The 110,233-nt window shown below is 29.1% G+C and overlaps 1 protein-coding gene across 2 annotated transcripts; it reads left to right on the top strand.

Annotated features, from left to right (window-relative positions):
* Positions 1-16,064: 16,064 nt before the first annotated feature.
* On the top strand, positions 16,065-109,999 carry LOC107443668 (metalloprotease TIKI2). Of its 2 annotated transcripts, XR_015433142.1 has the most exons (11): positions 16,068-16,413; positions 43,599-43,670; positions 48,118-48,325; positions 49,515-49,658; positions 53,732-53,928; positions 67,987-68,130; positions 70,386-70,551; positions 79,272-79,362; positions 106,287-106,517; positions 107,936-108,763; positions 108,951-109,999. XR_015433142.1 is itself a non-coding variant. In XM_043051304.3 (10 exons), the coding sequence occupies exons 1-10, from the start codon at positions 16,363-16,365 to the stop codon at positions 108,114-108,116; spliced, it is 1,485 nt and encodes a 494-aa protein (XP_042907238.2). In that variant the 5' UTR covers positions 16,065-16,362; the 3' UTR covers positions 108,117-109,794. The 2 variants fall into 2 exon arrangements, 1 of the variants encoding a protein (XP_042907238.2); XM_043051304.3 differs by having other exon boundaries at positions 16,065-16,413; positions 107,936-109,794.
* Positions 110,000-110,233: the final 234 nt, after the last annotated feature.

The raw sequence follows: 110,233 nt of genomic DNA, 5'->3' as shown, positions 1-110,233 counted from the left end.
GGCATGTGACATTTTTAGCGGCAATTATTGGTTGATTTTCTAGCGTTGCCATTCGGAGAGTTGTAATGAGGCTTTTTTTTATCACTGTGTAAGTGTAATATATATATAGATTACCAACATTAATTAAGCATCATTGTCGTCAATGATAGTATGACGATTTCCTAGGGTTCTTCTATACAAATAAATACCTTTACTCCATTAGTTTTGCTTTCTTGTACATAGCTTATCTATATATATATTACTCTTACACGGCGATAAAAAAAGCCTCATTACAACTCTCCGAATGGCAACGCTAGAAAATCAACCAATAATTGCTGCTAAAAATGTCACATGGCAAATGTCACATGAGGTGGCTCAACATATAGCGCTTTTAAAAACGGAAACAATAACCAGAGTGAGCATTATCAGGTTGTTCTATTCAGATTCATGCCCTAAAAACATGAAAATATTTAATTTAAACTCAATTAGGAATTAATTAATTAATTGAAGTGAGAATGCTTTAAAAGGCCGCTGTTGAATTGATATTTTTCTACTGGGAGCTACCTAAACGTCTAAGTGTTAGTACTAAATGCATTGAATTTCTTTATATTTCGCGTTTATTTATGCATTGAATTTTCACGCTTTAAAATGCAGAATATTAGTGAAGCTGCTAGGGCTTTTAAACGTAATGAAAGAAAACGTGTTCGAAGAGCCCAAGAAAGTGTTGAGGAATGTTATGGAAGACGTAGATTGCAGAGATCAAGTGCAATAATAACTGTTCAAGATGTTACAATAGATGCCGAAGAGTATAATATCTGCCAAAATCAAAACTCCCCGATTAGAAATGCAGCATGGCGACCTCCACTTGGTATTTCTCGGGTAATGCTAACAGCCATTCATTTTAATTTATTGTATGTAAAACATCCTTATTTTGTTCTAAACTGTTATGCTTTATTTTGTTCTAAATGTTGCTTTATCACAAATGTTAATTAATATAGAAATTGATTTCAATAATGCTGATCACCAAAAAATATTTCATTTGGCGATAAAACAAATTTTTGTGTTCTTGAAAATGAAAGACTTTTTGAGGGTTATTATCTCACAAGGAAAAGTTAGGGTTTAAAGTTTATATTTTCAAATAATAAATTTTTTTTCTAAAACTTTCAAAATTTCTAGCATTAACTAATTTATTATACACATTTAGTTGAATTTAGGTGAGTAACTGCAATATTTGATAATTTATTTTGCTAATATGTTTCTCATTTAGCTAATGTTTTGATTTTTTCACCATGTACAATCTAAATAGCTAATAAACTTTTTTAAAAGCCAATAAGAACATTGATAGAATTCTTCTACATAAGTGCAATACTATGTCTTTGATGATAAAATACTATGTCTTTCATGATAATATACTATGTCTTTGTGCTAGAACAATGCGTTCATTGGCGAGCGAGCGCAGCGAGCCATGGTTCACGGCGTGAACCACATAGGATTGCGTAGCAATTCTCGGGGGTTGGCGAGCGTTAGCAAGCAGGGGGCGGAGCCTCCTAGTTTCTTATATTTCAGTATGCACATTATCTTAATCAATTAAGCATCACTGGCGTCACTTTTTAATGTTTCTCCTAAGCGACTCAGTAGCACTTTCCCATTAATTTTGATTTTGAATATGTAAAAAAAAATTTCTGTTTAATTATTATTGATTTTAAATAAGTAATTTTTTAGAAACACGTTTAAAAATATTAATATAAATAAAACAAAGAGCAAGTGGTATTAGACAAAGTAAAAATTTGGGGACGTAGACCACGCTTGCTACCACGTAATGTTCATTGAATTTACCTGACATAGCGAATATAAAATAATTATATACGAATATGTGATAACTATGCAATAACTATATAATGAATACAATAACTATATACAATAACTATATAATGAATACGTGCAATAAATTATTTTTTGATCAAATAGAGCTGTAAGCTGGCAATTATCGCTGATGTTATCCTTAAAATATGTGAAAAATTGAATCGTTAAATTTAAAACAATGGCTAACGCTTAACCAGTTAGAAAATTTCATTTCGGTTTTCGATCATACCGCTCGAACGGTTTGTCGTAGAATATTCTAATGTCGACCGCCAGTGACGTTTCCCGTGCTTCGAAATATCTGTTCGCCAAGTTTCATAGCTTTAGGTCAGATGGTTTAGGAGTCTATAAGGGACACACACATCCACAGATATTCATTTATATATATACAGACTTTATGTATATATGCGTTCAGTCAACGCCTAATAATGAGCATAAAATAACTATTTAAAACTGTAAAACAATATTAGGAACTGACTTTTCACACTAATACAAAATAATCTATTTGGTAAAAAGAATTTATGGAGATTTTACATTAACCGAAAACTAAATAAGGTATTAATAAATAAATATGTTTATAACGTTACGATGGTAACTGAACAAAATTATTATGTTTAAATTTTATCAAAATAGAATTGAATGCAAAATCTGTCGAACATATTCCATGTCAATACAATAAAAAGTTTCGGGGATGTTTTATTGAATAATTTTAAATTTTAATGCAACAATCAGTTAATTGCTTTAAAAAAATTTAAATAAACGCGAGTTCAATCATTGGAGTTTGCGAGCGAATAGATTAAAAAGCTGGGCCGCTTAATAAAACAGCATTTTTACTTGAAATATAAGACAGAGTCAAAATTGAGATGACAGATAAATATATGGGCGTTACAGTTTTTTGTTATTTCAATAAATTTCTGCTCTATTGGTAATTATTTTTAACCTCTTTAAACTAGTAACTATCAGAAAGCAAAATATATTTAAAAAAGTATTTGATTATAAGAGTACCGGGTTCTTTAAACTTCTCAGGTTATTGACTCAATATCATATACTTAAATTTCAAATTCAATTCGAAAAAGAAAAGAAAAAATTTGATATTATTATGAGGAACAAAAATTTGTTATCATTATATATTTCATGCGAAATATGTCTTAACTTCCGTGATATTAAAATGTTTTTGTTCGTTTATTTCTTACAACAACTATATTAAATAATAAATATATCAAATTCAATTTAAGAGACAATTATTATACTCAAATTGTGTTTTTAGCATAGTCTTTCTATAAAGTGGTATTATGATAGTATTATAAAGACGAAAAGATCTCAAAATAAATTACATATTTCTTATAGACTTGTAAAATTCCAAAATTATGAGTAAAATAATCTAGGTCTCAATTTAAAATCCATTTACAAGTATATTTGTTTTAGAATGGAAAGATATACACATTAGCTGGGTAAATATTTCTCGTTTTATTTTTCTCTTCATCAGGAATGTTATTTAATATTATAGCAAAATTGTTATTGTCAATCACTTACCTATCGATTTCCAAAGATAAAAATAATATTTTGAATTAAAATTCACTTTGTTGAAAATTTTTTTTATCTCATTTCTATTTTTGATAGATTCATAATTTTCTTTCTGGTCTAAGTCATTTGATTGATTTGGTAGACGTCATTTCCAGTTTCCACAAGTGGTTTTTGTCAATACATATTGGTTTATATCAATAACAAAAAATTGATGAAGATAAATATTCAATGTTTGGGTCCTTAACCTCTGCTTCTTAGGTCGAGGAATGAATTGCAAAATTATTTACACTTGCCTTGCCATGCGTATTTTAAATTAAATTAAATTAAATTAAATTAAATTAAATTAAATTAAATTAAATTAAATTAAATTAAATTAAATTAAATTAAATTAAATTAAATTAAATTAAATTAAATTAAATTAAATTAAATTAAATTAAATTAAATTAAATTAAATTAAATTAAATTTGTACTCTCCCGATACAGGTGGTCGTTGGCGGGAGCTAAATTTTTTCTCAAAATCAAACACGAAGCATAATAATAAATCAACTCTAATTGATGCATGTTATTTTTAATAATCTGTTTATTTAAGGATTCGAGTGCAATTTTCCGTTTTTTTTTTCTTTTCATAACCGTCGTTGAACAGCCGACCCAATTTTTGGGTTTACGACTACTAATGTTCGACTCCATAGCCTTGTGATTTTGAACCCAATCCTGAAGACAAGGGAACTCTTGGATCAAGTACTGGGAGAAACTTGCCGTCGTTGAGGACTTTTTGATGGAACTAACCCACATATGCGTTACAAGGAGAGGAAGACCACGAGAACCTCCCACGGTTAGCCTGACGGCAAAGGAACTCTAACCCATGATCCGTCTACCACTGAGGGTATTTCGCGGTCAGCACTGTGGTCTGTGCAAGCCGGAGGCGGATTCGTATCGACCAGCCCTCGGAGGGATTCGAACCCGATTCACCTTATTGGAATGCGAACGCTCCATCCCCTGAGACATCGCAGCTCATTTTCCGGTTTACCCTACACTGGCTTTTCACAAGCAAAACTTCTTGTCAAAGTTTCTCTCAAATATCGTTTTATCAAAAAATTGACTGTGTATATGGAATATAATTGCAATAATTATTTGATAAGTGTTGTAAGCTCAGCTATCATAGTTTGTAATTGTAAATTATATACTAAAAAAAAAAAAAAAAGGAAAAAAAATGCTTGAAAGTAAATTTAATTAAAGAAATGGTTTTTAAGACATGCTCTAACGCATCTTGAAGAAATTACCAGATTTTAACACAGTTACTAAATTTAATAACAAATTATCTATATATATATTTCTCAGTCCCGCAGTGGACTGATCATTAAGACACGGTTCCCAGCAGATCACCGAAGTCAAGCATCACTGGCTGCGGTCAGTGTGCGGGTGGATGACCCACTTGGATCAATCTGCGTAGGGACCGAGGGTGTGCGGTATTGGTCCTCGTTAAACTGTGCTACCGTAAAGTGCTCGACTTCGCGCGCAGGTCGTTGGGCTACCGAAGCGGGGGTGCCATCCCCTCTGCAGAGGATCAAAATTGTGATGGCTTGTCTTCGGATCATCCTTAGGGATGTTTCCCAGACCGTCGCCAATAGCCCATTGTGCAGCTCTAGTGCGACGTAAAATGAACTACAACAACAACAACAATATATTTCTCTTTCACGGCACCAAAAAAAAAGCCTCATTACAACTCCCCGAATGGCAACGTTAGAAAATCGACCAATAATTGCTGCTAAAAATGTCACATGAAGTGGCTCAACATATAGCGCTTTTAAAAACGGAAACAATAACCAGAGTGAGCATTATCAGGATGTTCAAATCAGATTCATGCCCTAAAAACATGATAATATTTAATTTAAACTCAATTAGGAATTAATTAGGCTGACCTTCTCCATGACTATAAATAAGTCACAAGGTCAGACTTTTGAGAAAATCAGTTAAGTATTGACTAAACAAGTTTTTAGTCATGGACAACTTTATGTTGGCCTGTCAAGAGTTAAGTCATTTGACAGCCTTTCAGTTATTGCTCCAAGATGCCAAATCTATAATTGTGTTTTCAAAGAAATTCTAAATGCTTAGTGTTAATTTCTTAGAGCTTTGCAGAAAAAAATGTTTTTTGGAAAAAATTTAATTGAAACTTCTATTGGCAGTAGGCAAGGGGAACTGCCAAAATCAAAACTCCCCGATTAGAAATGCAGCATGGCGACCTCCACATGATATTTCTCTGGTAATGCTAACAGTCATGCATTTTAATTTATTGTATGTAAAACATTCTTATTTTGTTCTAAAATGTTATGTACTTTATCACAAATGTTAATTATTATAGAAATTGATTTCAATAATGCTGATCACCAAAAAATATTTCATTTGGCGATAAAACAAATTTTTGTGTTCTTGAAAATGAAAGACTTTTTGAGGGTTATTATCTCACAAGGAAAAGTTAGGGTTTAAAGTTTATATTTTTAAATAATAAAATTTCTTTCTAAAACTTTCAGAATTTCTAGCATTAACTAATTTATTATACACATTTAGTTGAATTTAGGTGAGTAACTGCAATATTTGATAATTTATTTTGCTAATATGTTTCTCATTTAGCTAATGTTTTGATTTTTTCGCCATGTACAATCTAAATAGCTAATATACTTTTTTAAAAGCCAATAAGAACATTGATAGAATTCTTCTACATAAGTACAATACTATGTCTTTGATGATAAAATACTATGTCTTTGATGATAATATACTATTTCTTTGTGCTAGAACATTGTGTTCATTGGCGAGCGAGCGCAGCGAGCCATGGTTCACGGCGTGAACCACATAGGAATGCGTAGCAATTCTCGAGGGTTGGCGAGCGTAAGCGAGCAGGGGGCGGAGCCTTCTAGTAAAATTATATTCGGTGTTAATTTTACAAAAATCATTACAAAAACGATTCGGTAAAAGTTATTGCATGAGCTTTTTGGTGTTCCTATAGATCCAGAAACACGGTCAATTTTACCATATTCTGGTAGTTTTGACCATTTTTTTTCTCAGTGCGTGTTAAATATTTCTCATCTAAGAGACTATTTAGTAATATTATAAGAGGGAAATTCTTAATATTGCTTTTGGAATTTTAACTAGTTACTTACATTCATTATTTAATTTAATAAACATAGTTTTATGTTTGAAAAAATATAAAAATAAATGCAATTTATTGCATTCTAATAATAGTAAAACTATAACTAAAAATATTTGTCACGAAATGTTGCATAATAAGATAATATATTTTCATTACTTTATAATATAATAAAAAACAAAAAGGAAATAATTGCTAATAACATTAAAATGGAATAATTGATAACTATTACAGAAACTACAATTATAACTTTATTTTATTGGTTTTTAGTTGATAACAGTAAAATATTTTTAGATACTCATTGTATATTAATCATTCTATCATATAATGTACAATAGATTAAATGTCAGAATTTTCTAAATTAGGAGACATTGTCTAAGACAAAACGATTTACTGCACATTATATTAAATCTAATTCTTAATCGATTTTTAATCAAAATAAAATTATTGTTGCCTACGCTAGGAAAATATCTAGCATCAAATCACAGAATTCAACTTAGATTTAAACTTTAAACATCGTTTGCAAGTTAAAATAGGTTTAAGGATAAAATCGAACTTAAATTTATTAATATGTTTGAAATATAAATATTTCTTCGATTGTTGATACTGATAAATGGTTTAAAAATGGAACGAAAAATAAAATGGATTCAGTTACAATTATTTTAGTCTATTTTAATCGGATTTTTTAGTCAAAACTGGATATTTTTAGATTTTTACCTAGTTATGATTTTTCATCATATATATTCATTGGTTATTCTTGTATCAAGTCACAGAATTCCCCTGAGATTTAAACTTTAAACACCGTTTGCAAGTTAAAATAGGTTTAAGGATAAAATTGAATTTAAATTTAAAAATATCTCTATATAACATAAAATCATAATGGTCTGATACCGTTTTCCATTGTTGTCGGCGCATTTTTATTGGCTGGAAAATCACGTGATAGGATCTAGTTTTCCCCCATTCATTTGTAATAAATGTAAGAATATGTAAGAATATAAACGCTCAAGGATTGGTTGATTCAGCAAATCAAACTGCAAGAATAGAATGTTTACAAATAAATTGAAAATCGGATACGCTCTAAAGCAGAACTAAAGAAAAATAATTGCTATTATTAAAATAAAGTATTTCTAGAATGTGGTATTAATATTAAATTAAAAATATCAGCAATTTCTTAAAGAGAAAAAGTTAAATGAGTTCCACAGTAATAGAGTGGTTAACCCACATTTCTAAATTACATGTTTTTAATCTATCCATTAAGTACTACTCTTACGTTACCTAATTGTTATTTAAAATTGAATTCGAAACTCATTAATGAAAGTGGTTGAAATGACTAAATTAACTTAAGTCTGGAAAATTCCGAAATTATGGTTTTCTGTTTTAGAAAACAACTTTTTGAAAAATAAATTATAATAAATTATAGTTTTCACGCATGTCCAATACCCTGTTTTTCTCATGGAAATTCCTGTATAATCTGTATATGCTGGATTTATCCGTGTTTCTTCTCTGTATATTTCTATATATCTCTCTGCCTGTATCCTGTATCTCTCATCTTATTATGGCTTCAAATGAAGCACAAATGTACGACATGTATGAACTAGAGAACTTGTGCGCTCAATTGATTGATGGATTTTCTCACTCCTATCAAAACATTGCAGCAAAATTTTATCATTTGAAGTAGCGTTTTTAATTCATCCATTAAGTATTACTCTCAAATTGTCTATAAGCCTTATTGTTATCTAAAATTGAATTCGAAATCATTTAGTGCAAGTGGTTCAAATGACTTAATTAACTTGAACTTCAGGAAAATTCCGAAATTCTGGTATTTTTGTTTCAGAAAGCAACGTTTTTAAATTATGAATTGTTATAAATGATAGTTTTCAAGCATGTCCAATACCCGGTTTTTCTCATGGAAATTCCTGTATAATCTGTCTATGTTACTCATCTCCATGGTGTAGGAAAGCCTACACCAGGTCGAAAAGACTCCGTCACCAGAGAACATCGAAAATCTTCTCCTGCTCAACCAACAGCTGCCTCCAGGAGGCTCCTGAACAATTAAGAAGGTGAGCAGGATTACCGGAAAAGGAACAGGAGCAAAGAGAAAAAATATTTTACTCATTCTGAAATTTCATTCATTTCAAGAGACCACTTCTGAATCTTACCAATGCCGATTGTAGGATCAGGGCCCGATTAACCACTGAAAATAGGGGAAGCATAATAGGATTTTGGGGCCCCCCTAACTTGAGCAAAAGAAACTTTTGATATTTTTCACCCATAAACAATACATTTTAAAGAGGGAAGAACCATGTGAAAACTATTAGAACCTTAAAAAGGAATACAGAGATCATATGCAATCATGTTGGACCCTTCTTTACGTGCTTTATAAAGCACGTAAAGTAGGGTCCAACATGTATAGTAGCCAACTATATATAGTAACAAAAACATGAGGGAGTAGCTAGCACATATGTTGAAAAAATTTAAATATTTCACTAAATTAAATTATAAAATTACTTGTTGTTATACGAAAGGTTCTTTGCAAGATGAGTCTCTTTTTTTATGCCAATTTTTTTACTAGCGGCAAAACAACACAAAGCATCCCATTTTTTTTCTTTTCGAGAGTTTTTGTTGGAGTCATTTTTTTTCTTATTTCTTTTATTATTAATATTTTTTTTGGCTACAAAAAATAAGAAATTGGGCCCTTAATTTCAGTCATTTGGGGGCCCCCCTAGAATTTAAAAAGGGAAGCACTTGCTTCCTGTGCCTTTTCGGTAATCAGGCCCTGTGTAGGATCCTGGGGCCTGGGGCAGCTGCACAACAGAGACAGGCCCCGACCCTTTGGAGCATACCAGTTATGAACTGGTGAGAAGCGACAAGTTGAAAGTAAATTACTTTTGTGGAGCTAGTGGATTTCCGAAGGAGTTAGCTGAACAGAGTTGGAGATCGGAAGATCACAACTATTTCTAGCAAGAGTCCCTGCAACCTCATTACCATACACCCCAACGGGTGAAGGAATTCACTGGAGGCTTACTGATTTCCCCAGGCCTAGTTCCCCAGGCCTGGTCAGGCTTACGGCCATTTTTTTAGGTATTGGGTGACACTTTTATTGTCAGTAAAAATTGGAATACTATTATAGTAGTAAGGCCAAACTTAGGAGTCCTCCCAATAGCAATAATTTCTGACCTAAAAATTGAGTAAAAGTTGGGGTAAAGGATACTAAATTTAATTTCCTCCTCAGAGTTGCTAAGGAAAACACCACTCCTAGCTCAATAATCTTCAAATTTGCTGCCATTCGTGTTGGTAGCCAGGACCTCAGAAGGGATATTATTAATAACCTCTAGGGCCAACTGCTTTAGAAGTTCATGATGATCTTACTACTTACTAGTACACAGGATTTCAGATCCTCAATGAAACTGGTATTCTCAAATGATACCGTTGGAGGCAAACAACTGAAAGTAAACATAATCTGTATGTATATAAAGGATGTATCTGTATGTTTTCTCTATACTCCCCCCCCCTCTCTCTCTCTGTACCCCTCTCTCTCTCTTTTCTATTCATGTATCCTGCATCTCTCATCTAGTTATGGGTTATAATTTGTTTAATTATCTAAGAAAAGTAATTAATCCTACTTTCAATATAAAGAGTTAAAACTTCAACTTTCTTAGCTATATTAATTTTTAATGAAGGTTGCTAGGGGTTATTGATAGCTTAGGAACAATTATAAATAAATGTAGGCCCAGCAGCCGAAGAATATGCTCAAAATGAAAATGATAGCAGAATTTTGGTTGCTACTCAAAACGTATGAGGCGTCCCATGAGGATGGATCGTCAAGAAAAAGGGATAGCACTTAAGACTGATACGATTATTGATCATAAAACTTTAAACTCAATTTACTCGAAACTTTGTTTCTCTTACTTGCAGTATGTCTAACGAAATACAGTTTTCAACCGATTTACTTCATATTTTGAAGCAATGTTCATAATAAATTTAGTTTTCGTTGCACGTTTTGTAAATTGGGTTGACAAGTTTTGAGTTATTCACTTATTTTATGACTTCTTTTTTCTTCAAAAAAAAAAAAAAACATCTTCTGAAAAAAAAAACTTTTTTTTCAGATATCTTACGAGCAAGGAAACTACACTCAGGTCGTTCAAAAAAAAAGAAAAAAGAAAAAAAAAAAAAAAAAAACTGTATCGAGTTTGAAATGATTTTTTAAATTTATGAGCAAGTTAGATAATTAAAAAAATAGGTAATATGTATTGAATTGTCTAAGAACTAATTTTTTAAATGTTTGTATTTGAAACATAATAAAATGAAGATTAAAATATGTTAATAACGCAAAAAAATAACGGACCACCATGAATAACTTTTGATCGAATGATCGAATCTTTATAGTCTAGGACTCAATCTTAATGGTTGAGGGGTGATCTCAAATATGCTAATTTATTAGAGAAGACGATATTTTAAGTTACAAGTTCAGACGCAAAAACGTACTTTCTCTGAGTAAACATTTCTTTTTTACGAAGTATTCTGATTACTGACTCAGAACACGAAGGATTACTGACGGGAAAAAAAACCTAGTTTTATAAAATTCGATTTCTCAGGAACTATTCAACCGAATTCACTCAAAATTTGCATTTTGCCATGTAAAATCACATTCTCTAACCATGTAAAATCTCTAACCATGTAAATCATGTAAAATGCCATGTAAAATCACATCTTCACCAAACCAACCTCCAATATTTCGGGGGTCAATAATCCGACGAAAAAAGATATGTCTATTCAGAAAAAATTTGTGTCGGATTTCGTAATTTGAACCATCTTCCACACTAACTAATTAGCATATTTGAGGTCACCCCCCCCCCAAACCACTAAGATTGAGTCCCAGAACGTGAAGATCTGATCATCAGATTAGAAGTTATTTAGGATGGTATGTTAAGTTTCTCACAATCATTGCAAAATTGCTTAAAAAGTCCTTTTTTACAGGATTTTACTGTGTTGTTTCTCCTTTAGAATACGAAAGAAATATCTTCTACTCAAATCCGTCTTTAAAATGGTACCATACAATTTAGTTACAAACAGTGAAGCTGAAAAATAAATTAAAAGCTTCATAATAGCTATTTTTCTGAAACAAAAACTTTAGTACCTGTATGATACCATAATAGACACGATGTGGTGTAATGATCAGCCTTAGTAAATGTTCTGGTTAAAATTATGTCAAATAATTATGCATATCAAAGGTTGCAAAAGAATATTTAAACGAAGAAAAAACAAAAAATGCTATCTAAATCTAACGAACTGCTATTTACAATGGCAAGTACTAAAATTACCAAACTTGTTTAATTGCCATTGGAAACAGAGAGGAGTCAAGGGGAATTATTCGAAACACATCAAGCAATCAAACTTGTTTTGATATCTTTATATTATTACTAGTAATTCAGCCTATTCCAATAATTTTTGTTTCTTCGTCTCTTGAATATTAATTGAAAACCCGAGATGCGCATATTTTTTTTAAAATTTCATTTTGTGACAAGGATTATAACGTATTAAGGGTTGTTATTACGAAACACCATGTAATAAAAAAATATTATCTTAATCTAATTTCGGAGATTAGTTACCAGCCATGTATAAAAAAGTCTAAAGGCAAAATACAAAATTTGTAATTTTAGACTGGGAGAAAAAATAGTTTTTTACCCTCTGTTTTTTCATGTTTTTATTTATTTATTTTTGATCGAAAAGAGAGATTTTATTTATTTATTTCTTATTTATTTATTTATTTGCTTTGATTTTATTGATTTATTTTTGATTGAGATTTGAAAAGAGAGCCTAAATTTTCTAGGAGTACTTAATTTTCTCTTGCATAAAAGACAACACAACAGTTTAATTTTTAAAAATCTATTTTTTATTTTACGTATTTCAATCTAGGCGTATTGGTGTCAAATAATAGTACGCCATGGTATCCGCATTTGGAAACACAGTCCTTTAAGTTGAAATTTACATACACGAGAAGAATAAGACACATTTTGTTTAAACGTGCTTCAAAATTTTCTCAAAACTGCCTTTTTACATGCTCGTTGACACAATAATTCTTTTAATTTTCATCCATAAATTTTTGATCACATTTAGATTCAGATTGATTACATAAAAAAAAGCCAGACTTAAATTCCTTTGTACTTAAGTTTTCCGGAAATTAAACTTCTAAATTACCTTTAGAACGTCCTCATTTGTACATAACAATGAAATACATAAAAATGAAATTTAAAATTGTATTTATGAAATCTTAACAACGGTGTTCTTTCTTCAATTAAAAAAACAGAATCGCATATCAACATATAATTTTGAATTATATTGTTTTTGAAATATTTTTTTTTTTTTTTGTCTACTGCATAGTGATTTTTATTATTTTTAATCGGTAATTAAATTTCAGCACTCGTAGTTATTGTATTGTCATTTGTTTCTTATTATAAATTTCAAAAGCTGCCTTTATTCCATTTAGTGTATAATCATTACGATCAAGTAATGACGAGTGTTTTACTTCAGGGCAATAAACAAACGTAAAACCATCGTAATAATAATAAACAAATAAAATTAAATGAAAATATTAACAAATTTATACACGCAAGAATAATTTTTACTGTCGTTTCTATTTTAATATTATTAGATACACTGTTTCTTTTTAACAGAAAAAAAATTTTACTTCAAAAAAGAGACAATTTTTTTTCTTAAAAAAAAGGGATGATTTTAGATACCAGAAAGCAATTGGGGGGTGAATGAATCATTTTAACAGAATGGGGTTCATAAGGGGACATTTACTCCCCACTGAGAATGTTTGCACCCTGTTGAGATATTTTTCATTACTTCGTCCTCAGTTAATTCAATTCAGATGACTAAACACTGTCAATTCAGGCATCTATGGGTCGAAAATAGGAAATAATTATAGTCCCAGTGACAAGCTTTCTTCCAATCATGTGATAATGATCAAATTGTACAGCAGAGCTAAAAGATCTATCAAACTAAATTTAATTTTGTCATCAGAACGTATCTTTCCTAAAGGTGAACCTCATTGGCCTGCCCGAGGGGTATAGAGCGTGTTTTGCCTACAAAGGAAAACTGATTAAAATTAATAGAGGAAGCAAAGTTACAAATTCCAAGTACAAATTATTTTTCTAAACAAATAAAAAAGTTAACTATTTACTGAAAACGATTAATACATTTTCATAATAATTTAATCAAACGATTTTGTTCGGAAATGAAAGCGATATGCAATATCGTGTGGATAATAATTGTGACGAATGTGCATCATCGGGACCAGAAATTACTTTCCTTCAGGAATGCAATTTTTTCAGGAGGAATGAAATTAATAATACTGAAAAACGGAGGGAGAAAGAATTGCAAGTTTTGCCCTGTTTTGCTCAGGAATCGGACTTATTTTTTCTCTCAAAGTTTCAAAATTAGTTAGAAAAGTTCCTCAACAGATGTCGCTATTGACTGGGGGAAACTTTAAAACAGTGATTTCCGTTGTATGCGAAAACATTCTTGAACATTTGCATTGAACTTTCGTTAATTTGTCCTCAGACGATGCCATGTTGTTGATACAAACGGTTATTATTAGAAAAAGATAGTTTGCAAGTTTATCTGCGCCATCTGTTGATGAACTTCGTAAATATTTTTGAAACTTGAAGATATTAAATAATAAGTTTCCAGTGCAGAACGCACCGTTACATTTTTATGTTCTACCGTTTTTCTTTCTTTTTCTTCTTTTTCCCCCCTCAAAATTGTTCGCAATTTTTGGAACAATAGTACCCATTTTCTTTCCGTCATCTATATTTTTTTGAATTACATCAATAGTTTTTGATTAATAACTTACTTCGCTCGCTCATTGGATGCTTTAATATTTTTATCTAGCTTTGTATGTATACTGGTATTTTTTTTCTTAAAAAAATAAGGTTTTAAAAATATGAAAGTATACATTCTACAAAACCTTTAATTTCTAAACATTTCATTCAATTTGTTCCAAATGTATGTTATCTCTATGTATAGAAAAACATACATATTAATAAAATAGTATTATAAATAAATAATTTAAAAAAGTATAAATTTGATACAATTGGGTATAATATGAAAAAAACACAACTACTCCCACTTACTAGGAATAACATTTACCTTTTAGTTTAATTAATAAACTGAGTTTTAAATATGCTTACTAAATTCATAAACTTCAGTAAAACAACAATATAAATTATTTCCAAAGGAACTAGACTAATACAATTACAACCTGGCGAGTAGCGACTTATAACAAGACCCTTCGTTTGATGCTTTTACTTGTTGCTAGAAATCAGGTTCGCAGAAAATGCTGTTTACTAGTTAAATTTAGTAGGAATAACACGATCTGTGACGTAGGCTATATTATACCCAATTATAGCAATTACAATCATTCAAATATAACAATTATAATCATACAAATATAGCAATTATACAACTATAATTCCTACGATATATTATTTCAGTATTTGGCGTTCAAAATTAAACAGTATAAAATCCTTTTTCACTACACAAACTTGTTAAAATGTATTAAAAAATATGTAAGAAAATATTTAAATAAAAAAAAGCACAACAATCCGAGCTTAAATAATAGTAATGTAAATGATTCTTCTAAATTAATAATGCATCTTTATTGAAACTAAAATGCAGTTCTCTTTATTAAAGTGCTGTGTAAAAATTAATAAGCATAATTAGAACCAAATTATAGAACAGTCTGTTAAAATAAACTTTTTGCTTTTAACCTTTCATTTCTGTTCAATTTATTATTAAGTTTGTTCAAGCTTTTTTTTCTTATATTTATGCTTATGACTGATCACACTCCTGATATTTGTAGCTAACGCGAATAAGATATTATCAATTTTATTATACGCATTGCTCAGTCGAGCCTTATGAGATAAAATAGATACCTGTAGAAATTTTAAGAAGCTTAAAAAAATTTTTAAGCTATAAAAATAATAGATTTTCCTACTTTTTAAACTTCATAAATTGTTTTCCAAATTATTTCGAATATATTTACTTCTTCAAATAAAAATATCTAATTGTCAGGCAGTATATGTTTTGGTAATTTTATATTAATTTCTCAACAAGTTTCCCATGTTACCAAAGCCTTAATTCATTATAATTTTTATTTTCCGAAATTAAAATTATGAAATGTTTATTTCCCATAAAATGCTTGGTAGGCCATCTTATTGACAGTAATATATGCTTCTGGTGGGTTATGCAGTTATCCTTTGATTAGAAAAATATTAATTTATTTACTTTTTCGGTTTATAAATATCGATTTAAGTCTACTCCATTGTTCTTTGGAATGTAGAAAGCCTGAGATAGCAAATTAAATGTTTTTTCGGTTTTTGTTTTCAGTAGTTCTCTTTTCGTATCAGTTACGTATCAAAAGCAAAATGCCGACGTCACTCCCCATTCATGTGTGATTGACGGATGGCACGAGACTGGGCCCTGGAAACGCAGCCAATCGCAACACATCTCAAGATACTACAACTCTTCCCCTTTCTTCCGTTGCGGCGGCCTCGTTCAAAGCGTGCTCATCCTCCAAACAAGAAACATTTCTGCGTTCTCTACTCTCCGCCGCTTTCTTATGTTTACATTACGGAGTAGGTTTCGGTTACAGTTGAAAAAAGCACGTGTCTTCTACAACTCTGTCTAAAGACGCAAACGATTTATTTTATTCCGACGTCTACGAAGTTTGTTGTGTTTTAAAGTTTTTAAAATATCGTCTGTCTTTTTAAGCAGATAAATGTCTGTATTCGTTACTCTGCGGTAATGTTTAAATGGAAGATGTGCAAAATAGAGGGGGCTGATGCCTCCTTATGTTTCTAAACATGGAATTAAAAACTTTTATCATCATATCATTATTCATGGTAAGTTTTCCAAGTTTTGTTGCTCGTAATTTGTTGTTTTAAAATAAAATTGATTTTAAAAAGATCTTTTTCATTTAAAAAAAAAGAATTCATCGAAAGTTATTGTTTAAAAAGTTCTTTTGTTAATTACAATTCCGTCCAATAAGTTTTTTTTTTATTATTTATTTTTTGAATCACAATCCAAATATGATTTGCTACGGGAAAAACCATTGTTCTTTTTTATAAAAAATCCTTAATAATTTTTTAAAAGTCAATAAATAAAATGTTCTTTTAAAAGTTTTAATTAATTTTTCAGAGTTAAGAGCGTATAAAGATATTCAGACTTTTTTTCCAGACGATTCATTTTATTCCAACGGTTACGAAGTTTGTTGTGTCTTAAATTTTTTAAAATATCGTCTGTTTTTTCAAGCAAGGGAAAATTTGTATTCGAAATTATGCGGTAATGTTTGAATGAAAAAATTGCTAAAAAGAGGATTTTGTCTTCCTTTTTGCTTTAAACATGGAATTAAAAACTCTCATTATATAATTATTCATGGTAAGTTTTAAAAGCTTTGTTATTCTTAATCTGTTGTTCTAACTGGATAGCAACTTCAAAATTATCTTTTTAATTTGTGATAAAGAATTCCACACAAAAATACTTTCTGAAAAAATTGTTTCTCTTCATATTATGTTAAGTTTCTTAATATTATCTAGCCGTTGCAGAATTAAAGAAAATAAGAAATCGGGTTTCGAATGATTATTTGAATATGAGTTAAGCAGAAATTCGAATGTAATTAATAAAAAAAGAGTTGGAATTGAAAGAACTTTTTTCAACAAACTGTCATTGCTCCTTTAGAAAATTCCTAAATGATTTCTCAAAATCAACATTAAAAATGTTTTACTTAGGTATTATTTAGTTCAAAATAAGTGAAAAATATTGTACTTAACATTTTAATAATTTATGATTTTGAAATACAACATGAAACACTGGTCTGGTGTCTTTTTCTGTGTTAAAGTAATCCAAGCAATAATTTTTCAAATTTGCACCTATTTAGATCTAAGAGAAACAGTTATTCTTCAGTTCAATTTCCTTAATTTACATGATCAATTGATAAATTTTTATGAATAAAAAAAAAATGAAATATATGAATGAAAAAAAAAAAATTCATATTAGATATTTTGGATTTTATTTTAGTTCAAATATAATTCCGATAATCTAGCAAAATATTTTTTAGTAACTATTTGAATTTTTTTTATAGCTAAAAACTACCGAAATATATTTTTGCTTCGAATTGGAATGTGTGAAAAAATATACGAAAGGGGCACAGGTGTCCAAATCTGCGTCAAAGGGATAAGTCCGAATCTTCTGTGCTACTACTTGAAAGGTTTTAATAGTAAGAAGTTTTGTAAAGGATACTTTTAAAGCTCGCTTTCTTTTTTAATTTAATCAGGATTTTATGTGATCCTTTATTTACTAATAACCCCACGATTAAAAATCTTTCAAGGCTATTTAATAACCTCAATAATCTTTCGTAGATAGCAAGAAAAGGTTTTTATAGACCAATTTCATCATTATTAAAGTAATATTTCCAGGCTTTTTATCATATATAACTCAAATGACCTCATGGGAAGCTATTGAGGGATTTTAAAAAAATCTAAGATTCATAAATAATTTTAAAATGTTGAAATGTTACGTTTATAATGTTATATGTATATAATGCTACGTTTTTTACTTGCATATATTTTCTAGTGTGTCGAATTTTTATGAAATTATTCGCAATAAATAACTTCCATATTTGACTAATAAAATATGCATATTTCTTTTTTCCTAATCAGTTTAATATTAAATTTATGCATAAAATTGTAGGAATTCCTTCCTAAAATAAGTAATCTCATTTCATAAAATATCTGGGGAAATGTTAGATAAAATTTTACAGTCATAGTCTTGTTAAAAAAAAATATTGACATTTATTGTTGTCTTGATGAACCGGTATCTAATAAATATATAAATTACACGAACAACTTAAACTATAAAAAATTCTGGTTCAAAATAAGGCATAAAGTAACGACATTTTGGATGTATCATCTAGAAATCCGCTTTACAGTTAAATTCTTTTCTTTTATCGTAAAATATTATACAGTAATTTTATAGTACTATTCATTTACTTGGAGTGATTCAGTGATTTTATGGTAATTATCACTGTAAAAATTACGGTATCGCATTTTTTTTAGTTCGTAACTTGTCTCGATTACAATGAACGGCACGCTGAGTACTGATACTTTTTGCATTAATTTAATCTGGAAATTTACACTATGTTAATAACATAGTATATTAAATTATATCATGGATATAAGAAATAGTATACGATTGGTATACTATTTCTTATACAATCTTTGTAAAAATTGTAGAATTAAAAGTTTTATTATCCAAGCTTTTTATAGTTAATCATTGTGGCTACTCAAATATTGTGACACAATGAAAGTGACACATTTCTTCCTTTCATGGTAAAAGTTACTGTCATCATCAAAATTTCATGAAAATGGGATTTCGTACATCATTTGAATCTCTTATACCACTCGTATATTTATTCACCTTTTCATGGGCAACTTCGGCTGCTTTTTTTGTTTTGATATCTTTTAATAATTTCATCAAAGGTTCAAACAATTTTCTACTACGACGTTTTTGTTACTCATGCAAACTGATTGAACTTGATTGATAAGCATTGCATCTAAACATTAAATAAGAATGTTTTGACCACATTTATTTTTTAGGAAGGATTCGTGTATCCTAAGTATTCAATAAAAGTAAACATTTTGTAACACCATATATTTATTTTACGTACTAATAAGTATTAGAATTTATTAAAAAAGTATTGATGCCTAAAATTCTATTCTACATCTTTTAAGGAAAAATTTGTTTAAGATAACTAAACTTTGCTAGGAAAACTGCTCCAAACAATATTTTAAAAATTCCCAACCGATAAACTGAAACCTAAGTTTTACACTGAAAAAAAAAAGTGTTGTCAAAACTAGCAGAATATGGTAAAATTTATCAGCTCTAAGGGAACATAACATCAAAAAGCTCGGTAGTTTTTACCGAAGCGCTTTGGTAAGGATTTTGGTGAAATTAAAAATAAAATATGGTTTTATAACATGTGATTAAATTTGGTACGTGTGGTAAAATTTGGTATTTTGCTATGATACCTTAGAGTATGGCATAAAAACCATTTATTTGTTTAAATTTACTTTTCAGTTTTGTATTTTTTACTAAATGTGTAGTGATAAGAATTTTGATGACCAAGATTCATAGGTAAAAGTTAACCGTATCATATGATCGGAAAAATTTACAAAAAGATAATACCACATACTTTTGCTTTATTAACAAAAATGATTTTTATTTTCTTTTTTTACATCAGAAATGACCTTATCATGCAGTACTGTAATTTTTACCAGAATTTTTTACTTTGTACGAAATAGGACCAAAAAAATTTAACTTGAGTCTCTATTCAACTTAGTATTTGTCTTTAAAAGTTATTAAAATAATTGGCGTAGGTCAAATATAGGATAACAATAATTAAAATTCTAAATAGTTCGATTATAAAAAATTAATAAAAAATATTTTCAGAATAAGCTTTTTTTGTTTTGCACAAATACAAGAAAAAATTTATTTGCTGGTTTGTAATGCATAGTTATCAATTAATTAATTAAAATATTTTATTTACTTTAAAGCGTAGTCATGATTACTTCAACCTTCATTCGGCATAATGCAGTTATAAGGAAATAATTAGCATAATCGTGATATCTTATGTGACCCGGACTTAAGTACATGAGGAAAACACTAAAATCCTCTTTTAATCTGGAAAGGATGTTTAAATATATGATTAAATTAATATCTTCATTTATTTTAGGTCTATTTTTATTCTTGTTTAACATTTATAGGATAAGATGGGTGGTTACATAAATCATATCTACGTATTGTTTAAAAAGGCACCTTGATCAAAGTTAGCAAATTCATAATTATTTTTTTATAAAAATCAAAAATATTGCATGTAAAATCACGATTAAATTTTTTTTTCAAACTAAACATCCTAAAATTTTAATGACAGGAAGGCAATTAATTAGTTTGATATCCAATGAAGAGAAAATTTGTTTCAATCAGAATACAAGTAAAATATTTTAGTGACTTTTTTTATTTTCCTTGGATTGAATTGAATTGAATGTAGAATTTAATGGCACAAAGTTTTATTTTCCTTGGCGAAACAACTTCGAAAAACCATATTAATGTTAATATTACCTTATACGTATTTCGCCATATCTCGAGAATATTTTAAGCAAGTTGAAAACTTTTTGTACCCAATTATGAAATTCTTTTTTCCAAAGATAATTCCACTCAAAATATAAACGTTAGAAGATATTTTTTATTATTTTATTTAATAATATTCGAAGCACTTTTGTTCTGTAAGATATACAATTTTTACAACATTTCAAATAATGTAATCTTAAATGGCAAGATGCAAAATTTGACTGAAATCGATCGAGAAATTTAATTTTAAATATACGACCGATCATTAGATCAAAGGTTATTCAGGGTGGTCGGTTTGTTTATTAATTTTGCTCTTGGTTCATACGTATGCAGTTAATTGAATTCTTTTCAGTTCATTTCAGGTAACAATTCGAATTCAAAAAAAAAAGTTACAGTACTGTAACTTTTACTGTAGTTGCTCTTTGATACTCGAACTAAGTTTATTGATTGATTCTTCCCCAATACTATTTGCATGGATGCTAAGTGCTGTAATAAAAAAAAAACGAAGTTTCAGAAATTGTTTCTTTATATTTTTTTTTCGATATTACTATGCAATATTTAAACTACCCGACAAATATTAAATTTATAAGAAAAAAAGGATTTTTTTTAGTTCGTCTTATGGTTGTTTTAATGTGAACATTACATTTCTGATTTAATCTGAACCAATACATGAAAACATGTTTTAACAAAATAACAAAAATTAATGATGCTTGAATAATGTTAAAAAGAGCTCTTTCTGGCTAATAAAGTTCGAAAGTTAAACAAAATTAAACATTAAACGAGCTTTGGGTTTTAATACACTACGATTAATATTTGTTCTGCCCTGGTAAAAAGCACAGCTGTTTGAAGTAAAGCCTGCTGTGAAGAAATTAAAATTTGTTGATTATAGGTATCCACTCTCCATTTATTAAATCATTTAACTTGAAGGTTAAATATGCTTAACTAAGGGGGAGGGTAAAATAAAAAAATTAACTCTGTAAAGAAACTCATTTTACCCTCAATTATTTTTGAAATTGACGTGTTAGACTAACATGAATAAAGTATTTGCTTAAGGTAAGAAAACAAGAATTCAATTAAGTGAACATTATATATTACGAAGGGTAACTGTTGAATTTTTTAACTAAACTTAAATAGAAGCTATTTGTTTTTCTGGAAATTAAAATTTTATATAAAGGAGACTTGCTTTTTCGTTGAATAGTTTGAAATTTTAATACTTAACTTGCATTTTTTTTGGGGGGGGGGATAAGAAAAAGTTATAAAAAGACTTTTCTTATTGAATATTACGAGTAGAAATGCTTAAGGCTATTATACGAAAATGGGTTGTTTTCGGTTAACTTTTTTCATAATAATGCTTTGAATGTATACTTAATTTATTAAAACATATTGAACCATTTAGACGGGCAGTTTACCGTTATCCTTACCTTGTAATAAAAGTATTATTAAAAGCGAGAAAGTTTTTTTTTTTTTTTTAAAGTTTAGGTGAAAACGGAAGACTATTTATTTTTCCATAAATTAATTTTTTTATTCAAATATTTACTTTTATTTATTTATTTTTTACATTATTTGCAAAATTAGGAATGGATATTAATGCTTTTTATAAATAAGTTTGATGTTTCATTACCTTAATTGCGTAATTTTGTATAGGGAAAAAAAACTAAAATCATAAAATTCTTGTTAAAATTACGATAAAAAATACTCAGGGTACCGATACTTTTTACCATAAAATCCGTTTTAACCGCAATATGCTAAGGAACAAAACTCTTATATACCGTAATTTTTAAACTAAATGATTCTAATTAAATAAATATTATTGTAAAAACTACGGTACAGTATTTTACAGCAAACACGGATTTTACGGATGACGCACCCAGTATGTTGATAATTTATATCGCAATTCGATTCGGAATTTTTAACAGTACTCCGAAATTGTCTAGTTTTTGGTTAACTGATTAAAAAAATGATTTAAATAAAAGCTGATGAAATACTAAAGCAGGGTAATAATATATTACAATTTGTTTAGGAAGAGATTAGAAAAGAAGAAAAAAATAGCAGTCAAATTTTTTCCCCCAAGCTTGACTTTAAATTGACCGAAGCTGTTTATTTTTTAGAAAATTAGCACATTGTAACGAAAAAATTTACATCAATATATTTTTTTTCGTATTTGTTTCAAAATGAGGAATGGCTATTAATTCTTTTCTTTGAAAAGTCTGACATTTGACTTTCTGAATTGTGTATTTTTGAACAAAAAATTGTGGTATTGTGAAATTGAAAATTTTTTATTAGTAATTTTTTATGACTGCTTAAACCTGTTTTTTTAAACATCGAAACACGCAGTTGTAATAGGCACTTTGCTACAATCTTAATAGAGTGCCAAAATAAATCCCACATGCAATTTCTTGTCATAAACTAGTTTACATGTTATTAGGGTTCAGATTGAATCCCACATGCAATTTCTTCTGTCATAAACTAGTTTACCTGATATTAGGGTTTAAATTGAAGCGGTTCTTTTAAATACTATTTTCCGAGTTTCATAACTTATATATCAGTTACGCAAGTACAATTATTCGTGTATAAATAAAAGATAGATTCAAAAAGTTTTTTTTCTGTTTCAAGTTCTTATAAATCTCCCATTTCCATATTCGAATAAAAATATTCTGGTAAAATTACCGTAATGTATGGTAATGGCATTTCTGGTTACTAGGCCCATACTTCTGGTTAACAAAACCAAATTACATGTTATTTGAATAATTTATTTGGTAATTATGTGTTCATTTAACCGGAAATTATGGTTTTCAAAATTATAGTTCTTATTACCATACATACAGTAGCAAATAGAAAACTGAAAAATAAATTTACCCGAATAAATTATTTTAATTCCATGCTCTAAGACATCATGATAAAATTACCAAATTTTACCATATTTGCCAAATTTTATCACATCGTATAAAATCAAGTTTTACTGTTCATTTTATCAAAATCATTACCAAAGCACTAGGGTGAAAATTATCAACCTTATAGATGCTCCGATAGAACTAGAAGCACGATACATTTTACCACATTCTGGTAGCTTTGAATATACTTGTTTTCTCAATGCGCGGTTCTTTTCTTTTCATTATTTTAAATTTTTATGCATAAATAGGTAGATTAAATGTGCGAGATTTTCTTTTTGAGTAATAAATAAATTATGTCATAATATTCATTGTAGATTATAAGTAAATAATTGTCAATGATTCAGTAATTTAATGTTAATCGACATTTAATTTTGTTAAGCATTTATTACGTATGAAACAACTCGAAAATGTTCAAATCCTTCAATTAATTTTTCAACACTACCTTTTAGGAGTTTAAGTTTAATATCTTCTAAAAAGTTTCAATCTTAATATTTTTAATAACATATCATAATTTAAAACACCCAGAGATTTAGCAATGGCCACAAAGTTAATTTTATTTGAAGTTAATTAATGATCAAAAGCTTCGAAAGGAGTCGCAAAAAAAAAAAATTATAGAAGAATGAAAATACATTTAAGTGTTCCACACTAAAAAATTTCGAATCAAACTACGGTATTAAGTACCGACACTCAGGGTGAAAGTAAACCGTAAAATTCATTTTCACCGTAAAGTTTCCCGGAATGAAAAAATTTAATCTACCTCAATTTTTACTGCAATATTTACAGCTAAATCACTCAATTGCTGTAATTAAATAAATATACTGCAAAAGAAAATAATAAAATTTTACGGTACAAATGGGTTTTATGTTAAAATAGATTTTACGGATGCTGCACTCAGGGTGATAATACTTTTTACCACATCAGTTCAGTTTACTTTTAAGATTATTATACTTAGTTAACTTTGAATATAAATAACTTTAAATATAAACATATCATAAAATTAGTTTATATTTATTTTATAATTTCATTTAAAGTTAATTAATGATCAAAAACTTCGAAAGGAGTAGCTACTCTCTTAAAATGAAAGAGTTATTTCCCCTACTCAAAAAAGAGTTAAATTTTTTTAACTCAACTTGAGTGAAATACATTCTTATTTGAGCGAAATTCTTGCTTTGCATTAACTCAAACTTGAGTGGTATTTATTAAGCAATATTTGAGTGCTTTTAGCTCAAACTTGAGTGATTTATTTATTATTTAATTGTGTGCGAGATATAAGTTGGAATTTCTATCGTTTTATTTTAAAAAGCAAACGATAATAAATATAAATAAAATTGTTATGCTCTGTGATCTAAATAGATTATGTCTTCCTTTTTATTTTACGTTTAATTTTTTTTTCTGGAGAATATGTCATTTAATATTTTGAATTAAGAAGAATTAAAACAACTTTTAGTTCACAGCGGTATTTCTGAAGAAGACGCTGTTTTACTTTTCAGTAAGTAGATTTACTTTGTGGTTTTTATTTTGAAAATACTTTTATTTTGAATGTGTTATATACACATTCCATTTAAATTAGCTGTTTTTCAGCGTTTTTTAATAAAATATACTATTCTTTTAAATTATTTGTCAAAAAAATTTATTAAAATTGAAAGTGTTAAATGTGGATGATTATGAAATATTAAAAAAATTTGATTCCCTGCTAGAATCTTTGTCAAAGCATGTGGGAATATATTATATCTGATAAGAGTTTTAGAATTTTTTCAGTTTTCATATTAAAGTTTTAACATTTTATTTTAATATAATAAATTTCTATCCATGTTTTAGTTTTTTTTTATGTATAATTTTGGTACAAAACATTTCTGGATAATTAATTTCATATCATTCTATACTTCTTTTATAAAAGATATTTACGAAATTATTGTTCATACAGTCTATAATTGCTGTTATTTAAATTGCTTTCTATTAATAAAGTTGACTGTCTTTAATTTATGAAAGTTCACATCTGCAACATCCATTCATTCAAATCAGAATCTTCAGATGTTCAATGTATTTTATTATAAATATATCATTCAAAGAAAAAGGGTAAAATATTATATTTAGAAAAATTAAGCAATATTTTGAATTTTTCTGTTTTTATCCTGTTTTTAGCTTTTATTTAATCGGAATTCAGAATTAATACTATCTTCGTATTTCATAAAGTATTTATCACATTATACAAACTATTTTTCCTTTGTTGCTAGCATAAAAGTTCTTACTACTTTTCTTCAAATTCAATTTTCGAGGCAAAATTGAAAATGCAGAATTAATATTTAATTAAAAGTACAATGTTAATTAAAGTTTCGAAAATGCAAATAAATTAGAATTTTTCAATAGTTATAGAATAATAGTAAAAAAAAAGGAGCTAAATTAAAAGTAATATTTATTATGAGATATAGTTCAATTTGAATTTATATACCTCCCAGCTGAAAATAAACTGTAGTTATTCTACAGAACTGAAGTAATTTCGTAGCTTTTCTAGAGTTAACTGCAAATTTTCTGTAGTGCAATCTTAACTGTAAAAACACTGCAGTTATTTTGCAGCTAATGCGAAGTAATTTCTCAGTAATTTATTTCGAAAATTTTTTAGCTATTGCCTACAAAATTACTGTAGTTTAAGTGACGTCACTTAAAAATCATAAATTTAGAAAAAAACTGAAACTTTAAATCCGTGGTCATTCTGCAGTAAATTTGAAGTAATTATGCAGTCATTGTTTCAGAAGTATACTTTCTGATGAATCTGCAGAAAAACTGCAGTTACTTTGCTTTGTTGTAAAATTGAAAGAGTTTGATGCCTTCAATCTTGCTTTCCTGGCAGGTATATTAAATTTTTATAATGTTTTTTCTTTCCTATTATATGTAGAAATTCTAAACATTCTAAACATATATATTGATAACGGAAATAACGTACACTATCTATATTCATAATAGTTAAAATTCATAAAATACATACTTGATTTAATTGTAATTATTTATAATTCAAAAGCGATACAATTTAATTAGTTTAAAATATGCCTAAAATTAGGTATTTAAATATTTCCGTATTTTAGTAATTTTATTAAAAATGTCGTTTTCATTAATTTTTATTATTTCTTTCTTTTTGACTTAAGAAAACTATGCTTGAGCAAAGTTTATGGTAAAAACAATATTAAAGTAAAGTCAAGTAGTTAATGTTAATTAGTTAATGTTAATTAGTTAATTTTTTTATTCGAATTCATACTAAGCTAGGATTATTGCAGAACAAAAATTATACTTATTTTTTTCTAATCAAAACAAATATATAGTTTGGATTTTAAACAAATTTATATCAAAAGAGTTTGCAAAATTGAGTTTGAAAAAGGGTATTTAATCCAGATTTTTTAGCTTTTAACGTCCTCTTCAAAAATTTATTAATTTTACTTAGTTTCAGAAATTTGTCTTAAAAAAATTTACGCAACTTAAAACAATATACCTTTTTTATTGCTTGAAAATAAAGCTTTATAAATTAAACGAATAAATTTGTTCGAAAAAAAATGACTCATAGTATTTTCAATTGAACCTAAATGAGTAATAATATTTATAAAACTGCCTACTTTAAAAATTCGTTTAGAGCTCCTTACTTTTAAAAATTAAACTTCGAAGAAAAATGACGTAACTTAGGGGAAAGAAAAAAAAACTCAAATCTACAGTGGTTAGGAATTTTTCATAAAAAAAAACCTCTTAAGTAATAATTCATTTAATTGTTGTTTTACCGTATACAATCAAAATAGTTGGATAACCACAAAATGCTGCTATTCAAACTGTTAACTCTGAAAATTTTTTTTAACTGTGTCTTCACCTAATTTGATTTAACAAATAAAAACTTTATCCTCGCCAACAAGACCAGCTCATGAAACTAATTAGTTATTTGTAGCCGTCTTGTCACAGGACTGCAGCCGAGATGGTTAATCGGTCAATCTCACGACAGACGGGAAGCCGGTTCGAATCCCAGCCAGCGTCGATTTGCTCACAGCGAAAACTTTCACAAGTACTATATTATCTAATTCGATATTTAAATTCAACAAACGTTAAGATAAAAAAAATTCCTATCTAAGGCTTTCAAAAGGAATTTTTTTGAAACGAAAACTATAGTATTTTTAATCGCTCACGATAGATGGCACCACTAAATACATCAATTTCGAATATTAACAATAAAAATTTTGACTGCAATTTACAAACTGAAATACTGAAAATCGCTCAATCACGAGTTAAAATCACTCAAGTTTGAGTGAAAACGATTCACTCAGGTAATACTGAAAATCACTCAAACTCGAGTGAAAATAACTAACGTTTGAGTGAAATTTTTTTCACTCAAATTGAGCTATTTCCATATAACTCTTTCACTCGAGTGATTTTAACTCAAGATGAGAAGGCCGGTTTTTTCTAGATGAAAGAGTTAAATAGCACTCAAGTTGAGTTATTTCCACTCGATCATTTTAAGAGAGTATAATTCAAAAAAAAAAAAAAAAAAGAAAAAAAAGATTAATGGAAGAATGAAAATGCATTTATGTGTTCCACACTAAAAAAAAAATTTCAGATCTAACTACGGTATAAAAGTAACAACACTCAGGGTAAAAGTAATTTTTACCGCAAAATTCGCTTTCGCCATAAAGTTTCCAGGAATGAAAAAATTTAATCTACCTTAATTTTTACTGCAGTATTTACAGCTAAATCACTCAATCACTGTAATTAAATAAGTATACTGCAAAAGAAAATAATAAAATTATTCGGCAAAAACGGGTTTTACGTTAAAATAGATTTTACGGATACTGCACTCAGGGGGATAATACTTTTTACCACAACAGTTCAGTTTACTGTTCAATTATCGTAAATACTTGATGTTGTGTAAAACAATTTGAGTAAAAAGGTATATATCTTCTTAGTGATTAGGTATTTAAATATCAATTCCTAAATGTTACGTGAAGCTTTTAAAGACTTACTGTAAGAAAAGGTTTTTGTCTGTCAATTACTTTTTACGATTTTATTACGGGTTAATTACTGTAATATTTGCAATTACCTGTCTCATTTTACGACAAGAATTTGTTATTTTGTTATTTAGTGAAGAATAAAACATTTATAATTATATCTACATGAAAAAAAATGAAGTTTGAGAATGTGTCGATGCAATTATTTGCAAATAAAAGTATTCTGGTAGCGATTCTTATTAGAAGTTTTTTTATGCCCAAATCAACAACACCGATCTAAGATTCTTATTAACTTTTTTTTCTCCAATTTTTCCTTTGAAGCTGCTGAGAGAGTGTAATGTGAGAAGGTAGCGTCTAAGCACATAATTGTTAAAAATGCACCATTTTTCCTTGAGTTTGTGGTCCGTAAACTAGATTTTACGATATTCGCGATTAAATATCTTTTTTTATATAACTTCCATTCATTATTTTTTTCATAATTCTATCAGGTCATCTTCGCTAGAAAAATGCTAATGACTTCACAGTTTGGCATTTAAGGATGTTTTATTATTTTGCTCAGAGTGGAGGAAGATTGTGAAGGAATGCATATTTTGGAGTATGTAGGCCATGGCTTTACACTTTACGCATATCAGTATTCAATTTTCATTCACTGATTTTGAATGATGAAAGAGCTCACATGAATGGGGATAGTAAAGACAAATTTAACTATTGTCTTGATGAATGCAATAAATTTGAATGGAACTCTTAACCTTTTTATGCTATAAAGATTGCTTTTCTGAATGAAGTATTTGATGTTAAGTTAGACAATGGTAAATTATGTGTAATGCTATATATATATTAGAATTATATGAATTGCTTAAAAAGATTAACAATATCATTATAGTTATCTTTTTACTGAATTATTCTTAAAATTTTATTCTTTTTTTTTTAAAGTACCAAATGATTAGAGCATTGTTGGTACGACATCGCCTTGATATTATTAAATTTGCAAGATTTATTATTAAACCTTTGCTTCCCTACGTATATTTAGTGTTTGTGAAATTCGACCTATCTATTAAATAAATCTTAATAAATAGATAATTAACGCAAAAAATAAATTTTTGATCTCTGAGTTGATTTTGAACTTAAAAGTATTTTTACTTTTATTTAAAAATTGACGTCGTGAGTTTTTAAGACATCGTCTTTTACTTTTTTCAATAAGCGGTGATGTTAAGTTTTGAAGGCTGTCCTTCGAATTACGTATAATAAATTTTAATTAATGGTGCACTGAGAAAAAAATATAGTTAAAACTACTAGAATATGGAATATACCGTGCTTCTTATGGAATATGGAATATACCGTGATGATTTTGGTAAAATTAACAGTAAAATATGGTTTAATAATATGTGATAAAATTTGGAAAATGTGCTAAAATTTGATAATTTTTATCATGATGCCTTAGAGCATAGCATAAAAACCATTTATGCGGATAAATTTACTTTTTTCACATTTCAATTTTTTTTTTTTTTTTTTGAATGTTTGGTTATAAAATCTATAATGTTGAAAACTTAAATTTCCAGTAAACCGTTCCCATATGAACTTAAAAATTGCTAAGTGGATTGTTTAAATACAGTAAATTTTTGGTTTTATAAACTAGAATTATGTTGTTGAATTTTTTTTCGTCGTAAATATCATTACCATATAGTACGAAATTTCCCCAGAAATTTTTTCTCCGTGTAATGCATAATCGAGGCTTGTGCATATTTGCAGGTTTGCAAACGAGTAAAGAATAACAAAAAAGGTTGATTTTCTTAATCTAAAATTCAAATAAAAACTCTTATTATCTTTATATGTTAATTATTGTCATTGTATAACTTATTTATGCTTAATTAAAAATATGGATTTTATAAAATTTCAGTATTAATTGCATTTTTTCAGAAAGCTTTAAAAATTAAAGGAAAAATGTAAGAGAAAATAGTTAAAATCAGACTATATAATATTTGCTACAAAACTTATTGAAAAGTCTGACATGAGCATCTATTGTTAATATTTGATAAAATGATATATAAATAAATAAACGATACATTGAATGATATAAACTTTCAGAAAACACTTCTTTAAAATCTTATATAAAAAGTTCCTCTTTTGAATATGCGTTATGTGTTGATATAAAATAGTGTTGCAAAATCGCTTCAAAATGAGGAAAACGAGCATTCTAGAATAAATTATAAAATATGTTTAATATCCCTTAGAGTACTTTTAATAAAAGATTTCAAAATTATTAATGAGAGGAGAAAGAGTTTACAGAATTAATTTGTCTTTGATGAAAGTTAAAGTTTAATAAATTAGCATCATCAAGAACTTTCTTGTAGGTGGTTGTATGCAATTACATTTTACGCATTTTTTATATTACTTTCAAAGTTAGACTAACAATAATAATAATTTTTTGATGAATTTAATGTTTTTTTAAGTATTATTTAACTATAGCGTTAAATCAAGAAAAATTTTATTAAACATTTTATTACAATCGGGTACTTGCAACTCAAGAAAAAGTGAAGTGATTATGCCGCACCAGATTTAATTGGATACCCGTGAGCGACGTCACGCGTTGTATGTCGAACTTGATTAGTTTCTGAATCGACAAATACCACGATTTACTTACGATGACGTCCCTTGCTGGTTTCCAATTACCAAATTGGTTCGATGATATAAATGATAAAATACTTCCAATAAGGATGATACCTAAATTTTCCATCAGCAATTACAATGATCTGTTTGTATATAATTATAGTATTGCACAAAATTTTATATGTGTTTAGGAAAAAAAGTCTTTTTTCGCTTTATACTTATGATAATATATGTATCCAAATATGATGTAATATGAAATATCCCAATATATATAAGTATCCAAATATCCTAAATATAATTTTTAATGTATAATATTTTAATTAATCACTGAATTCTCATTAATTAATTGAATTCTAACTTAGGACCCTTAAGTTTTTGACTGGTGTTTAGTACTTTATATTAAACGGGACTGGGTAAATTCGGCTTTTAATTTCAAATTGAATTTACGTCAAGATTTAAGTAAAAATATCTAATAGATATTGCTGGTTTTTGAAGGGTATTGTAATTTTTGAGGAATGTTGTTGCTAAGAGTTATTATATACCTTTATTCAATATAAATATGAGAACCACTTAAATTAATTGTTACACATTGAATCTATTTTTATATTTTTTTTTCTTCCAAATAGTTCAACATGTCATCAAATTTTTAGTTGTATTCTATCAAATTATTTAGTTGCATATTAATCTTACACATCTTCTCAACAAAACAAACTCCAGTTAGTAAAAATTTTGAAGTTTAGCAATCTGAATCCTTAAACTCTCAATCATTACCCAAAGTGTATAACACATAAGAGCTGTTAGATTCTCCTTGCTTAGAATAAATGGTGGTTCAACAAACAAAAAAGTTTTCCTGGAATTTTCAATGAAATTTTGCTTTTCAACTATGGCTCAGTTATCAAACTCATCAGGTTTGAAAAATTAAACTGATAAGAGCAAATTTAACACTAATTTACATAAATTAGATAGTTTTACGTGGGACGAATTCTCATTATCTTTTTATGAATACAGTTTAAGAGTTTTAATTCATAAATTTCTTAATACATTCTTTTTTTTTGTGATTCGTACTGTATGGTAATGACATTTTTAGTGAAGAAAAGAAAAACATAATTCTATTTAATAAAATTAAAATATACGGTATTTATTCCATTCGTTTGGTAATTTTTTCGCTCATATAGCTGGCAATGGTTTATCAGAAATTCTAGTTTTCAAAATTATAGTTCTTATTACCACACATTTAATAAAAAAATACAAAACTGTAAAGTTAATTTAATGGAATAAATGGTTTTCATGCCATGCTCTAAAATATCAAGATAAAATTACCAGAATTTACCACATTTTCGAAATTTTATCACATATTTTAAAACAATATTTTATTGTTAATTTTACCTAAATCGTTGTCAAAACACTTTGATAAAAACTACTTAGCTTTTTGATGTACCTATAGAGCCAGAAGCATGGTAAATTTTGCCACATTCTGTTAATTTTAACCATACTTATTTTATCTCAGTGTGCCTCAATGAAAAAGGTAAAAGGAAAAAGTAGTTTCAGGTTTGCATATAAATTCAGTTAAATTTTTCTACTATCAGCTACTAATTTTTAAAAAAGTAATTTCTTAATTCCGGAAAAAATATTGTTTCATATTATCTAATATCAATATTCAGCTACTCCAGAATAATTACAAAGAATGAAGGAATTGAATTACCAGTCTTTGCCATTTTGAAAAATAGACATGTTCCGAAAATGGAGCATTGGAGCTTAAACGGTTAAACAAAATTACCTTTCAAAACCTTCCTCTTTAATATTTCATACTTAAAAAGAAATGAATACAAATAAGGTTTAACAAACTCAAATTAAGTACTCAACATACTTTATTTGTATAACGAGCTCAATTTCCGGGTTAATTTAATAACATGTATAAAATTAAAACTATAACATATTCGTGTACATTATTTGAATGAAAATGTCCCGAAAACCGATTTTTAAAACTCGTTTTCCTCAAGTAGTAGTCATTAATTCTCCACGTTTCATACCTCTCATCAACGGAAGATTCCATCTGAGATTAAAATGATTTGCAATCTCTTTTTTTTTTATTTTTACTTTTCGCTCACACAGTGCTTTTAATGGACGTCATTTGTGAGATATACAGCACCTCAAATGTCCGTAATTAAGGAGTCTTTGGTGGCGATAACATGACAGTCACAAGTCTTTTGCGTTTGATAATCGTACCCTTTGTCGTTCGTTTTCGTGACTTTCATCTAAAGTGAGATACTGGATTTTTTGATTACAAGATTGGGAAGAAAAAAATAAAGTTAAGAAAAGGATGGTTTCTGATAAACGGGTTTTTAATTAACTCTTCATTTAATAAATTTGATTTCTGCTTGAATTTTTTTTACAGCCTTTAATCTGGAATTCGTACTGCATAATGTGACTTGTGATTGAAATAATTAATTACCTCATTAAAATACTACTTAAGTAATGCTTTTTGGTCATTTTGGTCATATTTTTTTCAGAATTAGTAGTAGATTTAGATCTGAAGGATAAAGATCAAGAATGAAACAGCATAAACTGTGCTTATATCAGATGGGCTAAATACTGGTGTCTAATAAAATGATAAATATGTAGCCAAATTATAATTAAAAAGCAATTTATTTTGAACTATGGAATTACTTATTTGCTACGATATAATAAATATTTATTTATTTCTGTAAAAAAAATTTGCCAGATTATTATGGACGCTATTGAGAAAATAAGTAAATTGTAGTAATAAGTAATTGTTGTATTAAATAATTGTAGTAATGAGTACTACTGGTATCATGATAAAAGGTAATAAGTGCGGTCAATATTGGTATCTAATATACTAAGATACAAGGAGAAAAAAATTCCGGTAAAATTACCGTACTATATGATAAACATTTCTGGGAAAAAAAGCATTAATTCTGGTTAATAAAACCAAAATATGCGGTATTTAAAATATTCATTCGGTAATTTTTCCGTTCATATGATACCGGTTTTCCAGAAATTTGCTGAAATTAAAAATTTTATTGTTAATTTCACCTAAATCATCATCAAAGCGTTGATGAAAATACTGAGATTTGTGTGCCCATAGTGCCCCAGCAACACGGTAAACTTTATCATATTCTGGTAATTTTTTAATATATTTTTTTATTCTCAGTGTAGGAACCTAAAAATGGTCATTGTGGTAAAAGTTAATAGTTTATGCCCCTCCCCAAATGGATAAGTATTTTTTAATTTTGCGATCATACACACCTTTGATTGATTATCAATGTAAGGCACGTATAATTTTAATTCTTATGTTTAATTTTAATGTTATTCTTATATTCGTGTACCCTTTTTTTTTACGTTTTTTAATTTCTTAGGTTATCTTAATAGTTTTGAAACCCCGACTGACTATTACTTTTATGACTTCGGATTTAGAATATTATACAAATAAAACTCATATGTAGTTTTAGCATAAACGTTTCTGAGCCGATTTGAAACTATCGAAAACAAACTTCGGCTTTAGTATACTTTGCTAAGAAAGAAACTTAAATGCATAACCGTTAGTTGCAGAAATGTCTCTGAATAGACGTTAAATTATCGGCAGTATAACTTTACCTTTAGTAGGGGAGAATGAGGCTGGGGTTCACAAGTTTTACAAATTTGCCAAAAAAAACTGAAGGAACATAATTTAGGCACATCTTGTACTTGTTTCATTGAATTTAAAACTTTTCTCCCACTTAGGTTTAAACTTTCATCCTAATTTTGAAAAGTTTTTCTAATTTGGACGTATGCCTTTCTAATATACATATTTTTTTTGTTCACATAAGATTAATGGAGTTAACGTAGACAGGTATTTATAAGTAAGAAAAATATTTAACCAAACGCAAACTATGACATTTAATAAAACCTGTTTTTAATATTTTTTCAAAAGAAAAACTGGAACTTGGATCTTGTCCTGTGTTTAACTTGTCAAGTATTTTATGGAGTACATTTACTTATCAATATTAAATGTCAACGTCACACTAATCACTTGAATGAATTATTAAAATAATTTTTAAATGACGCAAATTTTTTAACTGCTGTTTTAAACATGTGCTAAATTATCGGAAATAACAACATGCTTGTTAAAAAGACAAAAGAAAACGTTGTATTATAATATTTATGAATATTACACCTTTCTTAGTTAATAGCATTAAAAAGCTTGCATCTAATAGTAGGGCAGATGTAAGTAAAAATGATCTGAGATTATTTTAAAAGAAAGGAAGAAAGTTAAATTGTCTTTCATATTAAAAATATTTTACAATTTTATTAATTCACTGAACAAAGTTTTATAACCTCAGTATTAGTTTTAGAGCTTTTAGATGTAAATAAAAATTATTTGAATAATGCAATGAGTTCTGAGAAAATTCAAATACGTACTATGGTCATAATTTACTTGTTTAAATTTTTACTGAAACAACTTCTTAAATTATAAAAGAATATAAACAAAAATTAAAATTGAACTTGCTATTTCAATTGAGTTATGATAGCTTTAGTGATATGCTTTTATTTTAAACGATGCTTTAATGAGTAATGACTATATTTAAAATTTATAGCACGATAGCAATTTATAATACCTCTGTTCAAGGCATAAAACAAAGAAATCGAATAACGCCAAACAGAGTGAAGTTCCTAGAATATACTAACTTCTTGTATCATTCATTTATGGAACATATTTTTCTCCCTGCGTTCTCTTTTTAATTATTCAGACTTCTCACATAATGGAAGCGTAATCCGCTTTTTACCTTTGAAGATGGATTATACTCATCTTATGTCCAAAAAAATAGTATCCATTCGTGGGGAACTTACTCACAACTAAATTAGAAAAGAACTTGTACAGAAGCTGAACATGATACATTTTTAATAAATGTTGCCAGCAAATATCCTTAGAAGAAAAAGAAAATGTTATTTTCTATTTATCGTTTTATGCACTTACTAGGAAAAATCAGTTCAACGTTGAGCCATAATATTCTTTCATAGATCTGTAATATTGTGCAATGTTGCTGCAACCTTAAAAAGAGGTTGAATAAACCTTTTTTTTATCATTTTAATTGAACCGCAGTATTGAATACACTGTAAAAAATTTACGGATCGAATTACGGGAAAAGTAACTGCACTCAGGGTGCCGGTACTTTTACCGTAAAATCTATTTTTACCCAAGTATGTTACGGATTAAAGAAAAATTGATATACCGTAATTTTTACAGCAATAATTATCTTAAAATAACTGTAAAGATTACGGTAGTATATTTCACGGTAAGAAAGATTTTGATGACTTAAAGATGCACCTAAACATGGAATTAACGGTTAATTAAAATTAATGTTTAATATTATATCTATGTATATGTATATTTTCTTTTACGGCTCTACAGCCCGCTGGGATTCTTGGCTTGCTGAACAATACTGTTATAAATCTTTCGGCTCCTAGCGTTCCATTTCTAGTTAGTAACGTTCATTAAGATTTTTCGTTATATCATCTAATTTTCCTTTTTTTCTGGCCTTCCTCTGGGTCTTGAGTTTATTGATTTCCAATATAAATTTATCTTTAAACTTATTTAGTATATGCTTGCATACTTATTACACACTTAAACCTATGCAGTATATATGTAGTGTTCAATATAATTAATCTGTTATTATTAGTAGTAGCCGGTGATTATTAATATTATGCAAGCTAGTCGGTTAAAGTAATTTATCAGAAATTATCACATTTCCCAGTTATTATTAATGATAACCAATGATGTTCGGGTCAAACATTTATAATTTTAGTGTGTTTCAGTATTAGTGTAATGATTTCAACGCATTTTGACAGGAGGTTTACAATATGCATGCGTAATGGTAATTTTTGGCTCAAACAGCTAGACGGTGTCAATTGCATGTTTTCTTTGGATGCAGACGCTCTCTCTTAGTTTGCATAACATTAGTGTAAGATATACCAAACAAATAAGTTTCAAAAGCTGTGACACCTCACCTAAAAAAAAAAAAATATTTAGGATTAACTAAGCAATGGCATTCACTTCCCTTAATTAATCCGATTATTAAAGATAATAAATAGCGATTATTAATAATAGCCGCATTCCATACACTAATATTTTTATTAATCTCATGTAGCGATATTAAAATTTATAATCTCAAAGTTTCAAAAATTATCGTACATCAATAGATATAATAATATATATGGAAAAAAAATTAACTCATAAAGCTTTATTATTTCAAAATAAAACATAAGTAAAAATCCATATTTCACGAAGTTCCTTATTTTTTAAAATCCTACAAATATCTGCAGCGACAGATTTATTAACACAGCACATGGACATACAAAAATTATGTAAACTAGTAGGTGGTGCCCCCTGTTCGCTAAAGCTCGCCAACCCCCAAATATTGCTACACAATCTTATATGGTTTGCTTCGCAAACCAAGCTCGCTTCGCTCGCTACTAACTTAGGTACATTGCAAATGCACAAAATTCTAAGAATTCAAAACAATCATTCAAATCCATATAACAACTTTTTTTTTAAAAAAAAATTACATCTTTTTAGTAAATACTAAGTCATTAAAATAAATTTGAATTCAAATAAATGACATGTAATTCGTTAAACCTATTAGAAATGTGCTATAGTATAAAATCTTAAGATAAAATTTCTAAAACTGATATCTCTTTAAAAAGGTTAAAATTTTGGCTATAATTAAGTCTATTAAAAATTGAAATAAGTGAATTGCAATGGAAAAACCTGCATAAACAAAACATTGAATTTTGGAAGAAATCTCATTTGGTAAGAATGCTCTCTCTTGTCAAAAAATACAAAATAAACTAACCTCAAATAAAACTGCTAGGACTTCGAGTCAAATAACTAAGGAAACTACTATCACGTTTAATATAAAAGGAAGATTTATTAACTAAACAATAAAATTACAGCATCGCAGTTCCAAAAAACAAATCTCACACTCACTCAAAAAAAAACAATTTACATTCTAATTAGTCACCATAGCAACCACAAAACTCTTCTCGTTACCATCTATAAACTGATATATAATAAATAAATTTTTTAACAAAAAATACGAAGCGCATAAGCACATAATATTTTACACTCTGGTTATTTCAGTTTCGGTTTTTATAAGCGCTATATGTTGAGCCACCAAACCTAGATTTGGCATGTGACATTTTTAGCAGCAATTATTGGTTGATTTTCTAGCGTTGCCATTCGGGGAGTTGTAATGAGGCTTTTTTTTATCGCCATGTAAGAGAAATATATATATAGATGGTGAACTTTCGATAAATTATTCCGAATTAATCACACTGACCAAACTTCATAATCAATTAATAATAATAGCCTATTAATGTTATTAATGTGCATAATTTATCAGATTAACCGAAAAACGTAGTTATTATTAATAATCGCTGATTATTATGGATAGTAACCAAATTTATAGCATTAACCATAACATATTTATACAGATTCACTACATTTTTAATTTATTATATTAATAAAATATATACTATATTAATAAAATATTACTCTTAGATAAATTTAAAATAATTATAGATTTACACTTAGGGAAAAATAATTTCAGTGGTAAAAGCTATCGAGCAAGTTAGTTCCAAACTTTATAAATTGTTAAATTGAACAACGATTCTGTTGAACTTGAGCAGTAATATCGTGAGATCACGTTTAGGAATGATAAAATATGCACGATAATTGTACTGTTTCAACATGACACTGCTTTCAAATTGTAGCAAAATTAAACAACATGCTTCAAAATTTCTATCAGTGTAATCTTGCTAATTTTTTATTATTATTATTGACTCATGATACATGGTAAATGTGAGGTTTTGTTAAAAAGCCATTTCTCAGCCATTTAAAATAAAAATCATTGGAAGAAAAAAAACAGCACTCTAAAATTACCCAAGCACTCCATAATTTTTTCTCTTCATCTCTTATCTTTGGCACCGAAAATTGAAGCTGAGTTGTAATTTTTTCCTACTCATCAACAACTCAGCGATGCGTTATTAAGCTTCTCTGTCACCGAATTCTTCACTAAATCCACCTTCGGGTGGGGGAGTGGCTTAATTGGCGACGATATAATATAAGGCTGTAATTCTCGCAAACTAAACCTACATTTTTCAAAAGAAAAAAAAAATAAAATGGAAAAGAGAAATGATCGCCAAGATGATAGCAAAATAAATAAAAATGAATGTCATCTCGCTGTTGGCCAATGTGACAGATATTTATAGAAGGACATTTACAAGAAAACTGTGTCGATGGGTTATCGGACACTCCTTCGGGTCATCGGATATCGAGAGAAACATGTCCTTTAGACCCACCCAACCCGCCTACGAGCTGTGGTGCCCCTTGAAAAGGAGATTTTTTCTCCGTGTTCCGAGTTCAAACCATCCACAGCATATCTATCATCTTCAGTATCTTTTATTTCCTGTCTCTTCAGAATGGATAAGGCGCTATTGCTGTAATGATAAAGCAAAAAGATCATATATATTTTAGTACTATGTTACATTTCAAATTTTAATATTTTTGATAACTTATATTTTACAATACTTTACATAAAACGCTTCAATTATCAATTACTCGTTAGAAATACGTAAAATAAACGTGATTAATACCCACTTAGTCTTTATCAGTACTATTTTAAGTTATTTTTAATTTTTTATGTTTCATAGGATTTAAATTTTATTGTTGTTATTTATTTTAAGTTTTAGAATATCACTTTTTGTTAAAATATATGTTTAGTTAAACTTTATCTAAAATGATTAAATTCATCTTTTACGCTTGAAACATTTCCTTAATGTTTTAATTTATCTCTTAATTTTAACATCTCTAATATTCAAATTTATTCTACATTTCCAAGCTTATTCTTATTGCGGAAGAGAAATATATCGATAAATAAATTTATTTCATCGCATATTTGAATTTCAGAAAGGTTTGCTATAAATTTATATACACTTCTGATAGTACTATGTATATTCTGATATTACTACCTATATTCTGATATAATTTTATTATCATGTTAATAGTCTAATATTAATTTATCTACTTGTCTGAATTTATGTACTACTTCACATTTTAAGCTGGAACATTTCGTTAGTGCTTAAATTTATCTTTTAATTTTAATATCCCGAATATTTAAATTTAATCTTCATTCTCAAGCTTGTTCTTATTGTGGAATAGAAATATATCGATAAATAAATTTATTTCATCCCGTTTATGAATTTTAGAAAAGTGTGTTGCAAATTTATAAGCTAGTTTGAGTTTATCTTTAGTTAAAATTTGCTTTTGACTAAATTCATTTTTAATGTTTGAACTTGTCACTATTGTTTGAACCTTTTCAATATTTAACGCCTATTAAGTTTGAATTTATTCTTCCACTTTAAATTTACCATTAATGTGGAAGTGGAAGATATCGAGAAGCATTTGGTATTTGATGATTTCGGGGATCTCAGGGAGGATAAAAAAATTTTCTCCATAAATTTATTTAATGGCATTTTGGAAACGTATAAGTTTTCAACGGTACTTCAAGAACTGATAAATTACTATTAAGCGCAAGCAACTACATTTTTAGATGCTATTTTGAGTTACTGAGTGAAACAATACAATAGACAAATGTCTCTTACTTAGTGATAAGTACTAGCATATTAATTGTTTGATTTGGCAACTTTTTTTAGTGCCAAAACCATGCTTAATCCTTTTAAAATTGCTGCTTTGATATAGGGTACCCAAACTAAATTTAATGCAAGGAAAAGAGAATTCTAATAATTCGGTAATAAATTAATGTAATATATATAATAAATTCTGGTAATATACCCATATTGTATGGTAATGACATTGCCGAGAAAAATTACCGAACTTTCTGTTATCCCCATAGAGCCAAAAGCATGGTAAATTTTACCATATTTTGGTAGTTTTTACCCAATTTTTTTTCAGTGTGAGTATGAAGGTAGATATTTGTTGAAAATACATGCCATGTGATGATGATGTAGAAAAAAATCTCGAAAATAGTTCAAGGGCGAGCCTTAATATACAATCAAATGCTTATTAGAGACACAATATGCATTCAAATTTGAAAAACTCTTCGCAAGGTTGAAGATAAACACGTTTACTAAATTTATGTATCTCTATACAAACTAAAATATTATCATTTCAGCTACTGGATAAAACTTAATTAAATTGTTTCAAGGTTGCGCAAAATATTTGTTGCAACGTAATCCTTATGTATTTTTCATAAAATATGCATCTGAAAATATTATATCTGACTTAACACTCAAGATTATTATGCAATATGCTAAAATTTGCATTTTCATTTTCTTTTTCTTTCGCTTTTTTTTCTTCTCCAAAACAAGAAACAGAAAGATATGGCTTAAATTATAGCAATTAGCGTATTCTACAGCTCGTATTTTCTTTTGAGTTAGATTCAAAGAAAGATTCTGTGTATAATTTATGCTGCAGTTTTTATTTCATTTTATTATTTTTATTTTATGCATATATGCGAAAATAAATCCTTTTTTAATGCAATATTTGCAAATAATCTCAGTTCTGTGCTTTAAAAGGGCGCCATACCAGGGGGGGGGGGAATATTTCGTTGCAAATTCTTTTTCACGATTAATTTAAAATTTAAAGTATAGAAAAAGTGAGTTCAAACAAACCTAGAGTAAGCCCTAAAGTTTTAAATACTGAAAAGAAATTTTTAAAATGTCAAAATGAAAATAAATTATGAGAAGATAAATTAGGATTACGCAATGGGGCAGTGCTCTTCCAATAAGGTTTGTCGGAAGTCTATTTTTATTTCTTTTAAATTAGTAGTAAATGTGAAAGAGAATTTGAAACGAAAAGTTTCTCCTGTGATATGGAGTCCTCTTAAGTTAATATACTTTCTTTTCAATTTCATAGCTGTAGCTACGAGGAAAAAAAACTATATTCATCAAAATAACACTATATTGAGACCCCAGAAAACATCTTTAAGAACAATGTTTGTTTATCAAAAATACATTTTTTTAAACTTTTAGACTATGTTTAGGAAAATTACTTTTTGTTTTCCTTAAAAAAAAGGTTTTACCTTATATTTTGTTTATTTTGAGATATAAACCACAAGCTAAAATAACGGAATGCCACATCAATATTTACTATTACTTTTAAAATTTAATTAGGGCCTCATATTCGATTGCAATGGATATCAAATCTCATTAAGTTTATTAATCCATCATATTGAATCAAACAGTTTAATGTTATACTAATGCATTTTTAATTTACTCCATTTAAAAACCATATTTTCCTTAGGCGATATCGAAAAACAACAATTAATGTTTCACATTATTTTGGCTGTGTAATTAATAAATTCATTCCAGATTTGTCTGAAATGAATTTAAATTATTACAGCATTTAAAGCAATCGTATAATTGTTAAAGGCTGTTAAGTAGCACAATTCTAATGACAGAGACAAAAAAAATGGCCCTTAATATTGCCTTTTTGTGCCTTTGTTTATCAAGAAGATAATCAAGTTTCCCCAATTCATCATTCCTTCTACGGCTATTAATCATGATTTACTTGTGGTCTATTCATCATTGTCTTCATAATTCATCGTTCAAGAAAAGATAACCTGGCGAAGTGGTTCTAAGTGAATTGTCTATGCTTTATATTTATTTCCTTCAGAAATTTATTCATGATTTTTTTCTAACAGGATATATCAGTTCGTTTGCTCCATATTGCTCAACAATTAAAAAATCAATATGAGCTTCTTACTTTATGGTATGAGCTTTATTATGAAGGCGATTAATATTAATCACTTCAGAATTGACAGGATTCAGCTGACTGAAGGGAAATTGGAAGTTTTGTGGGAATTTCATCAAGTCTTGTGATGGGAGCTTAGATGATATATTTATTATTCATATTGAAAAGTTAATAATTGTTAAAAAGTGCTTATGATTTTAAGTCGACCCATAATATTTTTAAGCGCATATCAGTACACAAAGAATATAAATATATAAAAATAAAAGAAAAAATATTTATTTACTGAAATATTATAAATAAAGAATATCCATTTTGTACCAGATAATCAGGAGTAAAACGCAGCAAACTATTTTTAATCAAAACTCACAATATTTTTGTGTATTTTATTTTTAATGTTTATGAACATTCAATTAGTAGTTGGGGATGATTTTTCTTCTTATATGTAACTAAATCATTCCATAAGGTATATATTTTTTAGAATAGTATGTAATCAAGAAATTTTTATTAAAAACTTTCCTTTTTGAATTATAAAAAAGTGAAAACTATTTCTGTTTTAGTAAACAACAAACGAGTTCATATTATTTTTGCTAACAAGGTTTTTCCGACTCAATTTCAGCAGAGTAATAGTTTGCTTTGATTAATCTTTCCTTCATTTTTTATAGGTCCAGTCATTGACCATGTCTACTGCTAAAAGACATAAGAAACGACAATTATCATGCGAACAATCACAACAAGTGGGTGATTATTATTTTTATTCAATAATCTTTCTAAAATTCTCATATTTTTTAAGATGGGTATCGAAGGAATTCGAATTGAAATTCATGCCATAAAACAATGTTTACAAACTTAGTTAATTTTATTTTTTAATGTTAAATAATTTCGCAATTTTAAGAAAATTTTGTATTGATTTTCTGAAAATCCTTTTATTAAAATTAGATTCAAATAAAGTAGACATTTAAAAGTGATAAGTAAGAGAATTCGAAGATAAAAAGCGTGTCATAAAACAACATTTAAAAATTTGATTTATTTATATTATACAATATTGTTCCTTTTTGAGTGTAATATAATTTTGTTATTTTAGAAAAATTATAATTGAAATTCTGAAAATCATTTAATTAGAATTGGATTCAAATATAGTGAATATTTGAAAGTAATAAGTAGGAGAATTGAAACAATTCAAAGTTACAAGTATTTCATAAAACAACGTTTAAAAACTTAGTTTTTTTTAGTGTAATATAATCTTATTATTCTAAAAAAATTATTATTGAGTATTTCAAAATCCTTTATTCAGAATTAGGTTCAAATATAATGAATATTTAAAAGTGATAAGTGGGAGAATTGAAAGAATATGAATTATTAAACATGTCATAAGATAACGTTTAAAAACTTAGTTTATTTCTGGGAGTCATATTATTTTGGAAGTTTAGAAAAAATTATGATAGATTTCTTGAAAATCTTTTAATTGAAATTTGATTCAAATATAGGGGATATTTAAAAGTGATAAGTGGGAGAATTGAAAGAATTCGAATTTAAAAAATCACATTTAAAAACTCAGTTTATTCTTGACTGTCATACAATTTTACCATTTTTTTAAAAACTATTTATTGATTTTCTGAAGAAAAAATTTAATTCGAATATAATATTTAGTTTTTTATTGGAATTTGATCCATCATCTTTCGTAAATATGCAATTATTATGTCCCAGTCAAATTTAAATGGGATAGGAAGTTTGTATTGTACATAAGAGTTTAAAAATGATTGCAAAGGTTGTATAAAACTCTTTAAATTTTAAATGTAACCACGCGGATGCATTTTTTTTATTTCAATGTCAATTGGTCATTCGGTGTAATAAATCTGTTATAAATGTAAGATAATATAAATTTAAATGTTTGTATTAAGTATTAATTTAAATTTAGATAATATAAGTGAAAAATTAAGACTTAAAATATCCGTTCTTTAGCTATTAGAGCGATATTTGTAAGTATTTTCGGTGATGATATCGCAGCGTTATAACAAAAATAAACATAATAGTTATTAGAAAATGTAATCTAATATATATAATTCCCTTACGTGGCTCCCAAATTTTGGCTGTATTTCTTTTCCGCCGGTGGCAACAGTTTTCATTTTTAAGGAAGTACTTTGTACAACTAAATAAGATTCTTTTCACAGCACTTAAATATTTACTTTATTTTCTTCATATATACAGAAAACAGTCGGTAAAGAATTTTGTTCGGTCAAAAAACGTATCGCTAAAAAAATAACGAATTCTAAAAGAAATAAAAATAAACAACTTTAAAAATAAAAATGCTGTTGCCAGCCATCGAATTTTTTGAAAGTTAACTTAGCAACATAAATCAAAATGACATAGAAGCGCAACTAGATCAAAATTATGATACCTGAGCGCTTGAAGTAATAAATCTTTCAATTCTATAAGTGTTGTATCGCCAAATGCCCAGATTATATTGAAATGTACAGGTTCAGAATTTTCTACAGTGAAAAGTTTTCGGAACTTCAGTATTCAAAAAAGTATACAAAAGCTAGACGTTAAGAACGTATCCAATGAGCGAGCAAAGCGAGCATTGGATTGCAAAGCAATCTGAAATGAACTGCGAAAGCAGTTCCGTTGGTGGGCGAGCGTCAGCGAGCAGGGGGCGAAGCCTCCTAGTAAATCTATATTATATTATAATAGTTTATATTAATATATAATAATATATAATTAATGTAAAATAACACGAATTTAAAGGTGTGTATTAACAATTATTTAATTTAAATTTATTCAAAATGAGAGGGTCAAAATGAAAAAATAAGACTTAAAATATTTGTTCATTGATTATCATGACGGTACATGTAAATATTTCTTGTCATTATCACAACGCTATAGCAAAAATCGTAATTTAGACGTAATAAATGCGTAAGAAAATGTGAGCTAATGGAAACTTAAATTTCACAAAATATGACTATTAAGAATTCAAATTTATAAAAAAATCGTTATCTGATTAGGAGTAAAAATATAAAATTTAAACTTAAAAGTTTGCTCGTAGATTAATAAAATCGATACCATTAGGTCATTCTGAAAATGAAATCATAAGGGCGAGGAAGGGCATCAAATTTTACCCAAAAAGTAATAATGATATACTAACTAGAACTTCATCAACCGAAAAAAAACTTCGAATCATTTCGAAGGAACAAACTCATTATTGAATTCACGCATATTTGTTGATGATAACAATGGCAAAGTTAAACGTTTAAGGAGGAAAAGAAAGCGCTTTGCCGCTCCTCCAAACTGAATGACACTGGCGCCAAAAGTGAACAGTCAGTCAATGTTAAAGACGCGGCTTAGTCTTTTGCCACATCATTAAATTTAATGTCAGCACTAAATCAGTTTTTAGTGCCAATGTCTCTGTTTTTTGTGTACCGATCATGATCTCCGCATACACGTGGTTATTAGTTTTTAAGTCCATGGAATGTCCTTAAACTTAAGAAAATTTTCATGAGCTTTATTTTGGGAACAGATAATACTGCATCAATTGAAAAAGCCGCAATCTTTATCGCTCGCATCCGTTTATATTAATAAGGAAATGAAATTGTTTTATTAAATTTCTCTAATCAATACATGTATCGATCATTACTATGCAGTTTTATTTTCACCATTATTTTAAAGCTATAACTGAACGACTTAGCTAATTTTCGGTGAAATATATTTTACCACATGCCTAGGCCACATGATCTAATTTCTAAAATTTTTATTGTATATTATAATTGTAAAATTGTATTCTTCTCTAAATTTGATGGTTTATTTATTGAATGTATTTGTACGACTTGAATTAAGTAAATTTGTACAAATCTGGTATGTATGGTGTATCGCAATGACCACCTTTAATATAAAATTTTAAATGCCTTGTCCAGTCAAAAAACTATTCACATTAGAGGTCACTTAATATTTAAGAAAATTAAAAAAAATAATAAGGTTATAGAAAATTGAAGAATCCTGAATGATAAAGATAGGATTAAAAATATCGAAATTAGTTTTTCTGTTTGAAACATCGCTGATAATCACCTATCAATTCCACCGTTTCTTCTGAAAGTCAAACAGGTTTTAATATTTATTATCTTCTTCAATAGTGATTCGTCAGCATTCATAGTTTTTTAAATTCAGTTTGGGTCATGTTAGAAAAGTGTAAGGGTGTTGTTTACGAAACACCCCCCAAATGAGTCAATTTTTTTTTTATTGTGATACGTTTTTCTTAACTGTTTAAATTCGTTAGGAAGACTTCGTACTAGCGAAAGCATTACGCGAAATTTGATAATGGGTTTAAAATAGAACCTTTTTTATACATATAAATAGTTTTGGAAATAAGAATACTCTAGAGTAAATATTTAGAACCATGCATATAAATTGAAATAGAAAGTTAAACGAAATTACACCTTCTTAAACTCTTCTAAAAATTAATCCTTTTTTATTTTCTGGAAAAAGTTTAAATACGCAAAATAGTGGATTAAAATAATTTTCCAAAACTCGATATTTTAAACCAACACAATGCTGTGCCAGAGGCAATACATGAAAATTTTCAAATTTCACACAAATTATCAGTGAAATTTTTTTCCAGCTTTAATCATTCAAGATAAGGAAACTAGTAAGCTGACATTTTTTTCTTTCTTTAGAGATTACAGATAATTCTGTGCAGCGAAAAAACAGTTTGGTCCTTTATTTTTGATTATTTTATAAGCTTCTGAAGTTAATTTTTTTTCCTTCCAATTTAGCATTAAAAAAAAAGAAAGCAGCACTTCATATTCCAAACGAAGCAAATATTAAAAAAAATTTCAGCAACTAAAAATTTAGCGTAATCTTATTGGTGTAATTTCACAATTTCACTTTATTTTAATTAGAGTAATCCAATTGCATTATGTACTTTTGTTCTTTCGAAACAGTTTCTATTAAGTTTTATGTTCGAAAAAGAGCAAAATTGAACCATGTAGCCTTTCAGATTGAACCATATTATCATGTAATCAAATTAAAATTTATTAATTTTCACGATAATATAGTTAGACTTCTCCCAATTTTAATGTTGCAGCAAAATTTTTTCACGATATCATGGTTTAACGCTATTTGAAATTCCTACAAGGATGCAGAGAAGAAAGTACTGACGAGAAATAAGATTTAAATTCTTGATATTAATTTCAGGATACCTCATTTCTATGGACATTGTCTGAGAGAGTACCACCGGTGTATTTCTTCGGTACGATCCATGTACCGTACACTATGGTATGGGACCACATTCCTTTTCCAGCCAAGAAGTCTTTCGAAAGAGCTGACAGTGTCTTTTTTGAGCTTGACTTATCCGATCCTGAAACAGTGGCACAGCTTGCTAGCTGTCAGATGTTACCAACGGGTAAGTGTATCAGCGAGAATATTACTGACATGGAATAGATGTGTTGTATACGCTTAAATTATAGTAACATTTAAACATGCATAATGTTTAAATATATTAAACCTTCAAAAATATATATGACATTTAAATATATACACGATATATTTAATTATAGTATACACTGAGAAAAAAGTATGGTCTACCAGAATATGGTAAAATTTACTGTGTTACTACACCAAAAATCTCGGTCATTTTCACCGAAGAGCTTTGGTAATATTTTGGTAAAATTAACAATAAAATATGTTTTTGTTATATAAAATAGTTTTAAAATTTGGTAAACTATGTAAAATTTGGTAATTCTTTGGTTGGTATAAAAACTATTTATTCGGTAAAATTAACTTTTAAGTTTTGTATTTTTTTACTAAAGGGGTAGTAATAAGAACTATAACTTTGAAATCTCTTGTTTGAATATTTAATGTGTAATTGCAATTGAATAAGTAGTCCCGGTAATGAAATTGAAATTTTTTGTTAATATCATCTTCGTAAACTCCCATGAATTTCTACTATATTACTTTTACGATGAAGTGAACAGTATTTACGATTGAAATATTTTTAAGCTGCAAGTTATAAAATTGTAAATTATAATAGTGAAATTGAATTGAATTGTGTGGAATTGACTGCAAGGGAATTCTTACCCATGATCTGTCTGCAACTGAAGATAATTTACATCAGCACTGTAGCCGGCACGAGCAGAGCGCAAAATTCATATCAATCATGGTTTGGTATCAATCAGTATTTACGTTTGAAATATTTTTAAGCTTCAAGTTATATAATTGTAAATTATAATAGTGAAATTGAATTGAATTGTGTGGAATTGACTGCAAGGGAATTCTTACCCATGATCTGCCTGCAACTGAAGATAATTTACATCAGCACTGTAACCGGCACGAGCAGAGCGCAAAATTCGTATCAATCAGCCACCACTGGGATTCGAATCTTGGACTTTTGGCAATAAAAAACTGTTTCAATCTTCAATTCCAACTCATCAATTTTATTCCAGATAAATTTAAAAATTTCTCACTGCTAAGAAAAACAATACTTTTGTAGGGTTACGCAATAATTCATTTTGCATCTTATTAATAGTTCAATAAGTGTCAAGTGTGAAGAAAGTGTTTCTGTAGATATTATATCTTTTGCTTTTCAACTACAGGGAAGTCTCTATCAGATATTCTTCCCGAAGAGCTTTATCGTCGATTAAAACGGCACCTGGACTATGTGAAGCTTATGATTCCAAACTGGATGGAAGATGAACATAGAGGACTTTTTGCTGAATATCTCTTTAAGGCAATGGCTGGTACGTTATTTTATATAGTAATTATAAATCTTTCAAAAAAGAATTATTTCACATATTGTATAAAGTAATTTCTTAGAGTGAGTTAATTTACGGTTGCGTATAACGAAATTTCTCTTGACGCTGACTCCAAATGATTGAATTTTAATAAATATTGAATGAAATTTTAAATATTAATTCCTTAATAACAACTTTTATAATAGTTTTAATTTTCTTATATACTTAAAAAATTTCCATTCCAAATTACGGTGAAAAGTACCAGCACTCAAGGTGCTTGCACTTATACAGTAAAATCCATATTTACCGGAACATATTACGGAACAAAAATCTGATATACCATAATTTTTACAGTAATAAAAATTACGGTAATACTGTACAGTAATAATCGCAAAATCACTCTAATTAAATAAATATTACTGTAAAGTTTACGGTATGATATTTTACTGTAAAAATGGATTTTACGGATGATGCACCCAAAGTTTCAGAGACTTTATACCGTAATTTGATTCGGAATTTTTTACAGAGTAATGAATACTTATAAGTAACAAAATTTTGTAATGTGATAGTTATTTGAATAGCTGTAAAAATAATTTATTTTAATCTTAATAATAAATTTGTGCGATTTTGTAACTTTTTCGATAATTGTTTTTCTATAGGAATAACTGTGCTATCTCCAGGTTTATTGTTAAATGTCTCGATCATAAAATAAATATATTATTATTAAACTTTTACAAAATTTTAATCTTTGGAAATTAATGCTCAATATTTGCCGAATAAATATTGGCATTGAATTTTTCGAAGATATAATTTCGAAAGTCATGCAGCAAAACGGTTATTGGTAGTTTGTAAAATTGATGACATAAATTTTAACTAAAAAAATAATTTTTTTTGAATTGGTACTCTACACTGAATAAACTTCAAAAGGCATGCACCCTAAAAAGGCTATTTATTATTTCTAAAATAATGACATGATTTTTTACAGAAAAATTTTTTTTTTTGATTTGGTATGCAACACTAAATGAACTTCTAATGGCGTAAAGCAAAAGGGTTAATGATTATTTATAAAATAGTTACTTGTTTTAAATGTGAAAGTTTTTAATTTTTTTTATTATTTGAATTGGTACGTTGCTCTGAGTTAACTTCGAAAAGTCACTCACAGAAAAAGACAAGTCAATTATAGAAAGATATATCAGAAGAAGGAAGGAAATTCATTCTTCATTCAGACGAAGAGGCATTTAAAGAAGGACTTATTGTTATTTTCGCATAAACAATCCTATTTTAATCAAGCACTTCTAAATGTTTTAATATAAGATAGATTCACATGAGCAAAAAGGTTTCAACTAATAAATTGCTATTATACAGCTGTTCTTGGGGTTTACTGTTCGCAACTTTGACATAATTTTCTTTGATGCAGAGCCAGGATGCTTTTTCTTTCATCCTTGCGGCATGTCAACTTTGTTTATCACGCGAACGAAGTTTAGCAGAAGTGACAGTTTTCCCGCTTTATTTTGGTTTTTTTACAAGAATAAGGAAAAAACACTCTATTTTTTATTTATATATATAGAGGGAGAGTTTTTTTTTCCATCTGAAGTCGCTAAGGAATTTAATCAAAAATGTTTCCCTTGTACAGAATTCAGTTTTGAAGCAAGCAATTTTCAAAATAATATTTTGCCGGAAAATAACGTTTGCCGAAAAAACTCAGCAATAAGGAATAAATATTTTTTTAAGAAAATATATAGCGTTATAAATGTAATTAAAATGAAATGCAAACGTATAGTTCAGTTTTTAATTTGCTTATGTGTCAGAAAAAAGTCAAGTAGTTCTAAGAATTATTGTTAAAATAATTTTTGGTATCTTGCTCTAATTTTTTGTAATTAAGTTTCAGAAATTTAATTTTCTTTTTAGAAATTAAAAACTGACAGTTACATTTGTAACACTGTGCACTACGTCCTTTGTACCTCGTGTTTTTAGTTTTTAAAAAGTTTTTTTTTTTTTAAACTTATTAAGGCTAATAAAAAATGGAGTAAGTGTAAATGACAGCAAGATTTTTTTTAACAAATTTTATAAGAGCTTCTGGATTTTTTTTTTTTTTTAACTGAGCTATATTCTTTTTAGGTCTACAAATATGGCATTCGCAAATGGTGGAATTGCCCTTAGTGACAGCACTATAAAATAGTAAAACCACTAAGTATATCTTTACTCGTCTTCTCCGTATGAAATATAGTATAATAATATAAATAGGGATCAAATTTAATTCAAAACTATATAGCGACTGAATTATTTTCTCTAAACTGTTATACAACGTTAACGACCGAAAGAACTGGCTAAATTGCTTTTCTCCTTTGCTTTTTTGCAGTAAGGATTGTTTGTGTAAACAATAATTTAAAAATAGAAACTGGCTAACAATAAGATTTAAAAAAAAATTCATTTACTTCCTGGAATGAGTTAAGAAAAGAAGAGATAACATCTCTTCTATCTTGAGATCTTTTCGAATACATGTATTTTTATTTTTTTTTAAAATAGATACCTAGTCAATTGTTAAAACTAAAACAAACTAATGATGAGCAGTTTTATTATGGTGAAAAAAATAGAATATATCTTCCCAATTTTAAATATTTAATTTGGAAACGAATCTACACCATCAAAAATTGCGTTCAAAATTGCCATCAAAAAGAGTACGTTAAAAAATATAATAAAATAAAAATTTAAAAAATAATAAAATTAAAAAAAAATTAAAATAGAAAACAAACAATCACATTGGCGAACTTTTTTTTCTCTGATGCGTGAGATTTTTTATTGGATCTCGGATATTTTCACAATCTGCTGTCAAATGTCCAATTGATTTCGCTGACCAAGTTATAGTTTTTTTTAATGACATTTTATTCTATTTTTTGTCGAAATGCACAAGTTTAAAAACGTTCTATATAGCAATGAGTAGCTTAAATGTTGAGACTAAGTTCAAGCTAGTTAGGGCACAATACCAGGATTAAAACTGCATAGAAAATGTCAAGTAATGTCATCATACGCCGCTAGGGTGCTTCCCTATTAAGAAGTAATCTTTTTTTAGTTCTGAACAGGTCAAAATAGGGAAGCGCCCTAAGTCTCGTACGACGACATTTCAAGGCATGGGTTTTTATGCAATTTTGATACTGGTGATGTGCCCCAATTCTCCTAGAAGTTCATAGCAACATTTACGCAACACATTGTAATATATAACGTTTTGAAACATACACATTTCGACAAAAAATAGCCTTAAAATGTCATTTAGAAAAATACTGTCGCTTTAGGGTAAAACTAATTTAAGATTGGATATCCCCACGCCCGAATTAACCGGGAGGAAATATTTGTATAAATGCAACAAATTTTTTTTTCCACAATGTGTAATTGTGAGTGGACCGAGACTTGGATAATAATTCTCACAATATTTTTACTCCTAACTTTTGGCGTTATCATCGATCATCATTTGCCGCAGTTTTGGTGAATATCATAACCAGCTAGTTAGGCATAAATTTTCACTTTTAGTACTGTTTTTAATTTGATTTATTTATTTTAAGATAGTAAATCAAGATTTAAATCCAATAAAGTATTCACTGAATTGAAACTCGGTTTTACCATTTATAAAAATATTCAACTCGAATTCTCTCCACGCTGTTGAATTAGTGCCGACAGTAACTGTCTATAGCTGATCATAAAAAAAATTTAAATTAATTTGATATCCTTGAATTATTATTTATTATAATTAAAGAAAATGAAATATTTAGCATGCATAGAAGTAAATTTATTCACAAATTTATAAAAAAAATTTTTTTTTAATTGCATTTGCAACTCGAGAAGAAGTGAAGTGACTATACCTAACCATGTGATTTAAATCGGATTTAATAGGATACCTGCAAGCGACGTCACGCTTGTGCGTCCAACCTGATTGGCTTTAGAGTAAACAAACTACGATCTGCCTACGATGACGTTATTTGCAAATATCCAATTAAAAAAACAAGATTAAATATTCAATTTTCTCAATGTAGGTTGAATTTCGGCATTATTGAAATGGTCAAGTAGTTTATTTATTTATTTTTCAGGCAACTGGGAGAAGAAAAGACCCGTGTGGGTGATGCTCATGTTGAATTCCTTGACGGAAAGTGATGTTCGAACTAGAGGCATTCCTGTCTTAGATCTATATTTGGCCAGGGAAGCGACTAGGTTAGGTAAAAAATCTGGAGCTGTAGAGCGGGCTGAAGAACAGTGCTTACCTCTGAATGGCTTGGATGTTTCACAGGTAAAGTATTGTTGATGAAATGTATATCTTTGTTATGCATAAGTAATTTCAAAAAAGTGTTAAGAACAAAACAAACATTTTGGTAATATTTTTTTTTCGTAAATGATCTGATATTAGTTCAATACAAGATATTATATCTTTTATAGTTTAACATTACAAAAGTTGGGACTTTTTTTAGCCAGATACCTAGCATTTTTTTCCAATCATGACTCTAATTGAGCCTGCATAAGGCCACAGTCTTAATTGAAAATATTGATACACATTTATATAGTAAACCAGTTGCGCCATTGCTATATTTATTATTTGTATTAAAATATACATGCTTAGACTCTTGAAAATATTGCTTTGTTTATCATAAAGCTATCGATGTCATTCTAAAGCCATAGTTTTTTATTTTTTTTTTTTTTTAATATTAAGACACGTTTAGCAAACCAGTTACGCCATTACTATTTTGAAAATGTAGTTAACATTGTTATTGATGAAGTTAACATTTCCAAAATATTGACAGAGACGCTTTGAATTTAAAATACGCATGCTTCTACATTCTTAAAAATATTGCTTCATAAAGCAATTATAATAAATTGTGAAAATATTTCTTATCATGAAGTAATCAATGTAAATGTAAAGCCACAATTTTTATTGAAGATATTCATGCACGTTTGATAAATTAGTAACTCCGCTGCAGAGATAAAAATATTGATGCTAGTTTTAAATTTTCAAATCACAAACGTTTTGCAATAAAATATGCGTATTTCTACTATAATTATTGCTTTGTTTATTATGAAGCAACAAATGTAGGTATTAAAATATTGCAACAGGCTTAACCAATAATATTGATCAATTATGCTGTATACTTTGCAAGTCAAACCATATTCTTATTTTTGTTAAAGCAACGATTTTATGAAGCCAAAAAACGAAAAAAAATATATTATTTGCTACTTTTATAAAAGTTGTCGCCAATTTCTAGACATAAATTTTTGAAGAGATTTAAAAAAATGTCTTTCAAGATGAAATACAGCGTTTAAAATTAAAAGAAATGAAGATATAAGTATGAAGATGCTATTACTTGCGTATTTTGTGACTTGGGGATATATGCAACGAGACAAACGTTAACAAAATAGTATTATAAAAGCTATGAGGTCGACGTCCACGCAATGTTCGATGTGAGTAATCGTTGAACTCGCACAAAATTATAAGAGATACTATAAACAAAATTAATATTATTAAAGCTATGTAAATCCTGCGTCTACGTAATATTTGATGGGAATAATCTACAAAACACGCAAAAAAATATAAGAGGTCCGAGTTACATTATTCATGGTTACATTTTCAGTCAAAATTTGTTGGCGTTATGACCAGTTTGGATTTTCAGGGGGATTTTTTAAGGTTAAATTTTGCTAAAATACTAGGCGCACAAAATAGTAAAATTTAGGAATCGTGGTGGCTGGAATTTGTAAACCACTGATTGTTGCTATGTCATTCTCAACAATGAAAATCTAATCTAAATCTAAAAATATTTGTTAATTGGTGTATTTTTTATGTGAGGTTAAATAATACATATGAATTCCTTTTGTATTCTTCACACATAAATCAACATAAATGCAAAATATTCGACTGATCATTTTTCAAAACTTCAGAGGCATTCCGGTGTTCTTTGCCAAACTGTTTTATTTAATACAAATGTCTCTTGAAAAAAATGAAAAAAGACAGACTTTTCTCCCTCTGTTCTAACAAATGACTCACAATCTTTGTTGTAGATCAAGTGAGGAAGTCTTCTATAATTTGTCTCCGTAATTACTTTTGTAAGACTTTTTTTTTCTTCTCTTTTTCCCTTTTCCAAAAATAATCCCTATTCTTCCCGAAATTAAAAATTGAAACAGAAAAATTCGATACCGAATCCACGACAACAGTCAGTTTTAATCTCATATTTCAGCTGCTTCCACTGTTTTTGGCACAAAAACTAATCAAAATCTTAATGAGCCAAAAGCTTAAAAAGCTTCTTTTTTTCTCTCTCGTTAGGTTGGGATAAGATGAGGAATACAAACTCTTTTCTTCTTGAACTTGCCTACCCATTTCCACTTTTAGTTCCAAGTTTAACGTGTAAAGGCGAGGGTGCCCTCCAAAAAGATAAGTCGGCAGATAATTTCGATACAAATAGCGCCAAAGGCTGAGTAAGGTACAGATTATCATCGTAGGTATGCACCGGTGTTAATGTGCGGGGCAATCAGCGGCATTGAAGGAAAGGATTACCCACCATCCGTCAAGCTAGGCTGTCAACAGCGATAAAACTTTTAAAAAACGTGAATCAGAAGAAAAAAAGAATAATACATGCATCGTGGGCTTATTCTTTTCATCAGGTAGAGCCTTGCGAGAAAGCACTATATCAACTCTTTTTGGAAGATGATCTAAATTTAATGTAGAAGGTTTTCAAAGGGCACAAACGAATTTAAGGTCAGTTATACATGTAAATGAATTTCTTTTATAAAATTTTAAAGTTTTAATCAAATCAGTATTGATTTGTATGCAAATTGTTGATGTTTTCAAAGTTGAACAAAGAGATTCCTATAAATGTCTCATATTACATATAAAACATGAATTATCTCTGCTCTAACTAACAGAGTTGCTACAATCTAATAACGTTTAAGAGTTAGCTTTGGATCAGTTATTATTTATTACCGAACTTAATAGCAGGGCAATTGGATTCCTGCAACTCGAGAAAAAGAAGACAATTGAAAAGAGCTGGTTTATTGGTTTGGTTTATAATCAAGCTGTGTCAGTTTTTTTTATCAGATTTTATTGGGTATCTTCAAGCGACGACGTCACACGTGGATGTCAAACTATATTAACTCGTGGCATAAGAAAACGCCATGATATAGGGACCAATTGGGTTCGATACCCACGTTTGCGGGTACCCAATTACATTACCAGGGGTCTGTCTAGGTTTTTCTGAAAGGTATCTATTTTGTGAAAATTTAGGCATAATTTGTGAAAAATTAAAAATTATATTAAAATATCAGCACAAAAAATATGGATTTATCGTTTCTTAAGGGATACAAAAATAAAATTTTAAGAAAAAGTATTTTGTGAAACTTTCGTTTTTCCTAAAATTGAATTTGTGAAACTACTTTTTGTCCTAAAGTTGAATTTGTGAAGGTACCGCTAAACGGTAGTAAATTCGGCCTCGACAGACCCCTGATTACTTAGTACCGCACATGAAGTAACCAAGCAATTAATATTTCAGATAAGAAGCGAAATTTTAATTACAATTACTTCGAGTTCCAATCATCAGAGTTTCTACAAAACTACTACAAATAACTTACAAAAGTTTCTTTATAACTAGGAAAAATTTGTTGCCAAACTTAAGAATTAGGGAATTCAACCCCCCCTCTTAATTGTCCCGTTCTTTGGCCAAGGTCCCGTTAATACAAGTAATTAATATATTACTCGAAAGTTCCAAAATATCTTTGTACCAAATATTAATACCTAAAAATAGTTTTATTCGTATTTATAAAAACACCTATGAAATTGTCCCTTCATATTGTCTTTGGTGTGGAGCCGCCATATAACACAAAACATTACGCAAACTAAAATAGAGTTATTAGGAAATACTTTGATTCGATGAATAGTTTATCTGAAATTTCAGAACTGATTTTACCATTTCTCTATCATGATTTCATATTCATCAAAACTCTCATCATCATAATTCAGTCTTCATAGCATGTGTGCTTCATAAATGCCAGAATTGTTTTGTTGTATTTAATATCCCTGATTCCAAAAACAGATTACGTATGCATCATGATTCTAGTCCCTTTCAAAATTTCATATTTTGCCCATCATGATTTCGTCTACTATCTCCTGTGATATGCAGTTATTTTATTTCGAAATATAATGTATCTATTCCCTATCGGCGATTGTTAGAACAATATTTTATGTCGTGTATGGATATTTAGATAGACTAGGCGGCATATATTCGAACTAGTTACAGATACCTCTTCAAAATGTTCGTTTTGAAAAGCGTTTTAAATGCTTAAGCTTCACTTTGGGGTAATGTAGTAATCAGAACCGTGGTGGCACAGGGAACAGAGCGTTCACCTCACCAGGAGATGTCTCAGATTCGAATCCCAGTGATGACTGGTTGACACGAATTCTGCTCATGACTCATACTGACCACAGTACTGATGTAAAACATCCTCAATAGTAGACGAGTCATGGGTTGGAATTCGCTTGCCGTGGTAGATTTTTGTGGTTTTCCTCTCTATGTAACGTAATAACGTGAGTGGTAGTTTGTCCCAATGTTCGATTCCTGAAGTTTCCGTGTCTTCTGGGTTGGGTTCAATACTACATGGCTATGGAGTAGAACATTGATAGTCATTAACTTAGAATAGGGTTGCCTGATAAGCTCCGGCAGTAAATATATATACATATATATACAGTCAAACCCCGCTACAGTTCTTCATGGTTTATAGTAAACTCCCGGATATAGTGAACGAAATGTGAGTTCCCGTGCCTTGCTATACACGTATAATGTTATTTTTTGTGGATATAGTGAACTAAAAAGTGAGGAAGTTGGATATTATGAACTTTTTTCTGTCTTCAACTGGCTTTTTTTTCTTCGTTTTTTTTAAAAATAATTTTGAAATGTCTACTTCAATATTTATACTGATTTTTAAAAGCATCTATAGAGTGGAATGTAGCGATAAGACACTTAGGGGGTCTAGCCGGGATATATTCCAACAAGATATTGCTATTTTTCAAAATGCACATTCACATTCTGCAAAACAATGAATTTCTTCGCAAAACATAATGGTTTCAGACAAGCAATATGGAAACCAAGGCTTCGGTTCAATTGAAAATCTTTTAGATAAGTTAACAAGAGTGGAATCAGTCAGAGCGATAAAGTACAATTTTGTTGAAGTCTAAGAAAAATTACCAATAGCACCAATGTAGTAAAAATTTAATTTCTGTGATGCAGAAATCAATATGTAGTATAATGTGGCTAAATAATAACACAACAAGCTATTTCCTTAAAATTTTTATCATTTATATTAAAACTCTCCATCATTTTGTTACTATTAGGAAATTCTAATCTTTTCAATTAAATTAAACTAATTAATAATTTTGTTACGACTATTTTAATCACGCACTGCTATAAGAAGAGATAAAATATAATTACAAAACCAAAATTTACAACCCTGCTTTTTTATAATTTTTATGTATCTCTCTCTTTAAATTACGCATTATAATTACTATGATTATCGCAGTTACTATGATTATTCAGAAATCAGCTATAACTTGATGATACATGCTTTGAATATAATAATTTAGTTCACATAGTTTAAATTTGAATAAACCATTTACATATTTATAGCATAAATATAGTTTGAACCTCTTCGCATTTTTGTATTTTTATGTGTTCACAAAATACAAAAACCATGCTATTCTTCTTTGCAAGTGCAACGATTTTTCTACTCTATTTTAATATCGCTCCAATGTGTGCATACTTTCGGTATTTTTATTTGTGAGATTTTCAGAAACCGACATTCATCACAAGATCGGCAACTTTTATATTCAAAAACTCAATATCTTCCAAAACGGCGAAATAACTTGCATCTCTATGAATTTCCATTCTACGAAACTGGGAACAAATCATCATAATCAGTCGGCTCTCACACCCACGCAGTTCATTCCAGCAGCCCTTTCTGAATACCCCCAAGGGTTTCATTCTCGCTCATTTACATAACAATAAAACATTCCCAAAAGGCACGCATAGTACGCATGAGTATTTGCACAACAATTCACAGTTTATACCCCCTAGCTTCATTCCTCGAAGTTTGCAGCAGGGATTAGTCGAACGGGGAAGTCCCCAATAAATTGAAGAGAGCCTTGCGACTTCGCACAAAGACTTTTTAAGGAACTAAAGAATGGGAAGTCGCATCTATTTGGGGAAAGTCTTCCACCCTCAATCCCCCAGATTGCAATCTCTTTTCCTCTTCCTCTTATTTTTTGTTTTACTTATTTATTTTTTTCCTTTTTCGACTCCCACACTTCTAGGGTGCAAAATGGGATTTTTCCTGGGTGCGCTGTGAAGATGATTGCCCTTTCTTTTTTTTCCTATTTTTTTTCTCTTTAGTCTCACCTTTCAGTTGTAATCCATCATCTGAAGCTCTCCTTAGGTATAAAAATACACTCACTCGCCGCCTCTGATGCGATATTTGAGATCTGTTATGATGCGTGATACACCTGTGCATTCCTTTGGCTCATTAATTAATTTTTGGCGAATTTATTATACTTCATCGCCAATTGTTTCATTAATGCTTTTACTTTTATGTAATTTCACAGAAATATTATATTTGTGGCGTCATGGTTTATTCTGAATCTAAACAACGATTTCCCAAACTTTTATTACCACAATACCAAAAAAGTTTTCTGGACTACTGAATAAAGACAAATAAAAAACAAAAATAGAACAAAATGAAAGTGGTTTTTGTAAAACTATAATTTGTACTTGAATTTATTTCAATCACTTTATTCCATTTTATAATGGGGTTTTTAAATATAACATTAAAACAGCTGTGTAATGTAGTTGGGTTATTTATTGAAATTAATACGTATTAATATGCATCATGATGATACTTATTAATATGCTTGTTTCATTATGCACACTTCAAAATCCTTACATATTTGTGAAATTTACTACTTTTTCCATTATTCAAAAATACACACATTCTTTTGATCTTTTCCACTCGGTTTTTCAGTTCCAAATATTCTAAAGCAGACGAAAAACTTAAACTTTATTCATTAAAATCAAGGTCAGCGGTAGAATTTTAAAAACTTGAACGCATACTAGTTCGACCCAATGCGGTACAAATCATAGTAGATCTTTATTTCTAAAGTAATTTAAATCATTATATTGCAAAAAAATTATGATTATGGATTGATTATATTAGTAATTTGCTTGCTCATTTATTTTAATTTATAACCGGCTTTGAGCAGCTGAAGCAATTCAAAATCTCCCAACCCAAAAACTGGGGGATTTCTAGATCATGGATTGGAACAGACTAACCTTTGTGGAAGAGTATTTGATGGAACTAACATGTACATATTTGCTTAACATGGAGAAGAAAACCATTGAAACCTCCCACAGTTAATCCGACGGTTGGGGGATTATAACTTATGGATTCGTCTATCATTGCGGATATTTTACGTCAGCACTGTAGTCAGTGTGAGCCGGAAGCAGAATTCGTATCAACCAGCTACCGCTGGGATTTGAACCTCGGTCACATCATTGCCTATATTTTATACAAAAAATATTATAATTTCATATTTTATTACTATATTTAACCTTGAGCCGTGATCACTCAGGGAAAAGAGTGTTATCCCTTCAATGAGGTGAACCGGGTTCAAATCTCAGAGATGGCTGGTCGATACGAATTCAGCATCCGGCTTGCATCCTTCAGCATCCTTAGTGGTAGACGGATCATGGATTAGAGTCTTCTTATCGTCAGGCTAACCGTGGAGGTTTTCGGGGTTTTCCTCTCCATATAACGCAAATGCGGGTTAGTTCCATCAGAAATTCCTCCGCGAAGGCAAATTTCTCCCATTACTTGTTCCAGGAGTTCCCTCATCTTCTGGATTGGGTTCAAAATTACAAGGCTACGTAGTTGAAAATTAGTAGTAACAAACCCCAAAAAGTAGAACCGCTGTTCAAGGACGGTTATAATATAAAACATACTTAACCTTGGTTCTGCCCTGTTTTCCTCAAAATCAGCTCAAAGTGAAGCGGTCCATCCGCAATTCTCCCAGAGCTTCAAATGGCCCTTTCGAGTCTATATGAAATTTATTCAAAATAATCTTTTAGTCATTAAGCCATTTAGTAAACTGATTTTTTAAGAGAAAATTTTTCATTTTCTCAAACTTAAGAATAATAATGAAATTCAATAGTCTACCCCTTTAAGGGTTAATAGAAAAATTTAAAAAAAAAAAGTGGAACGACATGGTAATTCTTCAAAAACTGTAGAATACTCCCTAGTGAGACGTAAATTTATAGACAAATAATGTTCCATCTAATTAGTTACAATTCCTGAGCACTTTTTTTAATCCCTTTAGCAAACAATCTACCAGCTTCTGGTCTCAGTTCTTTTTCTCCCGACTTCACACTTCGTGGGCGATCCTCCCTTCCTTCAAATGTTGACTTACTTCTCCCAGCTAATATATTTTACCCAAATATGTGGGCCTTAGGGAATTTCTTTACAAGAAGATTCAGGGTTGCAATTTTTTACTTTCTTTAAATTGTTACTTAAAAAAAAAGTCGTCTTTTTTTGTGAGTGTTTCTATTCTGGGTGGCTTGAAACATTCTGGATAGTGTGTCTAGAAAATTTATGAAAGGGTAGGCGAAATGTGTTGTTCGAGTGATGATGGTGTTATTGCAGCATCAATCAAGGGAAAATGACCCTTATGAGGGTAACATGATATTTTGAATTATATATAATTCTGTTTTTAATGGCTCTCAGCATTATTCAATTGTTTTATATGCTATTCCGAATGTCGTTTTGACGATTCTTATTTTCCTTATGAATGACAATGTTTTATGTACTCCGAATGCCTTCTCAATGAAATTATATATATTCACGTATGTTAATATTTATGCGCTACTATGTAAGATTCATTACGTATTTCAAGTGGCAGCAAGAGAAGTTCTTTTTATTATTAGTTTTTATTGAAATTCGCATTAAAGCACAAGTTCTTTACGGAAACGTTCTGATCTTAAGAAATATTGTGTCTCGCCTTTCCTTAGCTGAAATGATTTATTTTTTATTTAAACGAATCAAATTGAGTATATTGAAATCCAAAGCCAATATTCGAACTACATAATGACTATTAACAAGACTACTGAACAAAAAATTCAATTAAAAAGGAGGGAATTTTTAAGATGGAAAAAGGATTTATGAATTATGAAATATTAAGCCATTTTTTTTCTTGAAAAAAAAATGAATAGTTATCGAAGACTATTTTTTGCTATTCACGCAACACTTGGTATTCATCGTAAAATTTCCCGTTAAAAAAATTAACACAAGAGCGTTTCGAATAAGCAAAAGAAATTCGTAAATTAAGAAAAATCGAAACATTCTTAAAAATTTATTATGTTTTATTTTAAAACCAGCGTTAAACAGAATTCTGAGTTCACGACTATTAATGTTCAACCGGGCAGCCTTGTAATTTTTAAACCCGACCCAGAAAGCACGGAAACTCCTGGATCAAGAATTAGGACAAACTAGCCTTCGTAGAGGACTTTTGATGGAACTAACCCGCATTTGCGTTACAAGGAGAGGTAAATCTTCCATGGTTAGCATGCCGGCAAGAAGATTCTAAGCCAAGATCCGTCTACCCCTGAGTATATTTTGTGACAGCACTGTGGCCGATGTGAGCCGGGTGAAAAATTCACATGAACCTGCCAACCCTGGGATTCGAACTTGGATCTCCTCATTAAGAGGCGAACATCCTGAGCCACAACGGCTCCATACAAATTTATTGAGAAATTTCAAAATTAGTCAAATTCTTTCACTACACTTTGGAGGGAAAAAAAGGTTGGAGTGAGCCTAATAACCTGACATTCGTCAAAAGATAGAACAGTGTTTAGGATGAATTCACGAAATTTCAACAAAAACTGTCATTCGCAGCCCAAACAAATCTTTCAGATATTGCTTTTCAGATATAGATCTCTTAGCAAACAAAATAATGTCTCCCCAGCTAGACCTTTATCTATTCCACTTATATTGACAAATTCTATTTTGCTTCTTCTCTATAACATCTCAACTGAGAGAATGTTCATAAAAATATCTTCTCAACCAGGGGTTGTTTCGAACAAACACGGGAAATTCGTTTCCCCCTCAATTTGTCAACGCAGACATTTCTGATAGCGCGGTAAAGGCAAACACCGCTCGCAGTGATGGACGAAGAGTTTCCGGAACCAAATATTGCCTGGTGGGCTGATGACGGAAATTTCCCTGAAACGTCACCATCAGCTTAACTGATCGTCTGAGCAAAAAAGGAAATTCGATGAATTGGGCTGCCAAATAGCTTTTAGTAGATTCTATTGTATATCATCTGTTGATCTCTTAGAGCCTTTATTTCTTCACAGACAGTTTAAGAAACAGTTACCAGAACCCGAGTGTTATAAATTTGTCTCGAAGTATTCTATTATCACACTATATTTTTCCCTATTTTACACCGTACACTGTCATTTATTATACTTTTTGCCATTTCGTTTTAAGTTTAAACGTAAATATATGTTATTATTGAACATTAAATTTTTATTTTCATTTATTATTTATATTTCCCATAGAGTAAATGCATTAAAGAATAGTGAGAATTCGTATCTTCTATTGATCTCTTAACGCTTTTATTTCTTCAAAAGCAGTTAAAGAAATAGTTACCAGAGCTTTTAGTGTTCAAAATTCGCCTTGGATTAGCCCGTAAATACTACTTATTTCTCTCTACTTTACATAAAACGCTATATCTAACCACTCTTTACCATTTTTCTTAATTATTTAAATTTCCCATTATGCGAATTTGTAACAGAATTTGTATCATCTATTTTATTTTATTTTATAACAGTCGTTGAAAAGTCGACCCTATTGTAGTTTTACGACTACCAATGTTCAACTCCGTAGCCTTGTAATTTTGAACTCAATCCAGAAGACAAGGGAACACCTGGATCAAGTATTGGGAGACATTTGCTTTCTTGGAGGACTTTTTGATGTGACTAACCCGCATTTGCGTTGCATAGAGAGGAATGCCACGAAAACCTCCCACGGTTAGCATCACGACAAGGAGACTTTGGCCTATGTTCCGTCTACCACTGAGAATATTTTGAGTCAGCACTGTGGTCGTTACGAGCCTGGTGCGGAATTCGTATCGACCAGCCATCGCTGGGATTCGAACCCGGTTCACTTCATTGGAAGGCAAACTCTCTATTCCCCGAGCAACCACGGTTCTGTATCATCTATTGACCATTTAACGTCTTTATTTCTTCATAGACAATTAAAGAAATAATTGTCAGAGCCCTGTCACAATAGCCCTGACACTTTCAGAATCAAAATTCGTCCTTAAAATGTTTTTTTCCTATGCACATAATATAAGTTGAAAATAATGATTTTTGAGTGCTTGAACAATGTTTAATTAAAAACTATTGAAATGTAAAGTTATTAGACACGTACTAGGTTAGCTGACACATTTTCATTGACCGGTTATTACCAGGACCCAGCAAAGGAATTTCCCTTCCCGGTACCAGTTTTACCGGGTATCAAGTGCTGTTTAACACTCGTGTAAATACAACACAATCATATTCAAAATTATAGTGATCTTAAAACTATTCATTAAAATAATTGTAATTTTTGAAATCCATGTGCGAGGGCTATTTTTTTTTCAAGGTCCGATTATATGTATACATCCGAAATATATGTCCGATATCAGTTTCTTTACAATGAAGGTGGACACTTTCGAGGCAGTGTGAATGTCTGCTAACGAGAGAGGTGTTCGGGGCTAAGAAGAGGTAAAAAGGAAGGACATGAAAATTCAGAAAATCAAATGCTAAATAAATAAGATAATTAAACCAATACAAATTTAGAAATAGGGAATTACAATTATAAGTTTTTAAAGTCAAAAAGAAGTATAAGAAATAAAATTTTTAAGGATTACTGTTATTTTATCAATCTATTTGAAACTTTTTACTATTTCTATGTTAAAAACTCTGGAAGAGAGACAAAAACTAATTAAATTACTATTTTTAAATCATATATCAGAAGTTTCACTGTTTTGTTATCCTTGCGCAATTTCTACGAAGACGAATTTTCCTATGATTATTAATCTCATTTCAGTTCAGGTAAATTTCCGTTTACGAAGTCATTTATTCTTTCGAAATGACAGCCAATATCATCAATTGCCTGTTAATCAAGGTTTGTAGCTCATAAGGTTATAAAGTTTAATAGAATACCAAAGATTCAAATAGGGAGATTAATAACAGATACTTCAGTAGGTGTTAAATCTAATCACAAATGACTAAAGCTAGGGAAGCTGAACTGATTTCCGTCTGTGAAAATGGACGCGAGATCCATAATTAATTGCTGACTAGTTGATTATGTAGTGTTGAAGATTAAGTCCTACGAATTATGATAATTTTGGAGAAACCCCAGAAAATATATTTGCTTTGGGAAAGGGGGTGTTTATATGTGATTGGCAAACATCTAATTGCTACATTAATTTTAAACAGTATACGCCAGAGCCCAAAGATTCAACTTGTTAATAATATCGTAATCAAATGAAATATAATTATTGACATTCAGTTACCAGAAAAAAAATAACTTTTCGACATTTGAAATTTTGGCATAACTTTTAAATTAAATTAATGCTTGAAATTTTTATACAAAACTCATTTTCTAGTTGAATTTCCTAATACATTATTATTTAAACTAATTCTTTTGACGAATAAAATAAACAATAAAATAACAATTTTACCAAAATGTATTTTTATTTTATAATTTAAACAATATTTAATGCAATTTTTAATTTTATTTTGTTTCAGTTCTTATAATTTATTTCTTCTAATAGAATAGACTTGAATATTTTGAGCTAGCTACTTGATATAACTATTAATTTTAGGATTCTATGGTAAAATCCTTTAGTAAAACTTTTGTTTTGCTATAAGACGAAGTTGCATTGTTTCGAAATATTTTAATTAATGTTAATATTTTTGTTAACTATATTTTTATTCGAAGTGCATTTAAGAGGTACAATCAGTTAAATTTTGTACATAATTTTTACATTTATTGGTACTAAACTAAAAATAAAAAAAGAGAAAAAATGAGGAATTAAAAAAATTTAATTTTCAAAATAACTAATTGCGTTTTATATGTTTCTAACATTTATATATAGCACAAATATTACGTCACAAATATTTTTGAATTTATGCAGCTTTGAACAAGTAAAATACTACTGATAGTTCTATAAATGTTTTTTTCCGATCTAAGAAATAATTACATTTTCAAAGGGATTTCTAATTCTCCAATTCTTGTTCATTCAAGCAGTATACTTTCTGGTAACAATATTTCGCACTGAGAAAAAAATGCAGTCAAAATTACCAGAATATGGTCAAATTTACAATGTTTCTAACTCTATGGGAACCCCAAAACTCTCGGTAATTTTTGCGGAACTGCTTTGGTAAAATTTACCTTATAATGATTTAAAATTTAGTAAATATGGTAAAATTTTGTATTTTATCATGATATCTTAAAACATGGCATAAAAATTATTTATTTGGTTAAATTTACTTTTAAATTTTGTGTTTATTACTAAATGTTTGGCAATAAGAACTATGAGTTTCGTAAACCTGAATTTCCGGTAAATCGTTACCATATGAGCGGAAAAATTATCAAATAAATTGTTTATAATATATTTTTGTTTTATTAGCAGAATTAAGTTTTCTTTAGCAGAAAAGTCATTACCATGCAGTACGGTAATTTTACCAGAATTTTTTTCTCCGTGTGTGTTCATGCAATATGCTCTGTATATTTGTAGTTTAAATAAATGTATTCATTTCAACTTATTTTATTATTATATTTTATTTATTTAAATGTGTTCTGTGTGGGAGTTAATAATGCAAAAAAATTAATTAAATTATTACTTTTTCTCTAATGTTTTCCCTTTGTGTATATATTGACAGAGATGCCTACTTGCTCCGGACAGCAAATATATATTTTAAAGTGGTAATTAATCAATTGTGATTCTTTGCTTAATAAATTCAATTTAGTAGATTTTTATCCACCACTATTTCTAAACAATTCGTAGGCTTATATAATTCAGCACTTTATAGTACTTGTCATGCTATACCTTTTAAAAAGCTAGCAAAAATGGAAAAATAATTGCAAAATATACTTTGTAGTTATTTACCGTTTTTTTAAGTTATTTTGGCGTGCCCGGAGCAGTTGGCATCTCAGTATTAATGATTCAAAATACATTTTCTGCCATCTATTGTATCACCACAATATTCTTTTTTTCAAATAGGTCATATTTGCCTTAAATCAAACTCTGATGAGGCTAGAGAAACTTAGGAATGGACATACATCATCCATGTATGACACGGATGAACTGGTCCGAAACTACAATTGCAGGAATCTCAGTTCTGATGCGTTCAAAAACACAGATTTGGTGAGACATATTTTACCGATTTATAATTAGTTAGCCGATTTGTTTACGTAAGAATGTTGTTCCCTAATTTCCTAATTCTGTAGGAATATGTTCATATTTTGAATGAGAATATATTTATAAACAAAAAAGCAAGCAAACTCACGGCAAACGTAGTAGTGAAACCTCTCGTTAGCGACCACTCTTCGTTTCATAGTAAAATGGTCGTTAATGTAAGTTGGTCGTTCTTAGGGGTTATCTCTGAAATGTTATCAAACGATTTTAGTTTTATTTAGTGTCATTTTCTTGGTGTTTAAATGCCACTTGTGTTGGCTTCGTGAAAATCGGATCGGTGAATAAAATTTACCATCAATAAAAATGATCCCAACTTATATAATTATGTGTAAAAACAAATTTACCAACTATGAATGATAAAACCATTTAATAAAGATAAAATTATTTTAAATAAATAAACAATTACGTTTTTGTGTAAGTCAGCATTTAACTTTATATCATAAAAAACCGTTAGTTTTAAAAGATGAGAAGATGTCTGCTTGCTTGAGATGCGTAGGTTTTTCTAAAATAACTTTTTTTTCTTATTTAACTTTCAACTTCTAAATAAGAGCCTCATATAAATATTTTGAATACATTTTTAGTCTACTTATTTGATTCGATATTTTCCGCATTTGGTTTAGACATTGTTCCAGTCGCTGGGAGAGGTTTTGATGGTTTTTCCTAAAGGTTTTCTTCTATACAAAGTCTATGGAAAAAACTCGTTGCTTCCCAAAAGTGGTCGTACATAGAGGAAGTCACTATATAGAGGTGGTCTTTCCTGGGGGTTTCATTGCATTTGCGGTTTCTTTTGATTGGTACGATAAGGTCTACTGGTTAGCTATTATTCCTACAAAGCAGAAATGTTGCATGCCAATATTATTTTTGTAAAGATTTAATAAAGGCACCCATAAACCATTCATAAAATATATAGATCTGTATATAATTTTTTAGTTTTGATAGCAAATTTTATTTTTGAACTTTTTTTTTTCCTTTGTGTGTTAAGGTTCTCAAACTCTTTTAAATGGTGATGTGCAGTTTTCTTCGATTCAATCTCGATAAGAAAGAGCTGTTTATACAAGCTTAATCCAAACCTCATTCCTCGTATACTAGCACTGTTTCAAGCTTGCTTGGTTTATTTGCTAATCATTGATAAACCTTGTTGGGGTTTTATTGCTTCGATATTAAGATAAACCTTACAATGTCATCTGTAATGTTCATATTTTTTTTTTAAGAATATGTTCACATTTTCTGTATTCTTATTTTATATACCTTGGCTCTGTTAAAAATATCGAAGTAATAACATTTTCTTTTGAATCATTTGTTATAATTAACTTTTAAAAATGCTTGAATAAAACATAGCAGTAAAAATGTTTATAAACAACACAAAAGTGTATTTTTGGAACACAAATGCTGTTAATGTAAGCAAATATGTTAAAAATATTAGAAATTAATTAACAAGTGTTTAAAAAAAATTCAAATTTTTAAAAAAAGAATAATAATAATTTGGGCAAACATTTTTCAAATTTTACAAAAGCGTATTTCATTCATTTAATTTTTCTCAGGGATATTATTTAATTTAGAAAAAACTCTAGACGCATAAAAAAATAGCTCATATGAAACAGAATGTTGTGCTAATGCGTTAACTGCAGTGTTTCAATTTATTACCTAAATTCTACCTTTTTATCACAATTACTGTTTTCATTTTCTTAAATTAAACTAAAACTAATGATTATAAATATTCCAATATCTCTTCTACACAGTGCTTTTGTTTCACATTGTAATTTCAAAATTTTTTATGGTAAGTCCCTCATAAGTTTTTCAGAGGGTGCAGGAGAGTCTACGTACGTTACTGTAAACACCCTTTTTAACACTGTCATTTTTAGCAAAACAATACCCAAATCAAAGTTCTTAACCACGTTATAAATTTCTAAATGCGAGTAAACCTATCATAGTTTGATCGAAATGCAAACAAGCCCAGTTACGTTTTTCTTAGAAGCTAGCACTTTAATCCATGCTATACTTTAATCTACCACTTTATTGGGCGTTTTTTCTCTCGCCCACGGTGCATTGTACATAATTGCCTCCAGTCTTTCCTTAAATGCAACGTTCAGGGCTTATCGAGAAACTGGTAAACAGTCATTAACCGACCAGAACATAAATTTAATGAAGATCGTGTAATAGAGACTAATGGACAACCCAGCTCAAGTCGTCTTTATTCTTAACAGCTCTCTGACAACGACAGCTCGGCCGATGAACTGTTACTATCCAGGGACATCAACCGATATTTTCGGAGGGAACTGATTGAAAAAAGAAACGCCAGAATGGCCGATAGAGTCCTCCAGTTACTGAGGCAACATCCAGATGAAAGTTTTTTCTTTGCATTTGGAACAGGTAACTATAATGATACTTTGACCAATCATTAATATTATGTATCATACAATTGTTTAAACTTAATCGAATATCATCAAATCTGACTTCGATAAAAAAGAAAGGTATGTACTGCCAGCAATGTCGTTGCGGGTCAAATCAATCCATTTTATGCCCATGCTCTGAGGAAAAAAAATCCGAATAAAGAATATAGTGTGTTTCTGGCTCTATGGGCACACCAAAAAGCTCGGTAATTTTTACCGAAGTGCTTTGATAATGATTTTAACAAAATTAGAAATGAAATATGGTTTTTAAAATTTATGACAAAATTTGGTAAAATTTGCTAATTTTATCATAATACCTTAAATCTAGGTTTCTTAAACTCTTTAGTGTGGGGACCCCATTACATTTACGAAAATTTTTGTGCACCCCATAAGCCTTGCGCAAATTTAACAAACGCGTAAGTGAAATTCTCAGTTTCTTCTTGTACTGTAATATACTATTGCAGTTTCATGGCTTTAACGTTTAATTTTAAAACATAGAATAATATGAAAATGTTAATAACATAACAAACTTAAAAATATAATAAAAATGCGTGAGAATAAAAACGCGTCGAAACGTTTTTGCTTTTTCTGCGTCTGTTATTGTCTCATCTATATCTATTTTCAGACAGATGGTGCAAAAATATTTGGTAATTATAAAGTTATTATAATATGTTAAAGAAATATCAAAATTACTAACCTTTTTTATGTGACCCATGTCGCAGTTCCCGTGACCCCATTGGAATCGGGACCCCCAGTTTAAGAAACTCTGCCTTAGACGATAAAAATCATTAATTCGATTAAATTTACTTTTGAGGTACGTGTGGTAATAAGAACTGCAATTTTGTAAACCATAATTTCTGGTAAATCATTACCAAATGAAAGGAATAATTACCAAATGAATTATTTAAGCACAGTATATTTCGATTTTATTAACGAAAATTAATATTTTATTTACCAGAAATGACATTACCGTACAGTAAGGTAATTTTACCAGAATTTTTTTCCCCGCATAGAGTGTTATAGAACTTTTTCCTCCTAAACTTGAGCCTTAAATGTAAAAGTTCTCGCATGTTTAAAATTTATACTCTATTTGAGTATGAGTTGTGTATCACAACTGTTTTTTAGTTAGATCTGTATCAGATCTAACTAAAAATATTAAAAGAGGAAAAACGTGATATTTTATATAAAATGTATTTAATAGAACATTTATCTATCAACATTAAAACGAAAAGTTTTTCTTTTTGCACTTCGAACAGATAATTACAATAATACTTGATCAAAAATTTATTTCATGCATCATCCACGTAGCTACTAAAATTAAATTGAATTCGTAAAATATCATTAGATCTGATAGAAATTCAAAGAAGATTAATTTTCTCTGAGCCATTGATCTAAAAATAATTTAAATGAATTGCATAAATTATTTTCACCGAATTTTAATACAATTTTGCAGATTTCAATCCATATGTAAAATGTAGTCTTCGATAAGGATTCAAATCTTTTCAAGAATATAAAATTTTCCATTGAAATGCTGTTAAATATTCACTTAATAACTCTCAATAAAATTTTCAATTAGCAATATGAAAGTTTTATTCTTTGTATTAGGTACAACCTGATTAATAGTTGTTGTAGTAATCACAATTTTATAAATATTGGGTTAAAAAGAACAAAAAAAACACAAAATTTTTATAGAGTTTGATGCGTAATTGTACTAATATATGCTTTACAAAATATTCAGTAAATTTGATAGCGTAGTTCAAATTTAACCAATGTTTTTTAACAGTTTATGAAATAGCCTTGTTTTAATAAAAGTTCCCCTTATTTGTAATGAAAATTAGTAAATTCCATAAAATTATTATAAATCAGTCTTACATAAAACATACTTTTTGATTTAGATACCTTTCAAATCAATTGAAATAATAAATATCTATGTTATATTAGGTTTTCTCTCTTTCTTTATTTTTATTATCTAAATAAATCTTGGAAAAGAACAGGTTATGGTACATTTTTTTTTTGGAATATCCCTGAAATGTACGTTTTACCAACGAATATAATATTGATGACAAACAATTTAAAAATCTGTCTATATAAAATGCTTTTCGCATTAACTCAAAGGAAACACCAATGTAACAATTGAATTTGTATTAATTATAAAAATAGAAAGATTTTGTATTTTCAACTTCACATTTGCCTACGTAGGTTTTGCACTATACAGTTACAACAGAACAACCTCAGTTTTCTACCGAAATTACGCAGAACCTACGTACGCAACTGTACAGAATGCTACGTGAAAGTGCAGAATCTCACTGGCTCTTTATAGAGCTTGAGCAGTACCTACGTACGTGACGTGTGGAAACGGTCTTGTTCGTAGGTTCTTCTCCTTGAAAGAGATTTCTTCATCTTCACGTAGCTTCCCGCATGATTATGTGCGTTGATTCTGTGCAAGATCTGTTGAGAAGCAAATTTATTCTGTTGTAGCTGTACTGCGAATGTGAATGGTTAAACAGCTACGTGAGACTGCAAAATAATTTTAACTTATAAGCATTTCTCACTTTATCGGTTATCTTTTACTATGAGCGTATTCTTCAAGTCCTCTAAAATTTCATTGCGCCATCACATGAAATTTATTTCCCAAGCAGCATCCTCAAAAGAAGTTTAATATCATAAAGATAAATGAATTAAATGCTAAGGCTAATCCAACAGTTTCATTAAATTGCACATCAAATCGGTGTAAACAACTGATACTGAAATTTTAATTATAAATAATAATTATATTGCATGAGTATATCAATTACAAGATTCCTCTCTGAATTACATCCAATAGAATCAATGCTAATTGAATTCTAAATTGACTTCGATGGAATCCAACCATTAAAAAAGCGGCTGCAATGCCGTATCATTTGAAATGTCGTTTGATTCCACCACAGTTGCCATTCATTTTAAATGAAAAGTTCTACTTTCTTGTTCAACTGAGGGCGCCGAGTACGAGTCTATTGATCAAGTTTCTTTCTTTATTTCTTTCTTTCTTTTTTTCTCTTCATTCTTGCTAATGAAGGGTTATGTTTTGCGGTGCCTTTGAAGTTATTCTTAATAACAGAGAAGAACACACCGACGGCTTTATCGTAAAGAATTTTATCTTCTTATGAATGGGCACGCGACTCTCATGGCTGTTTACGTCACTGGAAGTGCGGCTTCTTATCGAGATTGCTTAAGTATCTATTAGTCAAAAGCCGTAATACATGTGCGGCTATAAGAGCGGTCAGAAGATTATGTATTTCGAAACCTTCCATGACGATAATGATTGCACAGCTTGTTTCAGTTTCACTATTCATTAAATGTGATGTAACGGGGAAAGCTTTAGTTCCTTTTTCTTCATAAGGTGTCATTTTATATCGATTAAATTTTAGTTAAAAACTCGTTTCTCTTTCACTGTCGTTCAATTTCAAGGTTTTGAAAAGTAAAATGTGTAATTTTGTTCTGTTTGAAAGTTGTGAAACACTCGAAGTCTCATATTTTATCAATAAATGATCCTAAATATAGCGTGTAAAAAAATTGCTAGATAAATAGAATGTGTACTTAATTAATGAGAATTGCAAACGCGTACAAGATAAAACTTCAATATTAGTATTTTTACCTGTATTATTGAATTTTTTCTGAAATTTTTTTATATTATAAGTTAGAGTTTAGTAATGTATCTTCAGTCCAGAAAATCATTATGAATTTTATTATTACCATTACAGTAGCAAAAATTACAGTATGATGTGAAAAATATACGCATTCCAAGGATCCATTCGACCAGAAAGAATTTTTAATCCTACGAAAGTATTTCGTGAAAACTTAAAATTTGTTGACATTTCGTAGAAGTTTAGAGTTTAAAAAAAGCACAAAAATAAAGACCTAAAAAATAATCAGAAAAAATAATATAATATCAGAAAAAAAGCACAAGCAATTATATATGAATATAACGACGAACCATTGAATCTGAAATTAATGTAATTCGATATTTATTTAAATATTATTTGATATTTTTTAAAAAAATTAATTCATCCTTGTACATTAATTAGAAACATGTTTTTTGAAGCTTTTCAGAAAGGAACCTTTCACATTTATAGCTTTTAACTAAATGATAAGGACTCTTAAGAAGTTCTTGTACAATTTCCCAAATTCTGCTAATTAGATGTATCGTATGGTGATTTGATATTCGTTCATAAATGATAGTTTTAATTTTACTTTATTTTCGAAAATTGTATTGAAATAAAATTCTTAATTATTTTTATTTACATTTTTAGCACATTACAGAATAACTCCGAACAGACTAATGTATATTGATTCATTTTTAATTTAATACTTGTATAAGGTATACAATTAAAAATAATAAAAAATCCTTACCGTGAGTTTAAAATTAATTATTGTATAGTAATTAATTTTTTTTAAAACGATTAACTCCCATTTTCAAATTCTTCAAATTCGGGATTAACGGCCCGAATCGACTTGGCTGTTAAATTCATATAATTGTTAAAATAGTGCTTTTTTCTAAAGGCTTTCTCCCCGGTGTTTTTTAAACTCACTCTATACATGTTCCATACAATTTTGCCTTTTTTTGCGCACATTGTTGAAAATTCTCTAGGGCTGTTTTTTGTAAGCCTATGTATAATCACATGAAATCATGCTTTTTTGTGAATAAAATGCTATTTTCATAACTCCTTTGAGTTCGTAACAGTTACTTATGGCTGTTAAGTCAAGTTTAACCTCTCTTTAGTTAGCGCGCTCTATTGTAATTCGGAAAATTGCGAAAAATTTCAATATGAGGAAAAGTTACAGTTTTCAGAAAATGAAAGGAGTTTGCGATCAAAGTTTTTCAGGTCTAAAATCTTACTCTTATGCTGCATTATTTGGGCTCTAAAAAATGAGAATAAGGCATTGATTTTGATAATTTTCATATGGGTCGGAATATATCGCCAAATTGGCGATTTTTAAAAAAGTTCGATAACTTTTAAGATATTTAAGTTATATCTCTGTTCTATATCATAAGTAACTCTTCACGGCGAGATGGTCTATATATAGTTTAAAATTATAGTTTTGCTTTAAGTCTAAAACACAAAACTGTGGCTTTTTAATTTTGATTGGCGAAAGATCTTCAAAAAACCTTATTAATTAGCATTCTGTCAATCCTCATTTGTAATGTTTATTTCTTTTTCCTATATATATATATATATATATATATATATCTATATATATAAAAGAAAGTCGTGTTAGTTACTTCACTTATAACTCAAGAACGGCTGAACAGATTTAGCTGAAAATTGGCAGGGAGGTAGTTTAGAGCCAGGAGAAGGACATAGGATACTTTTTATCCCGTGCGATAAACCGTTCCAGCGATATCAGTGAAAGTCGAAATGGAATTTTCTGATTGGTTAAAAGCTAGCCATTGTTTTAAATTTTGCTATAAACGATTCAATTTTCAAATATCTTGAAGATAACAACAGTGATATTTTCTATCTTATAACTCTATTCATTTAGAAAAGTAAATTAAAGTAAATTGCATATACTTTAATTTTTAATTCGCGCTTTTCTTTATGTCAGGTGAGCACAAGCAAGTAAAATCAACGAGAATAGATTTCTTTATTGTTGGTCGTATCACGGATTCAGTACTGTGAAAACTGTTTAATAAATATAAAGACAAAAGCAAATTTCATTCAAATTGCACGTTTTCAGAAATATTTATATTTAGTACGTAATTTTAGGTTAGCAAAATTAAATATACTTTTCGAAGATTTCAGTGCTGTGACAGTTGTCATTTGAAAACTATTAGTTTGTTTGTTTATTTATGCAAAGTTTTCGAATTCATCCATTTTATTTCTTTCATTTATAAAATTGATTTTTGTTTTAAATCTTATAATTTTCATATTTCTTATTCATCTCATTTTTATTGCTCTTTTTATTATTTAAAATATGTATGTGATATTTCGATTTAGCAAATTTGCGACCACTGCCAACTTTTACATTTCTTTTTCGTTGTCAGAAAGAATATTTGCAAAAATATGCCGCCTAAGCAAATCGCTCTTAGTCGGTCGACATCTCAAGCGCGCAAAAAGAGAACTACCCGTGTTTCAGAAACATCGGAGCAACGGGAAAAAGACTTGAAACTAATCGAGAACAGAATGCTTTTGCCCGTTCCTTAGAAACGTCTGAGCAACAGGAAAGAAGACTGTCAACAAATCAACTACGAACTACACAAGCCCGTTCGTCGGAAACATCAGAGCAACGGGAAGCAAGAATGAAAACCGACCGAGAACGCATTTCGCTATTCAGACGCTGCCAATACTCTGATTTGAATTTCAGTGCATTTCACTATGATCCGACAACAAACTATAGTCTTCCCCCAAGTGTCATCATCGGAGAAATATATCAATTATGTATGTTTTGTAATGCTCTCAAATTTAAAAATGAAACAGCTGAAATTTGCTGTTCTAGAAGCATACAGAAACTACAAGATTTTACGTCGCCTGCCGAGACATTATCAACCTTCGTATCAGGTCAAACAAACCAATCGAAACATTTTTTGGCGCATATACGCCGGTACAATTCGTGTTTCTAAATGACTTTATTCGGTGCTACACGTATCCTGAACGAGAATTACATCCCAACATTCAAAATGCAAGGCCAAATTTATCATCGTGCAAGGATCACTTCTTTCAATGCCTAACGCAGATCATAAATTTCTACAAATTTATTTCATGGATAACACAAATGATCAAGTCAATCAACGTTGTCAGGTAAACAATGGCACTAAACGAAAAATTGTTACCGTATTACAAAAATTTTTCGATCAACATAATCAGTTAATTAGGCTGTTCACAATTGCCCTAGACTAAATGTCATCCGATATTTACAAAGTTGTTATTAGAGCTGAAAAAACACCTGTAGGCCACCACAAAGAAAAATACAATGCGCCAACATTGGATGAAGTGGCTATTGTTATAGTTGGCGAAGAATTTACCTCCCGCGATACAGTTCTTCATCGCAGAAATCGTGACGTTCAAAGAGTTCTCAGAAACGTATCGATCATATGATGCATTGCAATATCCTATTTTATTTTGGTGAGGAGAGGAGGGATATTATTTTAACATAAAATTAAGAAGTCCGCAAACAGGCGAGAAAACCAATAAGAAAGCAAGTGCAATAAGTTTTTATGCATATAGATTAATGATTGCCAAAACGCTGATAATCATACTTTAAAATGTCGACAATTAGTTCATCAATACATTGTCGATATGTATGCGAAAATTGAAACTGAAAGCCTACTGTATATTAAATTAAATCAAACCAAATTACGTTCAGAAGAATGCATTCATTTACGGGATGCAATAATTAATGATGGTAACGTTAATCCTAATGATGTGGGGAAAATGATTATATTGCCGACTACATTTGCAGGGAGAAAAACTTGGACTCCCTGCAAATGTAGTATTCATACATGTCTGAGTATTCATACATGTGCCTTGGACTCCAAGGCACATGTATGAATACTCACAGGATGCAATGACATATGTTCTCGCATATGGGCTCCTAGATTTATTTATTACATTTACGTGCAATTCTGCTTGGGTTGAAATTAGAGATATTTTGTTACCAGGACAATCATCATCGGATCGTCATGATATTACAGCACGTGAGTTCAAACAAAAATGATAATCTTTACTTGATTTCATTGTGAAGCGTCATGTTTTTAGAGAGACACGGTGTTGGGTGTACTCTATTGAATGGCAAGAACGAGGATTGCCTCAGGCACACATTCTAATTTGGCTTATTGAAAAAAAACCACCTTCTAAAACTGATCAGATATCAGCAGAAATTCTTGATGTCACCATAGATCCAGTCTTATTTCAGATCATTGTCCAAAATATGTTTCATGCTCCGTGTGCATCACCATACATGTCTGTTTGAAAATGCACTAATGATATCCTAGAGAATTAACTGCTTTTTTTCACCATTAAATAAAATTTGCATTTCAAATCATAATCGCAAATGTCATTTACACACTTAAATACAAAATTCAAATTCAAATTGAAAGCGTTGCAACGCACGCAGGGTACAGCTAGTATATATATATATATATATATATATATATATATATATATATATATATATATATATATATATATATATATATATATATATATATATATATATATATATATATATATATATATATATATATATATATATATATATATATATATATATATATATATATATATATATATATATATATATATATATATATATATATATATATATATATATATATTCTTGTCTTTTTTAAAAAATAAAATTCTTCATATTTTCACCTTTGACTAAATAAAATTATTTCACCGTAAGGCATTCAAGTTACAATTTCGAAACGTTTATTGCTGTTTAATAGCCAAATTCCAATTTTTTTTCCTCGTTCCTTCCTCATAGGAAGCTAAAAATTAAACTTAGGCATCCATTTTTCTTTTCCTTTTTTTTTCTTCTACTTCGGTCTTTTATGATGCATTTTATCGCCTAGTAAGGTTAAATCGAATCACAACCAACTTTCTTAAACACTTATAACAGTACAACGAAAGCTTGAAGTCAGAAATTCTTTGTTACTAAGTGAGGAAAAATAAAATGTTTTTTAACCGCATGATAAAAGAAACTTTTTTCTATTACGTTCAGGTCATTTTCTTGGAAATGGTAGTGTCCTGGATTATATTGAAGAAGAAGGCTACCAAGTTGAACAAGTTGCTCCATATGCCAAAATCAAAAAGTAAGTAGTTTTTATTCCCTGAACACATTTATTTAATTTGCTATTATGAGTTAAATCTAAAAATAGAAAAGTTTAGAAATTTTATTAAAAAAACGGGGGGGGGAGGGGAGAAAGATGGAAAATCTAAGAGCTAGTTTTGTATTTAAAACAGTAACAGCTTTTCCTATTTTTTTAAATCTTTTGCATGCTTATAAATACTTATTATTAAATTATTCGTGCAATTTATACCGATTTCTAGTCATAAAATTATGAAAAGCTTTCAAAAAACACTAAAAAAAAAGCACTTTAATATTTTTAAATTTATTTCTTTTTATTTGTAAGTGAAGTAACATTTTAGAAGCTTTACAACAAAATTTATCTATTTACTTTTTTTCGCGTGTAGACTAATTTATGCTTTCAAAAACTGAATTCAAACCAGTCATTCTGAAACTTTAATAAATTCTAATTCACAATTTATGCAATTGAATTTTACTTTAATAGCTTATTGTAATGGTTTTTTTTTAAATTAAACTTATGGATTTACGACTAACGTTTTATTTTAAATTTTAATACACTATGGAAAAGACGTCATCATCACATGACGCATCCTTAATAGATTACAAAAAGTTTTGTTGCCATTTAGCAATTCTGATAACTGAAGACTTCATATACTTTTTTTAAAAATATAATAAATAGTACAAATCTAAACTGCTTATAGTAATGTTATATGTCTTAAAAAAATCTATTAATTTGATTTTGCTAACCATAATCAAGTATTAATTGAAGTCATATTTTAAAGCAATTTTATTGATTCCCATCTTTGTTTTAATATGTTTAAATGATTTAAATATTAAATGTAGAGCCACGATGACTCAAGGGATAGAGCGTCCAATAGTCAGGAGATAGAGTCTTCCAATGCGGCAAACCGGGTTCGAATCCCAGTCGATACGAATTCCTCATCCGGCTTGCACCGACCACAGCGCTGACGTGAAATATCCTCAGTGGTGGACGGATCATGGATTAGAGTCCCCTTGCCATTAGGCTAACCGTAAGAGGTTCTCGTGGTGTTCCTCTCCATGTAGCGCAAATGCGGGTTAGCTCCATCCAGAAGTCCTCCACGAAGGCAAATTTCTCTCAATACTCGATCCAGGAGCTCCCTTGTCTTCTGGATTGGGTTCAAAATTACAAGGTTGCGGAGTTGTGCATCAATAGTCGTAAACCCATTAAATTGGGTCGGCTGTTCAACGACGGTTATAAAAAATTTTAAAAAAATCTCTCATGTAATGAATATTAACCTCTTCGATTTTGTCCTCACTAGTATGTATTCATAGAAATTTTTATATTCATTAATTTAAACTAATTTAATTAAATGAACTGCTGGAATATTTTTCTTAAATTTCTGCTTATTTCTCTCTCTCTTTAGACAAAAAATCATAATATGTTTGGTCTTTTATCAGATTTTATGACAATTTCCTTCATTTTTGAATCAATGGCTAAACTGTTACTGTTTTTTTTTTTATAACCCATTGCTAGGCCTCCTTCAGTTCTAGAGACACTTTGAGGGCGGGGTCTGAAAGATACAAAAGACCTAGATAACAATCTCAGCAGCACTTTCATATAGTACAGCTTTGTTGGTGGCCCGACCTCCCCCACACGTCTCACGAAAGTCCCCTTTTTTCTTCTTTTTTAAGCACTTTTCTACTGAAACTGGGGTAAGTGCTTATAAAACCCCATAGGAAGTTTTGCAACTTCAATGTAACCTTTTTCAATGACTAGAGTTTTGCAATCTAGTTTTTTTGATCATCGCTCCAATGAAATTACTTTTTCGAAAGAGTGGTTTATGGTCTTTCATTGAATTTGTTGTGGGAAGTATCGATTAATTGCTCTCATTTCCTTTCTTTTTTTGAGTACGCGTGTCATTAGTGATCCAAACGGATGGATATCAAGTGAGAAATTCTTTATTTGTTTCAATGCCGCTTATTCTATGCTTTGAAATTTAGATATAGGTTAATTGCATACAATCGCAAAATTAGTTTTACTTTTTTTTAAAAACTGGAGAGCTTAAAATGCTTGTGAAGGACCTAAATGCTTATATACTTAAATATATATTAGGACCATTACACAATGTTACCTATCTTTAGAATTTTGGAAATATCTATCGGATGGTGAGGATATAGATTTTATTGGAAAAATAATCAATATAGTAAATGTCATTACATTAGTTGTAGTAATTATTAAAAAATGTGATTACTATTGATTAGGTGGATAGGTCGTTAGTCTGGATGCGGGGAAGAAATCTCTTTATTCACAGCTCCCCTAAAAGAATTCATGCCTTTTCTCCATAAATTTTGCTTTTTAGAATATACTTTATTTTCTTAGATATGAAATTAAGCATTATTGGCTTCAATATTGTATGGTGTTTTTTTATGCTTCTCGCATACAAATTTGTACTACTATTTTTTCCTTAGTTTTGCGTTTCAGTATTTAACTTTTTTTTAAATTTCAAATACCGTCGATTTTGAATTATTTAGTTATAGAAATTCACGTTTTAAAAGCATAACTATAAACAAAATAAATGCATGGTTTCAAAGAACTTTAGAAATAATAGATAATAATATAACTTTAGAAATAATAAATTTAGAATAACGTAGTTTCAAAGAACTTCATGCTGTTGAATGAGTTTATCCGACATAACGACTAAAACATAGTTAAATATAAGAGAACGTGCAAAAAACTCCTTTTATTAATAAAAGCTATAAACTGGCAAATATCACTGATGTCATCTTTAAAATATTTCAAAGAACAAAAATCACTTACAGCTGCTCCATTTTTATCAATGGCAAGTACTACGCCAATGATGGCTCTAGCGAATTAACTAATTGAAAATTTCGAAAGAATTATAAGATTAGGGCTAAATTTGTCCAAATTTCAGGAAGATGAAACACATGCAGACAAATTTTATTATAATAATTAGTTTTACTTTTATTATAATCTTCATTTTATTATAATAAAAGTAAAACTAATTGTGTATATAAATACAGAGTATTTCACAGAACAATTTTGTAAAAATATATACTATACAATTAAAATTATATCAAGTGTAAATATGTGAAAGAAAATAATGAGAGGAAAATATTTAACGCAAGGTTTAAAAATTCTGATTACCCTGTCTCGTCTTTAGAATGAAATCGGACAAAAGTGCTCCCAATATGTAAATAAATATATCTAATTAAATGTTACCAAATTTTAGGGGAAGTAACTGAAGTTTTTGTTTGTAAGCAGTAGAAGAAGAATAAAACAAAATAAAGTATTTATTAGGATTTTAGCACATAAAATACAATTTTAGAAGAAGTTATACTATACATATCTGTATATTAAAATTAAAGAATATATTTGATATTTTACAGTTAAATAATCACAATAGAATACATAAAATAAAAAGTAATTTTTTATTTTATGTATTTTTTATTTTTTCCACAAATTTATCATTTTTAAAACAATGTTCTGTAATTTCTTTATAAATCAGTTCTGTAAATTCGCAGCATAACATTATTTAGGTAAGAAGTATTTTTCAATGCATTACGATATAAGATAGATAACTAAAATATAAGGTTCGATTATATTTATCAATTCAATGCTTCTTTAAAAATCGGAATCTTTTATTAAATTTCTTCTTTCTGCTCTAAGCATTTAAAACTATCCTTTCTTCTAATTTTTACGCCTTAGGAAATATTTTCCAGGAACGTAAATTAAGAATAAATTCGTAGAAAATACTTTTTTATTACTTTATTAATTTCAATTTTCGAAAGAGTTATAGTGAAGTTAAACGTCATTTCAAAACTTTACTTTCCTGTAGCTAGTAATCTTAAAATAATTTTAATTCAAATGCATAATTTAAGAGCTAAAACGAGGCGTTTTAGAATTCCGATAACCGAATTCAAATCGGATCTTTGTCCCAACTCTCTAAAGATTTGCTATCTCCCTGTTTAAGCCATCAGAAGATTCGGTAACCGACTTCTTGACTGAACTGTCACCTCATTAAAGGTTGACTGATGATCTGGGGAGGAATTTCACACTCCATCCCCAGGACCTCCAATTAGCAACTTCAAAGCTGAAGTCCACCCCATCTATTTCTCTTTTCCAACCCTCGGGGGTCTCACGAGTATTAACTGAAAAAAAAATCCATTTTTTTTCGCACTTTTTGACATGATGTTTTTAGTGTGGTATCGATTGTATTAAGTTCTTTTTAATTTGAATGGAGAGAAAAAAATTGAAATTTTTTGCTGATTTTGTTTTTGCATTTGGGATACAAATTCATATGGCAAGCAGTATTTAGCACGGGACATTTCTAGCAGTTGATAAAGTTAACGAATCTTTCTCTTCAGAGGATTGTCTAGTAGCCAAAGAATTTTATTTCTATATTGTCGAGAAAAAATGTAACCAAAAAATTATGAGTTATCATGTTTAATCAAATCATATATAACTTCTAGTACGTCAGTGAAACGTTTAAAAGGGATTCTTCAAAATATGCAGATCTATATCTACAATGTAACGATTTCTGGCAAAAAGTACCCGCACTCCCTTTCTTTCATTAAAAGGCAAATTTTATTTATTTATTTATTCTAGAATTCAAAATATGACTTTTTAGGGACATAGTCTGTTAACCTTATTCTGTTGCAAATCTTAATTTATTTTGAAATTTTAAATTAGGGTTGTAATTTTTTTTTCAGATGCACGCCCTCTTTTTACTCAATAGCAGTATCTATTTTTTTAAATTAAATAAATGAATTAAATTAAACTAATTTTAAAATTATTTTTTAAAAATTCCATGTCCGATGCATCTCTCTCGTTCAAGTGTAAATTTTTATTTATTTATTTTATTTCTATTGAAATTTAACCATAATTTAAATTTTATTTCATTATTTGTCAATTTTAAAATTTCTGGATACACTTTTATAGTTTTTTTTTTTTTTTTTTTTAATCTTCATTTTTATAACAAAATATTTTTAATGCATGGATTTTTCTAAAAAGGCTATCTTCCCAAAAATTTTTATAGACATGGGGAACTTAAATCAGGAAGTTCTTTTTCACAATTTCAGCATTATAACCTATGAAATGGAGGAAGGAGGGAACTACTTCCGACAAATGGTTATCAGGTACAACTTCCTTTTAAAAGCAAGCGATTAAAGTTCTGTCCATTTAAGGCCGGACAGGTAAAATGGATTACCTTACCAGTACAAAAAAGGATAGACAGGTAGACCGTAAAAGTGACATAAAATGGAACATTGTATGGAAGAAAGATCGTCTTCAAGACTTGGTGGAGCGGAGGACCTCCTATAAACACCACCCCGCTGATTTTGGTGACTTTTGTAGCCCCTTGCTGAGCAGTACAAAAATTTTTGTTTCCTGGTGGTCCACCACAAAGTGGTGGCGCACACCTTTGATAAAGCTGAGGCATTTAAGAAACCTGAAGAGTGGGTGAGACACTTGGCCAGTTGGCGACTTTATATCTTTTTAAAATTTGCCTTTTATGATTCTGTTTACGTTGAACCAGAAAGGTCAACGTTTTATATTCGTGAGAAATTTGGAGTTGAAAAAGAGGAGATAAAGATCGGATCTTGGAAGTTCCTTGTATCTTTTTCATACATCTGGGAATAATTCTGTCGAAAAATCGTCATCCGGATATGGTGAAAATATTTTCCGAAATTTGTCGTTCCTTTCTTACAAAGTTATTATTGGAATAGGAAGCAAATCCAATGAATTATCTTTAGATTTTTCTTATAAATTCGTTTTCCTTTTTTTGCTAAGTTATCACTGAAATTGGATTCTGAAATAAACAACGAATTAGTTATTCTTAAAGTTATCGTTTTAGTTTATAGTTTTATCTTAAAGTTTTTCCTGAAGTTTAATAAAGTTATCATCCGAATAATTCATAAAAACAGTCTCTATTTTTTAAATTTGCCAAAGTCTAAAATAAAATGCAAAAAATGATTTATTTTTTTTTGGAGTTCGTTTTTTTTCATTATTATTATTGAAGTTGGAGTATCAAATAACGAAACGCAAAACACAAATTTTATTTCATGAATATTTTTTTTCTTTTTATCATTTAAGTTGAAGAGTCATAATAAAACACAAAACGCAATTTTTTTTCAATTTTATAATTGAAGTTGGATTCTAAAATAATGAAACGCAAAACACGATTTATTTATTTATCTTTTTTGAAATTTTTTATGGCTTCCGTATGTAGTTAATATTGAAATTTGAACTTAAAATAAATCATAAAACATACTTTGTTTGAATTTTGTTAATAAGGATTGGAGCTTACGTCCAAAATGAATCATGAAATAACATTTTCTTTGAAAATTGTTATTTCCTTTAAAAGTTGGAGTGAATAAAAATTTTAAACCAGAGATCAGTTATTTGTAGCCTGCAACGATTGACTGAATGGTCTAATAAAAATTCGATACTGAAATTTAAATTGGGTTACCTCAAATTGTATTTTAATCTTTAAGTATAGATTGTATAGCGAAAGTGAAAATAATTAAGTCTTATATAAAGCATAACAGTTTATTATTTTGTATATATATTTGCTTTTGTTGCTGCATTTTTAAATTCTGCAATAAATATTCCAAACACCAATTAGTCACTAAAAATGAATACGTTTTCTTGTACTTTTTCTAACTTGATAGTCATTTTATTGATTGCATATTAGTATATAAATTCAGCTTTATTTCTTTTTATACTGTATCTTAATTAAAACTAAATCAAATGATAATTTTAGATTGATTTAAAATTTAGTTTTTAAAAATGTAGGCTACTGTTGAAGAACGGTTTATGTCCATAAAAGCCGTTTCGTAGAGGAAACGATTGTACGCTCGGCATGGAATGGTTTTTTTTCCCCCAATACAGCCCATCTTCACTGTATAATAACTCTCAGAGAGAAACGGTTTTCCACGTAAAAATTTTTAAAAACTTCAAAATGCAACAAATGGCGTTCTAATCGTCATTTTTGCGAAAAGTAGTCATAAACTGTTCTTAGTTGGTCTTCAAGTATTATCATCAAATTTTGAAATTTTAAAATATTTGAAATACTTTTATGGTTATTATTTGAGGCTCAATGGGGGATTTTCGTGGTACTATCTACTTAAAATAAATAATAATAATTCATCTCATTTTGTTATTTTGCTAAAGTTATTCTTTTACTTATTTGTTTGTCCTCACTTATTTATCAATCAATCTCTTGAAATTCGTTTGACTTTCATGATTTGAACAGCGGGTGCATTTCCTGTGGGTGCGGCTTAAGCGTGTATTCCTACCCCTCAGTAAAACCCTTCTTGCAAGTGAGAGGTTTCTTAATCCCTAAACCTATGTCACAGCTGCAAATTCCTCCTATCGCTCAGTATCCGGTATTTATGGGGGCTATTGTTTCTAAACAAAATTAAGCAGAGCACAAATTAATTTTCCAAAATTATTACAAAATATCCTAAGAAAATCACGGCAATGTTAATTTACATTTAAACAGTAACTTATAATATATGCATAGAAAGGAATTTAATTGATTTTAAATACAAATAAATGTTAATCAACTAAAATTTTGAGTAATAAGTTGTCTATTATTATTACACTCTTCTTAATAAAATTGTATCTAAAAGAAAAATTAAATTGGAGTTTGACGTATTACGTACAATATGTTAGATAAAAATCGAAGCAAGTTGAAAATTTATTGATCATCAGAGCTTTATATAATAAGATGTAATTTATGCAGACGAACATTTAAAATACGAAATCAGTCACTAAAGCGGATTTTCTTGGAATAAGCAAGCAATTTTTATGACAAATTCATCATTTTTCCCCTTTAAATTTGCAAGGGAACGCAAATAATTATAAACATAGTTCCAGTCAATAGGGTCTCAACTATGTTTAAAGAATGGCGATTATCACTATATCTCTTGGAATTACACATAAACAATAAAATTTTGCATCCTTTTAAAAGTGCCTTTTCCTTAAAATAATTTTTTTAATAATTATTTTTTTAATTTACTAATTACTTTATCATATAATTTACTAATGATTTAAATATTTTGAATTACAATGCCTCAGTTTTGACTACGTTATAACAACGTAATTTCAAATCTCAAAATCCGAAATTTGAACGAAATTAGTTGAATAGTTTCGGAGAAACTAATGTGTTAGAAAGTAGGACTTTTCTTAAATTTTTTTTTATTATTTAGGAACCATTTAACCTATCTTGCTATTTCGTCAATATTTACAACTCAAAATATTCATTATTTTGCAGTTCAGAAGAAGAAGAAAAATCGTAACGAACCAAGGATAATTTACTAACACTTTAAATTTAAAGACACTGGAATATTGACTGTTATATTTTTTACAATCATTTAAAAATGAGTTTGCTAAATCTTCCTTTTTTTGGTGAGAAGGTTTGGTGTTGTTAATCCATATTTTCGTACAATTTACATCACTAACTTTGACTTAAATTAATAAAATTTATTAATTCAAATTCTCGAAGCATATTTATATTTCTCTAATTGTCTTTCTCATCTGCATTTCAAAATATTCATGAACTCAGTTCTCAGCATTCATTCTAAATAATCCTATATCACTAAGAAGCTTAAACACAACCACTAAACATACGCATTAATAACCAACGCTTACAATGTGTTTGAATATGCAATAACACGAAATGTTAATATCTTCGCAGTTATAGATATGCACCAACATTAATGTCCTGGCATCATTACTCTAAACAATGACGCTTGAGTAAAATTTCACCAAGAGTTTTCGTAATTCTTTGGAGGGAGGGTACTGAAAGAGATTGCACCCCCAACACTTGATAGTTGGGCAATCCATCAGAAGGGGGTGATGTAATATTTTTCTTTACCCTGAGCCACTTTAGTGGCAGGTGTACCTGACAGCATTAGTCCCGCCTGCGGTGCTAACAAGCAAACTTCATGCTGATATCCTCTTCTCCATCGGCAGCAATTATTCCAACTAGCAGGTCGAGGACTACTAGAGGGTGAATTCGAGGGGAGGGGAATTAAAAGGGGGGAAAGGGTGCTCACGAATTGAGTGGGTGGATAGTCTCTCAACAGGTAGGGAAGTGTTAAGAAGTTAGAATTATTTTTTCAATTAAGCTGCATGGTTTAGTCAAGAATAAAAAAATACTGAAATATGATCCAAAAACGTGAGTTAAATTGGAAATGAAAAATTACTCATATTACCAACAACAACAGAATAATCTAAGCATGTATGCTTTCGTTTGCCGTTTTGTTGAAATATTTAACTTCTAAATTAAGATATTTTAAAACACCATGAAGAAAGTTTTGCTTGTGGTCATTTGAAATCTGACGATCTTGTTATTTGCAGCACTAGTAACTATTGCGAAACCTGAAAATAACCACGCACCACATGTGATTCATGAAAAAAAAAGTAGCGACTTATATAAAATAAACACCCAATCACTTTTCCCATTGCTTTTTTTCCCTCTTTTTAAAACATCTTTTAATGATAAAAGTACATCAGTACACCAATGCAGAAAAAAATTCTGGAAAACAGAATTACCAATTCAGAATTTTGATCCTTCAGAATCCATCAATTTGGGGAAGAAAAAAAACTCATGTGAACGGAGAATTCTTTAACAGTTCACATATTTTTAAGTTGCAACTTCGTATGCTTAACTAAATTTTGTTACACATTTCCTTTCTTTTTATTGTTGAATTAACTTTTTAATGCCGTTAATTATTTCAAATATGATATTTTTTTTAAATAAAACTTAATCCAAGCAACTATAAAGTTCTCAAAAAGAGAAAAAAGACCTATCTGTATCGGTCACTGACTCCTTAGTTTTGAGGAAAAAGTAGCAACTAATTCATTAGAGTCTACTAACTGAAAATTAAAATTTTTAGGTCTAACTATTGACAGAAATAATAAGCTTGACAATTAACTTGGTAATATCGAGTTTTTTTTTTTCTTTCCGGAATGAAATAATGTTTTCAGAAATGTTCATAAATGATGTCATAGTTTTCTTGAATATTTCGGACGCATTCCTCCATTTTGTGACTAAGTGTCACTTCTTCTTACACCCCGTACTTTATTTGTCGCATGTTATGCTATATTGCATAAACACATGCTAGCAGCTGAGAAACAAAACTCATGTTTTAGATCACATATCAAATTATTTTTTTAAACTTTAACTATATGTTTTAATGACATTTGGGAGAATAGCAACAATGGTTAAATATTATATGTTGCTTTGATATGAAACATGTAAAAACTAATTATGTAAAAATATTTAATCTGCTGGTTTTAAATGTTTTAACTCGAATCAAAATGTGGGAAATTACAATTCTTGGTATCCCCAACTTCTCCCTTGCTTCAGACTGTCCAAATTTTAACCCTTTCATACCCTCCAAGTGTGGTATCGCTTATAGACGACCACCATTAAATTAAAAGAATATAATTTTCTTTCTTCCAAATCTCTTCAACAAATTGTGGCTTGTACATTACAACAATTGACACCATCTTTGAAATCATAAAATACGTGCATGTTTTGCAATAGGATATTTTACAAAATTTTCCCTCTCAAGCTGATTCAAACTGTCCCAATTTTAAGAACCCCCCCCCCCTCCAAGCTGGGCACTGCTTATGAGCGACCCTTAATTAAAATAATATATACAAGCTTTTAACTTCTTCAACAAATTGTGACTTGTACAAAATTTACATTACTACAAATGGAATTTTTAAAACCATAAAATACTTACTTGCTTTGCAAAAGGATATCTTGAATTTTTCCCCCTCCCTTTAAACTGTCCCAATTTTAAGAACCCCTACCTTTTCCCTCAAGCGTGTCATCGTTTATGGACAAATATAAATAATAAGAATATACAAGCTTCTTAACTTCTTCCATAAATTGTGGGTAGTACAAATTTTACATTACAAACAAATGGCACAATTTTTTAAATCATAAAGTGCTTGCTTCGCTAAAGGATATTTAAAAAAAAAAAAAAAATGTTCTAATGTCTTTGTTTATGATTATTATTTATGTTTTTAAATTTCCATTTGAAGCGTTTTCTTACCTAACTATTGATTTTATATTTAACTGTGCTAAATCAATGTTATTTTATGCTCATAACAATTCATAAGTGAGAAACTTTTTTAAATTAATTTATTTTTTTACTTCAAACTCTCTGAGTTAGGCAAATGTCGCTGTTACATTACTTCAGCAAATAAGAAAAAAAGCCAGTAATTATAAAGAAACAAACAACAGGTTAAATATTATGATAAATTTTGTCGCAGAAAAAAACTGACAAACGACGGGGTATTTTAGCACTTCTGAATGTTTTTCACGACCAGAAAAAAAAAATTGGCAACGCTCTGTTTTCACAATTTATCACCATCTTTTTTTCCAACTGTCATTTCTCACTCCCGTTTTGGCCTATATTGGTCCAAGGTGTTTTTTCCTTTTTGCTACTTCTATGCCTTGAGAGTCATTAGAGAATTTTTTTTTACTTTACTTCGAAAAGGGTGGGCTCATCATGAGCTTTCGTATTTTCTAGAAATCACAGTAGTTCACTGTAACCGTCACGCCCTGTCACGGTGACGATGGGCAGAAAAAAATCGACTACGGTTGCCTCTATCTGTGAGCTCAATTTTGATTCTCTGGTATGCTGTCTATTTATTTATTTATTTTTTTATCACAAGGAAATAAATGGGAAAACATATCAAGCGGTCCATTCCGTATTTTTATGCAGTTACACCAGAACATATTTAAATTCAAAAATAGAATTGAAATTGAATCTCTAAAACACTGGGGAAACTCTGAATCCTGTAATCATTCTTCTTTGATAAGATTTAAAGCAATGAAACCGGTAAACATTGAAGGTTGGTAATTTTCATTTTAAATGACACGCCTAATGTAATAAATGGATCCTTTCTTTAAACGTCATGTTGTGCTTATATGTGAGATCGAATCTACTTTGCAAATTTACATTTATTTCCCTCAATGTGTAAAGATAGAGAGAGGGAGAGAGAGATACAGAAGTAAATACTCAAATAACAGCAGGAATCTTATTAAAAAAAACTTGTTACTTTATACTTGTAACTTTATACTTGTTACTTTATAGTTGTAACTTTATACTTGTTACTATGAAACTTGAAACTAAATTGTTTTTCACGTCAACAAAATAACATCGCTCTTTTGGAGTTCCTACCTCAGATTATGTTAGGTTGGCTTTTCTTATTAAATTTAAATTTTAAGCTTTTATTTCATATTTTGGTAGTAAATAGACTTGTTTTTATGAAGAAGAAAGAAGCCATCTTAACTTTTATGAAGCTAATTTAGTATCCACTGTAGAGATTATTTAGATCTAACCGAGTCCATAATTTATTTTTCTTCCCAGAAAAACTCTGTAATTAAAATTACTTAAATATTTGTTTCAGTTGTAAGATTGCCTTTTAATTTCAAAATAAAAAATTATTTAATGCAAAAGGAAAAAGTTTTTGAAGAAAAAAATTAATTATTCTTAAAAGTATGCTAAAACCTAGTTATATCTGACATGGTCGGAAAAATCGGGAAAATAAATAAATAATGAATAAAAAAAAACGGTATTTACCATCTGAAATATTTATTTACTGTAATAAAATAATACCATTGACCTCTTTTACTGAGAAACAAACAGGAGTTATTAGGAATATTTTTGGATTTAAGGAAGTTATTTGAAAATTGTTGTAAATTATAGTTGTTCAAGCTCAAGACAAAAGTAAAGACGTGTTGCACTGTTACGTTAACGTTACTGCACTGTAAAAAATTGATACTCAAATATAACTAAACTTTTTCCGTTTTTGACGAAACCGTTTCCTGGTTCATACTCCGAACAAAGCTTACGTCAAAGTAGCAGTAATAAACATCGTTATTTCTTTTAAAAAAATGAATTTCCTCAAAATTAAAAAATTATTTCTTCATTCTATTTTTTTTAAAGAGACAATTCGCAGCGCCCAGAGCATCTAATTTTACTAAACGGGATTCGATACCGGGATCTTTCTGTAACAGGCCAACTCCTTGACCATCATATAGACCAATCAGCTTACTTCGTCGCTTTACTTTCGATCGTCTAGTCTTCATTTTAGTTTTTTCATTCTAGTTAACAATCTCCTACGTTGCACTAGGATGAGATTTTAAGTTGAGGAAACATTTTCGTCATTTATTTGAGAGTTCACGTTTTGTCGCAAATCGTGGGATTTCAGAACGGAATTATTCTCAAAATTAACGATGCCGAATGGTCAAGAATGAGAGTTTTATTTCTCAGAGTGTGGCTCCATGTGGCTATCGTTTACAGTTGAGATACCATATCCAACCTTACAGGGAATTTCAACTAGGAGCATTGTGAAATATACTGTTTTGGCGAGATAGGTTGCGTGAATCAAATTCTGCATTTCAGATAGGTCAATCGTAAAAGATAGTAAAGGAAAAAATATGAAATTGAAACGTAACTTTAATAACATTTTAACAATTAAATTAAAAATATCAAGGGTTATAATAAAACTCGCAGAACAAAAAGACAGATGCAAAGCAAAGCGCAAAAGAGAGAAGGAACAAAATTTTACGATGGTACATATGCATTTCTTTCAATAGAAATTCAGTTCAGTTCGTTATACTTCAGGAAGAAGATTACAAAAATAAATTGATAACGCATAGAAGTTTACAGGCTCGTTAGGTCACTAACTTTGGTACTTGAACCTAGTATGTTGTTTACACCACACTGTCTATAGAAATCACGAGATGATTCCCCTTCACTAAATACAACCTATAGTGCGGCTTTGAGGAGAACTCCTCAAGACTGAAAGTCTGGGGCTGCCTGCTGCTATGGTAACAAGCAAGAGCACATTTCTAATGGGGGTGAAAGGGAGGAAAGAAGGTGTCGATTGGTTTATTTATGACGGCCTACGCTAAGATTAAGACAAAACTATTCACCCCACACCCCTATTCGAAGTGACCTTTCCTGGTAACCATAGTACCCGCCACGACGCGAGACGGGTGTCTGGAGGAGTTCTCCTGAAAGCTGTACTACAACTGGAGCAGCAGAAGCTGTTTATCTGACTTCAGACCACTAGATTCGTTGCTAAGCTGTCAATTTCAAACGGTTGCTAGGGTGTTTAAGCGTTAGATTGCCATAAACCTTGTATGTGCTCAAGAGATTAGTAATTTATATGAGTTCTTTTTTAATCTATATTAAGCAGAATCAGGATTGCAATGGCTGGAAAAGGTATCATTAATTTTTAACACATTATCAAATTCACTATCTTAATATAAAAATAACATAGATCAAATTCAATTTAGTTAATATACACTTGCTACGGAATTCTTGCAGTCAGCATCTAAAAGTGTAAATCCGTCACACAGTTTAATGCTTCAAAGCATCTCTTGTGATAACGCGTGAAAATTGATAATTTGGAGGAGTTTTTGAAATTGACCATCCATGCTTTAGAGGATATGAAAGCTGTAACATGTTCCATAAAGTAACAATTACGTGTCATTTTTAGTAATCTTAATTCATAATTTAATTTTAGTTGAATGTATGAAAACTGTCTAAAATCTCCTTTAGACATCGAAATTCCCTCTCTCAGTTTGATCCCAATTCCTAGCATCAGCTCATTTTTAACATATATTCTAAAGGTGAGTCATCCTATTTGATCCTTTCGATAAAGGGAACTCTCAAACTCTCCATCGCATCCAGTTTTGAGATTAAGCGCCTATTTCCGGGCTCTCTAGAACTTAGAACGTTTCCGGAATTCTATCTGGTAGGGGGGAAGGGTGACAACCATCTCCATTCTCTCTAATGGACCGTGGATGCTTTAAATGCCCTTTTCTATTTGCTGTTTGGCAGTTATGAGTGAACATTTAATATGATTCATTGTATGGATGTTCGCTAAAATGAGCTTTTTGTTGTTTTTATTGTTCGTCATTATTAATGTTCCAGACATTGAAAGCTTAATTAAATATTCAGCTTTCATGAAAGTTATTTTCAAGATTTTATAGGATTAAATTATTATTCTTAACAGTATTAGTAACACGTAGATTGATCAGCAATTACAACTGTTTAGACGCTTCTAGTTACCAGAATTATCCATCTGTTGATCTGATAATGAACTTGGAGAAATTTAAATGGAAATGTAAAAGCGTTTGAAAAGCGTTCTTTATTCTATTTTCATTATATGCATAATATTGAGTTTGAACGATTTTTCAAACTTATGTTCTGATGAAAAGTATTACGATCTGTGATAGATTTTGGGGAATTTAAAATGTTTGTAAAGAGCATCAGGGCGTTTTCCACCTTTATGGAATGAGATAGCCTCATGTTTTAATTTTATTGTGATACATTGGAGAATTTATTTGCTATAACAAAAATATTTCTTTCATGCAACAATTTATCTGATTCAAAGCAAAAGGAAAAAAAAAACTGTACCAAAAATTACTTATACATGTTTTATTATTTCAAATATTTCTGAAAATTTCTCGCAAAATTTGCGTCTGAAGATTTCTTTCTTTTAAAATATCATTTTTTTAAAAAAAAATATAATTTTTTACGTGAAATGATGAAAAAAAATCAGCTGCACAAATCATGATTTGAATCTTGATATAAAAGGAGATATGTTTCTATCAATATTATTTGATGGTCAAATGCATTCAGTTGAACTCAGTGATATCAATCAATTAATATCATTTCATCATATCTGATAATCCTTATATATATATAATGGAGAATACGAAGAAAATAAATATTTAAAGAGGCAGGGAAAAAAGTATATATGCACGTTTCAGTAAGCAACACGCAAAAAAGCAACTTATGTATTTTAAAATTATAAAATTTAATACCTTGCAAGTATACTATGTAAGTTTATAAATTCATGCATAAAAAATATATGCATGAATTAACATTTTCAACGTTTTCCCTTTACTAACCGTGAGAACCACATTATTCCTCCGACCTATCTTATGGACCATTCATAATTACTAACGTTTCCCTTTCTTGCCTGCTACTTGAAATCATCGGGATATTTTTTGATAGAATTGTCCCTAGTTTTTTTTTATCAGAAGCACTTCGATTTTGTGTCACTTGGATGATCGTTCTCTTGTTAAAGGATTTAATACATTTCAAGGGTAAATTAATTTATCACTTTTTGGAATTACAATTGTTTTATTTACTATATAAAAGAGCTTTTAGCACGTTCTTCTCTTCCTAAAAGCATTACGAATCGAATTATTCCATTTTATTCATTCTGTAATTCAAATTTATGTTTTTTGCAATTATTTACCAAGCAAAGATATACGAACAAAAACACAACTTAGTAATAAGGTAATGATTATGTAGAATTATTGATTATTAATGCAATATGTGTATAGATTTTTAATTTAGTGCTAAAATTTAGTATGTGAAGTTTTGGTGACTTCGCTTGTTTCATCCTTCTTCATTTATTTGCGTTGTAATTTTTTTTACTCAATGTTTTTTAATTTCAGCAGCTTGCTTTGAATTAATTTAGTTAATAAAATACATTTGCTCAAAGAGAAGAGAGGTTCTGAAAGACAATTACAAAATTATTCGATAAATAAAGCAAAGTTTTATCATATTTGCTAAGTGCACCACTGTTGAAATCATCAGATCTTTTTAAATTGAAATCATCTGTGCTCATTTTTTTAAATAGCAATAATACATGAAATAAAATTAAGAATCCTATCAACGGTATAAAAGTTGGAAGTTTATAAGAGTGATGCGATTTTTTTTCCCTTTAAGTTTTCATTACAGCTCTTTTTCTACACCGAAGTTTTATTTCATTTTTCAACTAACGAATCTAAAATCATTTCTTATAAATCCTTTTAAATTTTTTGAAAAAGCTTGAAAAGATATCCATGCTCTTACAAGATGTAGTACTATTGTAAAATCTATGTTAGATAAACATCTAAACGCGTTTCTTATGTGTTTCAATATCGATAAATCATTAAAAAAATTATCATACAGGGCTGTTACAAAATAACTTCAGGTGTTCCAGAACACTACTGAATTATCAGAAGATCATTTTTAACGTCTTTAAAACCATTTAAAATTAAAATTTTCTCAATTTTGTAAAATTCAAATGATTTTATACAGTTTATTTCTTTAAAAAATATGAATTCTAAAGTAATTTATATCCAACAAAGCCTTGTCGAAAATTTATCCAATATTTTACAGCTCCGTCATTATAACGGATATAATAGTAATTTTAAATTTTCTTCATTGCCTTTACAAGTTCAAAACACGAATCGAACAGAAAAGAGAACATATCTCAATTTACGTACGACGCTCTTTTTTTCCAATGCCTAAATCGCTGAAAGAGAAGCATAACAGAGGACACTAATGTTTGGGAGGTGGGGAATTGTAACAGCGGACTTGCTTTATTTGTATTAAAGCTCTATGGTTTAACCGCTCTATGGTTTAACCGCTCTAAATATCAAATAAATAAATAAAATAAATAATAAAAACTATACTTATTAATATAGTTTGTGCAAATTTAAATTTTCGTTGGCGAACTTAGCCTATACGCTTTGAATCTCGATATAAAAGTAAATATTGCATCCAATTAAGTTATCACGGTTAATTACATTCAACTGAACTCGGTCGAATCTTTCAATTAATATCATTAACTTTATCGTGATAATCCTTACATAGATAAATGAACAATACAAAAAAAAAAATTTGAAAAAAAAGATGATCGAATCAAAATTATTACCCATCATCTGTAATTAGTTGATGCCAATATCATTACGCTATAAGCCTAATCCAGAACAATAATTTCAACTTCCTCCGATTGGAATTGATTTTCCTCATTCATTTTCTCTAATTCATTTCGAACTGTAATTTATCAAAGAATTTATATTTTTCTTTTATTGTTCCGTAGCCTAATTTTTTTTTTTTTTTCAAAGCAAGTTCAAGAACGTTGTAAACTGTTTTTAACCAGTTGTTCCACTTTCTTTTTTGCAACTAATTTCTTTGATGCAACTAATTCGTTGTAAATTGTTATTATTAATTTTTATTCTAAATTGGGATTTATCGCTTTGGTTATTATCGTTACATTGAATTTGCTTTAGTTAGTTATAGTGCTGTGTGCAATTTGCTCGAAATCATTAATAATAAAAGTTCAAATATATTTTTAGAGTTATCAAATGGATTAAATTTATTATTATAGTTTTAATTTTTTCATGATTATCTTTTAAAATTTCTTTTGTTTAAATCAATTTTTAATCTTTAGTTTACATTTTAATGTTTTAAATAGCATTTATTTTTAATTTTTTAATTATATTAAGGATTTAATTCTTAATAATAGCAGATTGTCGTCGTACCAAAATAATGTTTTGATAATTTTGATATCGTTTATCAAGAAATTGCTAAAAAAGATTCCAAGTTTTAAAAAATTAAAACGTAGAGGTCAGCGTGTCTTATATATTTTAATTTTAAAGACTGTTTTACTTTGTAAAAAATTGAAGGTATGAAAAAATGTAAGGTTGCTATTTTCTATTTATAATTTTTCCACTTTCAAATAAATGGATTTGTGGCATTCATTTAAGATTTAAGATAGTGAATTACATTAGCCAGTAAAAACAAAATTATAAAAGTGTACAAAATTATATACCGTATTGTAATAGAACTAGTTCCCAAATTAATTTTTTCTCAAACATTGTATAGTAATTGTATACTATCTAAATATTAAAATCATTGGAGGTCCAATTCGAGGAAGGAGGGGATGAAATACACAGATACAATAGTTCTCTAACTTCAACTACACAAAAATGTTAATTATTTTCCTCATTTGCTAAATTGAATTCAAAATAGTCTATTAGATTCAATTAAATTGCTTCAAAATGATTAGCTTCACATAACTTAAGTGGAATCAGTGATAATTTTTGAAAATTTTCTTTATTTGTCTGAAATATTGAGAAAGATTTTTTATTTATTGAGGGGACATTTCGCAAATTAACTCGTTGGGCCAGGGCTTCTTGTTCTTGCTTCTTGTCCAGGGACTCGTCGTCCAGGGCTTCTTGTGGGAGTACTTCACTTCGATATGCATAAGCAACATGCAACTATCAATATATTGCACATAGCCCAACCAAATCTTTCCCGAAACAGTCTCGTTTCTCAACCCATTTCTGACCCCCAAAAAAGTTATACAACTTTTGTCCCTGTGATTGTTAACTTTAATATATTTTATGATATTATTTTCCCGACATGACATTTTTATCTTACTATGTCAGTCGCTATAATCCCATTTTAATTCTTGAAAAATAATTATTTTATTTTGAGTTGTACGTTAACATATACCTCACTATGTTAACAGTTTTCAGATTTTTTTTTTAAAAAAAGGCAACCTTTATTTGTTCTTAACCATAAATTGAATGATTTGGAGTTAAATTTTTAATATCTAGTACAACTTATAAGGGATTAGAAATTAGGATATTAGGAATTTTCCAATTATTGAGGGAACATGCACGCATTGTCACTCCTGCCCAGGGACTAATATAGGGCTGCCAATGCCTCGCTTGAGTTAATTAACTCCACCGCAACCAGTTGTTGTTCAGAGTTTTTTGTGATATTATTTTGATGTACACATACAACATAAAACAATAATATATTGCATATAGCCTAATCAAAAAAAAAAAAAAAAAAATCGTTTCTCACCCCATTCCTGATCCCGAAAAATTATACCAAATTGTCATTGTGATTGTTAACTTTCATATATCTTATGACCTTATTTTCCCAACATGGCATTTTTATTTTACTATGTCAATCGCTATAATCCCATTTTAATTCTTGAAAAATAACCATTTTATGTTACGTTGTCCGTTAACATATGTTAACTGTTTCAAAAAGAAAGACAAAAAAGAAAACGCTATTAGTTTCTTACCATAAATTGAATGGAGGCAAATTTGCAATATCTAATATAACAGATCTCCCTCATTACCAGAAGTTGAAGTATAATTTCGAAACTCCATGCTTTAAATCCTACATAATCTGTTGCTGCCAACAATGAAACCAAGACTGTCTCGCCTAAATATGTCTTCGTTAAAAAGTTCCTCTAGGCCACCTCATTATTTTTGGATTTACACATTGATGAAAGTGAGAATCTCTCGGGAATGTGTAGCCGATTAATGATTTCCGACCAAAAGCTGAAAAGAGAATCATCTGTCATGCTTATGTGTGGCATTCTAGATGTTAATATGATGTCATACATGTCGTAATAGCAGGATATAGTGCTTCTCATTCATTATTCTTTTTCTAACTTTGGCATGTTAGTTTCAATAGGGTGTTTGTTGCCTAATACAACAACTTAAAATCAATAATTCGTTTTCGAAGAAGTGTTAAGTTTTTTATTTTCTTGCAGCAAATTGTGCAATGAGAAGTTTGGATACCTTGATAGTTATGTTTTTGCAGCTAACAACTTTAAATCAAAATTCGTTTCAGAAAATGTGGAAACCAATTATAGATTTTAAATTGTAATTGTCAATATGATTTTGATATGATGTCATAAATGCCGCGATAGCAGGATATAGTGTTTCTCATTCATTCTTCTTCTTCTAACTCTGGCATGTTAGTTTCAATAGGGTGTCTATTGCCTAATACAACAACTTAAAATCAATAATTCGTTTCCGAAGAAGTGTTAAGTTGTTTTTTTCTTCCTTCCAGCAAATTATGCTGTAAGAAGTTAGAATTGTTTAATAGTTATGCTTTTTCAGTTAACAACTTTAAATCAAAATGACCCTATGACGGTACTTTTTGGGTAACACAGTGCTACAATTTTCTGTTGTAAAACAATTTGCTACCATTTTGCTTATTATTGGAAAATTAACAGTCACATTTTCCATAAATAGAAAACTAAAATTAATTTTTAAATTTTGCACAGCTGCCTTTGTTGAACAATTACTGCTACCTTAAAAAATATCTTAATACGCTTATTTTATTTAAAAATGCAAAAAAAAAAAAAAAAAAAGGAATTCAGTTTACATGAAAAAAATAATGCAATTTACTGAGAAAATTATTCTATAACGGTACTTTTTGGGTAACACCAGTGATATATTTTTCTGTTGTGGAACAATTTTTTACCATTCCGTTTATTATTTATTGTTAATATTTATTATTGGAAAAATTTACTATAACATTTTCTATAAATAGAAAATTAAAATTATTTTTCAAATTTTGCACAACTACCTTTGTCAAACAATCTGTTACCTTCGAAAATATCTTAATATGCTTATTTTATTTGAAAATGTAAAAAAAGAAAGAAGGAATTTAGCTTACATTAAAAAAATAGTGCAATATACTGAGAAATTGACTCTATAACGGTTCCTTTAATGCAACAGAGTACTACAATTTTCTGTTGTAGAACAATTTGTTACCAAGAAATCTAAATATGCTTATTTTATTAGAAAATAAAAATAAATTAAAAATGACTTTAATATGTGGGGGAGAAAACAATACAATTTACTGAGCAAACGTTTTTGTGTATAATAATTTTTCTGAGTAACTTGCTAATTTTCAATTTATAAACGCTTTTGTTTAATAAAATAAGTTAGAAATTTTTAGATTGCTAATTCGTCTACAACAATAGTTTGTTTTCGTTGACTAACAATCTACGGATTTCATACATCATTTCTTATGGAAAATTTAAATGAAGAATACTTGGTCATACTTAACAGAACACTTAAACAGCAGACATAAAAGTTAAATTAAGTTTGAAGGCTTAGTCTATACCAAAAATCTAACTTTTAAAATAAATAAATTCTTTTTTTTTCTACATTACACCTAAACTTATATTATTCTGTTATGATCGAGGGAATAAAAATACTTATATGAAGAAGAAAAAACGTTCAATGCAATTTGTTTTTATTCATTGCACAAATAGTATTTTTTTTTTAAATTTCTAGAAATGATTACTATTTGAAATGGCAACAGACGATATTATATCATTTTGTACCTATTTTATCGATAGAACACTAAGTAGTAAGAGCCATATCAAAAATATAGTTTGTTTTTGTACACTAACATTCTTAACAGACCTTCATACGTCATTTCTGATGCAAAATTTAAAAATGTAGAATTTTTTTCGTAAAGGAAAACTTAAACTACAGACTTAAAAGTGAAATTAAGTTTGAGTGCTAGGTCTAGATTACAACCTACCATCTAACTTTTGAAATAAATATTTAAAAAAAAAATCTGCATTAAATCTGAACTTACGTTATTCTATTATGATCGAAGGAATAATAATACTTTTATTCAGAGAAAGAATAAAAGAAAAACGATCAATGCAATTCGAAAACAAAACTTTTTCTATTCATAAAACAAATATACCATTCTTTTAAATTTTTGGAAATGATTACAATTAGAAATGGCAACAGACGATACGGTATCATTTTGCACCTGTTTTTATCGATAGAAGGGCATTAAATAATAAGAGCCATATAGGAAATTCTCCTGCTTTGATGACATGAAAATTGGAAGATGAGTTCTTATTATGAAGAAAGAAGAAAAAAGTCTTCTTTAAAGAAGGAAAGAAGAAAAAAAATCAGATGAAATCTTGCCCACACGAAACTCTGATTACTGCTTTGATATCGGAAATAAGCAGTTTCTACGGCAGTACTTATCTTTAAGTATCTACTTATTTTGTAACGATGAAATGGAAGAAAACTGCATCATTTTCGAACTTTACTTAGACAAAAGAAAAGATAAATGAAGAAATCGGTGCAGTCTCACCAGTTAAAGTGGAGTTCAAAACATTAAGTTTGTTTGAGATAGTAGGGATTTATCCTGTAATGATGAAAAGTTTTATTATGATCAAGAAGTTTTATTATGACCAAGAAAAACAAAGATGTGTTGCGAAGCTCTTTGGCTGGTATTTGTTATATTCAAAAGTTTTGAATGTGGAGAGAGAGAAAAAATATAACAAATCAAATTAAACGAGATCTAAAAATGCTGGTAAATTTTGAGAACTTTTTTTGTTTTGAGAAATTTGATAGTCACGTTATAATTATGTTTTTGTTTTATGAACTTAAGTTTGATAAAGTTCGTTTATTTAGTTAAAATTACTTCAATTTATCGATTTTAGTTTTAAATCAATTTGAGACATTTTTCTTTTTCATAACAGACATTTGATGATGAGTCTACGGTACATTATTATATTTTTTTTTTATTATTCATTGCCTAGCAATTTTAAGCAGTTTAAAGCCTTGATCGAAGAGGGGAAAAACTTTAAAATCAAAACAATCTTAATTCAAAAATTCTCGAAAATTTTTGAATTCTTTTTTTTTTTACTAAAATTTATGGATCATGTATTAATGCAATAAATCAAATGTAATGAATCTACTTTCCAAATTAAGATTTAAAAAAATACTCAATGGTATTGTTTGGTAAAGTTAAGTTTGTTGAAAATTTTATTTAATCATTTTTATCTTTTAAGTCATAAAGATATTAACTGTTGGATAATTGATGTACTACTTTTTTTTTGACATTGTGACAACAACGCGGAAAAACTTTAACAAATCAAATTTATGGACCCAAATAGTTTTCTAAAATTTTAAGAGCCTTTCTTCTGATGGAATTAAATACCTGCTAGTGACGTCATCCTAGGTAACTCGTGGCATTTGTTGATTCATAAACCAATCAGGTTCGACAACATGCGTAACGACGCTTTCAAGTATACAATTAAATCTGATTTAAATCACATGGATAGACGTAATCACTTCACTTTGCTTTTCTAGTTGCAAGCACCCATTTGAAGAAATAAAGTTTTAATGTTAAAAAATATAACTTAGTTTTCGCTAACAAGAAAGCAAATATAATACACTTTCTAAAAAAAGATAAGTTTGATAAATTGAACATTCATTTTAAAAGGGTTTTAATTTTAAAATTGCCATTGTTAAACTCGATTCTCTTTGTGATATTTTATTATGACGTCCTGCTTATTTTTAAAAAAAGAAAATGAAAATTCTTTATTGTAATAAAAAAAACTTGGTTGGGAAAATTTTTATTATTTTTGTGCAGTTAAATAATTGTTTAATTCAAAATTTCTCAATAATTTTCATATTTTTTTTACGTATTTATTTTTTTTATTTATTCATTTTTTAAGACTGTTTAGTAATCCTTGAATGTGTGAAAAATTTATGCAAATCGAATTTATTATTCCAAATAGTTTTCTAAAATTTTAAGTACTTTTCTATTGGATGAACTGAAAAAATAAAGTTTTAATATTAAAAAATATAACTTAGTTTTCGCCTACAATAAGACAAACGTAATACACTTTCTAAAAATAAAAAAATAAGTTCGATAAATTGAACATTTATTTTGAAATGGTTTTATTTGGAAACTTGACATCATGCTTATTTTTTAAAAAGAGGAAAATAAAAATTCTCAGTAGTAAAAATGTCCTGATTAAGAAATTTTTTATTATTAAAGTAGTTAAAAATAGTCTCGAGTTGCAAGCACCCATTTGAAGAAATAAAGTTTTAATAAAAAATACAACTTAGTTTTCACTAACAAAAAGTAAATATAATACGCTTTCTAAAAAAAAGATAAATTTGATAAATTGAACATTCATCTTAAAATGGTTTTAATTTTAAAATTGTCATCGTTAAACTTCATTCTCTTTGTGATATTTAATTATGACGTCATGCTTATTTTAAAAAAAAAGAAAATGAAAATTTTCTATTGTTATCAAAAAACTTGATTGGGAAAATTTTTATTATTTTTGTGCGGTTAAATAATTTTTCAATTCAAAATATCTCAATAATTTTGAGATTTTTTATTTATTTATTTATTTACTTATTTTTTTCATTTATTTATTTTTAAGACTATTCAAAAGCCTTGAATGTGTGAAACATTTCTGCAAATCAAATTTATTATTCCAAATAGTTTTTTAAAATTTTAAGTACTTTTCTATTGGTGGAACTGAAAAAATAATGTTTTAATATTAAAAAATATAACTTAGTTTTCGCCTGCAATAAAGCAAATGTAATACACTTTCTAAAAATAAAAAATAAAAATAAGTTCGATAAATTGAACATTTATTTTGAAATGGTTTTATTTCTTAACTTGACATCATGCTTATTTTTAAAAAAAGGAAAATAAAATTCTTAGTAGCAATCAAAAGTCCTGATTAAGGAATTTTTTTATTATTTTGGGGGTTCCCAAAAATTCTTGATTCAAAATTTCTCAACAATTTTGAGTTTTTTTTTTTTTAATGGAAATCTTTAATGAAATTTTAATGTGCAAAAACAGAATTAATATTTTGGTTCAGCAAATTAAAACACACAATAACACATAATTTCAGTACCATTTTATATTTGCATTTCTTTACAGCAATTTTATCCTTTAGTCATACATTTTACCCGTTGAAAGCATTCTAGATAAACTGTTCCAGATAAACTCTGGGCAGCAGCTGCAAATGCGACATTAAAAAGATTGCAGTTCGTATAAAACTCTAAAATAAGTAACACGGCTTTGATCAAAAGAAAAAAAAATAATATATGAAATAAAATAAAAATAAACCAACTGAAATAAAAGTAATCTTTCGGATCTCCGGGGGCTAACTTTTAAAAGAAAGGAAAAAAAGAAACCTTTTTCTGCAATATTCTTTGATGTGCACCGCCCCAAAATAAGCGTGAAACTTACCTGACCGCTTCCACTGGATACTTTCTATTGAAGGTCAGATCTGGGGTCATGCCGGCAACCCCCAGGGGGATGTGGGAAGAAGAAAATTCTATTTTCTTTGATGTATGCCGCCCAAGTTGCGCAACCCAGTTAACTTTTTCCCTTGGGTTTTTTCTTTCTTGTTTGGTGTGATATTAACTTATCGCTCTTTATAAAAAGTATGTGTTTCATAAGTTAAATTTATGCCCTAAAGAGTGAATTAGAAGTGTTAATTATCTTTTAAAAGCTTATTTATGCTGGATTATTTGCTTTATTTTATTTATTCTTTTCTTGGGAGGGAAAGTTCCGAAAAATTTATATAGGTGTTATCTCAGTGTTGTGAGTTATAAATATGAAAATTAAGTGAAAATTGTATAACATCATTTCTGTTTATCATTTGTGTGGAAGCGACTGCAACAGAATACGCACAACTTTTAGATTCTTTAACATCTATTTCATTCATTATTTATAAACCTTATTACAATAACTGGAGAAGTTGATTTAACTTTGAACTTTATAAACAACGCGATATTATTAAATACATAAAAATAAATAGAATGAATTGGATGGCCCACGTGATTCGAATGAGTGATGACAATACAATACAAAAGATATTGTTTTTTTGTCCCATTGGAACAAGAAAGCGGGATAGGCCCCAGTTGAGATAGGCTGGCTTGGTGGAGTCTGATTTTTTTGGAATTAATGAAAAGAATTGGAGATCAAAGACAAATCAGAAGTCATTATGGATAAATTTTCTGAGGAAGACATTGGCCCACATTGGGCTGGCTGGCCAACTATGAGTATAATGATGATGAGTTTAATCTAGAGAGCGTTTGGAAGTTCCGGTTCGGTAGCCCGTTGGGATGAGCACGAAGTTAAGTTGAGTATTTTAGGATAGAGCAGTTTTACGAGGACCAATACCCCTTAGTCACTACGCAAGCTGATCAATATGGTCATTGACCTTAGCCAGAGATATTTTAATCTGATGTGGGATTTTTACTGGGAACATGTCACTATACGTCTTACAATCATATCACTATAAGGTTAACTTCTTTGGAAGAGGGGACACGTTTAGCTCATTTTCTAAACCAGGGGGCAACGCTGATCGGTTAAAAAAATATTCTTTATACATGGCATTATATAAGCTTATCCATTGTTTAAGATTATGAATCTAGTGAGATAGTTATTATATTTTTAAATACTTAATAACCATTTCATTTGTAGTTTTAGGAGACCTCATCATCATAATCGCCAACGAGGCTCGAGCCATCAGCATTCTTCGTCGAACGCCAACCCTTGGGACGAGAGCTCACGTAGGCGGTATAAGAAGAGGGGTCACCATCACCATGGTGTACAGTTACTCAGATCCGTAACAACTACACCAACACCTAAAGTTAAATCGAATCAGCAAAGACAATTTAATGATTTGTGGGTGAAACTGGATCATCCAGATAGGTAATTTTCCACTTGTATTTTCTTTCAATCAAATTCTTTATTATTATTTTAGTTCCATTTAATATATGAGAGAAACTTTTTTATGGGGATGGGAAATAGATAATTTTCCAGTTACGTAAATTTCGACTCGCATTTTTTTTTCAATTTATTTATCACTATTATTTTATTTTAATTCCCTTTTCATGCGAGAAATTTTTTTCACATAAGTAATAGATAATGAGTAATAGATATGGTAATAGATAATTTTAACAGACAGACAATTTTTCGCTATTACTTTATTTAATTTTGATCGTGACAATTTTTTTTTTATATGAAACTAAATAATAGCATTTAAAAAATAATGTATGCTCTTTGAATTTATTACTTCTAACAATAATAATAATTTTAAAAAAATAGTAACTTGCAGTTTCAAGCTTTTAGAAGAAATCTAACTCTATTTTGATGAATTCTTTGAAAAATATTTTTTTTAATTATCCAAAATAATCTGCATTTGAAAATTAAATTAAATAAAAACTTCGAATATTTAGATTCGGCAGAAGTTAATATTTTCAGGGTATCGAAATGAACGATTTAATATTCAAATTCGTATTGAACTTTGAAGTAGTTAAGATTTTAATAACTGAGGTGCGAATGTTGAAAGCATTGTCTGTCATTTCTTAATGCATCAACATTAATCCTATTATATGTAGATTTAGAAAAAAAATCATACTGAAATTCTTGTTTACTTCTTGTTAATTGTTTACTTAATTTAGGGACATTATTTTATGTTTTTAAGTGTATATATATATATTTTTTTTGATTTTTAAGGCCATCTTCATAGATTTCTTTAATTAATCAAAATCCAGTTTCTTTAGAAAATTGTTAATATGTATCACATTTCAAGAGATTTGGTTGGACATCATTTCCCTATTACCAAGAGTTTTCTTAAGTCGTAATTAAAAATATCAGTTATTCGACGAGCCCCCCCCCCCCAAAAAAAAAAAAAAATTATTTCTTATCGAAACAATTTAACATCATAACATCATCCTAAATTTTAAATTGTCATGCAAATATATGCTTTTTTAAAAAAAGTTTTGTTTATTTTTATCTGTAAAAAATATTAAATTTAGTTACAACTTGATTATCAATGGATATTGATATTAGAAGTATTTCGACAATGGCTTGATTACTTCATAGACATATAAGGCAGCACTATACTTCGCGAACAATGCGTATTGATTGATCTCAGTGAACTTGTACAATGCTCTTAATAAATTAATTCTTATTCTTCGTAAGTAATGAATTAAATTTTGCTTTTAAATATTCTTACTTTTTCAGAAACAGATAAGTAAAAGTTTCCAAAAATAAAAGTTTCAATACAATCGCTTTGTGTGTTCATGTCATTGTAAGCATATTATATCTAAAAATCTCATTTTCAGGTCCAGTGATCAGAGTGATCAGGAAACATCTGAAAGCATTCGAAAATACAAGAAAAAAACACAAATTTGGCATCCAACCACTAACAGCATAAGTTCAGCCCAGAGCCTAATTTTAGAAAGAATTACATGGATTGCATGCCTGACATTTATGCAATATTATAGGCAGTTACTAACTATTTGAAACGCAATCAACCGAAAAGTATTTAAAGCCCAATTGTATTATCAAGCCTGATTGCTGTTGTTTTAGTCCCTTTAAGATCGTTTGCTTTTTTTTCAAAAAGGATTAAAATATCGTCTGAAGAATCAGTGAAGTTGAAAATAAGTTTCTTGACAAGATTTTCTTTTCAGAAAATGGCAATTACGTGACATAGCGTGTTGCTTCGAATGTTTGACGCGGAAGTTATTGAATGAAAGCACTTGGGAGATGACTAAGAATTTGAACTTTTTAAAAGTGAAGTTAATCTAATAAAACTTTAATTATTAGAAATAATAAGTTATTTCTAGATAAATCAGTGTTCATGCTGATTGTCAAATGAAACTTTTGCATGACAAATAGTTGTTTTTTTATACTTTTAAATCAATCCATCTGTATATATGCGACAACTCTATTAGAACAAGTGTACCACATTACTGAGTTTTTCTTTCACAGGATAGGAATTGTAATGTATGTAAGTGTTTCGTATTATCAGCAGTATTATATTGATTAAATCTTTAAACGTATTTAAAATTAATTTTCTCTTGAAATCACAGTTTATCAAGTTCTATTGAATCCTGCAATTTTTTTTTTTTTTAGTGGAGGAAAGCGTTTGTAGTTATATTCCGACTGGAGCCATACGGATTTAGCTCAAAAATCCATGGTGAAAATTAAATTTTTTTATATCTACATACTGTTGAAGCATGCACAATTATCAAATATTGATGATTATATTATCTCTGTAGAAAAAAAAACATGTTTAACATAATCCTTTATGCTGTTTTTAGATTTCACAATCATTAATTTGTATCCAAGTGTCAGACTGTCATAACACAATATTTATCGTTGTTTCAATACATCAAAAAATGTTTACGTCACTAGTCTGTAAAAAAATTTTTTTTAATATTTAATCCTTTATAATCAGAATTTTTTAGATAGTTTTTTGAGGACAGGAAAGTCAAAAATAGCAAGAATGAATTTTTAAGGAGGATGGAGGGGTTGAAGGAAGGAATTTTTTTAAAAAAAGTGTCTTGTAAATAAAAAATATGCTTTCGAAAAACTTTTTTATCTTTACAATTTAAATGTAAAAGCATTTTATTAAATCTTTCATAAGTGAGAAACAAATTGTCAAAATACAGATATATAACTCTTGAATTTTTGTTTATCAGCAACTGTGTTTAGACGCCAAGATAAAAATAACAAAAAAATTACGAAAAAATATAATACTACTATAATTTTTGTAACATATTTGTCAAAATTCATCAAGGTAATGTAGCATTAAAAGTGGGCCTAAAATTGATTTAATTAAAATGCAAATAGCTTTAAGAGCTATATATTTTTTTTCCAATGCCCACCTTTTTAGAATAACCCACCTGGGCATCTAAGGGCAGATTTGTTGGTCACTCTTTCAGGGGCACCATATTAGGTGGGCCAACGTTGCTCCCACAGTAAGGACAGATAGTACAGAGAAGGAAAGAACATCCATGCCTTGCCCGGGATTCGAACCCAGAACCTTTCTGATGCAATGGCAGTTCCCTAACCCCTACACAGACCCGTCGGCTTTAAGAGGTATATGAAAATCCATTTTTACACGCACACAAAAAAAAAATTTTATTAAAATTACCATACTGTACAGAATTGACCATTCTAGTAATAAAAAGAAAAAGCCTAGCAACTCCAACAATTTCGCGTGCAGGTCGTCGGGCTACCGAAGCGGGGGTGCTACCCCCTTTGCAGAGGATCAAAATTGTGATGGCATGTCTTCGGATCATCCTCAGGGATGCTTCCCAGGCCGTCGCCAATAGCCCATTGTGCAGCTCTAGTGTGACGTAAATAAACTACAACAACAACTCCAGCAATAACAACCAAAATCTACGGTAATTTTTTCATTCATATGATTTTCAAATATATAGTTCCTATGTCTAGACATTTAATACAAAAAATACTAAACTGAAAAGTAGATTTTAACGAATAAATGATTTTTATGCCATGCTTTAATGTAGCGGTTCCCAAACTGGTGCTCTGCGGAAGCCTTGGGCTCCGTGGAAATGTGAACGTGGCTCCTCAAGTTAATACTTTTAATATACAGAAATGTTTTTTAAATC

This window comes from Parasteatoda tepidariorum, chromosome 4 (assembly GCF_982258835.1).
Source record: "Parasteatoda tepidariorum strain Cologne lab strain chromosome 4, Ptep-v5.0, whole genome shotgun sequence".
Classification (NCBI taxonomy): Eukaryota; Metazoa; Arthropoda; class Arachnida; order Araneae; family Theridiidae; genus Parasteatoda; species Parasteatoda tepidariorum.
Note: the sequence above shows the minus strand (reverse complement) of the source record. Positions and strands in the feature narration are given on the sequence as shown.

Coding starts and splice junctions, on each gene's coding strand:
- LOC107443668 (XM_043051304.3), top strand. CDS start 16,363: ATGTTTCTAAACATGGAATTAAAAACTTTTATCATCATATCATTATTC. Junction 43,671..48,117: donor CATGCGAACAATCACAACAA/GTGGGTGATTAT, acceptor TATTAATTTCAG/GATACCTCATTTCTATGGAC. Junction 49,659..53,731: donor TCTCTTTAAGGCAATGGCTG/GTACGTTATTTT, acceptor TTTATTTTTCAG/GCAACTGGGAGAAGAAAAGA.